Genomic DNA, 121,896 nt, shown 5'->3' on the forward strand with positions numbered 1-121,896 from the left:
AAAAGATGCTTTCAATGATGCCAATTTCTTGACCTAAACTGCAAGTACTGGGAATGCTTTATAAAATGCTAGCATCTGACTTGATGTGTTGTCACGTTTATTGTACAAATGAGGATGGTGGTGGTGATAACTGGCAACTTTTTGTGATTTCTTGCAGGCCCTATTACATACCAGTGTTGCTGCAGTGTAATGGGCAATCTGACGGTAAGCTGTAAATGTTACAGTTGCTTTCCTCAGAGTGAGTTTAATTTACAATTTCTTGGTTAGTATCTCTGAATGGCTCTTGTATGGGTCTATCTTGTGGTTCCAGCTTGCTGCTACCACTTGGTTGTTATTGACAGTTACACAGGCTAAGAAATGCTACCTGGTGACAGAAATAGAAAACATAATCTGACAAGATCTTTTAGTCAGTATCTGGGCTTGTTGCCTGACATCCTGCCAGCAGCTCTGCATCAACATTAACAAGGCAACAAATTGAGCAATAAGAAGCTTTTTGTAAACCAAGGCCTGATTTTCAGTCGAGGAATGTAGCTCCATCGGTGCTGAAATATAATGTCTTTCCTGAGTGTTTTTTTTTTTTTTCTGTTTCTGTAGGCCGATGAAAAAATGGCATTTGGAATTTTGTTACTGTTGAGACATTTTTCATCTTTCAAAGTCAGGATATATGCCATAGCCCTTTTGTGTTAGATCTCTGAACTTGCTGATGACTTGGGGACTCAGTTTATAAGCAGCTTTAAACTGACTGACAAAAAACACATAAAGCGCTGACTGAAGTGTTTGATAACAGTCAAATAAAGCTGGAATATAAAAGTATTTTGGTTTGTGGTTCCATGGAGAAAGCTGACTAAGAAGGCAATGAGACACTGTGTTGTTCTGTTGATAACTGAGCACCATTATAAGCTCATTCCAGCTTCTGAGTCACATCTCAGTTCTCATCTCCCTCTCACTGAGGCTGAATGTGAGTAAACTCTGTGCTAACCACATGAGCAGACTGTGGCGTGCAGCCTGCAGGGAGGATGACACTGATTAGTGACAAACAGACGGCAGCACTACAGGACTGACAGCTTGAGTCTGGAGGGGAGCAGTCAGTTTACTTTGCATCACTCATCTCATTGTTGTTAGGCTAACTTTGAAGCCACAGGAGTGAGAGATGAATACTGCTTTAAGAAACTTCATAACATCCATGTTATCACAGTTAAAGAGATTATCCGTCATGTTTTCACTGAAATCTTCTGGCATCAGGTTCTGCAAGTCACTACAGTCAAATGAAAATAAAACTAATAGATCAAATCTAAAATTGAAAGAACTAACTGAAGGGTTTTACAGATATAAGTTACTTTCACACTCCTCTGAAAAACCCTCCAACTCCTGCATGTGTGAACACACAGCTAAATGTGTTCATCTTGACTCAGAGCAGACGTTTCCCGCACTGCAAAAAAACTGAAATCTTATCACATGTTTTTGTCTTATTCTAAGTAAAAATTGTCTTTTCATATTTGATATGAGCCACATTCAACTGGTCAGTTCAAGAGAATGTCTTGTTTCAAGTTCTTTAAAGACAAAAATGAGGCCTGAATTGCTTGTTACAAGTAAAAAAAGAAATGTGCCAATGGAACTAGAAAAATTTGCTCTAATATTTGCTTTAACTAGAATAATGTCTCAATTCAAGTAACTCTTCTCATGTTCCATTGGCAGATTATTTTTTAACTTGTTACAAGCAGTTCAGACCTCATTTTTGCCTTTGAATAACTTGAAACAAGACGTTCTGGACAAGTCAGGTGAACGTGGCTCAACCAACCTAAAAGATTGAATATTTTCAGGATAAGTGGAGTGATCACATTGTTCACTTCCACATCTCTATCATGTTTTCTCCACTGATGTGTTTGCTTTGAGGGAACATCCTCATAGATGTTGACATTACAGGAGTCAGAACTGAAAACGCTTCTTGCTGTTTTGAAGCAAGATGGGGTTTTTTTCCCTTTCAGAGAAGGTGATAAGTCACATTAGAAAAGGTGAGACCATCTTATTTTTGAGGTTTGGGTTTATTTATCAAATGTCTTCGCCTGTTACAACCAACTGTGTTGTATATTTGTAAAGCGACTGAGGCCAGCTGTGACTCACCATCACACAGCCAAGGGGAGGAAAGAGGAAGGGGCCTAGGGAACAAAGACGAACACATGTAGGAAAAGTCAACCAAGACTTTTACTGTTTTTGTTTTATCTGAAATGCTTTTTCTTTTCTTTTCTTTTCTTTTCTTTTCTTTTCTTTTCTTTTCTTTTCTTTTCTTTTCTTTTCTCAGAAAAACTATATTTGCCCTCCAAAAAGTCTGTCACAACATTAGTCTTGAGAAGCTGCAGTCACCTCATGTTCAGACCAGTCCTGAAGTTTCTAATCAGACAGGCAAACATGTTCCCTCTTCTTAACTCCCCATATAATAGATACCAGACACAGACTGATTGTTCCTGTTTTCAAAACTCTCACTTCTGTATGAAAATACAGGAAATCCTCAAAAATGTAAATATGTTTCTGGAAGCGCACTCCTGATTTATCTCAGTACAAACAAAACAAATGAAACCCATTGAATTTTGTGCCAAGTAACATGAAAGTAATAACAACTAAATGAATTTATACCATACAGTTTGGTGTTAGTTGCAAGTTTGTACAATAATTTGTTTCCTGACAGTGTTGAAAATGATGATGACCCAGTACATATTTCATTTTACACATCTTAGTATCTAGAATATTGCCAGGATCTGGATCGTACTTTAACATCTGTCAGAAATTATGGTGACCTTGTCTTGTATTGTTTTGCAAAGCAATCTGACCATTTATCATGGAGTGATGATAAAGAATTCTTTAAAAAAGTCCTGGATCCAGACAGACCCAGATCACCTCCAAAATTTAATCATTTCTGCACTATCCCATTTTGAAGATTTCCTGAAAATTTCATGAAGATCTGTTCATTTGTTCTTGAGTTATGTTGTTCACAGACAAACAAACAAACAAACAAACAAACAAACAAACAAACAGACAGACAAAATCTCCCAGAAACTTAACGTCCTTGGCGGAGGTAAAAATAATAATGACCTCATGTACAGAACAAAACCAGCAAAGAGATGAGACATAGCATGTAGTCCAGAGGAGGAGCCAGATTCAGCACAAACTAAAATTTTCTCACAGAACCTTCAAAACAGAGAAGATGAATTTGCAGCCTGAAGATTTATCTGGTATAGTACAGTGATTTTACAGTTGTTCAGATATTTCATTTAAAAAGTTGATATAAGGAATAATTCATAATATCACATCAAGAGGGCTGCATGGTGGCGCAACGGTTACAGCTGCAGCCTCACAGCGAAAACGTCACTGGTTCAATTCCCACCTCGGCCGGTGGGCCTTTCTGTGTGGAGTTTACATGTTCTCCCTGTGCATGTGTGGGTTCTCTCTGGGTTCTGTGGCTTCCTCCCACAGTCCAAAAACATGCTCATCAGGTTAATTGGTCACTCTAAGTTGTCCCAAGGTGCAAGTGTGGTTGTCTGTCTCTGTGTGCGAGCCCTGTGATTGGCTGGCGACCAGTCCATGGTGTACCCTGCCTCTTGCCCAGTGACAGCTGGGATAGGCTCCAGCCACCCGCGACCCTGAACAGGATAAGCAGTATAGAAAATGAATGAATGATCTATTAAGAAAATTTTGTTGCTTTAATGACCAGATTATGTTGGCACTAGGTTGTGTAAAGCTAGCTTATCACCAAGCTCAGTTAGCTTACCAGCAATCGATCCCATGTCCCACAGTACTAATTTAAGACCCTAAACCACAAAAACATCCCTGTGAATGGATGGGATAGTTTGATATTGATGGTGTTTACATTAAAGTCTTAGCCATCAGTTTGTGATTGTGGCGTAGATAAACGAGTGTGAGATATTTTGTAAGAGCGCTTGAGTGGTCAAAAGGTTAAGAAAAAGCTGTGCGTAAACTCAGTGAATGACCATTTCGTGAAATCGATCTTAATATCGCACTCTTGACAAGAAAGCATACAAAGGTGTTCTCTCAAAAATATTAAACTTGCCATGTTTATTTCCCAGTTTCATCTTCATATTTCCATCACAAATGCGTTTGTCTGTTATCGTATGCATCTTGATATTGGAATACTGTTAAAGAAGCTTAAACAGAACAAAACTACCACTGAGCTAAACTGATTGTAATGCACGTGACATTTCAGCTACTTCATCAGTGTAATTGCTTAGACCGCTCCAGTCTCGTGACATGTCTGTTCCTTTGAAGAAATTAGATTGGCTCATTGCTGCTTCCTCTGTGGCTCCTGCGTTAGCAGAGAGGTCCTGTAACAGACTCAGCTCAGTCTGTGATTATTGATGATTGAATCAAGCATCCCAAAGACAGCTCCCAGACCTTCAGCGGATCATTGTCTCGAGATCCTCCCTCTTTGGCTGCAGTAATCTCTGAAGGTACGGCAGTCATATGAGCCCAGCTGCTGAACGTGCAACCACTTAAACTCGACCTTTTTCCTTCCCACTCCACTCTGCACCAATAGAAGTCATGGGACAGGGATGATTGGGATGGTGCTGCTGATTGGTGAAAGTATGTCTGAGTGTGTGGGTGTGTACATAGTCACTGCTCTGGGACAGACAAGCTGATAGCATAAAGGAGTGCAGTGTAAGCATAGATCTGTGATGTATCTTTATGTATGCCCATTACACATGTAGGTGTGGTGGCAGACCAAAGCTTGTACTCATTGATATCATTTTAAGAAAATCCAACTCGTGCTCAGCTGCCAAATATGTGATGTGCGAATGTGTGTGAATGTCATGAGATACTAATTTGAGTTCACTAACAGCCTGTAGTGGAAGCATGCCTGGTAGTCTCTTTCATTCTTTATCACTTAGTCATGAGTTTCAACTCACTGTACCCTATGAATGGAGCTAAATTATTTCGTTTTGGCCTTCAATTTGTCCTCTTACACAACTGCATCAAAAGCATACGTCTTATTTTCTTTTCTTCTTCTTTTTTTTTCTTTTTTTAACAAGCTGCCATTACTGAATTTGGGTGTCCCAAAACATCTGCAAGTTGTGTGCAGAAGTGATCTATATTCTTCTTATTGGCATGTAAAGATCACATGGCGTTTTCAGTTCCCCAATCAGCCGAGACAAACTTTAACATTGTTAATACATTGAGTATAACTTCATAAGGAGGCCTCTTGCGTGAGAGCGGACTTGTAACTTCTATTTATCCATTGGAAACAGGTCTACAGTGTTCCTCACATGGTCATCAAGAATAGTATAAAGATTAGCAATAGTAGGTATTGGGGGTTTATTGGCATAGCTAGCTTAGTTAGCAAATCCTGAGTGATATTTATCCCTCGTTTTTATTCAGGTCATTTGGTAATGGCCAGTTATCTTAATAAGATGGCTTCATTTAAAGGGGTAATCCCAATTCTACCACAACACCCTTGATTTACCCATCAACCTTGGTTTTGCGCATGCGTCTCATGAAGGGGTGTCCCAATTCTCTGTAAGATCAAGGGGCACACTTGAAATAAAGACAAACTGGGGCCTCAATTGAAACCAGGGGGTATGAGTTGTATGTATGTAAACAAAGTTTCGTCAGGTTTCCCACAAGAATAATTAAATAACCATTTGGTCTTATTTTGATTAACTTCAGAAGTATAACGTCTGACGCTATTTTCAGATAGTTGTATCGTTTTCATTGTGCTGTGACTTAATTAATTTCTGTTTTTGATAATTGTGTGTATGCAGTTGACACTGGAAACCCTCACACAGTGCAATTTCTCTAAGCTGAATTGTTTTATCTTTAATGGACATAAATGATTTTCTTGTCCTAGTTTTTTATTTTTATTATCATTAATTATTATCTAACTTTAACCAGATGAGTAGTGAAACTCTCTTTGTCTCTTACTCACCTACATTGCTTCTATTTGTTTATTTGCCATTACACCAGCTTTCTTACATTAAAAACAATGATTATAACATACAAAAAAACTGTTCTATGAAAAATATCAAATAATTTAATTGTCATTAACTTGAACCACAATTATTTTGATAAAATGATTTTTAAAAAGTCTTAATGCCTGGATCAAACCATGGAGATGATCACTGCCATAAAACAAGTAATGTATTCTGGACATTTGCTGAATTAATATTTATTTATTTATTTATTTATTTATTTATTTATTTATTTATTTATTTATTTATTTGTTTATTTATTTATTTATTCATTATTATTATTATTATTATTATTATTATTATTATTATTATTATTATTATTATTATTATTATTATTATTATTTAAAGCAGTCATTTTAGCCTGCTTTATGAGAAAGTGTAGTTTCTGAATCACTGCAGCCTGCCATACTTATCCAATAAAATCTCACTCATGAAATAAACGAAGCACGTGGTAAATTTTCATTTCCACATCTAACAGCACATTTAAGCTATCTACACTACTGGAGAAGGGTACAGTTAAATAAGAACAGAGTTAAAAGTCTGAAATTAGTCCTGGGTGGGTACAGTTAGGGTGCCAGTGCACACGCGTGCGGAGCATGGGTATCTCTGATGACCGCATGCAGTGACCTGAAAGTGGTTAAACTTTAACTGATAGCCTATCAGGCTGGAGGCTTGTTTACAAAATGAACTAAAGATTTTTTTTTTCTTACAGAAAAACGTATGTGTACTTGTTCACAGAGTTTTGTATAATCACTCAAAGGTGCTCACAAGAAAATAACTCTGTTAAAAAATAAATAAATAAATAAATGAATAAAAAATAAAACACCTGTGCTCTATGATGGCAGGAATAAGGGAAGGGGCACCTTTGCCTTTATCAACACAGCTAATCATCCAGACACCCTGGATTGACAAACAGTAGTTGATGATTGATGTTGTGCTGACCTAAAACAGATTCAGGGGAAAGCTTCAAAGATTTTTACCGTCTTTGATATTTTAACTTTGTGGTTTATATTTCAATGAAAGCCTAAATTTTCTTTAGGGTCATTGTGTTGGTGTTATTTGCTTCTTTGAACTTAAAATATATAATTTGTTTTATTTTCTTTTTATTTCATTTTGTTTTTGTTTTGTATTGTTATTTTATGTTGTTTTTTTGCAAATTAATTTACAAAACTCATAATGGCAATCTAGACCAAGTTAATATAAATTGACAGGGTGAACAACAAGTCATTTTGGATATATGCTCAAATTTTAGGAACATTGTTTGGGGAATTCATCTCCAAATATGGTGGCTGCAACACATACAAGCTGCCAAGGATTACTTCACAGTGAGGGATTCCCCAAATCAATCTCCTATATAAGGGAGCACCCTAATATGGTTGCCACACCACAACACAGTCACAGTTTCCCCCCTAATATAGGAGTGACAGGAAGCTCTGTGAGTAGCTCAGTCAGACACACACCTTACCAGCTGTGTTTACAGCATCATGATAGCAAGGGGTTGATGTGTGAAGTTTAGCAACTGCTGTGTTTTTATCAGCAGATATGTGAGTATTTTAATCTAAAGCCAACACAGGTACTGCTTTTTATGTCAGTTTTAAAAAACATGTGGGATATAAAATGGTTTTCAGAGAGTTGGAGGAACATAATGACCAATTTTCAAAAAACAACAGCAACTACAAGTAAAAAAGAAAACTTTGAATTGGCCTAATTAGCTTTTACTAAATCACTGTTGTTACTTAGAGCTACAAGAGGAGTTGCATGCCACAGATAAGTCTGTCATTTATACGGCAATTATTAGTCAGAACCTGCTAACATATGCATAAATTACCATTCATCATCTGGAAGTCCATCTAAGTATGAAGAAAGTCTGTGTTTTATTGATGATTTACTGATTTGGGGAGCATTTTTCCAGAATACTTGAAGCATTCCTCGCCTTTAAAGAAGAACAGAAAAATGATCTGATTCAAAGTACAGTGTGTCCACATCGTCCAAAACATGCTCTGTTTCAGCTTTTTTAGCAGCCCTAGTGTTTGTGCTCAGAGGCCAACCAAAAGAAGAAGTGTTTGCTCTCAAAGTTCAGGCTAACATTTTTTATTGACTATTTCCAGACAGACCTGCATGGGAGACACCACAATGCCGGCCTCTGACTTGACTGCCAAAATATACACTAGAGGAAATAACTTTCCTTTTATATCACCGACACCCACGGCCCATGAACCCAGAGATCTGTTGCCGTTTCTGCATTACTTTTTGCCTTCTCTTCCCTTCTTATTGCATGGGTTAGAGTTTTAAGGTGAACATGTTAATTTAAGTCTGGCAGACACAGGATGTTAAAGGGTTTGGTGTACCATTAAAAAGGTCAGGACTTTTGGAAACATTCACTGTACCAGCTTCCACCCACAACTCAAAAACATGGTCTTCCCATAGCTTTTGAAAGAAGGTTCAAAGTTAACTTTATTTGTTCTAAGGTAAACCTGGTTTGTAGTGAGACAGTAGACTGATGCAGAAATGCTCGTGTACCTCCTTTGCCTTTCATATAGTCAGAGAGTAACATGATTAGGCAACATGACAAACTGTAGCACATGATCTGGTCTGGTTAAATTACATTTTTAATTATGAAATGAAGAAGCGCACGGATTTTATTCTGCTGACCAAATTGGAAAACTTCATTTTCTGTTTACACAGGAGGTTCAAGCCTCAGTTCACCTCCCTCTTCTCTTACTTCTTGCGCCACATACAAGCGGGCATTCACATTTACACACATACAGTTAGTAAACATAACTGCACAAAGATCTTCTGTATGAAACGTAGAATATTTGGGTCAAATGTACATAAATAGATTGAGGTCACTCCTCAGTCTGTGAATAGAAACATTTTCCCCGATGTCTAAATTCATCATATCTTACCTAACTTAGGGGCATTTTTCCAGCTGCAACTACCAGGTGGTTCTTCAAACCTTTTAGGATTCATGTCAAGTCCTGAAGTGTTACATAAAAGATAAAAGAGAAAAACCAAAGAGATGAGGTTGTAGTCATTTGCATTACAACCACAACCCTTTGACTCAAAAATGAAAGTTTTTCAGTAGCAATCTTGCAATGCATGTTAAAAGAAAAGACACAACAATAGAGCCAACATTGACTTAATAGGAATAAAGTTAGACTCTGAGCTGAAATTTAGGCTGTGGCCTACATACTGGAGATGATCTATTTTACAGTGCATACGTTGAAGGCTAAAGAAAACAAAACCAGTTGTTACCAGCCAGCTAACCCTGTTATCTATCTGGTAACGGGTGTATATGCATGCAACTTAAAAGAAAGTGCATGTATTTTCTTTTGCAATGTGTTGCAATGCTTCCTTGTAAAACTACAATTATTTGGATAACAAAGGAAATGAAGCTATAAATGCATTTTTTTGTACTTGTTCTACTTCTTCTCTGTTAAAAGTATAAATCCAGGAAATGATCAAATTTGAGGTTTTTAGGTTATATGTTTCAAATATATGGCTGTACTGTTTTATGAATCCAGATTTTTAAAAGAGTTATTTATAAAGCAGCATTTGACATAAGAGATTTATGTTTTGTCAGCATAGGCTTTCTATTCCTTTTGAATATTTTAAAATTAAAAAACAGGCTCAGGAAAAGTAACACAGTGATGGAATTTTTCTGAGTAGTAAAATTAGAAAAGACAAGGATGTAAACAGAACTGATACACAAATTGTAAGTGCAGGTAGGCTACTTCATCCCAGTGCATTGTCATCAAAAAGTCAATCGAAAAAAAAACCTCGACACCTCTGGGTAATAACTTTGTGCATTTTGTGATACATTTTTTAAGTGTATTATCTCTCATGAAACTCTGAATTACAGATTTGGAATCCTAAATCCTGCTGCATCTGCTACCGTATGGCTTTGCTCTGCCCTTCAAAATAAAAGCACTATCACGTGAAGGAGTAGTGATGGGGCGGGTCTTAGGGGCCACTTCAGCCAATCAGTGTCTCTGTTGTGCGGCTTCCCATTCGACGATAAACATTGCGACCTGACCCCCTGGGCGTTCAGAGAGGAGACGCACGTCAACGTGAAAGGGGCCGAGGAGTTTCCACTGTGGCTGATAATACTACAGGACTGGAATTACTGACCAATATTTAAGCCTCACACGCTCAGTATGTTAAAACCATATGCTGCTTTAGGAAGAGACTCAAAGCTGTCGCTCTGACGGCGACCTTTACCCACGGAAAGCCGTTAGCTCTGTTAGCTAACCTACGCTAGCTGTGTTAGCCTCGTTTTTTTCCACGCAGCTGACCTCCACTACAACACACGCACTGAGTATCGTTTACAAGCTAGGTTGGGGTCGTTTCCCCGCAGTCTCTTCCTGCCCAGACCACTTGTCCTGTATCGGTGCCCCGTGGAAGGTTCTCGAATATGATCCATCATGAGTCAAAGAGATACCTTAGTTCATCTGTTTGCTGGAGGGTGAGTATATTCTCATGTCACCGAGCTACGAGCAGGGGGCTGAGCCAGTTAGCTCCGCGCTAAGGGCTCAATGTTGTCGTTAGGCAGTCATGTAACAGCTCCACTGGATGTATTGTTTGTTTTGATGTGTTCGTAATGTCATGATTTAGCAAGTGGCACGATTACTAACATCAGGATCCGTTTTAGCATCAGTGTGCCAGATGTCGGCTTACTAATTTTGGCCTCAGACGTGTACCCGTAGGAGTTGCGCTCAATGTCATAAGTTACAATGACATTTTGACGTATTGTGAGTACAATAGTTGGGTTATAAAAGCCGGCATCTTCGGTCTTTGCAATATTTAAAGCAGCTGCTACTTTGAATGCAATATTTGTAACTTAATGTTCGCCAGGTGGGCGTTTCATGTAGCTAATATGTGAAACGTGAGTGGTGTCACCGACAGTTGTGCTCTTTTTTTAAGAGTTTGAACACGACTGATTGTTTTTTTTTTTTTCAAATTATGTCTTGTAAATCCATTTCCTGATTTGTAAGGTTCAACTACCTTTTCTCCCAGGTCCTTGGATTGTTATTTTGCATTCCCAATCGCTCAGTGTCCAGCAAACCTGTGCAGCTCCAATGAAATATGCAGGGCTACTTACCCCAATAACCATTTAAACCTGCGTGTCAACCTGTGTGATTATTATCAGGCCAAACATTCAAGGGTATGAAAGCTAAAGGACAGATTTTCTGCACAATAAGTTATATTTTCACAAAAATGGCCATTATTTCACAACTACTGCAAGGGTGTATAAAAAATATTACCACAACTGTATTTATCAACCATATCATCTGCCCACCAGGAAAAATATAAGTTGATTGCCACTCAGGCATAAGTGTGTAAACCCCATATATTCACATTCTGCCAATGGCTCAGCAGAGGAGTGGCACTGAAAAGTGAAATTAAGCTCCTAACTGCCAAACAGGTCTGCCAAAACTGGATCCTTAATGGATGACTTTGGCCCAAGTCTGAACACAATTCAATCCTTGTATCTACTAAAAGAAGATCTGTTGTCTAGACTGTGCATATGATCCTTGGAAATTAATACTATTGTTTGGGCTGAATGATGCCTAAGCTAAAATTTCTGAGTGATAACTGAATGTGCTTGGACGAGGAAGTAGAGTTATGTGTCCAGGTAAATAATATCAACAGTTACTTTTGATTTCCTCACGCACCCATGTGCATCCGATGCCCGTATTTTGCTTTTCCTGTGCTCAGTGGGGTCACAGCTCAACACAGATCAGCCCATCTCTGCCAGAAATGATGTAGACAGAGCTGTCTATTTCTGTTTTGGTGCTGATTGAAAATTAACCCCAACCAAAGATAACGGCCATCTCTCTTCCTTTGTTGTCATATCCTCTAGCCTGGTTTTGCCTTGCTGTTACAGTTCAGTCAGGTTCAGTTTATTTATAGGGTTCATGTCGAAGTTGTTTTTGTACTCTACCTTATCAGTCTTATATCTGTTACCCGTGCAGGTTACTGTCCTAAAAAACTTGAGCTGGTCATAAACGGATGAATGTTATGCCTTATAAGAATTCTTGAATCATTGCTTCAGGAAGTTGTAAATATTGAACCTTTTCTTCTTTTTTTGTGACTCACAGAGTTGTTATTTTTATTTTTTCAGTGTAATAGTGATGCAAAAAAACTCCAACAAGTAAGATTAAGTTGGTGGTTAAATTTTACATTGAAGTATGTAATTTATTATATGATTCTTCTGTTTGATACCTCTATGAAATACTTATGTAACTCTGCAAGGCTGGGGCTTAATGCTGCCCTGAACAGAAGCTTGCTGTTATTCCCCAAGAAATACAAAGCATTCCTGGCTGTTTTTCTGTTCCCACACTGTGCTATTTCTTGTCTACGTGCCGGGAATTGTTAGAATTCTCACAACACGTCACTGGCCAATTTATTTATACAAGTACAAGAAGAATCTGCAGACTTATAAATATTCTGTTTATTGCAGACATAGAGGAAAGATTCTTGGTTTAACACTGAAGAGTTTTTCCATGTCATCATCACCTTTCTGTCTGTCTCTCTGCCAGATGTGGGGGCACAGTAGGTGCTATATTGACGTGTCCGCTGGAAGTAGTGAAGACCCGTCTGCAGTCGTCCTCCATCACCCTCTATGTGTCTGAGGTTCAGCTCAGTACTGTCAATGGGGCGAGCGTGACTCGAATGTCTCCACCAGGACCCCTGCACTGTCTCAAGTGAGTACTCAACGTTAATCACCGTTAGGGCTGCAGCTATCAAATATTTTAGTATTGGAGTATTCTACTGAAAATCCCATCGATTAATCGAGTAATCGGATAAAATAAATTTTTGTTTAGTTAAAGAACAGTTATTTTTCAAATGAACATTTTTCTTTTTAAGAAATAGAATTTTCTGATACAGCATGTCAATAAGAGCACTTGCTTTGATAGCTCCAAAATTTGTATACACACTTTGACACATTTTTTGTGCTTTGTACATCTCATCAAATGTTGTGGACCCAAATGGCACCCGTTTCGTAGAATGACCCATTAGTCTCCAAACTCCAGAAAAGAAGCTAGATTTGTTGCTAGCTGCTATTTTGTATAAGAGGTAGCTTGAGGTGTCTGAAAACTCTCTTAATATGGCCTCAGCTCTATTTGGAATACCACTCTTTGATCTTTTTAAAAATGAAACGATTCCTCGAGGCAGAGAAAATTACTCGAGTATTTTTTGTAATCCAGTACCTCGAATCATTCGAGGAATCGTTTCAGCTCTAATCTCCCCTGACCAACAATTTTTAAATCAGTTAACATGCATCATGAGGAATATGTCTTTATTTCCTTAAAAAACACTCTTTGTCACACTGCTACTAAATCAATACTCTCTAATATTAACAGTCTGAATACCATTCATCATCAAATTATTATTTAGAGCACAGTAAGAATTTACTCCTGATTCAACTGACACTTCCTTTAAATGTGTAATAAATAAAAACAGATGAATAAGAAGACTAAGTCTCCCCTGTTGTGCTCTGCTGCTCACTGTGAGTGTGGGTATATGTGGTGAGGGATGTCAGCCCTGCCCTATTACAGACATCAATGCAGAGCTAAAAAGATTAATAGAAGAGACGCAAAGCTTCTCCACCCTCGATCAGAAAAAAATACAAAGCAACATTTACTGCTGCACATATGTTGCAGTTAGGTTGCTTGAATAAAAGCTGAACAGAAAATCCCCCAGACATGATAAATGTTTTAAATCACTAATGATCAGATCTGGGATTGAAAGGCAACACTTAAAGTGATATTCCGGGATGGAACAAGTCCAGAGCGCTCACACCAAAGACCCCCTCCCCGCTCCTCTGCCGGTTTCCTCTGCATTCAGACAGGGCCATATTTTACTTGACCAAAACACAAATAAACGGACTTCCACCGAAAAAATCTGATATCGGTCTGCATTCACACTTTATTTAGAGAATTTTCAGCGCGTTACTTTCACACAAAAACACCGCAAAATAAGGCTCAAGTTCTCACCGTGTCGTAAAACGGCGCTACCTCCGCTGCAGAGCCACAGCTGGCTACAAGGCGCTCGCTACTTAGTGTATCAGTGCGCGCGTGGCGTGCCAGATATAAAAAAACGCAGGTAGTCTGCCAGGACGACGAGACACGATGAGAACTAGAGCCTTATTTAGCGGTGTTTTTGTGTGAAAGTAACGCCCTGAAAATTCTCTAAATAAAGCGTGAATGCAGACCGATATCAGATTTTTTCAGTGGGAGTCTGTTTATTTGTGTTTTTGGTCAAGTAAAAAATGGCCCTGTCTGAGTGCAGAGGAAATCAGCAGAGGAGCAGGGAGGGGGTGTTTGGTGCGTGTGCCCTGGGCTTCTGCTGCACAAAATCACTGCTGTAGGGGTAATTTCTGCCCTAAACCTTGTGATAGGACCCAACTTGTTCCATCCCGGAGTATCACTATAAAGTATAAATTAAGATATGTTGTTTACTTTATATATAGACTTGCTTAAACCTTACAAAAAACATCAAGAGTGAAATCATTTCTAAGATTTTATTTTATGGGTGTGTACGTATTTAGATAAACAGCTCACAGCTCATTTTAGCTCCCACCCATGTTACGCTAGTAATTCACTGATTTGATTTGTTGTTTTTTAAGAAATTCACCTGTTGCACCACAAACTCTTAACCCTTAAGACCTGGACTGACTGTCTGAGCCTTTTTTGGAGATGCAGAAAACACATCAAATTCCAACCATTCCAAAGTCCAATCCCGTCAGTGTGTCTGGAGACTTCTCAATGAAATATCTGCAGCCCTTGGGCCAGTGATCAGAATTTTAACTGAGTAAACATATTGGGTCCAGTGTTAGCTAACAGTTTGAGTCACCTTAGTATCTCCTTCTCTACACATACTGCTCTGCTGTTGGATGCTGTAAAATATTTGAAAGCAGATGCACGATGCACAAGATAGCAACAGGAATACAGTGAAACTTTTTACCCATTTTGCTCTAAACTGAAAAACTGATGTGCGTCTTTTGCTAAAAAATATAATTAAGACAATATTAAAACAGTCTTTATAAACAAGTGTGAGTACTCTTCTTCATCTTTCGAGCCCAAAAGGAGTCAAGCCTGAGTACATGTCTGAGTCATTACTGCTGGGTCCAATTCAAGTCATGAGACCTGGACTAGAGTACTACACTTGTTCCTGTTGGGACTTTTGCCTACAGAGCCTTTCCTCCGGAGGCCCCATGGTCCTGCTGCTGCTGTTTGATCTGACTGATAATGCCACTTGATTTGGTCAACCAAAAACTGAAGCAAAAATAATTTGAAATCTTCATGCAGAACACCCATCATTTATTAAGCCCAGAAAGAAATGTGGAGACCAATCAAATTCTTATTAGTTCTTGACAGTGAGACTATTATAGATTTGTCTCCCTTGGGATCAGGGGCCTTTACCTAGCTCACTATCTGCTTTGTGCCAAGGACTGCCTCTTTGATTTTGGTAGATTTCCAGTTGTGATGCTGAGGGCACAATAATCGTCTCCACAGGGAATACAAAGGCCTGGTCTCTTCTAAAGAGGTCACGTCTGCTCTGAGCCTCTGGGAAAGAGGTTTTTTTATGGCACCATGCCGCTTGTCAGCTTCACTGAACCAAGTCAAATTTAAATAAAGTGCCAGACACTGTGGCAGATGATTTTTGTTTTTAGGGCCTTTGGGCTGGCTTCATAATCCAGAGAAAATCAATCACAGCTTAATTCAAGGCTGCTGTTGAATATGGATAGCACTGCAGGCAAACGCAGGAAGAGGTGTTCTGATTTCCTGGTATCATCACTTAATGTAATACTTAACGCGTCACCATAATGAAGAGACTCAGGGCTGTATAATTCTTTCTCAGTCCACAATGTGCTAAAACTAGGGCTGTGACTTTAATGCGTTAATTAGATTAATTAATTACACCGCACATTAACGCGTTATAAAAATCAACGCAAGATTAACTCATTGGCTGCCAGCCATTTTCAGAGAATCTTGAATGATCTTTTAAGACCCAAATAATCTTGTTTTCTATGACTATATAAACACCAAAATTACTTAAGAAGAGTGGACTCTCCTCTTTTATGTCTCTTCCTGTTTTTGATCCAAAAAATAGAAATATCAAACTTTCTTGATCGTGTTCATCTCAGGTGCTCCATCCTTTGATCCTCTCCATGATCTCTGTCGTCTTTTCTCACGATGGCGCTGCTCTTTCTCTCCGAGCTACCTCGACACATCCTCAGTTGGAGCGTGAGCTGCCTGAACTTTTCTGACTTGCAGCGTCTCTCTGTGTCTCTGTCATCTCACAATTCTCCTCATATCCATGCTGAGCTCTCGTCCAAAGAGCGCACCGCTGTCACACAGTAATATACGAGCAGGATTTTGATTGACAAGCTCCAGCAGACCCCGCCTCCCTCCGCTGAAAAAATATAATTTACTTCTATAGATGCAGTAAACAGTACTTGAATGTCAATGGCTGGGAACAGGAACATTTTAATTAATATTGACCAGTTGAAAAAAAAAAAGGATTCACAAATCTTGTCTTTTTCGTGAATTCATTTGATTAGTCATGCACTATAATTTTGTAATGTCCTAGAATTCAAATTCTTGATGTAGGGCAGATATAAGATTAAAATGTGATAAATTAGATCAAATAATTACAAATCCTGTAAATAATTTGATTATTTTTTAATCTTCTGACAGCACTATTTACCACATAATGGCTGATGAATGTACTTGAAAGTAGTGTCCACAAAAAAAAAGCATCTTCTGAACAAAATAAACAGGATTTTGCTGTTTAAACTTGTGTATGAGAATATTCAATGATTTAGTGTTTTACCAAAATCTGTTTGAATTGAAGTGTTGCTTCTGATGTTGAATATTGATGTGATTAAAATGTGATTAATTACGATTAATTAATTAAAAATGGCATAATTAATTCGATTATTTTTTTCAATCAAGTCCCACGACTAGTTCAAACCAAAGACTGTAAAAAAGTTGGGGTAGCCACTACAGCCATTCATGTCATCATCTCTGTCCTAGTTTTATTGTTGGTCAAGTCAGTGACATTTCAGTGACAGACAGCCACACCCATACTCTGCATACCTGGAATATAAGGGGGAATTATGCACCTTTTTCTGTTATTGCTAACATGTTAAAATGTCACACTCAGGTTGATCTTGGAGAAAGAAGGACCTCGTTCTCTCTTCAGGGGCCTGGGGCCTAACTTGGTGGGCGTGGCACCTTCCAGGTAAGCTTTCATACTTATTGTCTTTTTCATATCAAGAGAGATCCGTGCCCCAATCAATATGACGCAAAGATGACAAGTATTTTTCTTTTTAATTTGGGGGTGATGAGCATCCAAACTATGTTCACATGGTTGTGCCAGAGGATTTGTGTTATTATCGTCATTGCATTTCATAAGGTGAGCATGTGATTGGCCAATCTGAAAAAAGAAACAGTAGCTTTTCTTTATGAAATATTTCGTGGCCTTCCCCTGAGCAAAAAGGAAAACTTAGTGTCCACTATTCTCACATTGAGTGGGTCTCCATGTGAAATTTTATCGGCCTACAAACTGTTTGTTGAAATGAAATATTAAACCTCGGATAACTATTTTTATCACATACATTTCCAAAAATAGTTCAACAGTCAAGCAGAGTATTAGTTGTTCCTGGAGTCTCCAACATGAACTTTAACCTAGAAAAGTCTCTGTCACCATCACACACCTGAAAATAACTTTGGCAGATGAAAAAATGAGGCACTTTAAGCATGTTGAGATCAGCTTTACTTTATCACTCCTCAGCTCTCATTAACCATGGCAGCGCTTTTGTCAGCTTAAGCTGTACATAGGTCATAGCTGTCCCTCCTGCTGAATGCTGATGTTTTGTTAACATGCCAACCATTACAGAATGAGTCGACTGTTAAATATCAGCATGTTGACATTTGGCATGTAACACAGGCCTATGGCATGCAATTACAGCAGACTTCATGTGAAACCTCTTCCCCAACTCCCAAACATCAGTGAGTAGCCAAACATTAACTTGTGGCTGCTGCAAGTCGTCTATTTTCACAGCACAGTCCAAAATTAAACCAGGCACATTATAATCCACAATTTATCCCTTCTAAAGTCTTAGCTCTTTGTTTGAAACTGCTCAGTCCTCTCTTCATTCTCTACATTGCCCCTTGCGTCCCCTCTGCCCTGGGCGTTAAAACATCTACCCCCTGGCTGTCTGTAGCTCGTATCCAAATGGTGTAAACACCAACCTTTGCCAGTTCTCTGAGCTTGGGAGCCAGGTGTTTGCCAAGTTAAGTAGTAGACTGAAATCAAAAACACACCATCATTTCTTTTAGGAATCACTAAAAACTTCAGAATCAAAGCACAACAATGGATTCCAAGCCCCAACAGTAACATACGGATAGATAAATAAATAAATAAATAAATGCAAGAAAATATCTTGCATTTAACTTTTTTAGTGAGCATACAATAATTTATCATGATCAAAATGGTTTTTTTTTCCATGTCACTTTAGGGGCACATAAGAATAAGAATGATCAGTGTGAACTTTGACCCAGTAGGGATGCTAGGATAACAAATGCCTTGCAGCTGCTTCACTATTTCTATAATCTCTTCCCTTAAAGTGCTTTAACTTTTTACAATTGAAAGTTCAAGAATTTTGCAACTTTTCAAAATGATTTCACTAAGCAGTAGCAGTCAGTCTAGTCCTGAAGTCACTTGAAGGAACCAAAACTGGAGTGCTTGCAGAAGAGTCAGTCATCCCAAATATAGGAGTTACACATGGGGCTGTGAGGGAAACAGATACCCTAAACCTGAAAAATACATTCAAGTTTTTGTTAGAACCAGCCTGCTTGCACCTCTCTTCTTATTTTTTTGTTCTTTTAAGTTTACAAAATCTTTCATCAGCAATTTATAATCTGGAGGCAGGTACACACTGCAGGATATTCAGGCTAATTTTTGTCCCGATCTCCTCCTTACTCCTCCAAAGCCAGCAAAGGCCCGATCGTCTGATGCCTTCAAATTACATCCTGTGTGATTTTCCTGCTGTGTGGGTGTGTTAGAGTGATTTCGTCCGGTTGGAGCTGCTTTGAAGGCCTCCGATTCAGTGATCATAGGGAACGAACATGCTTAATATTTGCAACTTAAAATCCTGTAGTGTGTGGGGCACTGCGAGAGGAGCCGAGCAGGTACAGCGTGTAATGTCACATGTACTGGAGCAAAGCCAATCAAGACGCAAGCTGACTGACCGAAGAAGACATGATAAATCTATCTGTAAAGCTTGTGACGACTTTACTCGCCTTCAACTCGCATTGTTATTCAAACAGCCCATGTCAATGCCAGCCCCACTGCTTTCTCCATAATTGTTTTTCTTTTTTGAGTGTGTCTTTTGAAATTTGAGAGGCCAAAGACAACCACCATTGCTTTTTCACTTCAGTCTGTCATGTTTGTTTACACCAAAGTCACATTTTACTAAATGTACCAGTCTTAAGTTGAACATGCTTGTGGACATACCGTCTCAGCGTTACAGTCATCAGTCATACAGTCAGCGGTACTTTCTCTTGTTTGGAAAGTCAAGGGTTCACTCCCAGCACCTGTAGTCACATGCCAAAGTGTCCTTGAGCAAGACACTGACACCCCAAAGTGCTCCCACTGTTGGTCAATAGTGTGTGGATGGGAATGAATGGTGTAGATGGAAGAGATGGTCTCTACTGCAGAACTCCCTCTACCATCAGTGGATGTGGTGTGGATGGGGAAAGAGTCTAGCACTGTAAAGCGCTTTAAGGTTAAAACAGAAACCTTAGACCTGTATCCAAATTGATTTACAACAACACAGTTTAAAATAAACTCTTCTTATCCTGTGGAAGCTGATTATGTTAGCATACGTAAAAGCTCTGTGCTGTTTCTGTGTGAGACTGACACATTCTGTAGGAGACGTGGCTTTGTAAACTTCGCTGTGATGTAAGCACCACAGGGCTTCTGGAGGTTACTCGGAGACAAAGAAACATCAAAGATAAATTCCCACATAGGTCTCATTCATCTTCCTGGCTGTCTCAGCAGTTCCTGCACAGGAACAACGTAGCAGCTGAGGAAAACCAGGATTCTGTCCTTTTCTGACTGCAGTTAGGTAATGACATATAACCGTCATGATCGTTATTACCCCTCACTGGTAATGATAGGAGGCAAGTCAGCGCTAATGGCTGTGGGTAGCCATTAGCCCTAATGCTGCAGCAAGCTGGTCCCACTGCTAAATGTGTGTGTGTGTGTGTGTGTGTGTGTGTGTGTGTGTGTGGAGTGTTTTGTTAGCAGCTTACATGAATGAATGCCACACAGCCTCCTGAGCTGTGATGCAGATTTAAAGGTGAATGCTCAGACAAACACTGACCCATCATTAAACTGATGAGTTTGAGCAGCGGGAACAGCCTGATGAAGCCCATTTGGTAAATGAGGGTAAAAGTTAAAGTCCACATTACGCTTTTAGAGGGAAAAACACACTTTTATTTACATAAATGTAACAAGTAAACCCAAGAGCTGTCTAATCAGTGGAAACAAATGAATGGTGTCTCTCTTTCTGACTGTGTGCATTTTCTGAGAGGCTGCTGGTTTTTGCAGCTTAAAACTGAATGATCTCAAAGCTCATCAAGCTAAACCTAACACAAGTTTTTAAACTGTGATTTAGGGAGAAGTATTTTTAACTGGAGGCTCAAAGTTTTGCCCCCAGCTGATGGAGAAATTGACCGCTGTCCTTTTTACTTCCAACAGAGCAATCTACTTTGCTGCGTACTCCACGGCCAAAGAGCGACTGAACGGTGTACTGGAAGCTGATTCCACACAGGTACACATGATGTCGGCTGGAATGGCAGGTAATTATACACATATATGTTAGCTTACATGCTCACATGAAGCATCATGCAAGGCTTTTTAACTCAATTGGGAGACTTACCAATTAATAAATTGACCTCTTTCTGGTTCAGAGCTTGTATGCAAAGGTGAAAGGTTGCATTGCATAAAGAATGTTGAGAGCAAGTGTTGACCCAAGTAGTTTTTCATGTTAGATTTTTGAAAGAGGAAGAAATAATCTGAGTGATATCAACCCTGTGTTTGAAGCTATCCTGCGTTGGTCACCTCTCTACAGGCCGCACTGTCCCGCAGGCTTAAAACAGACTCATTAAGAGTTCTGAAAACCCAGTCTTAACTACCGTTACTGTTCTTATCTCATGCTTTGTATGTCAAAGTTAGGTCATCCTTTCTTGTCACTGCTCCACATGGGAAAGCAAAACTGTTCCACTATGGGTCATTGGAGCAGGTTCAGCTACAGGCCGTCAGCCTATAAATAAGTCTGGATCTGACAGGGCCACTTGTAGCAGACCATGACACAGACCTCTCAACCACAAATCCAAGGTCATCTTGTGTCAGAGCATTTATCTCCAGTGGCAATCCCCATATTCAGCAGCCCTGACTGAGCTGATCTGACAGGTGATGAGGTGTTGACAGTGCAGCAGTTAATCTCGCCTGTGCAAAGATACATGACACCTGCAGCAGATGTTAGAGAGAGTTTCTGACGGGGCCAACAATAGATGCATTTACTTTCCATTGCTGGAGATATCCAGGTCAAGAATCCAGGCTGGGTCAGGCTCTAATTTGCATGTCAAACGCATGCTCTAAAACTGGCTAGTAGATTAGCAGGCGGCTGAAATCTCATTTTGTGTCAGGGAATTTTTGGTGTGAAGGAGTCTTCACCAACATGTCCTTTCTGTTGTCATCACATGAGGTTAGGCCACGGTGGGTTGTACATCGGGGAGTTAAGTGGTTTCATGCAGGTCATTTTTGCTACACACAAGCCTGTGTCTGTTTTAGGCTTTAACTCTACCGTAGCTCTCCTTTCGCAAGGGCATGAGACCCCCGCACCACCAGGGGTCTCTAGCTGCATCTGTGAGGAGTTACTTTGGTCTGCGTGAGTACTCACCACAGATCTCTGGTTCTTCTTCTTCTCTCTCTTCTCTGTGTCTCTCTCCAAAAATCTACAACCATCTAGGTCATTGCATAAGAAGCAGGTTTTTATTTATTTTTTTTACAGCTGTTAGCAAAACATTAAATCTCTGTGGTATTATGTTGCTTCTCTACTAGCACACATAGGCTGGTCTGTAGAGGGTCTAGCATTCTCTCTAAGCTGCTTTTGTGACGTTTTAATTTCCTTTCTGTGAGGACATGTTTACTCTGTTTTATCTCACAAACATAAATGCAGCTTAAAGAACACTGACATGTTACTTAGACTGCTAGTGTTAGTTCAGTTCATGTATCGTACCAGCAGCAGCTTGATACTCAAGCTAATGTTAGCTCTGATTTCTTTTCTCCTCTTGGTACAAAATGTGATTCACTTGGTTTTTCCTCTTCAGGTTTTACAGCCATCACAGCAACAAACCCGATATGGCTCATAAAGACCCGTCTACAGCTGGATGCAAGGTAAATACGGCAGTGTGAACAGGTGTGTGCTTTGCTAGTTAAAGCTCAGAAGAGGAGAGCGTAGAAGTTATTTAAGAGGCAGTACACGTCAACACGTCTGATCCCTTCTGAAAAAATGTGAAGTTTACACAGGCTACTCCTTTAAAAAAAGAAAGTATCAAATTTGTATTAAACACCATGTTTGACTGTACGTCTGAAGCTGCTACCAATAAATGCTTAGCTTAGCTTAGCTTAGCTTGAAAAGCTACGTAAGAATGAAGTCACTTTAGCACAGCTGCAAAACTACTGTGGCTTGAATTTTTTTTTTTTTTTTTTTTTTTTACATTTAAGGCCATTGTATGCCAGAAATAAACCTGATATAGCTTCATTAAAAAGAAAAAATAAGAATATGAAGAATTTTTCTAAATTTCCATCAGCTAATTATAAAAGTTGTTCAAGACAAGAGCCTCCTGAACCATTTTTAAGCAAAAAATTGACACACTTTTTAAAGTTAAACATTTCTGTCTTTTTAAATCCTCTTTGTGAATGATCTGAGAAAATATTTAAATTCTACAAGGGTCCTGGTTTCATGAGCTAGAAGCCATAACCCTTTAAAAGTAAGAGTGGGAGAAAAAAATCATAAATCAATATATTAGGATTTGTTGTTTGACAGAATCAAAATTGGGATTCTTTGTCAAAGAAATCTGCTTTTTTTGTTTTTTTTCAAGTTCAAATTCTTCATTTCAGTTTTTGTTCATGAACTGGATTGGAAAAAAGTTTCCACTTTTCTCCAGCAGAGGGTGAAATTTATCTCTCTGACTCACGTGATGTGCATTTTATGGGAAAATATGGCTCCCTATATAGTCTGTAAACATTTTCATCATCATTTAACTTTTTCACATGGTCTGGTGTTAAAAAAGCAAACTAAAATTTAGTAAATATCAAAGAATCCCAATTTGAATTGAATTGGCACCCCAAAAATTGTGATAAAATCAAATCGCGAGAGTAGCATATCATCCCAGCCCTACTCAAAATGTAACCAAAAATGTTTTGAAATGTTTTAATTTTTGTGTTGATAATGGAGAAAATATGAAGGTTCACTTCTTCATTGAAAAAGACAAAAAAAACTTTTTACCAAACTCTAATTTCTGAACCAGTACTTATTGTATGCCTCCATTTGTAGTTCTCATTTTCTGTGGCTGATGGTTTATATCTGCATTGTATAGAATTTTGGCAAAAAATTTTGTTGAGTAAAAAATGTTTGAGAGGCTCTGTACTGAAAGATTCCTATTTCTGGGAGCATTGCAGAATAGGCTCCAAAGAAAAGCAATTAAACAAAAAAAAATAATCAGAGACTAGGACTTTTTTTTTTGTTTAGTTTTTTCAAACATGAAAATAATTCAGGTTACCTGATCAATGAAACGGTTTGCTCGCAGAGCTCGTCATGCACGCTTCCTGACAAACACAGTGAGCTGGAGCAGAAAGAAAATTTTCAGCAGATAGTACAGCATATTTAGCACACCTCTACATTTAGTTTCTTTGCTAAAACTGAAAAGTGAAATCCTCATTCCATCCATTTTTTTCTGTCAGCCTGAAAACTGTTGAAGGAAAATGTTTAATAAGTTATTTATTTTTTCCCCTTTGTCTTTCCTCAGGAATCGAGGCGAGCGGAGGATGAGTGCGTTTGAGTGTGTTAAACGTGTGTATCAGGCAGACGGTCTGAAAGGCTTCTATAGAGGTATGTCTGCATCCTACGCCGGTATCTCAGAGACTGTGATCCACTTTGTGATCTATGAAAACATCAAACGGCGCCTCTTGGAGGCCAAGGCACCCCAGAACATGGATGAGGAGGAGGAGACCTCCAGAGACGCCTCAGACTTTGTGGGGATGATGCTCGCTGCCGCCACCTCCAAGACCTGCGCCACCACCATCGCTTATCCACATGGTGAGAGTGTGTGCTGTGAAAAGCTGTAAGCTGACTTTTTGGGAAATCCATGAGTTCTTTTCCTTCAACCTTTCTCTTCATTTCACTTTGCAGAAGTGATTCGTACCCGGCTACGTGAGGAGGGCACCAAGTATAACTCCTTCTTCCAGACTCTAAGAACAGTGCCCAAAGAGGAGGGCTACCGCGCCCTGTACCGCGGCCTCACCACCCACCTGGTACGACAGATCCCCAACACCGCCATCATGATGTGCACCTATGAGCTGGTGGTCTACCTCCTGAACGGTTAATCCACCCACCTCCAACCCTGCTGACTGTACATGTTACCCTGCCCTTGTTCGGACACAGAAAGAAAAGAATGAGAGCACACCAGCCAGCACGACAACCTGCTCACCTGAAGAAGACTGAGGCTGCACAGTGACCTCGAGACCAGAGTGGTTGTTTAAAAAAAATGCTGGCTGATTTGTCATTAACCAAAGGGTCCTGCACAGAGAAGAGGAATGAAGAGTTCCTCACTTTGGTTTTGGGATCAGGCGTGGCTCAGAAATGATTGCCCTATTTTCAATTTAATTCCATCCGTCGCTCCCTTGGGTTCTTCATGTTTCTGCTTTTGGAAGCTCAAATTTAGAGTGCTGAAGACAGACCCTAAAAACAGTATATTCTGCCTCTAACGATATAAATTATTAGACAGAAATACAATGATTCCAATCTGAACTACCAAGTGGATATAAGTAACTCTCCCAGCTTTAAGACTTAGCTGCCAGGCTGAGGATCAGCTCTGAAATCTTTAAATAGAATCATGCAGTACTCCCTGCATCACTCGAGAGGACCAGAATGCAAATATGCCAGAGTTAGTAAAATGCTGAAGTATCTTGGAGGGCTCTGAAGTTAGCGAAAAGAAATCAGTGCTTGAGGCTTGTGCGGCGAGGATAAATGAAGGAAAGGGTGGAGAGGAGGGAGATGTGCCTTGAGTGAAAATGTGCAAAATAAGATGCATGGTGGCTGCATGAGGAGGAGAAGCTGTGGTTGACTCATAACAGCCATCGATTGATGGATACATAAGTCATGCACTGATACTGTGAGAGTTCAAGAGCCCTCAGTGAACATCATATCAAAAAATATAAACACACTCACTTAAATATTTTCAGCACCTGCAGTTTGAGTCAGGATATTAATGTAATGTTTCTGCATTAACCCTAAGAATCTACTAACTGAAGTCAGGAACATAATCAACTTGAGCCTGTGTGTAACCCTGAGAAAAAGGTCCTCACTTAACTCAATCTCCACACCAAACCCCAATTTCTAACTACTGGAATGTATATAGTCAAGAGAGAACTCTCTATAACACTGACCAATGTTGTGAATTGAAAGTAAACATGATTAACAAATTTTAACAGATAGTTATATTATAAATAGGTATCTACAAAATGTGATTGTGCTGCATTTGTCTGCCCTGTAACAGCGAAATGCAAACATGTAGTGCACCCTCTTTAACGGAGGGGGATTTGCCTTTTCGTTGTAACCCTTTCTCAACAAAATCTGTCGTTCTTAAAGCACTTTTCAATGTCTCTCTGAAACTTTCACCTCCTCCTTTCCCCCCCCCCCTCAGCGTGAGAATCCAGGCTAGTTTTACAGGCGAGGACAATCCTCTTGAGTTTACTCTGGAAAGCTTCAGTTCAGCCAGTGTGTGGAGGAAGTTGCCGGAAATATGCTCTTCATAGCGCATGTTATTATAACACAGACCAGTAATAAAAAAAACAAAAACAAAAGAGTGATTATTTTGTTGATTACCTCTCCTCCTTGTTGTCTGGGAAAACAGAATAACTGCATTTCAACCAGTTCAAAAAGAACCAGCTCATTCTGCTTGTGTTTTCTGTACTCTGGACGTCTTTTGTCTTGTTATGGAAGGGTATGTGCTCTCTGCTTTGAAGTTTTCTCTTTTGTTTGTGGCGTTTATGTTGTTTTTCTAACAATACAAAAGACAAAGCTAGTGTTCTGCTTTCACTCATTCACATAAGGAAACAGAGAGGTAACCCCTCTGTAACTGCACAGAAACGCACAGAAACGTAGCTTGTTTAAAATTGTGTATAACTTCACCTCAAACTGCAGCCCACGATCATCTCACAGCATCAGCTGTCACCTTTATGCAAAGCGCTTGCTGTAATGCAGTGATGTGGATGAGGGTGGATGAGGGATGCAGTTTGGGTGTAAGATACAGCTTGACTTTCCTCATACTTGATGTTAGAGAAGTTAACGCGTCCTGCCTGAGCAGCCTCAGGTGCTTTTCTTCACTGGATTTATTGGAGTGCTCCTCAATGTGAACACCCTCAGTTTTACAACAGTCTAAAGGATACAGTGTTGTTAAATCTGCTTACGCACAAAACCATCAACACACACTACTTGTGCAAGAGTAACTGGACATTTTAACACTTTGCTGGTTACATTTCCATGAGTTGCAGAAGAGGACATGTTGTTTATGCATGTAGTGTGGATTGATTTTAAAAGGTCATTTCACCCAGATAAACAGAAACAAACACGTTCTTTATTGAGGTCAAATCACCTTTTAACTGTATGTTTATATGCATCTCTCACTTGTATCATACGATGCATTTCTCTCTGCATCCTGCTGATTCTCTCGCACAAACATGTTTGCATTGTGTGCCAGTATGTGTGTTCATGTTTCGCAAGTTTGCCTCGATGATTCGTCAGTCGTGTCCTGTGCGAAAGAGTCCAGAAGAGTATGTGTGCACTCGATGTAGAAGATAGCTGCAAACAGTGTTGTTTTTATCTGAAAATGATCGTTGCCTTTTCCTTATACCCTTCGTCATTTTGTTTGTTTTTCCCATGTTGACGTCGGTGAGCCCACTATGAGTGGGGCTCGGTCTATGCATTCTCTCATACCTGTTTTTGTAAAACAAAAAGCCAATAAAATTGAAAGAGTGCAAGTGTGTGTGTGTCTCTCTGAAATACTTTTACTACCCAAAATAAAGTCTCTTGATTAAAAAAGTAGATAAAATGCCAACAATAGTTGCATCTAGCAAGTATGTTAGAAGACTTATGACACTAAAATGAAGTGTATCTCAGTTTTACTATGGTAAAACTTCATACTTTGAATCCTCTGTTGCATTAACAAAGCTGCTTGTTCTTTGTACTGACATAACTCAACAAAAACAGTTGGCAACACAGCTGAAATCAAATAGAATAGAAAATACCTTATTTATCCCTGAGGGGAAATTCAGGAGTCACAGCAGCAATCGTGAAAACTAAAGTAAGAAGGTCTATATTAAAGTAGTTCTTCCAAAGTGGTGTTTGTGTCTGGTGTTGGCTCTGTTAGCCATGGATGTGCTAGCATGATGCTACTCTGCCTTCTGGTATTCCCTCTGTCTGTTGCTGGGTTAGCATGGCTAGCTTGTCCATTTTATTGGAGATACATCTTGCGCTCCCAAGAACAATGGATGGAAGAACAGATTGATGTCGTCACTTCTTGGCTCTCACCTCAGTGAGCGTCCTTACCTCCTTCTCCTTACCTTGTGGGTAAACATCAGGCCTTGCACCAGTTAGCATTGACATGCTACAGGCTGCTAACAGCTGATATCATATGTAAACAATGCAGCCATGGTTACATGTAGGATCTCCAGACAAACACAGGAGAAAAAAATAGTTAAAATATCACTGAAGACAAAACCAGTTTGGTAGATGACCAATATATGAGCCATACAAAGTAATGATCCAGGCCATACCTACGTTCTATTCTGTTTAAAAATGTTTGAGCCCATTTGAAGTTTTGTGGTGGAACTGAGAGTCACTTTCTTAAGTGTGATTAAATGATTCCACATTTTAAGCATGGTGGCTCTAGGTGGACTTTCCAGTCTGGACTAAACCTGCAGGTTTTGAAGAGTCAAACAGTAGATCTAGCTCTGCATGATCAACGCTGTAACAGGTGTCCAAAGCTTTAAGTGACAAAAATATTGTTTGTTGTTATGACACCTCTGCCTCAGTAAGACCCAGCCGTTTTATTACACAGCATGAAATAGGTATCATTAACAAAGGCTATCATGAGACTAGTCAGAGTTAGAAAGTGCTCTCATTGATATCTGATTGGCTCCCCTGATGCCACACAAAAATCTCAAACCATGATTGGCTACTTGGATATCAGAGGCGGGGCTTATGTTACATTTAATTGAGTCACCTATACTTCATCGACGTTGAACAGTTAGCAACAGCATCCCAGAACCAAATCCCTCCATTCCTGCTCTCATCACTCACCATAAGCGCAAACCAAACAGAGTCGACATGAGAGTAAAAAAAGAAAAAAAAAAAAAAAAAAAACACAGAGAGAAGTATGATGAAAGATGTTGGAAAGAAGGCAAAGTCAGAAAATGAAGCCTGTTTGGGCCACAGCACAAAGCCACATGTTTCAGCTGTACACACAGGACTCACGCCACCCTGAATAAGTCAGCAACCTTGTTAGGCCATCCAAGGCAAAAAGAAAGTCTGGGCTCACTTCTGATCACAGGGACTTCTGGTTATGATTTTGAGTTGTTTGGTAAGAACTGAGCAGAACAGTCTGATAGGACTTCATTGTTCCATTTTTATTTTATAATTTGGAAAATTTGTTGGAACAATAAGCAAAGTCTTTTCTTTCTTTTTTTCAGTATTTTTCAATTATAAATGCACAAACATTGGAAAAAAATTGGAAAAAATAAAAAGACACAGAGCACAACAGAACAAACAAAAAAAAACACCCTATACTAACAGAGCGTGCTACGCTGTACATATACGCAAGATAAAAAAAGTAGATAAAAAAGAGAATGAAAATAAAAAGACAACAGGAGACAGGTTATCAAAAAGCACATACAAGAGATAAATAAAAGAGAACACAGTCCTTGTCCTTCAGTTAGAGATTTAAGTTACTTTTTCTATAAGAAATAGTGCAGTGGTTCCCAGATCCTCCAGCACTTATCTGATTTTTGATTAAGGTCATGAGTCAACTTCTCAAGAGGAACAAGAGCAGAGATCTGTGAGATCCACATGTTGACTGTAGGGGCCTGGGGAGTAGACCACCACAGAAAAATTCATGTTTTAGCCAGAAAACTGTTTGCCAGTGACCTCCTGGATCACAGAGAGAAACCCCTTCCAGAAAGTTTGAATGTGGTCACATGACCAATACAAGTGAATACATGTACCTTTATGTATATTACAGTTAAAACAGTGATTGGATGTGTCAGGGAAAATTTTCTGAGGGTGAACAGGTGTGTAGTAAGTTTGATGAAAAAATGTAAAGTTCTGTTCATGAATAGAGATAGAGGTACATTTAGGGAAAACCCTGCTGCAAATCTTATCCCAGTCTACAGAGTTATACGTCACCCCCAGATCACGCTCCCATGACAGCTTCAGAGAGTCATAGCTTGAGAAATCAGAATAAAGCAGAAAAGTATAGACCAGGAGTGGCCAACCAGTAAAGGACTAAGCGCCACAAAAATTACCATGGTCCTACAAAGAGCCACATAACACAGGTGGTCTTAGAAACGCACTTCCTTCCAGCGATATGACATAAAATGAAAATCGATACATTTCCAATTTTCAAAGCGAGATTTATTGTGGTTGTAAGAGTGTTTAAATCTATCTATCTATCTATCTATCTATCTATCTATCTATCTATCTATCTATCTATCTATCTATCTATCTATCTATCTATCTATCTATCTATCTATCTATCTATCTAGATTGATAGATAGCTATCTAGATAGCTATGAGCAGATGAGCAACTGAGAGGAGCACATGTAGAGAAAAAAAACTGAAACTTAAGTATCAATGTATTTATCCAAGTATTGATCAATACTGATCCCAACGTTGGCATGAATATATCAATATTTTAGATTGATTGGCACACCACTACTCAAAACAGTCTATTTATATATATATTTGTACTTTTTTAAGGAATGGATCAAAGAGCCGCACACCAAAAGGCAAAGAGCACACCCCTGGTATGGACCTTAAAAATCAACCCTTTAGGAAATTTGGACAAAACTATAATATTTTCCAGCTCTGACAATCTCATGCGGAACTTGCCTGCCCTCAAGAGAGACCCCAAGAAGTGACGAATTTGGAGATACCTATAAAAATATTCGTGGGGAATATTAAAATCAGCCTTGATTTGTTCGAATGACTTAACAGAGTCTGAGACCAGCAGGTGGGCAGAGTTTGATAGGCCCTTAGAAGTCCACTCCATCAAACCAATACTTCTTATTTGTATTGGCAAATCTGGATTGAAAGCCAGGGGAGAATGCAGAAATGATAGGAGGAATATTCAAGTGTTTCTTCACATCTCACCAAACCAGTAATGTGTTGTAAACTACTGAGTTATTTTTCTAATGTGATTTAGCTGATCTACATTGTTTAAAAAAGGAAGAGAGTTAAGCCTTCTGGGAAAGCAAGACAGGGATTCAAGATCCAACCACAAAGAGTGGTTGACATTATTTTAAGTTGTGCTGACCAATTGTATAGTTGTAGATTAGGCAGGGACAAGCCTCCCAAATTTTTTGGCTGAGTAAGTAAAGAAAACGTAACTCTCTGGTGTTTGTTATTCCTAATAAAGCATGAGGTGTGAATTAAGAGACCTAAAAAGCAGGGGTCAAATAGCGATCAAGGAAGAGCGTACATTTTAAGCAAGTTGATTCTTCCAAGAAGGGAAGGTGGTGAGGAGGCCCAAAGTCTTTTCTTTTGATATCCTTCAGCGTGCTGTAGGTCTGTGTTTGTCCAGCAGGTGGCAGTGTTGACCTGCTTACTGTAGCACATACTCTCAGACAGCCTGCTGCTCGTTCCTCTTCATCAAAAAGATAGAGATTAAAAAACAGAACCACAGTGATTGTTTCACACATCTTAGACACACTTATGACAAAAAATGAAACCGACAGCTTCATGTAAATTCTTCCAGCTAAAGCAGAGCATATACTTACTGCGTAAGAGACAAACAATGAATAAAAGATGTCGGATAAGTGATAGCACAGCCCTGCTGAAAAACACACTTACCTAATTCACAGCTCATTCTCTGACCTCAATGATGGCATCACGTCATCACATGAACTCCAGCAGGACCAGCCTGAGTCACACGCCACACGTTTCTACTCTGTGTCAGACTGACAGGGAGGAGTGCGTTCCCAAATCATGCTCCACAATCTGCCAAAAACGCCACTGTTCCTGGAATAATACAAAGAGCCCCCGGCTGTTGGTTGTGCCTCACTTTCACGTTGAGCTTTGGGGACACACTGTGAAATGACAGCACCAAACCTGATGGAGGGTGTTGGTTTTCTGACTGCCACCTTGTTTACCTCTGAACTAAAGAGGACGAGGAAACAAGGGCAGAAAGATGAGAGCGGCAAATGCTGTTTTCCATTCCCACCATCTCTGACGGGCTTTTGGCTCTGTGTTGTTGTTGTTTTTCTGTTGTCTGCCTTAATCCGGCGAAAAAGAGAATCTGGGCACTAATCTGTATTTGGGTTGTGTGTAAAGATTAAAGTCTCTACATGTATATCAAGCTTTTCATCTTCTTCCTTTGGCCTATTTCCTTCACGGCCTTTTGCTTTGGCAACATGCGTTCCAATTTCCACTTCCACTGAAGTGATTTCTCATGTCTGAGGTCCTGTGTGGAGGGAGGCAGCATGCAGCAGGGGCACTTAAGGGCATTACAATTATTTAGCAACACAATTTCAGCTGGGATTTACAAGAGACAGATTGAGAAAGAAACGGTCAAAGGTGGGAGTGAGCAGGGTGAGTTATTCTCAGTTTAGTCTTTATTTAGAAGATGCAACCCTCTCTTTAATAACCTTGCTGCTGCTCAGAGTTCTCACTTGAGTTCATAACCCAGGCTTTTATCAAGAAATGTGAAGTCTAAAACCCAGCCTGAAGAAAGGTTGTCAACAATATAAAGTTATTTTTTTGCAGTACAAATGAACAGCCAACACAGATGATTATTCATCTCTCAGTCCTTATCTAACCCTCACACACTGGTCAGGTCAACTCTGTGCTTTTCTTTCAAAAGTTAAAAAGTAATTACAATGAACGCTCTCCCGAGAGGTGCAGAAACATCTGAATGGGGCTCTTTGTGAGCAGTATTCAGATTTTTATAAGTAAAACTTGTGGAGTTCCCCTTCAAAACCAAGTTCATACCCGTCCTCTTTGTATCCCTTACAACGAGAACTTTTATCATCCTTCTAAAAGCCACAATAAAAAACCACACAAGTAACTGAAAAACTCACTGACTCTCAGTTTCTCTGGGAAATCTCTCGACAGTCTACACTGTCAGATGCGCAGCCTCATTTTAAAGGAGTCTCACTTGTTTCCAGAGACGCTTTCCTCCAGGTCACTGACCGGATGAATGCATGAGCTTCAGACGGAGCCAAAGCAGCCTGCCCAGCACATGGCTGACTCTCTGCTGCAGATACCGCCCAGGGTGAAACAGTAATTCTGAATGGTGAGCAGCCAGGCTGCACGCTCAAACAAACAATCCTGCCCTTTCTTTGCTTCAGATACTTCCCCTGCCCACCCTGTCAAAGTGAGAAACAACAACTTAAGCATATGGGGAGCATGCACACCACAGTGCATGCATGGGTAAAGAAAGTGGCTTTAGTCTGCTTCCCTGGTTCGAGTGCTGTCCCTCCAAAAGGCTCTTGACTCTTTGTCAACATGATGCTTTGATATTACATGGAGAATTTAGAAGTCTTCAAAACTCATTCCTATGACAGAAACAAAACTGTATTTTTGTTTGTCATTCCATTCATGCTCCTGAGTTGAGTAAGTTTCCAGTCATTGTGATATCTTGGTTATGCCAGTCATATCAGAGGTATATCAAGTTTCAAATGGTAGAAGTGAAATACAAAGTCAACAGATTGTTCTCATTTTAGAGTTGTGTTGTACCATTGTTTTGTCCCCTGTTCACATAAAGTCATTCAAGAAGATGGATCCTATTAGTGATAGTAGTGGACTGACTATGACGCTAACCTCAAACCCTCAAGTATGAACAGCAGAAATGCAGGACTTCAGGTGGCTAATGTTTGCAAGCTAGTGCCATTGCTAAAACATTGGTGTCAAAAGTCAAAGTTGGAATGAGAGGCCAGAAGTTAGAAAATGAAAACAAAACTCAAATCTTGGCTGTTGTTTCTGAATATGTCAGTGGTATGTGAAAGATACATGGTCAAGGGTCATGCCCAGGTGGCAGCCTTAGGTACAGAAAAGTAAAAAGAGGGAAACCAGGTAAAAACAGAGGTTGAACAGGGGCTGATCTAAGGAGTAGAGAGGGGTGGCCATGCCCCCAACTGTAAATCTCATGGGCCATCCCCAGAAAACACCCTCTAAAATCTTACAATAACAAACGTTGGACTGGACTGGACTTGTGTTAAAACCAAGCAGAAAACTCCTGCTGTGAGTAATGAAGCCCGTGCAAAAGTACCCAAAACTGCAGTTCTTTAAGATTCCACTTGAGGCCGGCTGAAGAAAAAACAGAAACCACATACACACCAACTGACCATTTACAGCTTGGTTAAAAAAAAATCCGAGGTCTGGACAGCTCATTTCCTTATTGGCACACACTGAACCGTGGGAGAATCTTTTTACAACTTTTTCCCAAAGTTATTAAATCTGTGAGTTTTGCCCCTAAAATAAAACCCTGTAGCCGTTAGTAAAAAGGCTAAAAGCGTCTTTACTTCATTAAACCTCAAAGGGAGTGAGGTTGAGTTCAGCAGTACCAATATGGTGTCCACTGATGAAGGGCTCCAAAACTGTGTATCAGAAACAGATGGATGATGTCACAGAGACTAGATTCTTAAATAATAGTATGTCTGAAACCAACAGTTTAATGCGTTGGAACTCTTTGCTGTTTCCTCGTCATAATTTTATGTAACTAAAAATTGATATATGAACTCATTACTCTTTCATTCTGCAATTTAAGGTAAACTAGATAATGCTTTTTTTTTCTGGTCAAAAAGTTCTGAACAAAGTAAAAATGTTATTGAAAGGTTTGTAAAGTTCTTTTCCTTCCACAACAACCGCATGCATTACATCAGCAAGATTCATGTTTTTCTAACAGCATCTGATGGTGCTCATGGGAAATGTAGTTTGCATAACAGAAAAACACTACTAACTTTGTCCAAAGGGGTCACCAGAATCATTATAACATGAAAACTCTTAACACCACATGTAAAAACAATCAGATAGCTTTCATATTTGTTTGCACCCAACTTTGTTTGTGGAAGTTTTAAAACTTCCTCCTCGCTCAGCTGTTATCTTGGTTTCTTTCAAACTTTACTTTCAAGTAAAGTCATTATCATTTGGAGGAGGCTCTGGTTTGCTTTTGTGGATCATGTAAGAGGAAAATTCAAGTGATCAGTAAAGCCTGCGGTATTCATCCTTTTGGTGCCACCTGTGCAGGATTCAATTTTAATCCATTCAGTAGTTGTAGAAATGTTTCACTCTGCCTAGAAGTGGTAGAAATTTGTACCCATAAACAAATTGTTGATTCTGTTCAAGCAGAATTAATTTAGTGTAGTCCAAAGGCATGAACCTCACAAGTCATTTCACTTCAGAAAAAGAATAAAATCATATGAAAATGCACCAACAAAGAGTGCACTTAACTTTGGTTTTGTTTGAACTCCCCACCCGCTGTGCTAGGCTGTGAGAAGCACACTGCCTCAGGGGTGAATTCAGGGACATCTCTCTGTGGCGCACACACACATACACAAATCACGTACATATGGGAGGGAAAGTGAAAGGAAGTTCAGCCAAGTTGAGACAAAGTACTCCCCTCTATTTTCTAACAAGCTGGAATCCTCATGGTGATTCAGTGACATTGTTTGACTGTCAGTGCACCATCCAATTATGACCGGCTTCACAAACGGTTCAGGAGAGATAGAGGCCCACAGGATGAAGTAGTGACACGTGAGGCTTGGCTGGGACAGACAGCCAGGGGGAAATGGAAGGAGAAAGAGTAGGGTAGATGCAGCGGGAAGTGAGGCAGACATCGTAATGAAAGGCAGAGAAGGAAAACATCTGATATAAAAGTCTGCTGGAGGAGCTGCTGAGAAAAGCCCAGCAGCTTCCTCTGAAGTCTGCTCGAAAAAGCAGAGGAAACAGGCAGACACATGCATCCGAACCTGCACACTCACAGCCTCATACAAGAAAAAAAAAAAAAACAGCCTTGATATGCACAAAGCTTGCTCTTACACAACATGAAATCTGTGGCTCACACACACACACACACACACACACACACACACACACACACACACACACACACACACACACACACACACACACACACACAAACACACACACAGCATGCAAGCCCTGAGTCATGTTCAGTGGAGACTGACTGTTTCACAAAGATTAACTCCCTGAATTTATGAGTAACAGGCATTTCTCTGTCTGTGGCGACAGCTTGTTGGACAGATACACTTGAAGGAATACTTTCAAAACAACTTAAAACTTTTTCATCTGGAGCCAGGAAGGTATTAGCTTAGCTTAGCACGGGGACTGGAAACAGACAAACAGCTCGCCTTGCTTTTTCCACGTGTTAGGAAATTACAGCTAACAGCTGCAGTGAAGCTCAGAACTTTGCGTGTCGTATTAGGTTTGCTTGATTCACACAAATACATCACTACATAGCCTCACCAGTGCCCGGCTGACTTTGCTTTATTTTTTATTCAAACATTCTATTTTTTTTTCTTTTTTATTTTTTTTTAACATGGTGTTTTTAACATGGTACCAACAGGTTAGTGTGGTCACCACAGGGGATGCCAGTCAGTCTCCTTTGTTGGCAGAGCAGCTAGAGACCCAGCATAGAAGCTTGGCTAACAGCCACTTCAGACAGGCACAACTCTACCATGTGACTTAACAAATTTGAAAGACTTTAATCCAAATTTAAAGTATGGATAAATATTTCTAAACTCTCTCCACCTTGCTGTCAGAAAGCTCATTTGTTTTTGCACAAATTGTGAACAATTCTGCAAAGCACTGATCACCTGATGTATGAGTCTATGATGCATGAATCAACTGGATTTTTGCTTAGTGAACTGAGATGTTATGAGGTACAAAATAAAGGAATCTCAACTTGACAAGTAAGCAACAAATTTTATACAATGGGCTGTCATATCTGGAGTCTGTTATTTCAGCTCAGTGTATCTTAATCAGTTAAACACATTATTTAGACTATGGTTTGGATCAGTCAGCAGTAGCTGTAAATGCCTAAGACCAAGCGAAGGACAAATGTCCATTTGTATTTGGATTTAACCTCTGATATCTGAAAGAAAGTTGGTAAAACTTTGGGTTTCGATACATTTTGTCTCTTCAAAGCTTGCTTTTGTCTTCAACACTTTTGTTACTTTTTCCATTTCTAAAACCATTTTTGAAATGCGTGAACAACCTTGCAAAAGAAATATTGACCCAGCCGGGTGAATGAACAAAAAGAAATGAAGGTTTTTACCACCTGGCTGAAGCAAGAACATGAAAACTGACAATTTGGGATCTTTAAATCTAAAAAAATGTGTTTATTGTGTTATTACTTGTCATTTTTATCAGTATTTAAACTTCTTCTGAGTACTATATTTTAATGCATAGTCATCCTTTTTCTAATAATATCTTAAACCCAAAACTCTGTAACTTGTGTTTTAACCTTTGAAGCCTAACAGACACGTGTATGTGTGGCATCTATTCGTGCACTTTATGAATCACTGTTTCAAGCATTTGTCCCCGTCAAATAAACAAGTAGATAAAACAAATAGTGCAAAATAAACTGACTTTCTCATTAAAAAAAGTTGGAGCTCTGAAAAACAATCTATTTTGGTGAGTGATGTGACAGTTTGACCCAGTGTTAAAGTTGACAGTGAAAGCTGTTGATTAGCCTCTGGGTTAGTTTGTTCACTTCTCAACAAGGGGACCAAGCTGATAGAGATCCCCTGTCAGAAATATATGTGAAATGTAAAGGTTTCTCTTACAACTGCACTTAAAAAAAACATGTTTCCTGGAAATTTATAAAAGCTACACAATTTTCTTTCAGATTTTTGATTGTGGAAAGATCACATCAGCTCACAGAGATATGTTCTTATTCCTTTTGCTTATCATTCTTTAATGATTTTCAACTTTTAATCATCTAAAAGGAGGCAAAATGATATATAAAAAAAATAACTGAAAAGACTGTGAATGTACATTGAGTGTTTTTCCAATAGCCTAAGTTTGGTTCAATATTAAAAGGTATTGGAGGAATAATTACAAACATACTGTTGCTTTTCTGATGCACAAGTGAGAAATTGCTTCGAATCTACTTTGTATTTACTCTATAAATCCAGCTTCTATCCACTGAAGCTGCTTAAAGAAAGAGTACTCTGCCACCAAGCATGACTGAAATGCAAGCTAATGGGAGCTAAACAAGTCTAAACCTCATGATTACATAATCATTATTACACTTATCTCCGTAATATCATTATGTACAATCTACAACTTTATAGCATTATGAATCTGTCATCCAGATTTTAACCTTTTGCTTTAAACGCAAGCAAATAAACCACAGGAGCTACAGGCACCTCGTGATAATACTCAGAATAAAACTATTTGAGGCATGAAGTAGCCTCCACCCAGCGTCAAGTTTGCTAAAAGGTAGAATTTAACAGGAAACTTACAAAATAAAAGCATGTCAATAGAACATTGTAGATCATTCATGCTTTCAGCGACACCAAATCAGAGAAAAGCTACATGAAGTCGTCTTATAATGTGTGGTAACAACGCCATACCCGCACACAAGAGGTTATCTCACTGAATATGAATGCAGTGGTTTCACAGATGGTCTCTTTGTGAACGTCGTGATCGGATAATGTCTTTTTATTCAAGGTAACTTGACACCAGTCACCTTTTCTTGATCCCGCACCTCCAGCCAATCAGCGGCAGTCAGGGACACATGAACGGTGATAATATCCACGGAGCAGACTGGAGGCAGGAGGAACAAAGAAAGCTGGCCGCTGCGTTAAAACGTCCCTTCACTTCGTTCACGCGGACAAATATCGACTCCGTAGATGCTGCTTTTGCTTCTCTTTTAACACCGACCCATAACTACTGCATGTCACACAGTGAGTCAAGTCGCTCTGCTTGGTTTTGCTGAGGAAGGAGGGAACTTGGCGTCGTGTTGGGTCGTCTTAAGCGAGACCTTTTTTTTTTTGCTTTGGATGCGCTGCTTTGAAGGAAACACACGGTAAGTTTATTTCCCTCTTTGTACGCACCACTTCAAAACGGTTACGTTAAAAAGAGCCGTGAAAGCTGTAGAGCTGCGCAGTGTTGTCGCTTTGCTTTGTTGGACGCAGCAAAAGTCATGTCTCAAACTTTCCCCTTGTGTTTTCTGAGGTAACAACAGCACCGATAAACTCCCTGCGCACCCTGCCAGGACAACACGGCGTTCACCAAAGTCTGTTCGCTGTTTGTGCTTTTTGTAGTTCGTTGTGTCGTTGAAACAAAGACAGCGTCAGTAAGTTTATTAAACGGCATTTACTCATCGTTTTACATCAGTGTACTTCTTCGGCGTGGATAATTTTGCTAAAAAAAAGTCACTATTTTATTAATTAAAACAATGCAAGTCATTCAGTTTTTTAGTCACGCACCAATCAGCCCAGACTGGTGCTGCAGCTGAAGCATGACTCAATTTGTGAATAGTTTATTAATAGCCTGGGTAATTTAATAAGATGGTTGAGAATCAGTTTAAACGGTATAAAGCAGTAACTTCATGTATTTGGGCAAAATTTGTAATGTTAACATAAAACTTTCAGAATCCATCCAGAGATTTTGCTTCGCTGTTTTTGTCCTTGCTGGAGACTTCTGTTCACGCCTGCTGTTGTAACCCACTGAGCTGCCTTGAAGGAACACCTCTATTTATGACTCATTCATGCCCAGAGAAACAACACCAAAGCAGCGATTATGTTTTTCACTGGAAGGGGAAAGATGACTCTTGCACAGCTCTTTGCCAGATTTTTGTGAGTTGTTTATATTCTGAGTTATTTCAAACTAAACAGGAGCAGAAAGTTCCATTTCTTCACTCCTCCTTTGATTAATCAAAACCTGACACGATTCCAGGTGAGCAAACACGGCAGCCTGAAGCTTTTAGAGCATTTTGAAGTGAACCATTTGACTTCATTCAGTGCTCCTTTGATTAGCAGTTTGCCTTCTATTCAGAGGCTAAATGTTTTGCCTGTAACCACACCATCTGCTTTGCCCTCCTGGGTATTGGCAGGCTACTGTCCAGATCAAGTGTTATGAGAGATCTGTGTGGGAGGACCACAACAGATGGTGCGATGGAGAACATGGACGGCTGATGTGGTTGCGAGGCTCACTGTTGTGGTTTTTTATGGTCTTCATTGTTAGTTGTGGTACATGCAGTAAACAATAACCATTTTTTTTGTAACATCTCAGCACTTCCTCACCATCTTGCTTTCTTGGTATGGTTTGAATCTTAATTGTCTTCCGGCACTGTTGAAAGCCAGGTCATACAAGCACCATTGACCCTTGCACTCTATTTTTTACCATCTGGGATTTGACCCCTCCACATGAGTTGACCTCCCTGTATCAGCATGGGTGGGTGGCAGGAACGTGTCTGGGCTTGCAGGATGCTGAGGTCAACAGTGGGGTTCTCTATCAGGTCTAATTTATTCACAGTGCTACTTACTCACTCCAGGATACTCCTAAGAAAACAGGCTTGATCACAGCTCTTACTAACCCGAGTGGTGCAGATTGAAGTTGATTTCATTCAACCCTTCCTCAGTGAATGGAGACACTAATTTGGTTTTAAAATGTGGTACTTACGCCTTGGTGCCTCACCACGGTGCCTTGTTGGAGCTTGTTTATGAAGGCAGTTGGCAGCCATATCATGTTAGCCTCCATTGAGAATTGTTGTTAGCTAAGTTGTAGGTTTTGAATATGCAAATAATGTTTTAACGACCAACACAAAAAGTAACGTGTTTTTACCAGCCCCTGTTTGTAATGTGATACAACTAAGAATGGCAGTTGTATACGTTTTACCTCTGAATAACAAAAGGCTTTCATAAAAACATTTCAAAGAACATATTTGTCAAGCTTAAGGCCTGTGGGCCAAATGTGGCCCGTCATGCCATTTTATGTGGCCAGAGAGCGCTTAAAAGGTCTGATTGTCCCATAATAGATAAGTCAAAAGGGTGCATTGACCATAAACCATGTTTCCCATAATAAATACTGGTGATGTGACCCACAAAGTGACGGCATCCCGCCACTAGATTGCAGTGTTTTCACATCAGCGTGATTTTCCGAACTAGTGGAATTGAAAAATAAAACATGATCCCAACATGTCCAGAAAAGTTGCAGATGGAGGCTGTTTCAAGAAAGATGGGACGGCCAATATATGTTTGTGCCTCAAGGAGGAAAACTGGTATGTCTTTTGTGTTGTGAGGCCGTGCCGATTGTCAAAAAGTTAAAGAGTACAATCTATGTCAGCATTTTGACACCGAACACAGAGCTAAGTTTGCTAAAGTGAGCCTTCAAGAAAAATAACAAATGCAAAATTTAAAATGCACACTGCAAATGTTAAAGAAAGCCACAACCAAAAACAACGCAGCAGTGAAAGCTAGCTTTATTGTGGCTTAAGAAATTTCCTGCACCGCAAAGTCTTTTCAGAGGGTGCATTTTTGAAGCAGTAGTTACATTTATTTTACTGGACATTTTGTTACATTAAGCTGCACTTTATACTGTCTCAAAAACCTTTGCACACCAAAGGTGAACCAAATAAACGGCACAAAATTGCAAAAAATTTGGAGGTGTCATGTTCGCTATTGTCCTCCAAACAATGTCTCTGTAATTATTTTGTCTTTTGACATAAAGAACCGGGTGCTGGGACGTGACCACAATCAATGTTGAATGTTTTGGTATGTGACTTGACAACAATGAGCATTTTGATTGGTCGCATGTGTACTTTGGAAACAATTGTCCTCGGTCCAAAAAGCCACAATTTTGCTCAGCGAAAGAACATTGCTGGTGTGAGAGCTTGCATTGAAAAACAGTAGTTTCGAAAAAATGAATAACGTGTGAAATATTCCGTGAAAAATACGCGTCTGGTGTGCAAAGGGCTTTACAGTTGCTGATCTGGCTCTCAGTGAAAACAAGTAGGCAGACCCTTCAGTTGGATTGTTAAAATTTGCATTTGCAAATCCCAAATCTACATCTGATGAGATATGCAAGCAACTTTTTTTCCTTTCCTATTACAAAAAACACATATGTGCAGGCAAGTTTTCTGGGTGGGCAGGGGAGTGTGCTGCCTGCTGTGACAGGAGCACCAGCAAAACGTGAACGAAGTAAAACTAAAATGAGAATTCCATACTGACATCTGAAAACATTCACAAGACAATTTGTACTCGAAAGTTGAGATATAGTCATTTTATACATCTCACGTCCAACAACCTACTATATATCGAGTATATTTGATATATCCCTCACCTCTAGTTTGCAGTAACTATGGCAGGTAACATCACCTCAGCCTCTTAAAGCCTGAAGTCCTGACAAAAGAGCATCTCAGGCTACGTTCACACTGCAGGCCCAATCTGGGGCCTGCAGTGTGAATGTAGGCATGCTCCAATCTGATTTGTTTTGTTTGGCTGTTCAAATGGCATTTTAAAATGTGGTCTGTCTGCAGACTTCTACGTGAATGGCTCACACTTCTGAAGTTACCCCCATGCGTAGTTGAACACTAATGGTGTCACGTACAGAACAGTGTTTGTTTTCATTGAGTGACTCTTGCCTCTGTTTTTTGTCAGCAGCACAGATTGTGTTACTCCAGAATGATGTCAAAGGTGCATTAAATACAACCTGGCTGTTCAGACCCAGGGTGCCTTAAAAAAAATCTGATATGGGTCTGATACAGTACCAAACTTGAAAATGGCTTGATTATGGCGGAAAAGTGCCAGATTAAATGTGATTTGTACTGTTCAGACTGTCAGAAACAAAGCAGACGTGGGTCACAGTAGAGTGAAAATTCAGATTCAAGTCACTTTAACTGCAGAGTGGACATAAGCTGTGATTTGGACTACTGGAGACCTAAGGCCAAAGTCCCCTTTTTTTAACCATCAGTCAATGAAGGAAACCTGATGTCAACACATTGCATCGATTTTGCATCTACTCCAGTTGTGACTTCAAGGAGCAGCCGTTGAAAACCAGGGATGAGTAAGGAATTCCAAATATCCACAAATATTTAAAGATTCTGATACATTCATATGACTTTTTTTCTTACCTTTTAAATAAAAAATCCCTTAGTTTCATTGGGGTCTGCAAGTTCACCTAGCACACAGAGACTGTAGCGCTCCTGAAAGCTGTTTGCAAGCTGCCAATTAAAACAGAAGAAGAAGACATAGTAAATGTCAGGTTCCGGTAAAACTGGTGTGTCTCTGAGATTTGGACCAGAGAAAACCACAGAGACTGTGGATTGTCAAAAGTCTCTGAAGAGCTGCTTCTTAGACACAATAAACAAAACTAAGATCAAGTTCGAACTTTAAGAGGCTAAACTAGCATAAATATACAACAGAGAGGCAGAAGGGGCAGTGGTTCTTTGATTAACCTTTGAATAGTTCCCAGTGACTGCTGATGAGAATAAATGTATGAAAAATCCCTTTCGAAAACAGCTTTAGAAAGCAGCTCACTCAATGAACAATGTCAGTAAGAGTAAATTTTCTATTTTGTTTTACATTTTCCAAGTAGAAACACGGTTCAGAACCATGGTCATGTCCATGCCTTGTTTGATAATGATCCTTATGATGGGGTTCATCTAGCACTGCTGTCCAAATTCATCTGCTGACTGGAGAAATGAACAGAATATAAATGACCTGCTTTTGATTGGCGTTCCAAATCTATAGTAGCAACTGCTACGATGTTATTAGCTTTGGCTGAGATCATGGGAACAAATGTCACTTTGTTCTCCAGCAGTTTAAGAGGCCATGACTGGGGGGGTCTGGTCCTCATGACCTATCTATGCCAAAGCCTCATAGATACTTGACCTGTGTAGCAAATACCAGTGTCAGTTCACAAATGATATATAATCTAATGATTACTTTGATGATATCCATTTTTAACTGGAACACATTCATTAAGTTCATAAAACAAAAGATTTCTGATGATAGAGTTGATGTAGCTACACATCTTCTGTCCAGTTTCTCCTTGTTTGTTCTTAAGAGTAAAGAGGTCAAACCTGTTGTTTATTCGTCTTGTAGAAGGATAACATTGACCTAATTTTATCAGCTGATCCCTTATCTTTGCATATTAAAACTTTGGACCCATTAGCTGAGGCCAGACATGGTTAATCTTCACATGATGGCCACATTGCCTGAGAGACTGTAATAATCATCATCTCTTTCCAAAAGTTGAGCTGCAGCCGCGCCAAAAGGACACTGCATGCCGTTGGTGCTCACAACACTGTCAGGATGTTTGTTTTAGATTTATGCAGACATGAGGTAAGAAACGAGTGCTGTGCTCCTCAGTGGCTCCTCCAGAGTCAAGTAGCAAATCAGTTCTAATGAGTTGCTTTGGGTGACACCCAGGTAACAACAGCTTATTGTCCTCTCCACTCTCCTCCTGCTGTGGATGTAAACACTGCTCTGATATTGATCATGAAAATCAGTTTGCGTTGTGCTCTACTTCCTTGGCTCAAGACATGGATGGGGGAGATGCATTATTTTCAAAACTTGTTAGACAAGTTTTTAAACACCAAAAATATTGATTTCTATCACTTGATCCAACCAAATCCATTACATGTGTACTCACAGAGCAATGCAATCACTTGGCAGGATACATACTGCGTTAACGGTGCAAAAAGTATTTTTTCTCAGATTTATTAAAAGTGAAAGAAGAATTAAAACACTTTTTTGATTGACTGCACAACAAGCTGCCACTCAGCTTTACATGAGAACTGGACTTTTAAAGTTGACGTAAACTTGTTAAGCCTGGTTTTGACTTCTGCCTTGCTGTGGGCCCTGTTCTACGAAGCAAGTTCAGCCTAGCTAGATAGCCTTGGAGCTACCTTGCTGAACTGAGTGCGATAGCCGGCGGTCTCGCTACACGGTTTTATGACGCTGGTTATCAACCTAATAAGTGGATCCAGCTCGGCAATGAGCGTGTGCACGCACATAAGGCGGAGCCCGCTGCATCTGACCAATCGCGAACATGGACCAGTCTAGAGTGTCAGAGCAGGCCGGAGATTGAAGGACCGCATACTTCACACAGGAGGAGCAGGAGGTGATCATGAGGAAGTATGATGAGGTGAAACATGTAATTAACGTTAAAAGCAGCATCGTCGCTGCTGCTAAAGCACAGAAGGAGTGCTGGCAGAAAATTGCTGACAGTCTAAATGCGTAAGTGTAGTGGTGTTGTGCAAATAAAATCTTTTGTGCCATCATCATCCTGAAATAGCACAGTTCACCATGCACTTTTACTGTAACATGCAACATATCTAATTTATTTCTAAGATGAATTTATTCATTTGTTCATTCCTATCGTGTTAATATTTTTGTGTGATATGTATGCATGAGCCCTACATGAATTCCTGTCACAATTTTAATACGGGCAATAAAATATTATCATGGAACAGAAGTGTTGGCATTGAAGATCTTATTACGGCAATGAGAGTTCTTCATTCCCTTTAACTACCTGTAGAAAGTGTCATGTACTACCAACCCCTCCCTGAAAAACCGGTACCTTTTATAAAGGTGGTCATCAGAAAAAGAGAGTGGGTCGGGCTCCGATGTCCACGGGATCCTCTAAGAACGGACAAGCCATTTTTTCGTGAGGGCTCATTGGTCAGTGGGCGGGGTTTTTAAAGTCCACGAGTTCAATCTGGAACCTAACCTGCCTCGGAGCAGGTTAGCCGTTCAGCGTACGTTGCCATGGAGACTGGCCTGGCTGAAGAGTGATCCCGTGTCGTAGAACAGGGAATCTGAAACCTATCCTCAAAGCTACCTCGCTAGGCAGTAATCCTGCTTCGTAGAACAGGGCCCTGGGCCCTGGTGGCTGAAGTTGTCATAAACTGTACATACCTCAGTGTTAAAGTGTCCCCTCTGCAATACTCCTCCAAAACACATGGGGGCGATGTTTATATAGTTGTCAGATCATCTGTTTTTGGTTAGAGCTGGGCATCATTTTAAGATTTTGAATTCCCATACAAATACCTCCTCTTACCGACTCCTGAAAGACACTTTTTTGATACTAATTTATAACAATAAATTACAAATTTTAACAAAAAAGGAAGTTATATTACACATTACAGTCTTTTTAGCTGTAGTATTTTTCCACTCTGAGCAGTTTTCTTATCGATAATAAACAAATTTCCAGTGCAAAAATGCAGTTGCAAACAAGTGACAGGTCAGTTTATACCAAGTAAACCTTAAATGTGTTTACAACTGTAAATTAACTTTGCTGATTTTTTTTAGTCAATATAACAATCCTCCTCCTTTGCAATTTTGTTGTACTTTTTACTATGACAAATAAAGTTCTGTTCTGTTCTTTATCCAGCCTTGGGATTGCCAAAAATGACCAAAAGAGATAAGTTTAAGCACTATTCAATTACATGCAGATGTCTTCTCAGACTGCAGCATACATCATGTGTCATATGTGCTGTCTGCGAGCTTGTTCTTGAGCATGAAGTATTCTAGGATGAAGAGTGCTGAAGCAGAGAGGTGAATTGTGCCTGAGCACGGCACACTAACAGTCATGCTGGCCAAACAAGCTGGACTTCAGAGTTGAAGCGTGTTTGGGCATGGTAAGGATGGCCAGTGTGACTGCGCTGAGAGGAACTGCTGCGTGACGAGAGTGAGGAGGATTTGACTGAGTGTTTTGGAAAGGGAAGGGGCTCAGCACTACGCTCAGCACTGCTGGTTGAAAAGCAGCGCATGCTGGAGATCCATACATGCTTTCACGTCAGTCTCCAAACTCCAGAGAAGTCTATGGATTTGTCGCTGGTCACTTTTTGAGGGGTCTGAAAAGGCGCTAAATACATCGACAGAGCTGCTAAGTTAGCAACACCTGCATGCCACAGCCACGCGTAACGTACAGACAATCACTAGTGGCATTGTCAGATCTTGATTATGTGACGTGTTGCATTTTTGCAACTCAACAAAAGTGGCCTAAGTGTTCTGTGAATGCACTAAAATTTGCAGCCTGGGATTTGACTCTGAAGTAAAACAGCATCAAAGAAATGAAAGACATCTCTGGTTTAAACAGAGCCCAAACAAATTTATAATTGGTAGCTTTCGGAGACAATCAGATAAGTCAAAAAGTTTGAATATAGTTTTGTGTTGAGCTCAATAGAAAAACAAATCAAACATGAAATTCTGACCAAACAGACAAAACTGATTGACTGATAAAACAAAACCATTGAAGCTCAAAGTAAAGAGTGTTCGGCAGTTTCTCGTTACATTTTCCTCTAATTGGTTGGGAGATGAATTTGATGTTTGTGTCATCTGTAACCTGCAGTTTTACTATGGATGGGTATGAATAAGATTTTATCGAAACCAATTCCCTTATCAATCCTGCATATTGATTAGGCCTGCACAATATATCGTTTGAACATCGCCATCGCAATATGCACATGTGCAATAGTCACATCGCGCATGTGATGTGACTATCACATTTTCCCCATTTATTGGAGAAATGAACATAAAGCAACTGAAATTGAAACCTATTCTATTGGCCTCCTGGATCCCTTTCATATACAGCAATCTTCATCATTCACAGATATACTCCCTTGGCCTGGATTAAATGGTATTACAGGAATACAATTGTGTCATTGTAAGTCAACCAAATTCTTCCCAAACAGAGATATTCAAGTCATCTGGTGAAAATTCTTCTATCTTTAATAATGCAATATATATCGCAAAAATCGCAATGTCAGTTTTTTCCAATATCGTGCAGCCCTAATATTGATCCAATTCTTCATCAATATTGAGCAAGAATCTTGTGCCATAGAGTAATGAACATTTCTTTGTGTGTTCAGTTCTTAGGGATGGGTACCTTTCACATTTGAAACAATACAGTACAGATGCCCGGTACCTGGCAATCTGTACTGGTACTCAACGGTACCAATTTTCTGTACTTTTTTGTGTTCATGTGGTTAAAAAATATCAATTTGTTTCATAATTAAGTTTTTTTTTTCACTTTGACATATTTATTCTTCAATATATTAACTTGCAATGCTGTGTTCATGTCCAGCATGGAAAATTGCCTACTCTTCCACTCCTTCACAGTCACAGGGATGCATTTAGGTACCTACACATGGTACCTTTTGATTTTACATGAATCGATCCCCGGTACTTTTGGTACCTTTAAAAGTACCTAATTCGGTACCCATCCCTACCAGTTCTTCAGTAAACCTTCAAGGTGAAAATCCAGTTTTCTTGGGAAACTGTTATCAATCTGTAAAGCTAAGAAAGCTGCAGCAAACTAGTCGATGTAAGGTCTGGCAGCTCTGGCACAATGTAAAGAATCCATAAGGGAATCGTTAAGCATAAAGCTAACGATATCAATGGACTGAAACATTTCTTATTGATTCTCAACAGGAACTGGTTTTCGATACCCATCCCTAGTTTTACTCATATTAAGGATTATCTCTTGTGGGAGTGAATTTACAGTCTGATATGATGTGAATGCAACCATTTATTGATGCAAGTTGAAAGCAAATTTGTAAAAACTGACACTTACATGTATTTTAACAAGAGTAACTGTGCTCATGAATCTGAGCCACGTCCCGCCAGGATCTCTTTTTCCTCCACTTACAAACGCTTCATCCTCAGTGTTTTATAGGATCTACATAAAGTGTTCTCCTCTTCAAGGGATTCTACTAAAGTCAAAGGATGAGCGATTAAAGTCCAGCCCCTGCTCCACTATGAGTCCAGCCATTCCCCACTGCCTCATACACACACACTCACTTGCACACACACACACGCCCACGGCAGAGGCTGTTTCAGCAGAGTGGCACTGTAGCCAGTGTGTCTGATGCTGACTCAGTAGAATGTTAATGTTGTGAAATCCCATTAAGAGCAATCCGGTGCTGAGCGGGGCCACGCCTGGGCTTTACGGGACAGTAGGTCCTTTTTAAAAGGCCTGCAGTGCTCTCGTGTTTGCACTGTGTGTAACAGAATCTAATCACTCGAGTGGCTCAAGCTGAATTAAATCGCTCGTTTAAATCACTGCCACTCATCTTTAGTTGCTCTTGAAGGCTGTTTAAATGATTTTGGATGAGTGTCACCGGTCTGGAATAATTTGTAGTTGGAGAGTTGCAATTACACTTAACCAGCCCTGCTTAGCTGCCTCTTTTAACAGTTAGAGGGGAAAGAAAGAAAGCAAACAAACACAGTCAGATGTTTGCATCAGTCTGCTGGGATAAGGTTGATTGAACAGCTGCAGGAAATGCATGCAAAGTACCAGCAATTCACTTCAAACTCTGTGAGACAGGAGTCAGGAGGGCTACTTATCGTGTTCTGGGAGGAATGTGAAGTCAGGCAGTGCAGAGCTTTAACTGCACACCCTGTCACCAGTTCGTCTCTGCTCGTAGTACAATGTCTTCAAACTGTCAGTGCTGATTAGATGGAACAAAAATCTGCAGAAAGATAGTCTCTGTTTTACACTGTCTGCAGATCTCTGCTTTTCATCTTCAGAAATGGTTTTGCAGATCACAGCAAAGGTTTCTGCTCATGTGTTGCTGTTTTTCACCCTGCTCTTCAGGCAGATGACTGCTGTCCTTAGCTGTGGAGAGAGGGTGAGATGGACAGAGAGGCAGAGGGAAGAGGCTAAAAAGGGCTTTTTCCATAAGAGGACCCAGTGTTGTTTATCTTTCAAATCAGAGAAGGATGTGGTGTAAAGCGCTCCTCCTGGAAGAAGCTTCCACCCACATGTTTCTATACTGGTACACCGAAAGCTCTGCATTGTGAGCTGCAATGAGCTGCTAACTGCTGTGAATGAAAAACTACTCGGTGCTCACGCTAACTAGAATGAGTTGACACCAGAGTTACTGATCTAAGAAGCTTTGTGTGCACGTGGCAAAGAAAACACAAGAAGGACTGCAAATTTAGAGATGCCTTTAAGAAGACATGTCAAATTACATTAAGAGAAGAGGGATAGGGACGTAGGAGGAGGGTCTGGAGTGGCTTACATCAGTGAAGTGTCAATCTATCATGTAGTTAATGAATTAGGTTAAGACAGCCTCTTGTAACAAGCCTGAATTACTCAAGGCTCATGTAAGTATGGACTTGCATGATGCAATCTTACTTTTGATGTTTCACTAAGCACAACAGAGGAAACAGGAAGGCCGCGTTCAAACCAGGGATTCCCACAACCCCCTGAAATAGCAGTGCCAGAGACCAGTGACCCCCTGCTGTGGGGATACACCAATCAGCCAATCCAGTTACAGAGAAAAACAAACAAAAAAGGGCCTTGGGTACTTAATGTAGCTGATTGGTAGAAAATTAAACTTCCTCTGTGCTCATACTGATGTGTTCTCTGAAGTCCCGTTTCCAGCAACGGGTTCAGTTCGGTTCGTCTTGGTATACATTTTGTGGTGTTTCCATTGACTAATCCTGGTACACATCCTCATGTAACTGAGACGTGCCGTCCCTTTTTTTTGGGACCCTTTGTTAGGGTGCCAGACTGAACTAATATGATCCCAGAAGGTGGGGCTCCAGCACTGCAGACCGTTTCTCCTTACGATGCACAGTCTTCTCTGAAACAAAACTTGATTGTGCTTTGTGGCAAAGAGCCACATGCCAATCACAAGGAAGACAAATTGCTGGATGTCTTCCATCGCTGCTCTTTGCTTACTGTGTCGTGTTTTTCTTATTTGTTGGATGTATTAGCACGGTACACAGTGTCACACTGCTGTGGCACCAAGCTGTTATGTAACTGATGTGGCTATCAGCATCCTGCTTACACGCCGCCCACCACAAAGGGGCACAGTTGGCTGTGGAAACACAAACAGGATCAGACGTAACTGAGCCACCCCGTACCAAACTGGAGATGCACCGATCCAACTTTTGTGGTCCCGACACAGATACTGCTACCCGGGCTTTGGGTATCGACCGATACAGATACTGATCTAATAAAAGTGTTCAATAATGAGCTGCATGTCCTACGGTGGGATAAGACTGGTAATGTTTTGAGCAAAAGACATAAAATGGGTACATATGGAATTACTGAGGTTGATGTTTATTTAAACTAGAAGTGTTAAACTGTTTAACAGCAGTTTGGTTAGAACAAAGTTTTAGAACTTACAGAAATGACTAGGGGTGTAACGGTACACAAAAATCACAGTTCGGTACGTACCTTGGTTTTAGGGTCACGGTTCGGTACATTTTTGGTACAGTATGGAACAATGCAAAACCATTTTCTTGTTTAGCATTTTTATTAAACCAAAAACTTGCCATTATACAGCGAGAGGGGAGGATCTTCAAGCTCCGGTTGGTCGTTAGCAGCAGCCATGATGCACAATTCAGACACAAGCTCCTGTGGCTATGGAAGAAGCTCTTTGATATTCATCCTCTGATTGGCTCACCGTGAGAAGTCACGTCCACATGATATGCACATGATCACAAAGCACGAATCACAGACCACTTTCCTCATGAGTATTAAAACGCCTTCCCTGCTCAGCCAATCATAGACGAGTACTCACGTGAATATTGAAGAGCCATATGCATCGGCTAACGTAACCTTTCTGTACTCGCTCGTATACAGCACTGTACCGAACCGAACGGCCTTATGGAGCGGTTCAGCGCAGGTACATGTACCATTACACCCCTAGAAATGACAGTTCAGTTGTAAATTTTATGCCCATAGACTAAATCATAGTTCAGCCTTAGTGTCCTGATCCTTTCCCACTGATACCTGATCCAGCTTTAAGAGGCTGTATCAGGGCTGATACCCAATACCAGGATCAGATTGGTGCATCCCTCTACCAGACTGTACTGATCTAAACCGGACTGCTTGGTGGAAACGGGGCTTAAATAATCCCGCAGCAACCAATACCACTGTTAGCCTGGTGTAGTCACCTCAGGGGCCAAAGAATCGTAAAACAGTTGAAACAGTTATTGTTTGCAAGTTTTTGTATAAAATTCAACCACATTTTTGTTCATATCTATCTATAATATTGGAAGAAATATGTATTTGTAAATAGTTTTGTATTTTTGGATGTTCTTCCCGACCCCCCATCAGTGATTTGCAACCCCCAATTTTCAATTTACGAACCACTAGCTTGAACTAAATGCCAATATGACACAACTGCAGGCAAGAAGTGTCCAGACTGTGTGTCACAAGTTGGTCCCTGCGGAGCTAAACCTTGGGTTAGTCTATTTGAACTCAAAGAAACTATTTGAATTGTGCACTGCCAACTATCACACAATAAAATTCAGGCCCTGAACACCTTCAATTTTCATGAGTCTGTCCGTGCACCCCCACTTAGAAGTCTCTGCCGTGCCCAAGTTTGTTTCATCCTCGAAAACCGGTTCATTTTGACCAGTGTGAGTGCTGCTTTGGCACAGCTTCTGAAGAGGTGAAGGCCTCAGCATGGTATGTTTGCTCATGCACAAGCACAAGCATGGTGTAGGAAAACACCAGATCTTTCTGTTGTCTCACATCACATCCATAGCACAGAGAAACCAGTACGGTCTGAATGCTGTCAGGCTGTCAAGTTATACAAACACAGGGAAAAAAAAAATCATGTCTCTGTTGATTTAAAGAGAAGAAAACAAGAGTAAACAGCAGAAATCGGAGATGACTGCGACAGATAAACATTGTGTAGTAGTGAATGCAAAGCTTGCTAGAGCGATGTGAGTTCAGCCCAGCAGGGGGCTGAGGATGAGGGACGACCTCGCCTTTTATATGTTAAGTTTTAGATGTGCTGAAACCGTCAATTGCTTTTGATCATCCAAGTTTGACAAACTCATTTTGCAGCTCTCTTATTTCTAAGTTAGCACAATACCGACATGACACTCAGCACAATAGACTCCATCATTTGTTGTGTGAGGTTGTGTCTGCAGCACTTTTCCTCCAGTTCGACAAGTTATGCAAGACTTTGAAAGAGCGACAGGCTTTGTATAAAGTCATGAACAGTGTTTTTTCTGCTTGTACACACTGTTGCACCATTGAGCAGAAAGATCCGCTGCTTTTCCCCTGGTTTTTGCTCTCATTCGTCATCCTCAGAGAACCTGAGGGTCTTTACATAGATTAACATAAAAGCTCGGAGCTCATCTTTGTAAAAGATAAGCTTAAATCTCATCTGGAAGACACGAGTTTCCTCTTTAATGTTTTAAACCAGACATCCTCCTTCTTTCTCTCACCTCAGCTTCTTCCTAACAGCTGTCTCACCCCACCCCCCAAACCTTCTTCTTTCCTCCTTCATCTCCATCTTATTTCCTGCCATGCAAAACAGTGCGCCTGAAGCACAGGGTCAACGCACGGACAGAGTTGGCTCCAACACGGCGAATGTGATGCATGTCACCTCAGGTGACTTCCTGCACAGTCTTGTATGTGTGATGCAGTCATATGTGACTGCTGCTGTCCGTGTGGAAGGAGAAGGAGCGAGGCATATGTACATATCTGTGCTCTGAAGCGTGACATTATAATGACTTGATCCGCCATGTGTTCAGTGCTTTACTCTGTCATTGCTTTTTTTTTTTTTTACCCGTGTTAGTGTGAAAAAGGGGTGTACACATTCAGTCCACTGAATGATTTAATGTCATCACTTTTGCTCATAGGCTCAAGAAAAAAGTTGTTCTTTTTTTTAGCTTCGTCGGCCTGAAATAACAGTTTTATGTTACCACTATGTTAGAGTGTGTCTAATCTGGACTGCTTCTGTTGTCTAACCTTTGGACTTGTTGTCTAGTTGTAATTTAAAGTGTGTAACCAGGAGAAGGAGTTACTTCAGACCAATCCCGGTCAGAAACCGTCAGTGTTACATGTCCACACTTTGACACTCCATCCATGCAGGGTAACTCTGTATCATTTATGATATGATTAGGGGTGGGTACTGAATTAGGTACTTTTAAAGGTACCAACTGAATTCTGTCAAAAGTACCGGGTACCGATTCATGTAAAATCAAAAGGTACCATGTTAAGGTACCTAAATGCATCTTTGTGGCTGTGAGGAAGTGGAAGAGTTGGCGATTTTCCATGCTGGACTTGAACACAGCATTTTAAGGTTACATATTGAGGAATAAAAACGTTGAATTTAAAAATATATATATTTAAACAAATTGATATTTTTTACCACATTAACACTTAGAAAGTACTGAAAATTGGTACCTGGAGTACCAGTACCGATTGCCAGGTACCGTCCATCAGTACCGTATTGTTTCAAATGTGAAAGGTACCCGTCCCCAGATATGATACATGGAAGATTTGGGAGAAAGCCACATTTGATTTTGTGACAGTGACCCTTAGCTGCAGCTCTTACTGCTATTTATTAACTTTGAACGCAACATATGTATGATCTATTTGTTAACTCTTTTAGTGATTTCTGGTGAAAATCAGTCACTGCATGTGGTCTGGCATCTTTGTGCCATCATTACAGACTGATGAAATCACCTCACCTGTCCCTCAGGTGTCTCTTGATACCAGATGATCAGTGGTCAGTTTCCTGCAGTGTTACATGCTGCTTAAATATCAGCAAACTCTGCTTCTGACCAAGGAAAATGTTGTCCATTAGGGGGCAATGTGGGGAAAAAGTGTCAGGATATTTCATGGCAGGATCAGGATCTGAATTAGTTTATTTTTCAAATTCAAACTATTGTATTAACCTGCAAACATTATTTGTAGCACAAAATATTTCTTACCCGGAATTTTGAATACTTATGCATAGAGATGTCCTGATCAGGTATTTTTGCCTCGGAGTCTTTTGATTTTGAGTATCAGCCGATACTGTGTCCTGATCCAATACTTCTACTTTGATACATCGCGCTCCAAGCTCAAAGCTTCTGCCATGTTCTGCTCCACTTTAAGGCATTCAACCAATAGTGTCACTGTTATGATGTTATGCCCTGTGTTGTTTCTGTGTGGGGTTGAGACAGTCTGACTCGGTATTTCCTACCGTTATGTGGTGGTACTAAGATGTTTTTCCCAATTGTTTTAGACTTTTTTTAAATCAAATCTATAATAGAGTTTTATATATAAATACAAACATACACACACAACTGATCCTGATTGGAATGCAATGTCCGATTACGATCAAGTCTGTAAACGTGATAGGCCCCTATTTCTGATCACATGATCTGACCTGGACATCCCTACTTATGCACCAGTTTTCACCTTTTCTGCACCATTTTGTAACTTCAATGTAGTCATGTTTTCCTTCTTTATCTAGTCTCTGATGTGTTTTTGAACTCTTGCATCTTCACTTCATGATAGATACAGTTATTTCAACATGTCTGCTGTGAGAGTGGTTGAGTTTCTGCTGAAAGTACGGAGCTTTAGCTTTATATAAGTAGCCTCTGTACAGTCCATATTTAAATTTAGTGTAGTGAGACGTTAATAGATATACTTGGGTTTTGTTTGTGCATTTGTCATAAAATGTAAATGTACACCCTTTCTTTTGCAACAAAAACTCTACTAGACTGTCTTATATTCCTGAAACAGAGTCTCTTGAAAGGCTTGCAGTTACTTTAAAGATCAAAATTTGATTTAAAGCCTAAGATAAGATAAACATAAGGAGCCACCAACTAAGAGATCACCTGGATGTCAACTCCACACGGATCAGATGAACAGTTTCACACCTGTATTTCTGCCTCCCACTGTTCCTTCCAACAAATTGGTAACAAGTGAACTCTGGCTCCAGCTGAACCTTGTTTACCTCCTCTCAGCCACTCTTCCTGCTCTGCATCATTACCTGCTAATGGCTGAGAAATCAACCCTGTATTACCTGCTTGCCCTTCATCTACCACTCCATCAGTCCTTGTCTGTCACCGCTTTCATGAAAAACATGACGATTACTGTGCTTTCAGAACAAATTTGGGACACCCTGCTGCAGAAACTGTTTTTGTGATCGCTCTGTGAAGGTCAGCTTGACCACAAGTTGGATGTTGACAGCAAAAGTGACGTCAAAGACAAGACTGATGCACACACTGTCAGAACCAACCCTTCATGTGGAAAGTATGAGACACCTTTGTGTTTTTGCAAAGTAAATGTTAAAAGGAGCTTGTAAACGACAGGAAGCATTCATCAACAGACCTCTCTTCAGTACACTCGCAAACAAACCTCTAGTTTCAGTCATCACATGAACTCACCCGTTGTTCAGCAACTCTACACTAACATGAATAATTAAGTTATCCTATGTGCTCTGCTGGGATCTTATTGCTGCTCTGACATTCTGCAGCTTTGTTGCCTGCTGCGCCCCCCTGCAACATGTCAGGATCTCTGTTCACAGCAGTCGGCTTCATCTAAAGCGCTCTTGTAATCTCCTCTCACTCTATATTTCTTCAAGAGTTGGTTAAGGTTGTGAATTTTATTCAGTTTGGGATGTGCTTGGAAAGTTACAGAGAACTGAAGTCACAAATGGCTCAAATTGTTGAAGTTTGGATGCACATTTAATTCTCCTTTATTCGTCAGAGTTGAAGGTGAGCAGAAGACTGTTTGTGTCTGTGCTGCAGAGTTCTTCTGAGGTTAGAGCAAATTAGCACCTCTTTGAGGCTGAGTATTTCTGGGCATGTGAGAAAGGAAGAGGTTAGATCAAAGCAACACAAAAATGAAACAGTCTGTTTCATACTGTTATCTGTTTCCCCCTCTCTTTTCTAAACGCTGTTTGCATTTTTAATTACAACTGAATCAACCGCTTGAGCACAGAGGCAAATTAATTATCCAATCCAATTTGAACCATGTTTGAATGAAGCTAATGACTTATTTTCTCAGGGGGCGATAAAACCACAACCTCAACACTTTGCTGGTGTAGCTGAAGTGACGTGTTAGTATTGATCTGCAAACACGGTCCTCCCAGTAAAGCTCCATGCTATCAGAACCATCCCATGGCCCACACGCAGAGCCTGTCAGATCCATTCCTGGGCTCAGCCTGTTGCTCTGTTGGCTGTCTGAGCGGAGGTGAAATATGTTGTTGAAAGAGGAACTTTCTTGCCTGCTCTGCAGAGAAGGAAAACTCAGGGCCCCAGGCTGTAAACATTTTACCACAAAATTTGAAGCGTTTTTAGACACGTGCTAAAACTTGTATCCAAGTATACTGGAGCTCTTTGCCAAGGTTTTATTTACCAGCAGGAGGAGCATTAGCATGTGTGCTTGGGGTTTTTTCATGTGTTAGAATGGAAACCACAATGTTGATCTCTTCTCACTAGCAGAGTTTAAATTTACAGCCTTGGTATCATTTTGCTGTTTCCATTTTTGCTCTGGTCTAGAAAGAGTAAACATAAAGTGAATAAGCAATAAAGCATTTTGCATTATAGAAAACAGCTTTTAATTTTAAAGATGAAGTTGTGAAAGAACAAGAATAAAGTGGACCATCCATTCTAAACTTGTAGTCCACTGGCAAATGGGGCTTTCCAAGCTAAGATATCATTCAGTCGTCACTGCCACGATTCTTTGAATAATTATTGAACAGGTGTTAGTAAGAAAAGTTTTCACTTGACGCCATTTTTTGCTTATTCTTTTTTTTCTTCCAGAAGATTTTGTCCGTATCTGAATCTCCCAGTGCCGCACCTGTTTCATCGGCAACTGGCACTTCTTCTGTCTTATCATTATAGAGATTTTATTATGTTATTATGTTGTTCATTGATTTAAAGGGGACTTATCATGGTGATCCCTGATTTAATACTTAAATATAATATGATAAATTTGAAAACAAGACCTTTCACCCCCGGAATTTTCAAAAAATGAGATATTGTATTTTTTCTGATATCTTAATACGAGATTTGATGCCTCTGAAAATAGGTCATTGTCATTTGGCCGCGAGATTGCGACCTTCGTGATGACACAAGGATCCTTTCTTTTTATTGGAGTAATCTGATAAAGCAGCTCCTCCTCTGTGATGTCAGTTAGTCACACACCCGCCACCGAGGGATACACCCACCAAGAGCCGACTGACTGAGTGCTGGATGCAGGGACTCTGCTCTGCTGAGCAGCTCGGCTTTACATGGTGAATTAGCAGTTAAAACACTGTAGTTTTAGCAGACGTCGTAATACTTGTGAGACTGTGATATTTGCATGCTTGTTCTGACATGCACTGTGAACCTGGACCACAATAATGCTGTGGTAATAACATAGTGACGAACTGACGGTAGAGGTGATCTTTAGACTACACTTTCAGCGTGATGGATAAAACGGACAGAGAAAAGTGAAGGAGCAGGATGGAGCCCTGTTATAGAAATAGTTTATTGGTGAAGTCTGCCCATATTTCCACGTATAAACTATACATGTTACAGTACCAGTTTGACTCACCACACTGAAGCGTCCTGAGATGATCTGTGTCGAGGAGGATTTTCTTCCTCCTGAGCTGCAGAACCGTCCAGGTCTGACTCGGGGTCCAATACAAAAGGACGTATCCTACACTGCCATTTTATTAGTGCTATCAATGCCTTACGGTGAAGTTTTGGCAAACAGCAAACTCGCTCGGTCTGCCCCATCTAATATGGCGATTTTGTAAATACTGCCATGCTGCAAAAACCACCCCCTGGCTCTACCCCTTCCGCCCCTCTGATAGAACAGACCAATCAGAGCACAAAGGGCTGTGACGATGCGAGATTACTGGAGGTTATTCTCGAAACGGAGTGTTTCAACGAGATCTTCAGAATGGCCTAAAACGAGGATATTGAGACCGCTATTGTGGGGCAATGGAGGAACTAAATGACTTGTACTGAGGGCAGAAATGCTTTACAGGCATCATAGTCTTGCATAGTGAAAAGGAGAAACAAGCATGATATGTCCCCTTTAACAATAATTTGAGCATCACAACTCATCCCTAGTTTAACAGAAGTAAAATCTCAGAAATGTAACATGTTTTATGATGATGATGATACATGAGTCTGCAGGCATAAACGTCGTTGACTTACTAAGTGTGGTTAATGCATAGACTGTGTGATATCATTTGCTCATTTCTAATGCAGAGTTTTTGGGAGCCATGCTGGAAATGTTTAACTTAGCCTATCTTGATTTAGGTTTAAATGAAGTAAGGGGGTGGGCCTTCTCCCTCTTTGCAGACAGCTACAGAGCGCCTGCCTGTCAGTCATATTAACCATGCCCTTGAATGGGCAGCCTTGTAAGGTGAATAGTTTTTAAAATAATGAGTTGTTAAACAAGTGATCCCTGTACAGTCTGAGCTATCAGAGAAATGAGGTGATGAAGTCAGCTTTGGGTGGTGAACTGCAGTTTTGAGCACTTACACAGAAGATGGAGGTCACAGCTTGGGCTGATGTTAGCAGAGCTAGCATCACCAGCTTTGAGTCCCTCACACATCAAATTCCGCATGCATGCTCTGTACATCCATTTCCTATTAAAATTGCTGCCAAACTGACCCACGCTAAAAGGTAGGGCTGGGACAAAATGGTATTCTCGTGATTCGATTCTTTTACGATTTTAGGGGTGCCAATTTGATTTATATTGCCATTCTTCGATATTTACGATTTTTGTGATTTTTAGTTTTCTTTTTAAACACCAGACCATGTGAAAAAGTTAAATGATATCTACAGAATATACCAGAAGCCATATTTTCACATCAATTGCACATCACATGGGTCAAAGAGAAACATTTCACCTTCTGCTGGAGAAAAGTGGTAACTTTTTTTTACAATTCAGTTTATAAAGAAAGACTGAAATGAAGAATTTGAATTTGAAAAAGACAATCATTTAACAAAAAATCCTGGAAAAAAAACCCGATTTTTTTCCCACCCCTACTAATAGGTATTAGTTATTAACTTGGTTTATTCACACCTGAATAGCAGAGAATTATTGAACTGTGGCAGTGGCCATAAACCAAACCTGCAGCCCAAACTAGTCGCAGGTAAATAATAAATACTGAGTCTGGATTTTTGGAACGGTTAAATTCAGATGTGTTTATTACTGCAAACTGTCACCATTACTGCTACTGTAAGCTGTATAACAGATAACTGAACCCCTATGAAGTCCTGTAGGTTTAGTGTGATTTATAGTACTTTTTAATATTCACACTGAAAGACAGTGCTCCACTATAGGCCCACATTCAAAGCTGAATCAGACAATAGAAGCAATTGGCCCCTCAAGAATAACTTTAAATTGAAAAACAACAGGATTTCAAGTGGAGAAAGTAGATGAGGCGGAAATGGCTCTGGGCTGTAGTGTCCCAGGGGCCTCCTACTGATAAATGGTTCACCCCTCTTCCCTCTAACCATCATTAAAAATGTCAAATCATTAAAGGCTGCAGTTCTCTGCTCCCTCCTAACTCTCATTTTTCCTCTGCTGAAACATGCTGTATTGCTCTCACAAGTGTGTGTGTGTGAGAAATAAATTTGAGTTATCCTGGTTCGTGTCACTGATTGTCCTTTTAATAATGATGAGAAAATGAAATGGTGGTAGTTCTGAACTTAAAGGACCTAAAATTCACGGTATAACAGTATGAATGTGCAGTGATGGGACAGTGGTGACATTAAGGATCAACCTTTTAATTGGGTGCACACAGACAGAACAGAGTTGTCAAAACACCCCTTTAAACCTTTTCTTTAACAGTTTTTGAAAATGTTATTTTAGCTCACTTCATTGGGGATAATTCTTAGTCCAGTGATAATTTAGCTGGTGGTCGATACAGAGCAGACATAGTTGTCTTGAGAAAAATATGATGTTAACACCTGCCTGTTTTGCATCTGCTGCATCTTAAAAGCTCAGATAAGGCTTGCATACACACACCTCTCCACAAGGTGCTGGATTTTTTCTTTTAAATGCATCCAAAGCCATTTTTAATCCTGCCCTTTGTCTGTGTCCTCTGCTCTGCTTTCCATCACACCTGCAGCTCTCTACACCACCGCCACACAGCAGACTGTTCTCATTTCCAGTTTGCAAACTTTTGCAGACAGGCACAGGAGAAGGACAGAGACAGAGCTGTAACCTTGTGCTGCTTTCTTTTTAATGCAGGAACTTTTTCTGCTTTGTAGATCCTATAGGAGCAATTTAACACAGAGATTGTTGCATCGGGCAACATGTTGATGAAAAAGACCAACTCTGTGACCCAAACTGAAGTCGCTCTCTTTTTATCTGGAGGGCAAGATGACCTCCAACCCTGGATTACAAACAAGCCCACAAATTTCAGCATTTTCAGATTCATGCCCAAAGGAAATGGACAGGAAATATTCCCACACTTCACATATATTTCAATGCTGCAATTTTAGCCTCAGATCTTTGCTCATACATGTCCCCTCATACAAAGTCACCCTTTTCAAAACTTGCTTTGTATTTTATAAAAATGTATGCATTCTCAAATTGGCTCAGCCAGAATTGTGGTGGATGTCCTGCTTGGGTGCTGGCAGGAAATGTCTGGATAAAGTTTAGCTAAAAATTTTCATTCTCGTCGACGGCCCACTCTAAAAAATTCAGCAAGTGTTATGACTTTAGTGAACATGACTTAAGTGCAACAGCATGTAAAAGACAGCTTCAGCAACAAAGAAAGGACTTGTTCTGAAGCAGCTAATCAACATTTCTGGTTCATCCTGACTGTTCATCTTTCCACAGCAGCTCACAGTAAGAGCTCACTGGTTGTTTCTGCGGCTGCATGTGGGCAGAGTGGGATGAAACAGGTGGTGAGGAGTGAGGGGCGTTGGATAGGAAGGCTACTGCGTAAGCCATGTAAGCCCCCCTGCTGTCTCATCAGACCACAGCCTGGATCAGTTAGTTGGATGTGTTTATGTGTGCCTGTATGTGCTCACTTGTTTTTCTCTTGGACTGATAATTTGGCAGAAAAGTCCCCTGCTGCTATCCGACTGACACGGTGGATCATTTAAGAAGTCATTACACCTGCAGCATAGCCCAGAAAGATATGTCCGAACTATAGTTTCCATAGCGATACTGTCACTTGTTTAGGACGGTTAGGAATGACAGGCAGTATGGTCAACTAATATGTGCTACTTTAAGCTATAGCCTAGTAGAAGCTCATTCTGATGAACATAGATTTCTAAAATGACTATTTATTAGTGAAGTTGTGAAAAGTAGCAAGACTGCATTCCTTAATAGAGATGGGTATTGATAAGATTCTATTGATACCTATGCTGTAACAACCCTGCTTATTGATCCAATTCTTTAAGGATTCCCTTGTTGATTCTTGCAGATTTTTCAGTGTGGGCAAATTTTAGCCTGTAGATTTTCAGTGGCAACAATATGAAACACGTCACAGCATTGATAACTGCTTCTGCAAGTTGCTGGTGTACCCACTTAAGGTTGCGCAGCCTTTTGTAAAAAATTAAGCCAGACTTCTGACCACTTCTGAACCCTGTCAGTGGAAGGAATTGATAAGGTAATTGATTCGCAAAAAGACTCATGATATTGATTCTTTGATGGAGCTGTTTACAATTCTCAGCTGGAATCAGTTTTCGATTCCTATCCCTATTCCTTAAGACAACAAAAAAGCATGATATAAGCAATTCTTGGTTGAAAACAGTGTCTGAACCCCCAGTTTCACTCTGAAACTGCTGTTACTAGCTGGACGATGTATTCTTTTTCAATGGCTTAAAGACAAATCTTCTAACACCGTGGTATAGAGGGATATACAAAGTTATACACATGAAAACTGAAGAGAAACAATGCACACTTGAAAATTCAGCAGCCTGTTCTAGTTCACTTACCATTTGAGATTTCAGAACTATTGAGGGGGGGAGGTTTAACTTTTTAACTAATTTTATTTCTTTCTTTCCTTCCCTTTTTTTTGGCGCGTATTTGGTAAAACCTATCACCATTCACTCCTCTTGGAAAAATTATGCCAAGGTGGTATATTTCAATTCTGCAGATATCTTTTTGTAAAGTGGGTGTGTTACTTTTCTTCTGCCAGCTGCACATCATGTGATGCTCCATGGCTGGGAATGAGTTTTGGTGTTGTCTACTTATTATGCTTTTTAGGTTGTGTATTTGTTTTATGATTCAATGTCTTCTGCTGCCATTATTGTTTCTGAAAATTAATAGAATAAAAAAAAGGGGGAAAAAAAGTGTCTATTGTTCTCCCACAGAATCCAATTGTTAGAAGAGGATGTTAGCTCGGGTACTGTTAGCGCTAGCTCAGCATGTTTGTGTTGGAGTCGTCAAGTGTTCATTGTTCTCTGAGTTTTAGACCAGTGGTTAAATTATCAAGAGGATTCCTCCTGCCTGGAGCAAACACACCTGGTACAATTCTAACCAGAGAAACACTAAATCAGGCATTGTTGGTTAAAGAAGAAAAAAATAGTGTGTGTCAAACACGCCTAGTAAGCACACAATGTGTCGTGAAAGAGGAGTAATGGGGCTTTCTGCAGGAAGGCATAAAACCCACCTCATTCTAACTCAAAAATAGCTACATTGTGTTTCACATTGGGTATATCATCAGTCGACGATGGGCATAAAAAACTCCAAATGGAAAATAGATGGGTGACATCACAGACATGCTGTAAGGTTCAAACTCAAAAAATAGAAAGTGTGATTGGGAGAAAACCCTGAAAACATTTTTACATGTACATGTTTGCAGCTTTGAAATGAATTCCTCCCTGACTTCCCCTGAGCTTGTCCAAAACAGGAGAGAAAAAGAAAATAGACTTTTTATGCTGCGAGGGACACGTGTAAACAAAAAACTCTGGGACCAGAGCTTCTTGAAATATTTGAGAAATTTCATATGAATCTAAAAAAGTCTCCACCAATTTAATGTTGTGCATTTTTTGTTATTCATTTTCTCTATTGTCTGAGGAAGAGTTTACTTTAACAGCCTCATTTTTTGTACCGTGGTTTCCATGATTTCCTCTTAATGCTGAAGACTTCTCTGCTCAAACATTGCTTCACTGCTGGTGTGATCTCAGACATGTTTTCTTATGTTGCTTTAGATTTTTTAACTTATTCACTCTTTATGCTGTAATAAGCTGTTTGGTTCATCTGAATCCGAAAATGCTCACACTTTTTGGTTAATTTGTGCCATCACCTGTCAAGTTGTTTCCTCACCCAGGGACACTATAGATAAAGTCAAAGTGAATGTCTTCCTTGTTGATCTTCTTGTTAGGTTTCCACCCGTAGATTTACTGGTGGGGGCTGTTGCTTTGTGCTCTGTGAATCATTTACTCAGTGTGAGAATCCACAAGGCCTCATTGATAACAAATTAATTTCACAACTTTGGTGCTATCCAAACCAATCCTGCACCAATCCAGCTCTTCATGCGATGCCAAACATGCCCTCTGCTGCTCATTTGAATGCATAATTAACAAGATAACACCCTTTGCTCAGTTATGTTTGCATGTTAAAAGGAGTGAAGAGGGGGGTAGAGACTGGTAGACTGGCAATCTGTATTAATCAGTGATGGTGTCTCATTTGGTGCATTTACTGCTCACAAGCACTGGAAACCAGGTCAATGGGATGGAGCTATCTGTGTAAACTGGGTTTTTTAATTACAAAACCTGATGAAAGAAACATTTCTTCTCATTTACTTGTGTCTGAATTGGGTTAGTGTCAAATGCTAAGAATATGCTGTGAGCACATATAGATGATTGGATGCTATTAATTTATTCAAGTGGTCCAGTTTGCCCAGCAACACTTATAGACTAACCAGACTGAATCTTTTCTCCACTGAAGTTACTGTTGATATCCGCCAGCACTGTGTGTGCTGTTTTTAACAGATGGATTCTGAGAGGAGTAATGCTGTGCTTGACCACAGGGAGAAATGTTGGCACAAATACTGCAGCAGGGCCTCCCCTGTGTCTGTCACATAGGGCTCTCTGGACTGCAGCGATTCTCATTATGTTCATACCTCCGGGAAGTCCTAAAGAATCTGAAGGACCTCTTGAATGTTTGTATACCTACTGGTATTAACACCCAACATCCACTGCCGATGGGGGAACGGCTTAAACACTTTGTGATGTGAATGTAGAGCAGACCTACAAAGTAAAATTCACTCAAATCAGCAGCTAAAAAACACAAACATTTCTAAAAAGAGCAGGAAAAAGCATAAAGGGACATTACAAATAGTTTCCTGGATTCCAAGTTAAACAAGTGAAGCTTGATTAAAAAACACCATTATTTTTGAAAAGCACTCTAAACAATCATTGCTCATTGTCAGAGATGCAGATTTTAAATATTTTTAGAAATCTTTTTCAGTTATGGATTAGTCCTAAACAAATCTTTTACTTTTTTTCTCATACCAGAAACAATACTAAGTGTGTATTCCCACCTGGATTGTTTGGGGCTATGTACTGAAACAGTGAGCCGACATTTATTCACGGTAGATGACTAGGTGGTGATACTATCCCATGTGTTTTTGTTCTGTGCAAAAACATGAGGTCATGAAGTCTTGATAATTTAACCACTGGTTTAAACTCAGAAAACAATGAACACTTGATGACTCCAACTCAAACATGCTGAGCTAGCGCCAACACTACCCGAGCTGACGTCCTCTTTTAACAGCTGGATTCTGTGGGAGAACAATAGACACTTTTTTAGAAAAAAAAAATTTTTATTCAGACACAATAATAGCAGCAGAAGACATTGAAACATAAAACAAGTACACATCCTGAAAAGCAAAATATGTAGACAGCACAAAACTGATACTCAGCCAAGTAGCATGACGTGATGTGTAGCTGGCAGAAGTAACCTAACACACCCACTTTGCAAAAAGATACCTGCAGAACTGAAATACACCACCTTGCCATAATTTTTCCAAGAGGAGTAAATGATGATAAGTTTTACCAAATATGTGCAAAAAAATGAAAATAGAAAAATAAATGAATAAATAAAGAAGAAGAGGTCATTGACTTGCAGAGGCGTGAGACATCATGGGCCTTTCCACCATAGACTGTATAATTAATGGACGTGGTCTCACTGACACCACCTGTCTGTTTCTGTGACGGATTTTTGAAGCAAATCAATGGAAGCAAATAAGAGACATAATAACTATTTGAGCTTGAACAGCCATTGAATGTTAAATACTGAAATGAAAACACCACTGAATTCATGGCATTGATTTATTTTATTATGAAAATCATGTATCTGAATTTACTTGTCCTGAATTCACCTATTTAGAGTTAAGCTTAAAAAAAAAAAAACTTATTAAAGATTTAGAGCCAAAAATTTAAGATTGATAACTCAACAACAAAAAGATTTGGGTTGGCGTCTGCGGTCCGACTTCATTCCATTGCGTGTTGACTAAGTCTGTTACCTTACACTGGCTGCGCGTTCAGCCTGGCAAGCTGCAAAACTGACAGACAGCTTGGGTCACAAAATCAACTCTATTGATAAGTCTCTTCATTCATGTTGGGCTGTAAAACCTCAAACCTGTTGACTCCTGGTCTGGCTTCGCTCATTATGTACTTTATTGCTGTAGTCAAGCTTAATACGGACTGATTTTGACTCAGTATATCTTATTTTGAAAGTCACTGGGCGTTTTTCAGTAGTTTCTTTGCACAACCTCCTGTCCTGCTCTTCCCTGCGCTGAATTTATACCTCCGGCTCTAGTGTCCGGCAAAGATAAGATGGCTGTGTATTATCTGCGACCTGCCAGACCAGTGTCACAGCTGGACCACAACAGAGCAGATCCAGTGTAAGTTGACAGATTGACTGTAATGGAAACTATCTGATCTGGTGCTGTGATGGGGCACAGATGGACTTGAGATGCATTCAGTGTATTTCAGTAATAATACTGAGTGCTGCTGTTAGTCCTTTGGGTGCGTTTGTTGTGGTGCTGATGTGGGGGAGGATCCAGGAAGATTTCATCCCCTTGTTCCCAATAACTGTCCTGCTCCTTCTCTCGTTAACATTTGAAGAGTTGTGGTCATAAAACTTCACATTAAGATTTAACTGGCACATTAATATTCAGATGAGGATCCTGCTCTTATTTGCTTTTTTCTTGGCCTGAGTTTGAACTGGAGCCAACCTGACAGATGTTTTCTCATCGGAGCAATGCTGTGTGTACTTATTATGCATAATGCAAACGCTTTGTCAGACCTTTGCTACTGCGTGGTCATTGTTTGAGATTAAGATGCTCTTCAGACCATTTCTTCTTCCTCATGTGCCTCAGCTTTACTCTAATCAAACCTTTGATTCTTCCCTCCACAGGAACTAACCAGACCCTGTTGTTGACCTTTGCCTCGTCCACTCAGCAGTGATGCTCTCCTCTCCACACTCCTGTACTCAGATGGCTTAAGAGGTGAGTCTACCATCCCAGCATGCACCTCTGCACTCATTACACACTGTGCTTGAGTGCTGCCTTCATTGTCCTCGTTACTTATCGGCCTTAATTGAAACCCTAGAGCTGCTCTGAGCAGACTGGTGGTGATGGAGGAATGACATCCTGTCTGTTCAGCTCACACTGGAGTGTGATGAGCCTTCTGGAAAGTATCCCACTGGTGATGGGAAGTGTTTGATTGTTAGTGATGCACAGACAGACTAATGTCAGTGATCCATCCAACGGTCAATACACCAGCTGTGGAAACCTGATCTGACTGGTTTGGGTTTACCTGTAGGCACAGGGAAAATGATCTAAGGTGGCTGTTTAATATTTCAACAGGTCCTAACCCAAAGGAGGAGACACAGCACAGCTTTACAGTTCTGGTTAATGTTTCATTTTGCAGAGGACTATTTCACTACCCATTCTGCTGCATTAGACTTGGGAATTACATTTTAGCTTTAGCTAGTCACATCACAGGTCATGCAACGTCAAGCAATCGGAAGAAAAAGTGATGCTACTCCTTTTGGTCCCTAATTCTAATCTAAAACTCACCACTTTTTCAGTCTCTGTGACAAATGAAAGAGAGATGTCTCTAGAGAGAAGCCTTTCATTAGATCACAGGATGAGCTGACCCCTTTGCATGTAGAGTCGTCTTGTCACAACAGTAGACAAGAACAGGACACTGCTGCCGTCACGTCACTTTAATGAGTTGAGTCAGTTTCTCAGTGCATGTATTTACGTTATCAACAACACCATGTCTCCGTGCTGGTTAGGACTGTGGCTGTGCATACATGATTATTACAGAGCAGACGTGCTGCAAATGTTGCCCTGTGTGGCTACACTTGCATCTCATGTACACAGCAACAGGAAGCACAAAGGTGTTAATTTTAGCAGCCGTTTTAGATTTTGTTTCACCCTTTGAGTAAGGAGGAAATTCTTATCAGTCTGAGCTGAGTCACATTATAGTCTTTCTTGCCCTTTTAATTTTCAGCCCAGTTGCTGGTGAAAAGATGTTGCATGTTGAATGGTCCAAAAAATGTTGTTTAACTGGCAATCAGAATTCTTCTTTGCTCTACAATTAGAATAAATAGATGGACTAACAGTTACAAGGACAACTAATTCAAAATCAGAAAATAATTTGAGGTTTTCATTAGACCCTGACCGATACGGGATTTTTGAGGCTGATGCCGATGCCGATACTGGGGGCAAAAAAAAGCTGATATCCAATATATCGGCCGATATCCGATATATCAGCTGATATATATAATAAATTCATTGATATACACAGGACATATGCTGTATATGAACACAAATTATTATAATACCCATTTGATTCAAGACAGAGACAGAACACTATTAAATTAAAACAAGGAACTTTAATTATAAAACTGTCAAGAACTGTAGTTTAAACCAGTGACAAATAAGAACAAGCTGTAAACACAATAATAAATAAAGAAGTCAAACTTTTAACACAGTAAGTAGAAAAAAAAGTCAAACTGTAAACGCACAATGAGCAACTGAAACGGCGTTAAAACGCTGTATTATAGTCTTACATTCTATAATGATGGACGTGTGAAATAACAGTACCATTTATCTCTGTTTATCTTTCAAAAAAGCAACTAACACAAAGTTAAAACGCTGTTCTATAGTCTTACATTACATAATGGCGGACGGAGGGACGGGCCCCCGGGCAGTGTGCGGCCCAACACACAGACACACAGGAACAGGAGTGACAGAATCTCCGCGGAGCAACATTTTTTATTATCGGCTACATTTTGGCCGATGTTGATTAATCGGTGAAAGACATAATCGGCCTGATTAATCGGTCGGGCTCTAGTTTTTAGCTACCTTTTTTGAGTGTTTGGTCTTTTTGAAATGTCAAATTATATCAACATTTTTAGTAGACCTGGGCTGTTAACAAATTTTGCTGGATTATTGTCCCACAATTTTTGATGATAAACAATATTATTGACATATTATTTTAAGAGCAAATTAACCGCTGATATAAAAAATTTATATCACAATACTGCAATAAACCCTTTCAAATGCAGAAAGTATTTATTTCTCATGAGTATTTTTACTCATGTAATTAGAATATCAATTACTTTCAAATATAAAAAATAACAAAAAAAATAAAATAAAATGGGCTCTCAGTCAAAAATTGCTCTTGTAAAAAAATACTATGTTAAACTGCAGAATTTCAAAAACAAACACGCAATGCACATGGCAAAATATTGAGGCAGGCACAATTATTGAGGTCATTTCATTTGTTGAATGATTAATTGTTTTATTGACTTTGTCCCAGGCCTACATTTCAGCATGACTTATGACATATTTATAATAAGAGATAAGGATAAACTAGATTAAATACATAACATAGTTAAAAGTTTTCTTCTGATATGACCATCTCTTTGGACAAAGCATACCTTTGCTGACCTGTTCTGTGTGAGGATGTGTACTCTTCCTGCTGCCTTTGTGAAACTTTGCCCAGTGAAATATAAACATGAGCTCTTCAGATCTACACAAAGTAAATCATTGTATCAGACCCTTTAGCTGCAGTGACAGGCCAGGTATCATTAAATTCTGCTTTTTATAAGCAGCCAAAAACAAAATCCTCAAGATACCTTTAAGATCAATTGAAAAAAGATTACTCAGCAATGACCTGCTGTGATCAAATAAAGCAGTGAAAGATGAAAGCCTCATCAAGTTATGAAACAAAAAGATCCCCCCAGCTTCCCACAGGAGCTCTGTTGTTACATTAAAAAAATATGATCCAACTTTCTCACATAACTCAAGAACCACATGACAGAAGAGTTCTGCTTTCACAGGAATGATTGTTCTATAAATAAACCAAAAGTACCACGCTATAAATCCATGTTCCTGAGGTTACTGCGGTGCTGTCAGGACATGTGAACCACATTCAACCTTTATTGAAACTGGAAATTTGTTTCCGCACAATGCTGACCAAATGACCAATACTCCCTGTGGAGTGTGTTTGAAAAAGATTAGGTGAAAGTCTGCTTTATTTATTGACTTTGAAAGCCAGACCTGAAACATTAAACACCAACTATATCAAGTTACAATAACAGCAGCAGACATGCCAGAACAAGAGATGTGTGTGGCCACCGCTGACAGATATTACGGATACTGTATCAAAAAAAGACAGTAATGCCTAAAAGTCTTTTGGCAGCGAGTTGTAGGCAAAAGCTCTGATCTAAACACAAGAGAAGAGTTTTCATGGATCATTTTCTGACCAGAACTCTTTCTGATAGATTTATTGTTCAGCTGGAGGTAATGTGTGCAGCCTTGGAGGTATAGTTCCTGACAGCACTGAACTCCTTTATGAAGCAGAGTTGGTGTAATTTACCCAAAGTTACAGACCAAATTCTGTTTTAAGCTCTCCTGTCTGCTTGAAATGAAACACTCCTGGACAGTTTCTCATTAAAACCACCTGGTGTTCTCTTAGAAGTCACTGAATGAGTCACTGCGACGTGCCATTTCAGGAGCTCCAACACTCCCATACTGCAACATAAGGTCCCGTCTCAGTGTGTTTGCATTTTCTATAACGTGGCAGCCCTACTAGTGGAATTTCCCCATCAGGAAACAAGCCGTTACTGTGAACTCAGTGACCCCGCCACCCTATCAGCCCCCTTGTTATCCACACTAATAGACTGGAGGACGTGTAATGGATCCTTCAGCTATCACGATGAGTGGAATAGTATCAGACTTTGCACGGTGCAGTTGGAAGTCCAGCGTGAAACCATGTCTGGAATTTTCTCTGGCTTAATGCATCTGAAACTGTGATATGTGTGCAGCCTATCTTCTAATCACATCAGTGTGTGTGAAGAGGATGATTTGTGTGGTCAGTGTGTGCGTGTGTATGCAGGCTTATGAAAGCATAACAGAGATGCAAGTCAGTGCTTCAGGAACCGCTATCTCGCGCTGCCAGTTTTCCACTCTCACTCCTCAGCTATGTCAAAACAGTAGACTTTATAAACTAATAAAGATAAACCTGGCTGCGTCTGTATGAAAAGCTCAGTTTATCAGTTTCTATTCATTCCACATATACAGAAAGATATCCCAGGACTGGTGTTGTGAGTGACGAGCTGTAGCTATTTTTTGATAACTTGTATCTGTTTACTTTTAAAATATCCTGACATTGTTATTATTTTAGTAGTTGAAAAGGGCTTATTACTCCAAACTTGACCCTATTTATCCGTCGACCACAAAAGATTTATGGTTCTGACCCAGTGGGCCAGTTCATGCTTGTGTCAGCACAGTAGCACCCAGGGGAAAAAGCACATCTCAAGCAGTAAACTTATATTATGGCTGATGACAGTCAGGTATGAGCTTTCTATCTTGGAAATACCTGACTGTTGTTTTCCATCCTGGAAATAAGAGATAAGAATATGGAACTGTGGGAAAAGTTTTTACTCCTGCACTGACTACAACAAACCACACTCTACTTCTAAGCAAGTTTCAAGAGCCTCCATTGGGAGCTACACCATCCAAACAACCAAGACCTGTTTTTAAATGGCTTTAAAGGATGTTGTTGAAGAAATGTGTCACACATCAGCTGATGAGTCTCTAGCTTTTTGAGGCTGATTAGAAAACACCAGTGAAAGTATCAAAACAGACATGTAAAGCCAAATTACTCTCTATAGTAAATGATGATTATTATTATGCAGTAATTATGCTGTTCAAACTAGAGGTTCCAGGAACTGATAGTTCTTTGATCTACTCTTTCAAGAATTTTAAGTTCCTGGGACTAGAGGTGCACCGATCCAACTTTTGTGGTTCCGATACTGATACTAATACCTGAGCTTTGGTATCAACTGATACCAATCTGATACCAGTGTTAAATGATAACCTGCATGCCCTACTGTGGGATAAGACTGATGTAATGTTTGGGTAAAAGGTAAAAAAAAATAGTATATGCAGTTACTGAAGTTGAACTATGAAATATTTCAATGTTTACCATTAAAACAATTCTTCAGATTTTACACAAGTTCTTTCCAAACTTTTATACCTTGTTGGCTGGTAATGCAGCAAAAAACAAAGCAAGTTCATCAGACGTAACATTTTAAATCAAGTAGCAAAGAGCACTGGGGTTAAAAAAAAAAAAAAGGCATAGAGCTGTTTGCCTGGATCGGCAACATGGACCTCTTCCCACTGATACTGATCCAGCTCGAGGGGCACAGATACACCAATAACTGACACCACCAATCGGTATCTGTGCACCCCTACCTGGGACCCCTAGTTTTTCTGTTTCCACTAAGGGCTGAGGTCCTGTCACGGTTTTTCAAATCAGGCTAGTGATGTATGGAAAAAAGAAAAAAAGGATTTGCACTGCACTTCCAGACCAATAGACCGCAGTAAAGCCGTGTTTCCACCAAGCAGTCTGGTTCGATTTGGTACGGTTTGGCACGGTTTGGTACAATTAAGTCTGATCCTATTAGCGTTTAAGCGGAATACCGAAAGCCGCAGCTGTTAAACAATAGCGTGACACCGTAGCAGTGCGACACAGTTTACCGCGCTAATAAATCCAATGGAGAAGAAAAACGCAACACAACAAGCAAAGAGCATAGATGAAGACATGCAGCATTTCGTCCTCTCTGTGATTGGCATGAAGCTCAAAGAACAATCAAGCTTTGTTTGAGGAAAGTCTGTGTGCCGCCAGGAGAAATGCAGCCACTCTCACAGGTTAAGTGAAGATTCTTTAGACCAATCAACAGTCTGCAGTGTTGTAGCTCCACCTTTTGAGAGCAGATCGGTTCAGTGTGGCACCCATACGAAAGTGTCCCAAAAGGTGGGATGGCTCGTCTCGGTTATTTGAGGATCTATCCTTGGATAAGTCTGTGGAAACGCCACAAAATGCACGCCGTACCGAGACGAACCGAGCCGGTCTGCTTGGTGGAAACACAGTTTCTGACACCACAGAAGGTGTGTACATGCTGGTATGGCCGTGTGCGGCACCCCACTTGGTCTGTTAGCATGGGTTATATTCAACCTTTGCTAGTTTTGGTTGCACTTTATTGCAGTGCAGAGACAACAACACAACACTGGGGCACTTTGCTGTTATCAGGCCCAAGGTAAAGCATTATTTAGGAGTTATTTAACTGAAGCACATCACAGTCTTGTGTGATGTTATTATGAATGGATAAATAGCAGGTGAAGTAAAACACTGTGGGGAGGAGTAGATTACAATTACCTATTAACTAAATTTGTGTGCTAGTTTCTTTGGTCGGTGAGCATATAGTTCCTCTGAAAGTCCCAAAATTCCTGCAGTTACAAAGGACCTTAATTAAGTTTATGAAACTTTCCCAACACCGCTCTACGGGTCGCGTCACATAAAATACAGGTCTAGTCAAAGTCTTGAATACTGTTTGGAGAAACCCAACATTAATCCACTACTGGCAAACACTTGGCAACATGGAACAGGAAAATAAAGTGCTTAGTCAGACAGAAACACTGAGCCCGTCCAGATTCTGGGGATCAGTCATCTTCTGCAACCTAGAAAGAGCGTTAGAGTGGAAAAACTGAAAACTATGATCAATAAAGTAGCAACTCTGTGTGTGTTGGAACTATTTTCTTCGTGATTGTGACACATTTTTACAGATAATTTTCTGTTTGACTGAAATAAAAAACATATTAATTAATTGGACAGTGCATCAGAAAACAGTAAAACTAAATCAAAAAGAAGACCTTAACCACTTAATTGTTTGCTTTTATCTTGTTTTGTCAGACCTGTGGTACAAAGCTTTGCCAATTAAGACAAAGAGCTTCACAACACATCATATTTTCAGTTGAAGGTGTGATACGTACACCTTTTAAACACCTTTCTTGTAATATGAGCCTCACAGAGTGGTGATATTGGGTCACAGTCCTCCAGCCTCTGTGCTGGCATCAGAGGCCATCTGAGAGGCATTTAAGAGGTGATAGAGGATCACTGTGAACCGGTCAAGCAGGCAGGCAGAAGGGAGCTCTGTGAGTGTGTTTGAGTGTGTGTGTGAAACTCCTGCTGTGTGTTTACCTCTCACGCTCCAGAAGCACTAAACACAATGTGAAATCAGGGTGTGAGTGAGGGTGTGTCCAACAGACAATCCCCTGTTTTATGTCTAAGGTGTGAAGAGCTGTGATTCAGAATTCCAGGATCTGTGGAATTGTCTAGAAAGCGTCGTGTGTGTGTGTGTGTGAACGAGACTCATGTGTTATCATTTGTTATGCTTTGCTGGCCATTTTGTGCTTGAAGGTTGAAGAACTGCTCACTAATGCTTCCTCACTCATCACACCGTGCCACGAAAAGATTTCTGTCTTTCCTCAAACACTTGGGAGACATCACCATGGAAGCAGGTAAACCTTTCATGTATCTGGTGTTTGGATTACAGCAGGATGTGTGTGAGTGTCAGAGAACACAAGAAAGAACGCAGGAGATTTCTGGCGTCTTCTGCCAACACGTGGTTGCCAACAGATTCTTTTCCTGAGTAAACGGAGACACGGAGACGGCAAAGTGCTGCTCATCTTCAGCTCAGAGCAGGAAGTCATTTGGACAAATGGATCTATTATTGAACGGCCGTCTACCTTGACTGACTAGACTCTTCGATCTGCTCTTAGTAAAGTCTTCTATCTGCTTTATGGAAGGAAAAAGGTTGTAATGTTTTTAATCATAGTGCAGCCTTTATCTTTTATAGCCCTAACATATGTTTTACTTTGTGTTATAATGGTAACACACCTCCTTGGTCCCACCCTTACTAAGTATCTTTTCGAACAGTTGTTCTTTAACGTTGGTTTGCAGATATTTTCCTGTTGTTCTTTTCTCAGTTTGTTTTGTCACAGTAATCAATTATATTTTTCTGAAAGCTTAAAATTAGGGATGGGTACCTTTCACATTTGACACGATACAGTACCAACACCTGGTACCAGTACTCAACGGTACCAATTTTCTGTACTTTTTTGTGTTTATGTGTTAAAAAAAAGACTAAATTTGTTTAATAATATATAAATATGTTTTTCAACTTAACATATTTATTCTTCAGTATGTAATCTTGCAATGCTGTGTTTATGTCCAGCCTACCTAAACATGGTACCTTTCGATTCTATGCGAATCGGTACTCGGTACTTTTGACAGAATTTGGTCAGTACAAAGTGCCTAATTCAGTACCATCCTTACTTAAAATGCATTTTACACAGAAGTTCTTGGACCTTTTAATATCGGAACCAGAATAGCCTTTATTCACCAAGTATTTTCAAGAATACAAGAAATTTTGCCGCGGCTCAAACAGCAAAAATAGACCTTGAGTATTAAGGAAAAAAATAAATAAAAATGAATACATAGGTAAATAAATAATAATAAATAAAAAATAATAAAGAATTTGTACAGAGGAGGACAAAAATATAGACTGATTTAAGTTAAAATAGTGCACTAAATAAGATGCCAAAGAAATGTGCAATTTACAGAAGAAAGTAACTTATGAGTATCTAGTAGTTTAGTAGTTTATAGTTTATTAGTTCCTGATCAAACATTACCTGGAACTACATGGTTCCTGTGGCCCATTAGTGTTTCTGTCTAAAGAGAAAAAAATTATGTTATTGCATCACATCACCAGACCAGTGGAGGGCAGTAAGACAGTGATGTTAAACATTAAGCAAAAATTGACAGATAACATGGAATATATTCAGCCTGTGCTGCTTTTGAGTGTGTGCTTGCACTGCCGTTGGATTTGTTGACACTTAACGGGAGATAAGCATGAGTGGCAAAGCCATCAACAGTCATTGCCGTTTCAAAAGATCCCAAACAACATTGACCACCACTTTACCCTCTAAAGCAGGAACATGTCTGAAACCAACCTGTGTCTTGAATTAAAAAATGAGCCTGTAGTGGAGGAGTTTCAGAAAATTAAAAAAGTGCATAGATCTGAGGAAAAGTCCCTCATTCCATTGATAAGTTCTTCTGGTTGAAAAGCGCTTTTTGAGGCGCTGTCTTGTAATGGAGGGCCTTTCAAAGTTGGAGACAGTTTGAAGTCCATTGTCTCCAAATGGTTTTTGGCTGATGGCGCATGTCCCACAATTTCTGCACTTCTTTAAATGAACGAACCAACAAACGGAATAATGTTTTTCTACTTTGGTACTATAAACAGTTTCCTTAAATGACCGTACAATCCACAGACAACACTTGAGTGAAGTTTTGCCCACTCTTTTGGATCTCTATCAGAGTTCATTCAGCTTCTTTTTGCAGTCATATCACTGACACAAAACTACATCAAACAAGGTATTCCTGTAGCAGCGTTCAGCTCAGGCAGCTGTTATTGAATCTGTTATGAATGTGGTGAGTGTGCAGTTTTCATACAGTGGAAGCTCCAACACGCTTAACGCCTGAGTTAATGTATGCAGGACTCAGCATGAAACTCTCTTTAGATGGAAGCAGCAGAGAGGAATGCTGTTGTGCATTAGCTTAAAGGGGAGGTAAGAAGTCAAAGGAGGGCTTTCTGGTCTCCCATGGGAGAAAGATGAGAGGCAGGGAAGATGGGATGTATAGGTAGACAGCGGGGGATGTGTCATAAAGGAAGTGAGGAAGAAAGACCGTTTGGGTGGGGCAGCTTGTCATAACAAAGCTGATCGTTCACACACGTCTGATTAACAAAAAGCAACTGCTCAACTCTTTCTCAGAGCCTGAGAGTCCTCAAAATCTGACCTGTAGAAATAATTCTATCTTCAGTATTTAGTTTCAATACTAACTCCTGGTCTACTATGTGGGTTCCTTGGGTATTACAGCTGCACAGTATACATTATAAAAGAGTGCATAATAACAGTCATTAAAAAAGTGTATTTTAGGGGATTTGGAGCTAAAAGTCTGCATCCAAACTGTTTTAATTAGCTCCAATTTTTCTGTTCCAGTCATAAGGGAACCTCTTTAATTCTCTCCTGTTTTGTGCTCAGGTTCATCGACCCTAAATGAATCATACTCTGTCAAGTGTTTGTTCAGTTTCTGAACATCCTCTGTGGGGATCACATTAATAAACTGCTCTGATTGGCCTTATGAGGGGGAGACCAGTGTTGGCGTGGAAAGTGTTGCTGTTCTCGGCCCCCACAGTCCCAGCCTGTGCCTGTTAGTAGGAAAACACTGTTCACCATTACCAACAACAAACTCAAGACACTTTTACAATCAGATGATTATTAATTTAGTAGATAATATGAACACAAACATCTCACACTGGGCTATTTTTGTGCTTCTGAGAGCTGATGGTCTTAACCCTTTTTCTTACTCATAGTGAGTTCACTGGTCGAGCTGGTGACCGTTTGGTAGTTGTAGATGAAGTTTTGTGAGTGCAGGAGAGCAAGTGTTGCATCTTCACAGAGAAGGCGCTGAGGCGCTGGGAGATGTTTCTTGTGGTGTTTCTCCAGCTCTCTGTCCGCTATACGAAATGTGCTCGTCTGTGTGTGTAAATGCACACATATGTTTGTGTGTTTGTGTGTTTATGAACACGTTGGGGCAGAACTTTGCCGTGCGCAAAACAGCGCGAGAGGAAATGTGAACCGGACAATGTACAAACCACATTCTATCTTGTAAATTAGAAAAATGTCATAAGGCTATTTATTCTGTTAAAAAGAAGCTATGGACCTGATTTATGAGAGAGGAAACTCTAAATTACTTCTGCTGTGATCTGGTGCTTTATTTGCTGCCCCCACCATTTAATGGTAGGGGAAACACTCTGTAAGAGTAAGGATGAGGTCAAGCTGAAAAAACCTTGGTAAGCCAATACAGATGAGTTCTGATCCTGGTCTTACACATTGTCTGTACACATTCAGGATAAAAAATAGTAATAATAATTAGAGGTGTCCCAGTCCGATATTGATATCGGATATCGGTCCGATATCAGCAAAAAATATATCAGTATCGTATCGGAATGCATCTAAAATCTCCGATATAAGCAGTCCATTCCAGACCCCGCTCCTGCTGTTTTTATTTGATTTATTTAGGTTATTTTCTGGGTCTTCTAATTTATTCTTTATTTTATTCAATTACTAGTATATTCTTATGTTTAATGTTAAAATTTCTGTTACCCATGGTTAATGATAAATGGGTCAGTTTTTCCTCATACCTACTGTTGCTGATTCTTGTTCTTTGTTTGAATAATATCCCTTAATCAAGCCTTTTCTAACATGACAGACATACTACAAAATAAGTAAAAAAAAGTATGCATGTTTAATGCTGATATCGTATTGGCTTAATATCGGTATCGGCCAATACTCAATGCTGCAGTATCGGTATCGTATCGGAAGTGAAAATGTAATATCGGGACATCCCTAATAATAATAGAAAAAATATTTCGATTTTAATTTTCAAGAGCGATGTTACAAAGTGCTGTACAAAATAAAACAAACAGTAAAAGATATAAAAGATAAGAAATTAAAGAGAAATGTGAGGAACAAAAGAAGATACTTAATAAAAAGGCTAAAAAAACCACCACTAAATGAAGGAAAGGAAAACATAAAAAATAAAAATGTAATGAATATATAAAAAAATAATAATAAGAAACATTAAAATGGATGAAAATGACAAAAGATAAGATTTTAAGATCCTACCCATGTACTGTAGGTTAAAGCATCATGATGATTGTTTTTAAGAACGCTAAACACTCAGAGAGACAAAAGCGAGGAGCAGATCCATTATGGAAAACACTTTCTAATGCAGAGGTGTATCTGCTTTAATTTAAAAAGCTGTGGTCTGTGTGACCAGATTCTGCATAAAAATGTGGAATGTAAATTAACAGGCAAATTTTCAACCTGAATCCGCTACAAGCAAAAGAGAGTGAGCAGTGCGGGTCAAATCTTATGGAGAGAAGCAAAGAGAGAAAAAGCAACTGGAAAAATCACCAAGGGGGTAGTAGATAATAGAGAAAGTGATCAAATATTGGGACCCATTAGATTGATTTTAGTTGCTCTGGTATTTTTAAAGCTAAAAGTAAAGTTTTTTTGTAATATTCTGAAAGGGGTAAGTTGAAAGTATTTAAAAACTGTGCATTTGTTTACCTGCTGCAGTTAACCTACTTTGAAGCTGAACTTTGAAGTATGAATCTAAATTTTCAGGTCTGCAAACTCCCATGCTAGGTTTGGGACTTGTATCTACAGGTTTTATTTGAATACAACCAAAGACAGACTTCCAGGATACTGCTTCTAACTTAAATCTTCCTGGCAAAGTGGAAAGGAGCTGTTTTTCTACAAATATGGGCGAAGTGTGTGTTTGCAGTTATTTCCACCGTCTGTGAGAGTGGGTGGTTTTGTGCTGCTTGGGAAAGACTTTGAGCGCGCTCCACACTGAGCCCTCCCCTTTTCTCTCTATCTGTCTTTCCCTTTCTTTCCTCCTCCCTCCAGCAGCTGTTTTCCTGCCTTAGCAGGGAACTGGAGCCAGGCTGTTTCCCCTCCATTTCTTGCGTCACAAGCAGGAACTCACCGACTTACCGACACACACACACATAAACACACACACACTTTTTTTCTGTCTCTGCCCTGTCCCACACTCATCTGGCTGTTGACTGCGTACTGACCTCCTTTTGGACTACAGACTGAGGAGCAAATATCCCAACTCTTCCACTTGGCTGCTGTGATAGTGTGCTCACATTGCTGTGTGAGAGCCGCCTGGCTGTTGGGAGAAATGCTTTCATGGTAAGATGTTTATTCCTGCCGTAGAGACCTCTTCTGTGTCGTGACCTCTTGTTTGTGCTTCTTCCAGTGCGGGACATTTTCTTAGCTTTCCCGTCTCTCTGTTGGCAAGACTGTTGCTGAGCTTCTGCTTGGCTGACACTTTCCAAAAGTCTTTATTATTCTAAAAAGCTTTGTGCAGTTCTCTGAAACATTTTTATGAATCAAACCTGAGTCTCCAAATAAAACCCTGTTGGTTGTAAAAGTTTAGCTCATGTTGGACCTGCTCTTGTTTCTGTGTGTTATGCTTGTCAATAGTGTAAAAGTCCAAAGTCTAAGCCCTGTCTAGTCATTTTATCCTACTGGTTTGATTCTTCATAAAGAGGAAAACTGACTTCAGTAGCTGCTCTGCCCTGACACTGTATCTCCTCCAATATGGCTAAAGCTGCTAGCATGACACCCTCAGTGTTGCATTTCACACACGTGAGTGACCGAGAGGCGGGACAGTGACACATGATCAACAACTTTGTGGGTTGTGTTACTCCATGCTGACACACCAGGCAGGCCTAATCCCAGCTTGTAATTACTCTTGGCATGGCCGGTCATCATCTGATGGAGCTGGTGGGTAAACATGGGTCAGAGGAGAACAAACAATACTTTGATTGTGAAGCAAATTTTAAGCCAACTTTTAAAATGTTGCAATGATGGAAATGCAAATTAGAAGTGATTCCAGAGAGTTGTTTTGAGTGGGAAAGCTGTGGCTTATTTTTCTGCTGAAGTTGGTGACAAAAGCTGGAGCCCAGACTGTGGTTTTTCTAAGGTATTAGGGAGGAAAATTCCAGCAGTTTTGATGCAGTTTTTGAGCTTTTCTGGAAATAAACCTCAGCTACAAGAATTTTACACCAATTTCTGCAGTTGTTATAACAGTAGATAGTGCTTTAGTTAACTTTGTCTAAGACGGTCTTTAACTATAATATGACTCAAACAAGTGTTGCAGTATGTTTTTTTTTTCTTTTTAAATAATTTAGACCAGATTCAACTTATACACATATATACCTTTAAGACTGGGTGTGACATGTAGGTCTTCTCAGACAGTGTCATCATTTTCAAGACACATGACTAATGATATGCACAGAAATACACGTGAAAGGAGTGAAAAGTTTGTGTTCATTTTTATTTCTTTCTAACAGCTAACCTGGACAACACTGTCTGAAATGACCTGCGCATCACATCTAGTCTTAAAGGGGTAAATGCCCATATATGGCATCTGGTCTAAATGGATTGCTCAATGGATAACAAATAAAATGCTCCTATTGATTGATACCAGTAAGATCAGCAACATATTTAATTACTTTTTTTTTTTTTTTTTTTACATTTTTCAAATGTTTAGTTTATGCACATCTGAGTTCAGGAAATGCTAACATTTAGTGATTTAAGCATCAAAGCTACATCAATACTCACCACTTTTGACTGAATCGCTATTTTTTGCACAAAGTCAAAGTGAAACTCTTGTGACTCCTTAATTTTCAGGTTTTTTTTTTTTTTTTTTTTTTTTAAACAGCAAACTGGAGCACTCCTATGCATGCTGTAACATCTTTCATGTGTCAGCCTTCATCCAGCTATTCAGGTGTCAAACTCAGCAAGTACACTTCACCAACGTCATAAGTCTGTAGGTGTGAAGTATCTTTAAGCTAACTCTGGTACAATACAAGAATAACATTTATGTTTAAATTTGTACATAGTAGTAGGATTTTTTATTCAGTCAACAAACATTTTTACAATATTTGAAATAGAATTTGTATAGATTATAAAAGAAGTAGACATGCACCAATCGATCAGTGCCGATTTCCTTAATTCTTGGGAATCAGAGATCGGCCCATCCTTACATATGAAACTGACCATATATTCCTCCAGGAAGGTCTGACAGCCAGCCATTGTTGCTTTTTGCTCTGAGATCTAAAACTCAGGATGCTTTATTGGTTGTTTAAGTTAAAACAAAAATATTTTATTGTTTTACAAATATTGTTCAATGATTTTCAATAAAATAAGATTGGAACATTGAGGGTATATGCTGTCAGTTATAAAAAATAACTGACAGCAAATTGCTATTGGCAGGTCTGGCTTTTTAAAGATCTGTGATCTGCCAGAAAACTGTAATCGGTGCACCTCTAGAAATAAAATACTCTTTTTTGATCCTCACTACGGAGAAATTTTGTTGTTACAGCAACCTAATGTGAAAGAAAAAACAAAATACTTTTTTACATTCATATTTCAAAATGTAATAATAATGTAATAAATAGAGACAAAATTAAAAACAATGTACACAATGTTCAAGTTTACAGGGCAATTCAAATGCATTCTATACATTAATAAATAAATAATTCATCAGTCAGAGGTAAAAACTATGTTATCGACATGTTGCTCTTACTGTGTATATGTGTAGAGATGACATAAACAGCAGGTAGAGACATGTCTGCAAGGTAGACAAGGTTTACATTAGGATATAGTTTGGAGTACACCATTAGCTGGCTATTTCAGGAAAAGTTGTGTTATTAAGGTCTGTAAATTCAATATTTTTGACATGCATTGCTTTACCTTTGTTCATCTTTATACACAATCACAACTTTCATTGTAATATCTAACCCGAAAGTGTGACAACATGTTTGGACATGCACCAATTGATTGGCTGGCCGAACGATCAGTGCCAATTTCCTTAATTTTGGGGGATCAGTGATCGGCCTATTCTACATATGAAACTTATCTTGTATACCTTCAGGAAGGTCTGATAGTCAGGATAGCTTACAACATAAAGATTTTATCGTTTCACAGGTGTTATTTAATGATTTTCAATAAAATACGATTGGAACATTAAATGTATATGCTGTCAGTTAAAAAAAATAAAAATCTGTGTCGGCAGGTAAGGTTTTTTTAAAGTTCGGTGATCGGCCAGAAAATTGTGACCGGTGCACCCCCAAACATGTTACATTTTGGGTATCAGAGGAAGTGTATGAAAAATTCAAGTTGGCAATAAACCTTTTTTGCATGTTAGAGGATTTTTTTTCACCTTTTGATTTGTGGCATTAGTAAGCAGCTAAGTGAAAATAGTCTTTAGGTCTGAGAGGTTGTAGTTTGGATAAGTTGTAATTGAATAGTTCACAAACCATAATCTTATCTTAAACAGTTATTCAGACAGCAGCACAGTCATCCACAAACCAGTAGGAAACTTTGTGTGGATTAGACAGTTCCTTGTTGGAGTGTTTTGTCTGCAAATACAACACTTGTGCAAAATATCACATGTACTGAAACATGTCTGATATGGAATTTTGTTTCTCTGTTCTTCTTTCAGAAGCTCGATCATTGTGATCTTTTTGTCAGCTTCTGTCATCAAACGTGTGTCATTTTTGGCTCAAAGTTGAGATTGATGGGAAAAGATTTTCATCATGTTTATTTCACCATTATTTGAAACAAAATCTAAAATCTCTTGAGTTAGACTCTACCCGAATAAATAATGCAGACACAGACTGACTCTTTGTGTCCTCACTGAGCCTTACATCTTCTGTTACAAGTTTAGCTTAAACACACTTTAAAGTGAAATGTCAGGGCGGTGAAATCCTGAGAAAAGACCTCGTAGTCTTTCTTTATTTATAGACCTGGTATGACTGAAATAAGTGTTTAAGAATTTCTCTAACTCTAAAGAAGGATTAAACTCTTAATGTCATGACATGAGTTCAAGTTTTCAGTACAGCTGCTGAAATGAAGCAGCTGTAGTTTCTGTGTCACTTTGCATCAGCCGCTCCTCTCTGTTCGACAGGATCAAAGAGGCCATGTGTTGAAATCTGGGAGGGCGCCAGCTGTGAAATGTTTTGTGTATCTTTATGTCAAAATCCAGCTAGTATAAATATTGCATGCCTTGTATTTTACTTCAGGCTGCTGCAACTGTCCTTAGCTCCACTTTGCCTTCTTTGCATCAGCTGCAGACTCGTGTTTTACTCTCCTCACAACCTGTTGACAGCAAACATCTACAACCCTCCTGCAGATTTCTACACTTGAGGATTTGGCCACCTGTGGTTGTGATTTTCCTTTTTCACTAAATCATTGGCAGAAAAAAAACAAAAAGCCTTCCCTACCATTTTTTTTTCTTAGGGGAGTGGGTGGGAAATAAACTGCTCATAAAGGAAATTGGAGCTGAAATGTGGAAACCTAATCAAAACAGCGAGCGGGTTTGTAACGGTCGCTTCTCGTATCAACGTTCGCATTAGTTTCATATCATCTGTCCATTTCCTCATCCCTGTAATGGATACTCACCTCGCCTTTCAGTTTATCATGAAGTGAAGATAGATGACATATGTACACACTCCTGCATATCCCATCATCCCCCCTGGCTGATATTCCAAAGCGGGTGCGCTGGAAAAAAAAAAGTGTGTGTGTGGGTGATACTTCAAAGTCTCCACGTTACCAGTCTGCATTTGTTTGCCCTTAAGTAGTGCGCATGTGTGTGTTGTGTTTGTGTATACGTCTGTGCTTGTTTTTGAATGTGGGTTTCTTGCCAAGACTGGCTGAGCATGTTTGATATGCTAACAATGGTTGTCACGCTACCAGCAGCCCTCTTCATGTCACTGTTTTCCTTTCCTGAAAAGTTTGTTCAGAGAGGACTTTGGTCAAACTGCATCTTAAACAATTCAAGCTCCTTCCTGCGTCTGATTTTACAACTGAAGCTTTTAAATAACTTTCTATTCAGTTTTGTAGTAAATAAACAAGCCTACTTTCATGATTTGGAGTTAAAGTCTGTGCGGAATATTTGTCGGGCGTCGATTGCAGTGACACCTTTGACTCTCTTGCATCCAGACTTACATCACTGTATTTTTCCTTAATATTGCGATAACTGTATTAAATCACGGTTTTCCAACACGTAAAAAAGTCTTTTCAAAACATGATTCTGACTCTGTTCTGTGTTATAACACTACACATCCTACCTAGCAGGTGGAAAATGTCTAATACTGGGTTAGAAAAAGACTTTTGCCCGCAATATGCGTTTGGAGGAAAGCTTGTCCCATTTCAAGCTTGAAGTGAACTATACTGGTGAGCAAACTGGGTCTGAGGAATAAAGAATACTTACAGAAAGAAATAACTTTTTGCATTTTATTGTAAAAGGGTGAGCAATTGACTAATTATATTTTGGATGCCAATAACTTTGTTAAAATTAACGTTATTAGTTTTTCGTTCCATGAGTTTTCCTAAATTGATGTTCTGTTTTCTGAAGCCTGTAAGGTTGTCTAATTAAGCACTAGGGATGAGAATTGATAAGATTTTATCAATACCAATGCTGTTAATGATCCTGCTAATCCATCCAATTCTTGAACGATTCCCTTATCGATTCCTGCAAATTTTGCATGTGGGCAAATGGTCTGATTTTCAGTGGCAACAATGCCAAACATACATCCCAGTATAGATAACTGCTTCTGCAAGTTGCTGGTATGTCCACTCACTTAAGGTTGTGCAGTAGGTGTAATTAAAATTAAACCACAATTCTGATGCTTCTGAACCCTGTAAATTGAATGGAATTGATAATAATAATAATAATAATAATAATAATAATAATAATAATAATAATAATAATAATAATAATAATAATAATAATAATAATAATAATAATAATAATAATAATAATAATAATAATAATAATAATAATAATAATAATAATAATAATAATAATAACAACAACAGGGCTTGAAGACCGCCGGCATAGTGCCGGAAATCCGGCGTACACAAACCTGCCAGATTGTGAAATCCTGCAGGTCGGTCTGGCTGCCCTCCGTTGATTTCACTCGATCGAGTTCCGACTGAACCAGTCAGGAATGAGAGGCGGGAGCTGCAGAGAGCAGCTCCCGCCTCTCTTTCACAAACAAGCAGCAGCGGCCCAAATCCGCTACGTCATACCGTGGCTTGATGCGTATTGGTCTATGATGAGTGTGACTGGCAGAACGATCGTCCAATATGGCACTGTCCGTCTAATTTGTCAGATAAATGTGCTTCGTGAAGAGAGTAATTAATGACGGAGGCGGAGAGCAGAAGCAGCGTAGCAACCCCTTATAATGAAGCAGTGATATTGAGAGATGTTTTTGGACAACAAAGAAGCTTGGCTTCAGAGAGCAAGTTTATCACGTAATCGGGATACCCGCTCGAAAACTGCGCCGCCAGCGAGTCTGTAATCACGCAATCGGGCGCGTATGGATGTATTTTTCATCCATGCGAATTTCAGTAAAACAGTCACTCCTACCAGCGACTTCGGCGGGTTGAATTATTTAATTGTAGTTTTCTGAAACGGCATCTGAAATACTAAACCCATTGCAGTATGAGACTACGACACCACAACTCCCACGAGCACTGCCTGCACACAGTGTTTGCTCATTGGTCCCTTCGCAAAGTCTTTTACTGAGAGGCGCCCCAGACGCGCTGGTCTTCAGCCTTCGTCTCGGACACTGTGACAGCTCCCGGTGTTTAGCGCCTGATAACGTGTTTTAAAACTTCACTCGCGTCTTGTTTGCTCTCTATGGTAAACGGATTCCGGGATTTAAGTAACAATCTAGCGCCAAATATTCCGTAACTTGTTAAAAGTGAGGACATTTATCAGATGGAGCTCATTTAAGCTCACAGTGCACCGTTCTTACCAGCAACACTCACCTAGAGCAGGGGAGGAGGAGAAGACAGGAGGACACGTAGAGAAGTGAAACTGATCATAGATATGAGAAGCCGTAGGAACAGTATTTAAACCTCCTAATAAACAAATATTTTAAAAGTTATATGTAAAAAGTTTACTCTGGAAATACTGTAAACAAACCAAATCATTCTAAATAAATGAAATTTATGGTCCAGTGTGACTTATGTAGGCCTACGTTATTTTCGTCTTCATGACGCATTTTTTTGACTGATACGACCTCAAAAAATGTATGATAGTAATACGAAGTGACTTGTAGTCCAGAAAGTATGGTACTAGTTTATTAGTGAAAAATTACTGTTGCAAATAAATATTAAAGTAGACAGTGTTTCTAGAAAGCTTTTTCAGTTTAGTTTTTATTTTTTCAATTAATCTTCAACCTTCACAACTTTCATTGAATGCAATATTATGCTCCTCCTTTAATTACTTTGTTTCAATAGTCTGCATATTTTCATATTTAAGGAGCACAACCATTTCAGAGCTGAATACTTGATTTAGGTAGTCTTTATTTGAGTGTGCACAGGGGTCATTTATATTTAAAAAGGTTTTAAATCTATTTCAGGTAAACTTTAGCATTTCATCATCCGCCTTAATCATATCAAACATAATTATCCAACAACAAAATTGTGGACCCTACCAGAAGCGATGGCCACAGGTACTTATGCTGTATCGCTAACTGACCGTTTGTGTGAACAAAAAATTAGTGTTACTGTGTTTAATGTTGTTTTTATTATTATTATTATTATTATTATTATTATTATTATTATTATTACTATTACTATTATTACTATTATTATTGATAAAAACAATATTAAATGCAGTAAACACCCCCCCCCACCCCCGCTTTCAGGCACAGGATTTTTTCCTGCTTCAAGCCCTGTAATAATAATAATAATAATAATAATAATAATAATAATGATAATAATAATAATAATAATAATAATAATAATAATAATAATAATAAACTTAATTTATATAGCACTTTTCAAAACAAATGTTACAAAGTGCTTTACATAATAAAAATAGGCATTAAAAGAATTAAAAGAGGAAATAACAGAGAAGAAAGAGAAAAATGTGAGGAGCAGCAGAGAAGACAACAAATAAGAATAAATAATACATAAAAGAAGGAAATAGCATTTTAAAATAAAAGCAATAAAAGAGTAAAACAAGACAACAAGAGATAAAGGGTATAAGGGAATTGATTCGCAAAAAGATTAATGATATTTATTCTTTGATGGAACTGTTAACAGTTCTAAACTGGAATTGGTTTTCGATTCCCATCCCTATTAAGCATTTAAGATTTCTAAGCTTTTATTCCTCTTAACACTGCTGTTGTAATACAGACAGCTGTTGCATGAGATTGAAAATTTTGTTGACGCGTTTTTTTTCCACTGCTATCCTGTTTTTTTGGACAACAAACAGACTTATACACAGATACTGACAGATTGGTGATTTGGACTGAAGAATAGAGGGCGACAGTTGGGACTCAGAGCCTGAACCACGACCAAAAAAACAAAAACTTTTGAGGCAGGTGCTCGGTCTACAGCTTTATCAATCCAAGGTGGGATTCCTAAATCATTTTAAGATATTTATCATCATCACTGACAAGGAGTAAAAACAATAACCTGTCCCAGCTGAAATATATGATGTGGCGCTGGACAGCGCTCAGGCTTCGTCCTCAGAACAAGAGTCTATGAAAGGCATTTTGTGGCTACATGTTAATTGGACAAATAAAGTGAAAACAAACTTATAGCAAGCTAGCACAAAGCTTGTTGTACCTTTCCCATCGGCAGAAACACTTGCTGACATGACAGCGATTACTCCGTCCGGATGCACCGAAGCTTTACACCTAAACTCCGTCAAAGCTTGGCAAAGCTCATTTTTTCATTAGCACATATTTTATTGATAACGAAAATAATCAATAGATTTCTCGTTTTTAACTCTACGAGACTTTGAAGCTTGTTAGAACGTAAAAATTTGTAATTTAGCCGCACTACAGCCGCAGGCGTGTAACTAAAAATGTAGCGGCTCATAGTCCGCAAACTACGGTTTCAGTTTGCTTCAAAATGTTTATTTTGATGCCACTACTTTTGTTAAAAATGGTTGTATCACAATTTAGATTTTGAGGTTTGGCCATAGACACTTACCTTTAGCGATATACAGCCTGTGTCCAAAACAGGGTAACTGCCGTCATGCACACCAGCTGTTTTGCTTTCTGCATGCACTAATTGTTTACTTCGTCACGTCACTGACATTGTGCTACTGGCCTTAAAGGTGTATTTTCAGAATGGCTGTGGTAGAAAAGTTTCTTCTCACGTTGGGAGAAATAAATCTCCCACATAGATTAACCACTACTTGGACTAAATTAAGTGTAAAAATGCTTTACCCTGGTAATTACGGTATAGCAAAATTCATTCCATGGCATCACATGATACCGGTGGCGGTGATGAAACCTGTATACCGCCCACCCCGAATCTAGACTGTTACACGTGTTCACATTGTGATGGTTTAACAATTTATCCCACAGCCCCTGTTGGCTTTTCTTTATCCATTCCACAAACAAATCTTTTAATCCACAGAGATGTTGGAAAAGGTGTCGGTCTTCCTTGCTCCATGGTCCTCGTACTCACGTGTCACTCCTCTGTCCCATCACGGTTTTTCTTGTGTCATCATGTCTGTCCTCCATCACTTCTCTCTTCTTCGTCCTTTATTTCTCCTTACTTATTAATCCCTGCACAAACAAGCCTCCACTCTGACCCATCTCGAAGCCAGCCTTTAAATACTCCTTTCATTAAACTCCTTACCACCCTGAGCTTCACCGAGGAAGGACAGACTTCATACAGCATATTCATGCACAGGAATAAAGCCTTAAAATTCATCATCTGCCTGTGAAATAAAACATGATTTGTAAAGCACTTGGTGTCAATCATTAGTCCTTGCTGGGAAGACAGATGCTCACTGTGAGTGTACTAAACTGTTGAATCATGACTGCACTGTGGCTGTCCTGTCAAGTCCACTATGGTTAAAGGGACAAAGAAAGACTTAATCTACTGCCTGCTGAAGGAATGTAAGGGTAAAATATGAGCCAATGAGCTACTGTGTGATTTGATGTCTGTGTGAGGGCTTGAATGGTTGTAATGCACCCAGAATTAGTCCATTTCTCAATTTTCAACCAGCATGTCCTCATAGCTTAGTGGAAATGGCTCCCATCTAAGGCTTTGTTTCTGAAATTGATTTGAAGTTTGATGCAAACCAGCTGGAAGTTCCTGTCAGCAGCTCTGTGTGGATGGCCTCAAATATTTCCCATCTTTCTCTTTTTTTTACAGACTGGATTGCTTCTCAGCCTCCTCTTTTTACTCTCCAAACCACGCACTGGAACCTGTACTGATACAGTCAGGAGCCAGCACAACCTTTTTTTTGTTTTGATATTTTTAAAAGTAAATTCAGTTTAAGTGAAATAATCTTACATTTTTTACTGATTTTCAGAGAAGGCAAAAGCGGGACATTTGGTCTCCTCACTTAAAACTGTTGTGAACAGCTGACACTGCACACTGCACAGCCAAGATGTGTGAATGTCACATTACAAAAGGTTGTGATTTTAGGTTTGAATACCTGTGTGTGCATCTGCTTCACAACTTCTCATCCTAGTGTTCGGAGTCTGTTTGGTTAGAAAACCAGATGCTTTGACAGTGTGCATGTGCAGTATGTTCGGTCCCGACTATCAATCCTGAAGAGAGTAGAGTAACCAAGATGGACGCTGAAAAACAGACGCTGAACTGGTGGCGCAAAAACACAACTTCTGCTCTGTGGGAATATTTTGGCTTCATTGTCTGTAATGCTGAACAGAAGGAAGTGCTGTGCACAACTCACTAAGTTTGAGCTGCCACATTGCATAGCAACATGATCAGTTCTGTATCAGGGACTGAGACGACACAGAGAAGCGTTTGATGACTGCAAGAGACAGCTACAGGTCGTCAGAGCTAAATAAAACTACAGCAGAGCTCAGATAAAGAGTCTCAGGGGTCTTCCACACCCGTTTATACTGGGTTATCAGATCATATAGCTTTGAGTAAAAAGGCTCGTACTGCGCTAACATTTATTTCCATGGGCACTTGGTTCCGACATTCACCCATTTATCATTTCTGTTTGTAGATTTTTAAAATCTGTTTTCATTTCAATGTTTTTAACTTATAAACACATTTGAAAATTTTCCATAATCTCTGGATTATTCCAGATATCTAAGCAAACAGACTGATGATGCAATCTTTGATAACATCATAATACTCTTATATGCTTTGGCAAGCCAAACTTCTACCCAACAACATTATAACTGTTCATTCAGTTATATTCAAAGAACAGCCTTAAACCACTTCAGAACATGAGATCTACTAAATTTAGAAGTTCACCGATGTCCCCGTCTTGTCTGCTCTAACAGTGAATCACTGGCGTCTTTGTATGTCACGTTATGTATTAAAAATTAATTGGCCACTGTGTTTCTGGAAGGCTGATCTGAAACATATGTGACTTCTCTCATCCTATTTTCCCTCCTGATCCCCATGAATCATTCCTCTCTGTCTTGTCCTCTAATTGTTTGACCTGAGGTTTCTTCCCTGATGAGTTAGTGCTGCACATGAACGATCACCAGCGAGATATGTGCGTGTATGTAAAACGAGGGCTCTTATTCGTCATGTGTGTTTCATGCACATGTTGAAGTATGTCAAACGGGTGGTCGATAGCGGTTGAGATTGGTCTTTGCGTGTAACTGTGTTATGCTGTGTGATGAATATTCCTGTCACTTGTTATGAAATGGCCTCGTACGTCATGTCTGCTGCCGTCAATTAATTAATATGGTAATGCAGAGCTTGTCGCTCTTTATGGGTTGTGGTTCGGAGATAGAGTACTACAAATAACTTCCTCTGCTTGCAGGTGTGTATATTATGTTTTGAGTCGTGTGGGGCGTCGTCAAAGCTGTTTCACATTTATCATGCTGTCATTTATTACATTTCAATCTGGAACTCAAGTTCCTTTTTAACTACATGAATCTGAAACCTGTCCATAAAGGTTACCCCTGACCTCAGACTGCTGCAGCTGACTGTTTTTAAGCAGTCGAGTTGTCCATTGTTTTCACTATGAAGTAGAGATGGACTGATATGGATTTTTTAGGGCCGATATAGATACAGATTATTAGTAGGCAAGGAGGCTGATAACAGATATTTGAAGCTGATATTCTTTTGCAGTCAGAGTGAAAATATTGGCTTAAAAATTTTGAACAATACAAACTCCAATACTTAACTGCCTTCAAATGCCTTCAAGCAAATGTTTATTTAACAGCTCCCAGGCTCAGCAGCATGTTTTGGGAGTAAAATGAAAACCTAAAAAAATAAATAGCGAAAGTTTTGAAAGCTCTGAGGAATTTAATTTACCTCTCCTTCATTGTCATTCTCATAAAAATAAATGTTTTTCTGATTACAATCGTTAATAAATATTTAAGCAGACAGTGTCTTTTGCTGAGTTTTTATCAGTTCAATTAATCCCCTTTACCATTTTATTATAGGCAATAACAAACTACTATTTTAATTACTATGTCTTAATAGACTGCATATTTTCATATGAAAGGAGCACAATGTTACACACAACTTTATCAGAGCTGAATGCCTGATTAAGGACCTGTGGATTTTAACATTGATGTAGTCTTGTTTTGAGTTTGCATAGGGGCCATTTACATTTAAAGAGGTTGTACATTTTTTTGGGAGTAAACTTAAGCATGTTATCATCAGCTTTAATCATATTGAACATAATTATCCAACAAAAAATTGTGGCCAGTGAAAATACTGAGTGGCTAGTAACTCAGGTATACCACTAGCCACAGTGGCTGGTGAGCAAAAAAGTTGCTGTCAAGCCCTGGTTAAGTCAAATAACAAAAGACCAAGATTTTTTAAGCATAGACTGTATAAAACATGGACGTAGTCTCCTGTTTTCCTAAATGTCAATGTAACTGCAATAAAAACTGGACAGAACTGCGTTTGTGCTGCCTTTTACAGGCATTTAATTCAGTTTTTGTGTGTTGAGTCTGCATAAATGATCAAATCAACAACAGTCTCTCTTTCCTATGAACTGTTCAGCAATCTGCCGAGCTAAGCACTTATGTTCAGGGAGAGGAGAATGGAGTACATTAGGTTTCTACTCTGTCACACATACGCATACTTCTTCTCTGACTATTTCCATATCAGTATTATCAGCAACCTTAATTCATGTGATCAACAGACGCTTCTGGAGGAACTGAGCAGAGCTGCTGGTTATGTTCATGTAACATTATTGGGCTTACATTAACATTAGTTGTGAGTCACAGAGGATTGGGAAGTTTATTACAATATGAGAAGAGCCTGTGCCTTAACTTACCTTCGAAACATACATCTGCTATCCAGAGTTTCTCCTGTTGGTAAAAACTTTTTTTTTATATCTTTGTTGTGTGTGTGAGAGGGACTGCACTGCTTTCACTGCTGATTGGCTGTTACCCGAGCCATGGCTCTGCTTGTAACCAATCAGATGGTACTGTGGGTGGGACAGTGCTGGGGACTGAGAAGTGACTGCGGCGCGGCTGCATCAGAGCCAGTACAACACAATTTTGAATTGGTTTCTTATCGGCTGTCAGAATATAAAAAAAAGGCTGATGCCGATATGCCCCAAAATGCCAAATATCGGCCTCGATCATTGGCCCAGCCGATAATCAGTCTATTACTACTATGAAGACAAAAATGCTTACAACCTGCCATACATGGCTAGCTCTTGGCTAAACTACTTGGCGTCAAGGGTGGGAGAAAAAAAAATAAAAAAGCTTTTTTTTTTTCTTCAAATTCATAATCTTCATTTCAGTCTTTCTAAAATGAATTTTCTCCAGCAGAAGGTGAAATGTTTGCTCTCTGATTCACATGATGTGCGTTTAATGGGAAAACATGGCTCCTGATATAGACTGTAGACATTATCATCATTTACCTTTTTCATGTGGTCTAGAGTTTTAAAAAAGCGAACTAAAAATCCCCAAAACCATAAATATTGAAGAATCGTAATTTAAATAAAATTTGCACCCCAAAATCATTATAGAATCGAATCGTGAGAATACCATATCGTCCCAGTCCTACTGGATGTCTCTTGCACAAACCACACACTGGTACTCTATTTGTATCAGTCATGCAGACACACACTGTTCCCTTGGTGGGTCAGTCCCAGTCTCTGTTCTGTACTTTCCCTGGAAGAACCATGTGGAGTCTCTTCCTGAGAAACTATAGGGGAGGTTAAAAACATGGGAGGGATTGCATGTAGAACAGAGTGATAGAAGAACTGTACTGTACATTTGGATCAGCTTTTCATGCCTTCAGGGAAAATCTGCATGTGCAGGGCCCAGCTCAGCATGTACACTTCACAGACTTCCACTGAAAATACAAATTACGTCATGGTCTGTGGTTGGTTTTGAGGGAATTGGCTCGAAAGAGTGTGCAAATCGTATTTCTGCATTTAGTAGAAATGAGCAAGTTCCTCTAAAACCCCCAACTCTGCCAGGTTTAATATTTCATTATTTGAGAACTCACTTCCGAAAAGGCACTTCACCCTCAGGACACTGGTTAAAAAATGCATTGCATCATTGTACAGATGTGTTTCTTAAAAAGAGTGTAGTTAGCCCCTGACTGCAGCTAAACAAAGGGCTGTGGGGGGGTCCATAATGGAGACAAATAGAAGTAATTACTGCAGTTAATGTTGGGAGCTCTCATCCTCGCAGCTGTCAGTGTCATTACAGTTGTTTAGTAATGAGCCGGCTCACATGTGTAGCCAGCTGTGATCTCTTTGTGTTGTACACAGTAAGACAAATTACAGAGAGGGTTAACCACAGAACAAAGAGACGCATGTGCACATAGGGAAAGTCAAACATTTGTTTGTGCCCATTCCAAAGAGGCAGCTGAAGAGAGGAGATACTTTTCTGGAGTGAAGAAAAGTTCACCCTTCATTTCTTCTTCTCTGTAATTTCCCTTTTTCTCAGCAGCTCTGGGGGAAAGCCAGCTCATTGATGCTATAACTCTGCCTGTGTTACTGCTGCTCTGTGTGTGTTATATACACGAGAGAAACAGCCTGTGAAAAGAAAGCTGTGCTGAAGGGAATTGTGTTTTTAACCTTTATGAAGTGCCAAGTAAATTTCCTATTAATCAGCTGATTTTTTTCTAAGAGAGCACTGGAAAAGAGTTGCCAAATACCCAGGATATCTACTGTTGCAAAGCTCTCATTAAGGAATTAAAGTTAGGCATTTAATGGAAACAGGAGAAAGGGGTTTTTCCTTTTTTAAGAACAATGTTGGAAATGGAAAATCTTGTCCTGATTGTTTCTTGTTCCTCTGGAGTGCCACGCAAAATATTTCTTTTCATTGAAAATTTTTGGACTATATCCTCAAATTTTACAATTTTTTTTTTTTTTTTTTTTTGGATGATTATGTTTGATTGTGATTGGGCTAAACTGCATTTTCCCAGGCAGTAAGGAAAAGCATAGATCGGTTGAGCACTCAATGAGAACATCCTGCGGTATCTTAGTTAAGTCAGCTGTGAGGACTTTGCAAGTTTTTATTAAAATTTGAAGAGAATCATATTTAAAAGATACCATCTGTATAAGTAATGCAAATGATAAATATTAACATTTGGAAAACTCCAGAGCAGCTGCTTCATCTGTTATCTCTCATCAGATTCTTTATAGCATTATAAGCTCTGTTTCCACCAAGCAGTCCGGTTTAGATCCGTATAGTTTGGTACAGGTTGGCTTCACAGCAAAACCATGCACCCTTGTGGTGGTCGTGTGTAAGCCAGATGGCAATAGCCACAGTTACACAATAGCATGACGTCATAGCAGGGTGGCACAGTGTACCCTACTAATAAATCCAACAAAGAAGAAACATGCAACACTGCAAACAAAAAGCAATGATGGGAAACATCGTCGTCTTTGTGATTGGCCTGTGGCTCTTTTTTTACAAAGTCCAGTTAAGCTTTGTTTCAGAGAAGACTGTGTGTCGCGAAAAATACAGTCGCTGCCACACAGCAAGTGATGATTCTTTCAACAGACTGCAGTGCTGTAGCTCCACCCTCTGGGATCAAATCGGTTTAGACTGGCACCCTTACAAAAGAGCCCCTAAAAAGAAGAACAGCTCATCTTGATTATTTAGGGATCTGTCCCTGGATTATTCAGTGGAATCCCCACACATTGCATGCCGAGACAAACCGAACTGAACCACTTGGTGGAAAAGGGGTAGAGACTTTGTTTGAGGTGATCAAGATCTTCAGCTTGGAAGTGTTGCGGTTTGTATTTGTTGTTGGTTTGTTGCCAGAGTACCAATGACCAGTTGTGAATTGGCAGGCTGTGGTGTATACCAGAAAAAAACAATCTCTGGAGAGCAGACGCAGGCAGAACACCCCATTGTTGTCACAACCCAAGTCCTATCAGTGGTAACCGAGTAAGCAAGCACAGTGAACATTTTTATCAATAAAAAAACAGAAACTTGAGTGAAAAATCTGCTTTTACACTATGTTGACTGAGCCGATCAGTGGGCAGAAAATAATAGTTTTGCTTTAAACTAACACTTATTTGAAGAGTTGTTTCCTTTCCACACGAGGACAAATCTCTCAAAGTTTGCACCAAGTGAAAAAAAAAACTGTTGGCTTTAGGTAACCACTTCCTACTCTGGGATCGCTGAAAAGTTGGTGTCTGTTCCCAGGGGTGCTGGGCCTTCAGACAATGATTGCAGATGGGTTCTGAGATTGCTTTGTTGATATTAAGCCAAGGGAGACTGATGGTGAACAGTTGGAGACTATGCACTCACTAATGCTTTGATTCTGTCTGTGTTTTCAGGAGTGTGGTTCCCACTGGCTGAAGACAGCCTGTGTGTCTGAAGAATCTCACCGCCCAAGGCCCACTGTGTCGTCACTGAGCCCATGAGGTAACCTCAGGACCTACGGCCCCCTCATTTCCACCCTCGGTCCATCCATCTCCCTCCCCTTGGTCCCTTTCTCCCTCTGACCCACCCAGCCATGGGCCAGAAAATATCTGGCAGTATCAAGTCAGTGGATGTCCGTGGGGAGCCCTCCTATCGCCCGGTACGCCGTGAACTGAGGGGCCCAGATTTCTGTCGACCCCCGAGGCTGGACTTGTTACTGGATATGCCATCTGCCAGCTCTGAGACACAGCTCCGCCACGCCTGGAACCCTGACGACCGGTCCCTTAATATCTTTGTTAAAGAGGACGATAAGCTGACGTTTCATCGACACCCTGTGGCACAGAGCACAGACTGTATCAGAGGAAAGGTCGGTTACACCAGGGGCCTCCATGTTTGGAGAATTCACTGGCCGGCCAGGCAGCGTGGCACCCACGCGGTTGTTGGTGTGGGCACTGCTGAAGCACCATTACACTCAGTGGGCTACACGGCATTGGTGGGCTCGGACTCTGAGTCCTGGGGCTGGGACCTGGGTCGAAACAGACTCTATCACGATGGAAAGAACCGCCCGGTTTCCACATCAGCGCCCACATACCCTTGTTTCCTGGAGCCAGACGAGTCGTTTGTGCTCCCGGACTCTCTGACAGTTATACTGGACATGGACGAAGGAACTCTGAGCTTCATGGTCGATGGACAGTATCTAGGAGTAGCTTTCAGAGGGCTGAAAGGCAAGAGACTTTTTCCCATCGTCAGTGCTGTGTGGGGGCACTGTGAAGTTTCAATTCGCTACGTCAACGGACTGGATCGTAAGTAACACACAATACAGAGCACACTCTCACTCATACACGTGGCTGCCATCCATGAAGTCATATAGACTGCATTCTGGTTATTTTCTCAACTGACAACAGAAAATCTGCCATTTGAATATTTTAGAGTTTGTTGAGTCTTTTCAACTTTTGAGGCAACTGCTGTACTATCAGCATCCTCCAATCAAATAAACATAATTACCAACTGCCATAACACCACGTAGCCTGCCACTTGTCTGACTGCCTTGATCTAAAGACAAAGACTCTTCTAGAATTGAAGGTCTGATTATTATTTCAATTTTTGTCAACCAGCAACAAGTCATAACAGCAGATGCTTTGAGACCTGGAAGTTGTAAGGTGTGGCCCTCATATATCAGAATTTTCGTCTAGCGTATAGTCGGATTTAAATCTTGGGAATTAGGGGACTATGGTCAACTATGTTGATGAGTTCCCAAACTTTTCAGTCTGTGACCCCATGCTGTGAGAACAGACCGAAAGGCCAATCTAATATCAAACAAAAACTAACAAAAAAGGTCAAAGATACTTCATTTAGCTGATGTTAAAAAACTTGACTACCTATGTGAACATATTGCTGTGTTCCCTGAATTAACCTGACAGGTCCGAGTCTGGTCACCTCAGAAGTCTTGTGCCATCGAAGAAATCTTGAAAACTATCAATCATTGTCCGTTTCTCTGTTCATGGTTTTATACATTTTTCTTTAACATTGCAAGGAGACAGTTCTGACAATCATGTGCTCATTGTAGGCTCTTTTAGTCATTTAATACCAGCGTTGATAATAATACAACAAGATTTCAGCAATTGGATCTCCAGGGGGTCTACTTTTTGGTCAGACCACGAAAGCCACCCTCAGCTCTCCACAAGCATCAGTGAGCCTTGGCCTTTTTTACCCTGATTGATTAGTATTTGTTCTTTGAACCACCTTTGGTGCAAACCTGCAAACTGGGAACAATCCCAGAAAACCTGCAACTTTAAAGAGATACTTAGACATGCTGATCTAGCCATCATTATTAGTCAAAGCCGCTCACATCCTTACCCTCATGCTGTTTTCCACTGCGAACACATCAACTCTGGGCACAAACCGTTCACTCGCTGCCTTTCATATCCCACCCACTGACAGATGTCATTGTGACAAGATAATTAATGTTATTCACTTCATCTGCTTGAGGTCATAATATTATGACTGATCAATGTATAATTAATGTTTTTAACCAACAGTTGGGCGAATACAAGCATCTGATTGGCCTCTATTGAAATCAGAAGGCTCTGATGTTTGTATCTCTTTGAACATTTTTTCTGGACCTGCTCTTTCTTCCTGCGTCTTGTCACAGGAAGTGTTTCAAACAGAAAACAGTTTGATGACGCTCTTGAAAGTTGTCCCAAAAAGATATGTGTGAACTGGTACCTACTTCAGCATGACTTTGGTAAATATGGACACACACTTGGAGTTTAATATGGAACTGTAAAAGCTACTTCACATGTCAACAACTTGAAACCCAAATTTTCCCAAATCATCCTCCAAATATAAGGATTAGAGCCAGTTTTAGTGCTGCTGTTTGCGTCCCTGCCCTGGAAAGTGGAGAGGTGGATGTGGTAGGTAATTTTCACAGTGCAGAAACATTATGTTTATGTATGAAACTCTGGATCAGTTTTATATTTAGACCTGCTCGTCAAAGCTGTAAAGGCCCAGGGTGAGACGTGTACTGGGACGAGTTTTAGTCATAAAATAATTCTTATTCCAGAGGGGTGCAGAAGACGGTGAGCAGGATTCTAGCGGAAGTGTATTCTCTGAGGTTTAGTCCAGGGTCTGCTGTGTCTTAGTTGTACAACAAAGTGCTATCGATTTAAATATTGAGTGAAAGAGCCAATAACATTGCCAGCCAGCTCTGCACTCCTCATCCTGTGGAAAAGTTAAATGATGCAACTCTCAGTTTGGTTGAAATGGTCCCTTTACTGTGTGATATGTGTGAAATATTAGGATTTATGAAAGCTTCTTCTGGCTGGAGCCAGTTTCCAAATAACTCCACTCAATCTTTGCTCTTCAGAAATGTTCAGGATTCCAGCTTTAAAGCAAGACTGAGAAAGCTTTACCAGCAGATTTGTCTTTTTTTTTTCTTCAGAGAGCACAGAGAATGGAAATGCAGTGCACATTTCTGTCTGCACTGATCTATAAAAAGCCCACAATGAGAGGGACTGCGGCTTTGTTTACCAATAGGAAGCAGCTTAAACATGCCCGTGGTGTACTATTTCTAGTCTGCTTCCCTCTATCGCTTTTTAACACGCTCTCTCAAGTCCTCAAAGTCTTTCTCCAACTCTCACACACTCAAAGGGCAAACAAGAGTGTTGTATTCAATTCTCTGGTATAATTAGAATATCTGTTTCCCCACCAGTGTCCTTATGTCCCCTTTTCTCCATGCTTGTCTCTGCCCTGCTGCTCTTTCCAGTTAAATGTCATCGTTCCAACTCGTAGTCATCTCCATCCAGTCTGCCCCTCACATTGTGTAATAGCCCTCAGTCCTCCCTCCCGCTCCAGTCTGCATGATGCACAAAGACCCGAAGCAGGCTGGAGGCGGTGCCGACAGTGAGGCATGGACACCATGTCCGTGGCTGTGAGCCATGTGTGTTTGTGTGTGTGTGTGTGTGTGTGTGTGTGTGTGTGTGTGTGTGTTTGTGTGTGTGTGTGTGTTTGTGGGCTGGAGGACAGCAGCCAGCAGAGGAGGAATCCTGGAAGATGTCCCAGTGTGCCTCTGAGCTCAGCGTCTGGCCTTGCTTGGTGGGAAGCGTCAGGTTAGGTGTGTGTGTGTATATGTATGTGTTAAGCAGCTTACATGCTCATAATTCAGTGTCTTATGTCTCTGGTTCATGGTGATATAGTACAGTACAAAACCTGTCTTACATTTGAAAATTCATCACTGCCCTCTTTGGTGTTTTTGATGTCCTCTCTGCTTTGGATTCTGAGCAAAATATGTTACCGTTGCACTCAGCTTGAAAGTGTAAATTCATATTTTACAAGATCAGGGAATGAAATGCCTGCACCTTAAAGTGTAAGAGTATTTAAAAATGATCACACACTATTTCCTGTCCTGTCTCTGCTCAATGCCTGTCTTCTGGATTTAGTTCTGACGCCTTTCAAACAGCAGGGTGGTTTAACTGGATGCCTTTATGCATTTGCCATTTGTAACACTTCACGACTGATTCATGTTTAAAGGTCCGTTGTGGGCTGTCTGTCCCTTAAAGGTCACCCAGTCCTAGAGCCCTGAAGCTGGATTAGTGTGTTTTTTCTTCAGATACATTCCTGTGCCTTAGCGCTGACAGCCTGTTTAGCAGTGTTAAGATTATAGACTGCTGTGTTGTGCGTGAAGGAGTTTTCATCAACGGTGAACTGCTCAGTTTATAACTCATGAACAGGAACGTGAGCTCCTGGGGCAGTGAGCGGCTGCTTACAGTCTGAGAGGCACTGAAAGGTGCCGAGAGATGAGGGGAGTTGTCGACAGGTGACGGTTGGTGCCGAGCACTGTGATCTATGGCAACAGAGCTCAGATCTACTACGACACTCTCCGTGCATTCAGCATGGCTCATCCTGCTGACAAATCGCACAATTCGGTAACAGGTTTCCTGTCTGCAGTGCTATAACACCATAAAAGGGTTCATACATGTGAGGAATTAGCTTGGATGAGATATGACATTGGATCAGATATTGATTTAAGGGTAGATGGTTGGGATGTCCCGATATTACATTTTCACTTCCGATACGATACCGATACTGCAGCATTGAGTATTGGCCGATAACGATATGGATCCGATACGATACCAGCATTGAACATGCATACTTTTATTACTTATTTTGTAGTATGTCTGTCATGTTAGAAAAGGCTTGATTAAGTGATATTATTCAAACAAAGAACAGTAGTCAGCAACAGTAGGTATGAGGAAAAACTGACCCATTTATTATTAACCAATGGGTTAATAATATCGCACCGATACCCGATATCAATATTGGACTGGGTCACCTCTAGTAGATGGCTCCACTCAAAGAGAACTTATCGCGTAAAAATGAACATAAAATAATACATTTTTTGGACCATGAACTAAGTTCAAAATTTTCAAAAGTGAAATGTGAACAAGTTCATTTTAATTGGTGTGAACTGAACTTTGAGCGAGCTCACTTTTTGTGTTAGCTGGAACAACACTGATAGACTGTCTATAGAAGGACAGCGTGGCTCTGCCTCTTAGCATTGTTTGGTTGAAACCAAAATACCTCTTTCAGAGGATGGGGTTGTGCAACCAGAATCTGTGCAATAAAAAATCTGTGTGGCGCCAGAGCCGGACAGAGCCGGCACCTCACTATTCCCAAAAAAACCTTGAAGAACAGCAGCTGTCAATCTTCATGAAGTGTGACGTAAAACCAGTTTTTAAAGTCTAATAACAAAGAGGACTTGAAACACAAGTCAGCCCAAAAATACATTCATATCACCACAGCATACAGATGTGAGAAACATTTCTACTTCTATTTATATTTCTTTTACTTTTTAAAATTTGACCACAGCCCATCTGGAATGAATGGGGAGACCAACTTTTTACCTTTACTGCAGCCAGCCACCAGGGGGAGCAGTTTTTGTGGCAACATCACTTGAGTTGATGTCCTTTATTTTTTTTACAGCCTATGGTTAAGACCAGGACTGTAGCAGAGACTGTGAGGTGATCATGGATGAATGTTAGCAAGCTAGCACTGGCCTAGTTTGTACACATGCTACATAAGTCCATTTCACTTTTTGTGGAGCTGTTCCCAATGGGGAGATAGCATGACAAGTAGTCAGAGTACAGAGAGAAACTTTTTTTTTCTTTAATAGTCTCTGTGTTTTGTAGAATTTTTCAGATTTAAAGCCAGCTAAAAATGCTCAGTTAGCAGAGGCTTAGTCTACCTACAGCTGTAGTAATAGTTGACAGTAGCTGAGCCTCTCTCTTCTTTTTTCCCATGCAGGCTCAGGACACTGGGTTACCTCAGTGTCTGACACTGTAAAACTAACTTTGAACGCTTCATTTGGCTGCCAAGTAGCATGGTTTTAGCAATTCAGTTTAGTCCTGAGTCCTGCTTAGTGGATATAAAACTACACAGAGTGGTGGATGCCACAAGCTAAAGTTCTGTTGGAAAGTCACTGGCATCTATTTGACAATTAATAGGCTACCTGGTCTAAGAGTTCAGTAGAGACAACAGCAACTCACAGAGCACTCCGTTAAGTGTTTTCTTTGACACAGGAGCGTGCGTTATTTGTTGACATTTAACTGCCATGCTCAGTCTTTATTTTCTAGACTGTTCCTAGATCTCACAGCACCACATCAATATTTCCAGAGACTGTTGCTCTTTTTTTTTCTTCTTTTCACAATTTTATGCCGTTACCATTCTCCTTTTCCTATTATGGCATGCAGTTAGCATCCAGCTTCCCTACTCATTACGGTCACCATCTGGTGGGATGGTGGGAATACCATATTATTAACAGAACTCTTAAAATCTGTGAATAATAGTGAATTTTAAATAAGATATTTGTCATAAACATGAAATTTTTAATGAAGTTATGAATAATGCTAGCTTTAAATATTCAAAATATAAATAAACAATGAATGAAATGTATGTACAGAAAAGACGTGCATCTGTGCTTACGAATTTGTCAACGTGCCGGTAATCAAAATTTCCTTTGGAAAGGAATCCCAGACCCTGATTTGTTCCCTCTGCTGGAAGCTGTAGTCTGTCTAATAAACCCTTCATTTATTACCATTGATAAGACAGAAAAAGCTTAAGGTGCAGATATCACAATTCAACCCAACTTGTCACATATTTGTGTGGACAAATTTTGATACAAGCTGCACCCTCCTCTGCTTCTTGTATACTTCCTTTCCTTTTTGTCTTCCCATCCTTGATGGGTATGACCAAAGTAATGACATCCTGGTGTGAAATCCACAGATCTTTAAAGGGTGGTGCATGAAAACAGGCCCTTCACATTGCAAGTCTTGACATTTTTGTCCACACATGTCGCACACAGCAGGGGATTATCTGGGCTAGACATGTTCTCACAGCTGAAAGAAGTCTGTCTGGTTTCAGTAGAGGAGGAAAATGTGCATGGTCCCTTTTGAGGGTTACAATAGCTACAACTTTTCCTGACTAGGAAAGAAATATAAAAACACCAGAGGTGAGTATGAAAAAGAAGGAAATCCCTGCTCAACCTGATCAGCATCATCAGCCTCCCCACTTGCCGTCTTGAGACAGTATCCTGCTGTGTTCACACACCATCGCACTCGGCTCATACCTTGAAGCTGTCAGGAAAGTCTGCAAATAAGCTGGAAATCTTGAGTTTATCAACAAAAACAGTTAATCTGTCAATCACTGCTCTGTTTACGTCTCTTGCACTTTATTGTAGCTTCAAAAGATGACGGACTGCTGAGATTTCAATCAACAAGAAAGTCATCTGCTCCCTGGCACATTCAGATCTGCCAACAATGTGTGCAGTAAAAGTGGGTTTTGAGTCAGGATTGTTCAAAGAGCTTGTGTTCTGACAGAATGCACATGAGAGATCAGTGAGTGATTTCAGGCATACAGAGCATTTTCATAGAAGCATCAATATGTATGCTTGGAGATGATGGTGCTCCCTTAGTCCCAGATCTTACTTCTATGCATCTTTTTAATGCAACGAGAGAAGGATTCACGCTTTTTCTCTCTTCTGGTTTCCTGATCTTTCACTTGTCTCAGAATCCATTCTCATTCTCTCCTCTCCTCCTTCCTGCTCAAACTACTTTTGTTCTCAGTGTCTCTGTCTGTCTCCCTGAAGAGAAAAGAGATACTTGTCCTCACTGTACTGTCTCTTAATACCCTGCTTTGGTTTTCTCAAACTCTGTCCACTTAAATCCTTTTGCTCTCAGTTTGAGATACATTTAAAGGAAACCCTCTTGAAACATGTTTATGTGTCTAAATCAGATTCATACCATTGTTCCTGTCTCTTATGTCTCTAAGAGCCTAACAGCAGGGTTCCTGGAGCACGATGTCCTCTGTTCTTCTTTTCCCCTTCACCAAAAACAAGCCTTGTGTGACACAGCAATTACCCAGCAAGCCCTAATGACAACATGCTGATCTAAACTTATTTCAACCTGAACCAGTCAGACCAGTGGGGAGGAAGTGTTTCACACACATCAGCTCACATGCCTCCCCTCCCCTTGAGCAAATGAACCTTATTTGACTCCTACTCTCATTGTGTTTCATCTCCTCCCTCCTGCTCTCCCTTTTTACTCTTCCTTTCTTCCCCTCTCATGCTTTTCAGCACTAATCCTTCCTCTCCGTGTTTACACGCCCAATTGTGGTGGCAGGTTGCTGTGGAGACAGTTAAGCTGACTTCTCGTTGGATGGGTGGGTGGTTAATTGTTGACCAGGCAGCTTGCTCACTAGTTTGCTGGGCGAGGGCTTGCCCTATGCAAATGGGACGTCTTCCTTCTCCCAGCCTGCATTCAGAGCTGTAAGGAGTATTCACAGCACAGATGCAGGCTGTAGCACAGTTGAGACCTTGCATAAATTAAGACTGAACCCTTCCTCTGCTTCCCATAAGGCGAGCATCGGGTTAAAGATTAACCAGTCAGTGCTGCTTCTTGTAAAAACATGCAACAGAGCTGATAGCTTTTACTTTACTGCAGTTACTGAAAGCAGCACTTTGATTGGCCTACAGGGACCTCTCAAAGAAATGTGCATAAGTGATTTTCACTGCTTTTGACCCATGTCTGCTTTTTGAAGTTCTTTGAAGCTTGCTTGAAACATATCAGGAGATGTTGTCATAGCAACAAGTCTCTTTGCTCAAACTTGCAAAAGTGCAGACTTAGCTGCTCATATCTACAACTGTGCAAACTACAAGTTAACCTACCCATCACTTTTAGAGGGGTGATAGATTATGAATGTGGTGACTGATATTAAGACATCTCAAAATGGGATAAAAATAAAAGCACTTGTGCATCATTGAGCACAGTGTCTGCTGCTATACGTGCCAAAAAGATACCCAGATGCTGCTCTTTGTAACAATAACCCCTATTTTATCTCATTGTAGCACCGCGTCTTTGTAAGGATATTGAAATTATTATCCGGAGCTACACAGAATGCATCGAACTAATTGCCTGCTAGCTTCTTATTCTGTTAACACAATGTAATCAAATATAGATATTTGATAAAAGTTGCTTATATTTACATGTAAAGCCTATATATGCAGGCACAGTAGGTGGTGGTAGCAATCAGCCATTATATACAGAGACTGACAAAGTGCAGCTGCAGTAAGCTGACGAGTGAGAAAAAGTGACGTCAGTGTATGTAGTGTGATAGCAATTAGCAGAACGTGTGCTGTGACTTTGTCAAGAAAAAAGGGGAAAAAATAACAGATTCATCACAACCATCCATCGGGTTACCAAAAAATCATCACTACAAACATCCTTCCATGCATCCCTCGTCAGTGGTGTGTCAAAATGTAAATTCAGGCTCAAACTGCAGAGAATCATTGAAAAGCTTTCCAGCATCATGTCTCTTTCCACCTTTATTCACATTTATAATCAAACAGTGCTCATCCATCAAACACCAGGTGCCACATATCCTGCAGGTGTGAACAAAGACGTGCTGTTGTGTTTTAATGAAGCTGTTATCATTAACATTAAAGTGACCTGTGAGTGAAATACATGAAACCATCAGTATTATTCAGGAAGCCAACGGTCACCCTGCAGTGTGAGTCCAGCTTTGGACGCACAGACCGACCATCTGTCGTCCAAACTGGACCGATGGTGCATCCGTGTCAGAATTTAATCTTTCTCATGTATTCAGTCTCACCCTGTTGAACCTTTCCCTGGTGGATGGGCAGGGCCTGGAGCAGTGATGCACTAAAACCACAACCTGCTCACTGAAAATGTTGAGAAATGGAGTGAAGTTTGTTTTTCTTTTGATATGATCGCAGATTATCTTTCTAGGTCAGTTGATGAGATTTTTGGGTGGCCTATTTCTATGTAAATCTTTATTAAATATTATCATTGATAACTAGCTGTACTTCAGCAGCTGTGCTTTCACAATGAAATCAATCAGCTCAAGAAATAGTTGTCAGTTATAGCTTGGAAGAGACTACTTCAATAAAACCGCTTGACGTGTAATTTTGGCAGTGAACTTGGCTTTGTATTGTGCCACTTACAGTCTGATTTTAACTATGACTTGGTATAAAGATGAGTGGTGCTCCTTCACTTCCTGCTTGGAGCCAAAATTACCTCTGGAGCAGGCACTGATGTCCTGGTGTTTTTAGAATAGACAATTCTTCATTTATCCCTGAGAGGAAATGTAGGAGGAGTCGCAGCAGCTATCAAGAAAAAAAAAGTGAGAAAGTGAATAGAAAGAGCAAAAAGGTCCATATGAAAATAGATGATGACAGCTTGTCCATTATTCTCGAGTTCAGCCAGCCTCCACCTCCACAGGGTCCAGGACTGAGCTTCTTCAGTCATGCTCCATCTCTGTCTCCTGGATCCTGTCTGCCCACAGTAGGTGAAGCTCTTCCAACATGGCGTTGGTGTCTGATGTTAGCTCCGTTAGCCATGTCTGTGTCTGTTCCCTCTGTCGCTGGGTTAGCATGGCTAGCTTGTCCATCTTAAAGACAGATCTTTTTGTTTCCAACAACGATGGATCGACAGGTCGATGTTGTCACTTCGTAGCTCACACCTGAGAACCAGCACGTCATCCTCATCTCCTTCTCCTCACCTTGTGGGAAATCATCAGGCCTTGCACCAGTTAGCAATGACATGCTACAGGCTGCTAACAGCTGAGTTCACATGTAAACAATGAGGCCATGGTTACATGTAGGATCTCCAGACAAACACAGGAGCAAAAGTAGTAAAAATATCACTGCAGACAAAACCAGTTAGGTGTCCATGACCAACAAATGAACCGCACAAAGTAATGATCCACTCCAAATGCAAAAATGATTAAAAAGACGAAGAAATAACAAGAATTGGATAAAGAAGACAGAGCCACTGCAACAGGCAGCCACAACAAACAGGGCGGCGCCTAGCTTTTGTATCTAGAGTTATTAATATAGTCCTTCCCACTATCCAAAACACACTGAAATTTACACATGAACTAAAAAGCTGTTGGACATCTTTTTATGATATCAAATTGCCAATTTAAACCAAAGTATGCAAAAAAAAAGACTTAATATTTTCCATACCATTGAAGAAGCAGCCAGTGTGACCATTACTGCAGCCAGTTGATAGGGGGACCATCAAACCTTTTGGCTTCACTTTTTGGGAACTGTCATGCCATCCCTCTTTTTGCATTATCGACTAAAACAACATGTACATTTTTGTTCCATCCTGATATTTTGAAGTCCAGAGATGACACCATGTTGTAAATTCTTACTCAGCCTTTCTGTCAGTCAACCTCAAGAGTTAAATTTGACGAATACTTTTAACCTCTTGGGCAACTGCTATAGTTCACCTCACCTAGCTGTCCACCAACACAGCTGTCAACCCACTAATTGGATAGGAGAGGGGGACAGTGAATGGAGTAGGAAACAAGGCGAGAGTGGGGAGTAACATTCAGGAAAGAGGCCACAGGCAGGGGTTGAGCCCAGGCCACTTGAGCAAGGGTGAACCTCATGGAGCATGACTTAACCCACCGGGCCATTTGCGCCATGTGTGCTGATGAATTTGTGGTCAAACATCCCTTTTAATACCCTTGGCTTTTGTAGCCAGTTTCAAGTGGACTTAAGGGGAACTGCAGACTCCTGCTCTCAAAACTATCTTCATTTTTCAACACCAGAGCTTGTCTTCTGTTTTATACAGCCTATAAACCGTACAGATGTTGATGTGTATGAAAGTATGTGAAGTTGTATGGACAAACGACACAGGGATTGAAGAAACCTTAATAACCATGTCTGTGTCGGCTCTGTTTCCTGGACAAAGTGAGAGCAGCAGGGACAAATAGACTGCAGTCTGCTCCTGTCTGGGACTGGCGAGCTGGGTGTTGCAGGTAATAGGAAATCAGATATTATCAGTGGATGGAATCACTCCATCAGTGAGCAATTGGTTTCCACTCTGGAAAGGACGATTCGATTTGAACACCTGCATTTCCAATTAAGTACAAAGGGTACAAAGCCGTGGTGTACTTCCTCCCCTGCTCACCTTACTGTTCTGCTCCAATTTTCCTGTGTATCTCAGACGTCATGGAGCTAAATCCGTCCACTTCTAAATATATATTCCTCTCCTCCCTTTTGTACCCTTTGACCTGTTGGTGAATAAGAGGTGTAGTTTATCCGCACCTAAAGGGCTGAATATGTAAGACTGATACACATGTCATCTGAAAACTGGGTCAGTTTATGCTAATGTGCCAGATACACACCACTGGGAGTCTGCACCTTTGCTTGCTGCCTCGGTACATTACAGGAGAAAGGGGGCAGAGTTAGATGGACAGTGAATAAAATATGCCAAAAAGACGGACCTGTCTAACCCTGATTTTTAAGTAGGACATTGCTGGGTTATGTCGTACAGTAAACTGATGAATATGCATAGATTCATCAGGCTGAAGGCAGAGGAAACGAAGAGGAACTATCACCGGCTGAGAATCGTCCATCTCACCTGTGTGTGGGCAGACAGACCGACGCGCCGCCATCCCAAAACTTTACCTCCCCTTCCTCCACTTTGTTCTCAGTAAAGTGTTAGGTAGGTGTGTGCGCCTGCCAGCCTGCCAAGCCTCTGCAATCCAACGGTGCATCAGGCGCTCAGCCGTCCTTAACCACACTTTCCCACACTCCATCTCCTCTTTAGAGTGCAATAAATCTGTCAGGAAAAAAAAGAGGCTCTGGCCATCACAAAAAAAGTGCTTGAAAGGGAAGAGAGAGGATTCACATGACAGACTGCAAGGAGGAGGATGGATAAGGAACAGGCAAAAAGCTGCTCTGCTCAGCTCTAGTTTACTTAAGATGCTTCCAGCTAATTAGCATAGATTGATTATTTAACTTGCCTGTTTATTCTGGTGACACACTGGCTGCTTTAAATAGCTAACAGAAGCCTTAGTTTAGCATTGTGTGAACCTGAGGAAGAAAATCTTTCTGTTTTTTTGAAAATGTATATGAATAAGGTCATGTTTTAAAACCCCCCTCTGGAGTTTTTAAGAACTCAGGGTTTGATGCACAAAGGGATGTGCAGCTTTTGTGCTTGCTAAACCCATGCAAATGTGCATTGTCTCATTCACAAAGCCTGCACACACTGCACTGCTGCTGCACAAATAACATCAGTGCTCTAAGAGACGTTTATACATTCTGTACAGGATGTGGGCTGGATTTAAACTGTGAAACTCATGTCTCATGAATCAACACCTAAATATGACAAGGATGTCCGTCTTCATTCAGCTTATCAAGTATGTGAACTGAATTTTCTGTTATAAGGAATTAGGGGTGGGCGATATCGCCTCAATATTATACCGCAATATTTTAAGGAAATTTGTGATAACGATATTTATGACACACAGTATGGAAGCCACTTTTCCAATCACTTACTACTACTACACAAGCTTGAAATGTAAACATAGCAAGTAGGTCAGATCCAGAGGAAATCTGCAGTTGTGGAAGAGGAGAATTTAATCTTAGAAGTGAAAAACTTTATGATTTCAATTTGTCACAACACATTCTTTCTATAAGGACACCAACAGAAAGGAGAAGGCATGGACTGAAGGTGCTGAAGTTTTGAAAGGACCAGATGAGCTTAATGTACTAATCAATTACCATGAAAGTTTGTTGTCATGGGTGGGATCCCTGCAGCAACATGTGGTTCTCCTGTGATCTCAGGTATCAGCTGCTATAGGCGCTGTCTTGCACTGTCCTGCGCAGCGCTCCAGAGATGCATCCAGTATGAATTGGCACATGGCCAAAATCCACGAAACTGTGCTGCGCGGCGCTTACGCTTTATGTGTAAATTAGGGGTAAGGCTGATATAGGGTTTGGACATTCAGGTCGACCACACATCCGACGTAGAGGCAAAAAATTTCACCTATGATAACGTAGCTTTCATGTCTTCTCGTGTCCTCATAGCCTGGTTTTATTTGGCCGTGTGTTTTAGCTTTAGGTGGTGGAACATGTTTGTGGTGTTGCCACCATAGACTGTATAAAACATGGATGTAGCGTTGCTGACGTCAACTGTCTGTTTCTGAAATGGGAAATGAAGCACATCAGCTAAAACGCCCATACTGGTAGTGGCAAGGGCTTCGCCTACAGCCATAGGGTGCCTGTCTCAGCTGAGGGTCACGTGACCCTCAGCTGTGCCTCTTATCGGGGGAGCTCGCAATCTTAATATCCTCTGAACGGCCAAGTTAGAAAAGAATTCACCCCCCCGTACAGTGGGTGGCGCTACTAAAATTAGCGACTCAGACAGGCTGTAATTAGGTTAATTTCTGCTTTGAAAATGGCTTTTTTTGGCTTGGTGTGTTTGTGACTTCCAGTACTCCTGGAGCCAGCCTCAAGCGAACACTCGAGAAACAGCAGATTTTAGCACTTCCACATTGTCCCAGACCGGTGGTTGCCGCTTGGTTGCCACCCTTTGTAGTAATAGTTCTCTTGCACATTTTGCATTTAATGTGTTTTGCTGTGTGTCTGATCTTTAGTTAGCTGAACCACCTCCACATCACTGAGGTAGCTCCTCTTTTAGGCTCTAAATCCTCATGTGAAGACGAAGTTGATGCTGCCGTGATACTTTCGCTCTCTGCAATAATTGTTTTTGTACACAGCAGGGGGCGTCATACGTCATTGTGCCTCTGCACTGTAAATATTGCGGTATGACAAATTTATATCTTCAAAAAACTTGTGCCTGTATTATCATAAACAGTATGATATGGCACACCCCTAGTAAGGATCAAAGCACACAGAGCAGCTCTGCACAGCACAGACTGAAGCTGAAGAACCTTGATTCATGGATAATTGGGCACAAAACTGGCGCAAACTGCACAAAAGCTGCAGAACTTTGGTGTTTTATTTTGCTCTTGGATATCAAGTGAGGAGTTTGCCTTGTCAATGAGGTGTGGGGATGGAGTAGATCACATGGACAAGTGATGTATAATTCTTGGTGTAATAGAGACAGACAGACAACTGCATATTCTGGTGGCCTGTTTGAAGATGCAACCTGATTCGTATGATAAGTGAATTAGTTATTTAGGGCTGACAAAACGGTTTCAATTAGGGTTAAAAAATTCTGGGAATTTTCAAAATTGAAAACTTGCCGCAGGAAATTATGGGAATTTATGAGAAAATTGGATATAGCCAGGGTACAGATAGCGTAGCATAATTTGGCTAAAAATTACCACATATTATGCAAGTTAATTGAGTATGTTTTCTATACCTTGACCACATAGCAGCACTTTGTTTACTACAGGGCTATTGAAGCCACAGTCCCTTCATGCACTGCGCAAGATACCCACAGCACAAGATCATTAAATGAGCCACTTGAGGACCACCACATGTAAATTTCAAATTTTCCAGGCTTAAATTCCCATGGAAAGCTCTTGGAAATGTTGTGGAAATAATCTGCCCTTTACAACTTTAGTTTCAATTGACTGTAGAGTGATACTAAAATGAAGATAATACAGTCTTGACCCCTCACATCGTTGACCAAACAGCAGCCCACAGCAGCTTTTTCAGGGATGGATTTGGTTGGCTTGGTGATCAATAAAACAGCACACAGACTGCCCATGTTTAACATAAAACTACTCCTGTTCTTGTTTTTCAAGCTCACTAACTCACAGCCTCGTCCTTCACGATACTTTTCATTCGTCATTATCAACAGCAGTCATCAAAAACGTGTCTCACATGCTGTGAAAACTGAGTGCCAAGGAAAAACATCAACTGCTGCGACCTCAACAGCACATCTGACACTGACAGGAGAGGCAGGCAGCTGTGTGCAAGGTGAAGGATAAAATAAAAATGTGGAAGTTAGAAATAAACATCTTTTATAGTCATGCAATATGTCTACCTGTAAAAAGAAGGCTGTCACCCCAGTATGTGATTTATTAATTACTTTTTCAGTTACTTGTCAGCTGTAACAATAATGTTTCAAAATAAGGTACCAAGGTAAAACCTCATCATGTCACACAATAACATTCATGCATTGATGTTTCTTCAAAAGGTCGATCAGACGTCTCTAGTTCTGACTCATTAAGGAAAGCATCAGGAATACTCCTCACCACATGGTGCTCTTATACCTGCAGAACTAGTCCGTGTCAGTTACTGTGTTAGTTAACTTACCAGTTGTGTGCACTTCCTATCTGTGCTCATCACATCCATCTGACAGCACCATTGTCGCCCCAGGCAACCCTTACCATGGAGACGAGTGCTGTGTCGACAGGGATTGGCTGGATTCCAGCAAGTTTGTATCATCATCTCGTCATCAGCCCCCTCAGGAGGGAACTGTGATGACATTGTGTGTTACAGTGTCCATCTTTTCACTGCAGGCCCTCCTGTTACCTGGGATTTTAATGGAAGTTTTGTGGTTGGACCAAACTTTGTTCAGCTGACTCAACCTGAGGGCAGATCACTGAAGAGAAACCTTATATTGGTTCAAAAGTTTACACATATATAGCCCCATTAAATATAACCTCAGAATGCACCTAGGGTTAAAAGAGTCGTGTCCAAACAGGATCTGGAGGAGTGTTTTTCTTCACTGTACATGATCACAGTGACTGTGTTTTCACAGGTCCCCCTGATAGATAAATTGGACAATAACAGCTGGTTCCTAATGCTGCTGCAAGGCCAAGAAAGTGGATCGCATCACATTAGCTCAGAGGTCTTTACACTGACTCTCTCTCTGCCACATATCTTTCAAAAAACTACCATTATATTGACCAAATGGTAAGAACTATCAAGACTGAACACATTGCTTGGTACAGGTCTGTGTTCCTTCCTTGGTGAAGGAACCAAACATCGTGGAGCAGCATTCAGTTCCTGTTCATGTTTTTAAAATAAGCTTACTAAAAATTGTGGGCTAGCTCAACTTCCACTTTCTCTTAAAGAGGGGGTATTATGCTAACAATGCTAAATGGAAAACTTTTCAAACTGCTACATAATCATATGTTGTTGAAATCACCGAACCTGTCCATGAACTGCACAGAATGGTTCGTTCTTAGAAATAACATGACTTCTTCACGAGATATGTTCAAGAATCTCTGAAATAACTAACTGCTTCATGACACATAGGAGTGGTGGGCCTCATGCTCCAAGATCTGCTCAGTCCCCAGCCCAGTCTCCGGCAGGCTGGCCAATCAGGGGGAAGGGGGTTGGTGAAGTGGGGAGCCTTAAAGAGACAGCTGTTAAATAGAAGTACTTGGGCCCCGTTTCATCCAAAAATGCTAAAACGCAGTGAGTACGCAGTGAAAAAAAAAATGTGTTTACACAGAAACACTGAAGGAGTGAAAACTCTGTAGTTAGCATGCCAGGCCTGTAGTTGGCGCTGTAACTGTCTTGTCCAAAAGCCGCTTTTGGTAGATCTCCTCTGAAATAGGGTTGGGCCAATCATCTGGTGTATTGGTGAATGCTAAGAGCAGAAGTGTAGCAACAGATGCTTATTTTCTTGAAAGACAGTCAGCAGATTCAGCAGAATGATGTCAGATATTCCACTGAAAACACCACTTTACTGTTTACACTGCAGAGGTGTCAGCAGCATTTCCGAAAATTTCACTCTGGAGGCCGTTTTTAAAAGTTGCCATTTTTGGTCAGCTAAAACACAACAAAACTTTTGCGTTTTGCCCTAAAACCTTTGACGTGTAAACGGCCCCTTAGACGCAATTCAGGTAAAATTACTACAGGGGTGCCTGAAGGGCAATTTAAATCTTAAAATTAGTATTCACCAGAAATGTTGTGAGGTCAGTCGAACAAATGGAGCAGTTGGGTCCAAGATAGATTTATTCATAGGTAGGGATGGGTACCTTTCACATTTGAAATGATACGGTACCGATGCACGGTACCTAGCAATCGGCACCGGTACTTAACGGTACCAATTTTCAGTACTTTTTTGTGTATATCAATTTTTTCACATTAAAATATACAAACGTTTAAGTTTAACAGATTCAATCTTCAGTATATATCCTTGCAATGTTGTGTTCATGTCCAGCATGGAAAATCTCCTACTCTTCCACTCCCTCACAGTCACAAGGATGGATTTAGGTACCTAAACATGGTACCTTTTGATTTTACGTGAATCGGTACTCGGTACTTTTGACAGAATTTGGTCGGTACTCAGTACCTATAGAAGTACCTAATTCGGTACCCATCCCTATTCATAGGAGACAATAAGGTGTATCTTATTGTATCCTACATTCTCTTCATTTTGGACAATAACAACATGATTATTTTAATAGTGTAACAATCCACTATGACTTTGGATTTATCTTGTTTTTTCCCCTTTTTTTGTTTCTGCCATTTTTTAAATGGCTCTAATTTTTAAGTTACATGCTTATTACTAACTCTTAAAAAAAAAAAATCCTTTCATGACATGGTATGCCCTTTGATTTAACACTTTTCATGTTAAAATCACTTTGAATTACCTTGACGGTGAATTATACTCTACAATTAAACTTGCCTTGCTTTCAGTAAATATGCTCACTGTCTGTCTAATGTGACTAAAAGAAAGTGATGCTCACAGGCTCCACATTTGGCATATGTTAGAAAAAAATCTGTTAGCACGCTGATATTTCCCTGCACCCTCTTGCCTGAGAAGTTATGTTGCTTTTGAGTGTAATTCGGAGGAATGTGCAGCTGTCTCCTTGTTTTTAGATCTCCTGTGATCCCAGCTGTCCGTACTGTACGCAGCATTTGCTCCAACATTTAAATTGGCAACAGTTCAGGTCTCACTTACAAATCTTCTCACAAACATCACATCTAACACACGGCGCGGCTGTGACTGTACACTCCCAGCCCTGTGACATCACACCGCAGCAGTGTGAGGAGCTGGTTACTATGGAAACTACCTATATGCGGGGGCTGTGCTGGTTAGAGTAGACTGATTGATGGGTGCTGTTAGGCCCAGTGGAAAGTAAATCCATCTCAGAGGGGGTCCACCATTCCTCAGTCCCCTCATACACCAGGAGTGGGATCTGAGTTCTGTCTTTATGACGCCACAGTTCAGATGGTCACAAGGTGTTGGATAAACACAGGCGGGATTTACGACCAGTTCCACCAGTCATGGTTTCTAATCTCGTAAGCTGGTGTGCTAAAGTGTACACTCACCCCTGCAAGTTAATGACATGTTGTCAGGGTGTGATGCTGTGAGGAATTATCCACTGTTCACCCTCATTGTACACATCAATGCACTTTTTCTCCATTCAGCCTGGGCTTATTCGACATGCCTTTCCGATCCATGCACTTACCATGTCGGTGTTGCTGCAAATGAGCCCACACTTGTCCCCAAGGTGCTCATTCAAAGCCTTTTCATGAAGCACACGGCAGTCAAATAAATTGAGATAGCTGTTCTCCATTTCTTTGTACGCTGTCAGCCACAGTTCACTGGCGGATTTCATTATTTCCCCTCGCTGCTGTTTCAAAGGTCACTCACAGGAGCGTGGCAGAGGAATTCAGTAAGATGTTGATGCAAAAGTTCACAGTCGAATGCAAATAACAGCACTAAACAAAGTACAAAGGAGTGATTAACTAACAGGAAGTTTATCAGGATTGATCTGGATGCAGACTCAAAGTGAAGACTTCTTGGCCAGTTTGCTTTTAATTAGGACCCTGATGGAAGTCCAGTCGATGCTCACTTGATTCCCGTCCAATCTCCTCAAACAAGCTCCTGTTTTCTTCTTGGCTGTTTGTGTGTTTGCCATGGAGCGGTCACGCAGCCGTCCAGCCCAAAGGAATGCCTGAGGTCTCTGTAGACTCAGTTTGCTTCTGCTCAATTAACATGTCTTACATTAGATCCCACATATTTACACCTTATTCATTCAGTAGGTGGCCAGCGTGGTGACGTGGTGCACTTTTCAATCTGTCACAGAATAGGCTTATTTTGTGTGGCATCCTTTACTTTGTGTACCTGATATTAAGTCCATGGTTAAAGAACTCTTTAAATCCTGCAATGATTAATACTTTCACATATTTAAACAACCAAAACAGCATCGAGTGCCGTCCATTTAGACAAGTTAGTGTTTTATAAACTCTGATTCAAAAACTGTACGCAGCATAAACCTGTCTGGTTCTTCTGTGGTTGGTTGTATAAATTAATACTTTGATGTGAACTCAGGCTCTACAGAATTTCTGCCATGATTAAAACGGTTATAGAGTAAAGAGTGACCATGTTCAAAGTAAAATTTTGTTATCAAACCATTAACTCATTGGCTAATTCTCAATCCTAAAATACAAAATCAAAAACTGGTTTTCTGACAGTCATAAGTTTACAGGGTCACACTTTAATATAATAAAACTTATATTTGATGAAATATCAACATTTTTATTTATATAGCACTTTCTAATACAAGTAATGGTGTGATTCACACTAAGCAGTAAAAACAGTTAAAAATGAATGGCAGACTGTAAAAACAAATGAGACAAGCAGCTAAGCAATAAAATACATCAGTAAAAGCAAAACCAATCAATTCAAGATAAAATAAGATAAGATTGCAAAAATAAAATGAAATATAAAAAATTAAAGCTTTTCTGATAAAGTAGGTCTTCAGTTAGCAAATAAGTCTGATCTCTGGCAGTCTAGGGGCTCATTGGTCTTGAATCTAGACTTTGGAACAGCCAATAGTGCACTGCCAGAGGATCTCAGACTGCATGTCGATATATACAGGGTTACAAACTCAAATAAACACAACACAAATCAAGTAAGGCTCCCAAGTCCAAGTTGGGCCTTAAATGGGATTAAAGACTCCTGAAATCAATCCTTAAAGCAATGGGCAGTCACTGTAGGCTGGCTTAACACTGAAACACAACAGCAGCTATAAAATGTGATTTCTGTTTTTAACCTCAATCAGATTTTGACTACAAATAAACTAACTGCTGAAATTCTAAATCCAGCTTTTACATTGTATAGTTAATGAAAAAGTTGTTTTTTTAACAGACATTCTGAACAAATGCGACACTAAGGACCCACTATTGAGTGGAAGCAATAAGAGAACTTTTTAATTACGGCTAACAGCAAAAGTTTTCATGCTCAGAGTAAAAATTTATCTTAAACTATTAACTCATCAGCTATTTCTCAATCCTTAACTACAAAATCATTGTTATTCTGATATATTTGGTGTGGTTTTCTGACTAGTGGTTTTCTGATCTGGGTTTCATATTCTACAGTCTCATGTGTTTTTCTTTGGTTTGGGATGGTTTCTAATGCCTTGGCACAAAGAGTGCATGCTGTTGTTACTGGTTTTAATACTCTTTAAACTTTGTCACCTGCAGCAGAAAGCAGAGCGGGACAGATTAGAGATGAAATATCGTGCAGTTTCAGGGAGCTGATGTCTGCCTGAACACAGATTTGAATATCACTCCTGACCTTGCTGCAGTAATTTATTTATTGATGTAACTGGTTCAGGGTCTTTGCCTCAGCTGATTGTCAAAACATCAGCTCAATCAATAAGTCATAGCATCAAGGCTACAAGTCTCTGTGTGTGTGTGTGATGGCTGTCCTTTGAATATCAATGCACGCAGTCATCCAGAGGACGCAGCTCAGAAACTATCAGAAACTTTTTTTTTTCAACCTCTGCCTGTGGGTAAGCGTGTGCTGCGTGCAAGTGTAAATGCCCCCGCTCGTGTCCTTCACGCGGCGTGTAAGTCGACTGTGAGCAGCAGGAATCCAGCCCGTCCAGATGGTGCTTCCAGGTGGAGCAGCTTGACATTCATAAAGGGACAGCAGTTACGAGTCCGTCTCTGTCTAACACACAGACATCACTTTCCTCCACAGCCTTTGGGGGGAGAGACAGTGTGTTTAACTGGCATTTATTTACAGCGGTGATCATATGTCTGTGTGTAAATTTTTTAACACCTGCTGCTTTTCTTTCTGCTTCAAAATAAATACGCATCAAGAGCTGGTGTACAACTAATCTGGGGTTGGAAAAGCAAAACAGAATCATTTCACCATGATTTTTACACTGCAAAAATCAGAAATCTTATCAAGTGTTTTTGTTAAAAAAAATATCTTTGTAGACTTGACATGAGCCCCTTTCACCTGACCTGTCCAGAAAAATGTACTGTTACAAGTTATTTAAAGTAGACATGCACCGATCGATTGGCTGGCCAATCAATCGGTGCCGATTTCCTTAATTTTGGGGATCTGTGATCGGCCCATCCTTACATATAGAACTGATTTTATATACCTCTTAGAAGGTCTGACAGCCAGCCACTGTAACTTTTTGCTCTGAGACCTAAAACTCAGGACATTTTATTGATTGTTTAAGTTAAACATAAATATTTTATTGTTTCTCAGGTATTGTTCAATGATTTTCAATAAAATAATATTGGAACATTGAGGGTATATGCTGTCAGTCAAAAAAAAAAAAAAAATCGGTATTGGCCCAAATCGGTATCAGTATCAGCTTTTTAAGATGTGAGGTGCAGCAAGGGCACCCCTACTATAAAGTCAAAATTGAGATCCAAACTGCTTGTGACAAGTAGCAATATCTGCCAGTAAGGTGAGAAAAATGTGCTTGTCAAGATTTGAAATCATGTCTTAATATAAGCACGTCTCTCACCCTACTGGCAGATTTTTTAATCTGTTACAGGCAGTTTAGATCTCATTTTTTACTTTAAATAACTTGAATTAGACATTTTTTTGGACCGGTCAGGTGAATGTGGATCATATTAAGTCTTAAAAAGACATTTTCACTGAAAATAAGTCAAAAACACTTGAAAAGAGTTCAGATTTTTGCAATGTTATCATGCACACCCTTATTGTTTTTATCATAAAAGTCACAACAGGTGATGTGAAACTTCCAAACTGAGCTTAGGGACTGAAACCATGAGGGAAAACAAAAAGGTAGTGAGGTCAGCTGGATTTGTGTGACTTAAGTTAAGTCATTTTCAGATACTACATTAAAAGGTGAAACTGGTTTCCTGAGGCCTGAATTTGAATGATGGAAGTGGTCTGGTGTCCCTGATGATGTTGCCAGATTCACAAACGTTTGGTTATGTAAACATTGGCTCAAAAAGAACAGTGGTTGATCAGTGACTGATATCATAACACTGTATTAGCAGGTTTTATCATCAACTACAGATTATGTTAGGAGACATTCTGTATAAAAATGAATGCACCCTCAAAATGCTCCCATATTTATTTTGAGGTTGCACGGGTTAAATTTCTAGGCCATGCGCAACCTAAGGTCTGCCGTTTTGATCCCTGCTGCTGAGCTCGATGATGAATACTTTGATTATGGCAGACATGTATTGTTCTAAAGTTCTCCTGATGTTCCCCTGTTACAACTTTCAAAGACAGAAAACAAACACAGACAGCCTGCTTTGAAACCCAAAAAGAGAAAAGAGAAGTTGATTTTTAGTCACTGATGCAAGATTTTGCAACAGCCTCCAAAATATGAGCTGATGATCACACGTGAAATGAGTCATGAGCTCGCAGCAGTATTAGCACCCTCTTTGAATACTTTGTTATCTACTTATTTCATTAGTGACAGTTTCACCACACAACATCTGCAAATGGAGAAATCAAATCTGGAATCCGTGTTGCTGAATCACTAAGTCAAACTCTGTGTTGAATAAATAAAAACTGAGGATTGCCCGGCATTTCCTCATCTCTGTGATTTCACCACATAACACGATGACAAGGCTGGTCAACACCTCTGACACAAGTGATGGGGAAAGCAGTAAACTCATCCAAACAGGCCACAGCTGAGTGGGTGTGTGACACACTTGTACTTATATTTGTCTCCTGTCCCTCCACAGCGGAGCCCCTCCCCCTCATGGACCTGTGCAGACGAGTAGCTCGACTGGCTCTGGGCAGAGAGCGCATCCATCACATCGACACACTCCCGCTGCCGCAGACTCTCAAGAACTACCTCCAGTACCAGTGACCCCCACACAAACACACACAGACACACACACAGAGGAACAATCTGCGGCTCACGTGTTCTTCAGCCTCAAAACTGAACTTCACCCAGACTTCTGGGGAGGACGTGGACGATGACACTGAGTTTGAAAACGGGATGAAGACGGCGCTGCAGGAGGGTTTGTTTACAGCATTTGGGGGTTTCCGTTTTGGTGTTGTTTTTTTAATCTTCTGATTTTCTTTTTGTTGTTTTTTGTTGTTGCTGACTGCTGTCTTTCTCCTGGACTGATGCGTAGAGGAGCTAATGAAAGAAATTAAAGGAGTGAGAGATTGAAAAGAGAAAATTGCTGCGAATCAGTTTAAAAGGCGAATCCGTGTCCTCAGTTTATAAGACCGTACAATGCTGAGGTTTACCGACAGCTGTTCTGCACGGTCTCTGTGGAAGCCTCATGGCAAACATGTTGGTGTTTATATTTATATTCCCAACAGCACAGCAGGCTCTGGAGATGCAACAATCCCTCCAAGCTACAGGAAAGAGAGGAGGCAAGAGGAGAGGGGGAGGACGAGGGGAAAAGTCCACACGCAGGTCTATTTCTGTTTGAGTGTACACACCGCAGCACACATGGGTTACATACATCCACACTGTGAGTGTGTTTGTCAGGAGTGTAAAGAAACAAAGCCTCAACTTTTGGAGCTGGCTGATAAGCTGGCAGTCACCACCCACAGGCTGAAAACCACAACCGACTGATTTAAACTTCTCTCCTGGTCACGTTCCTTCCTCAGCTCTGCTCCTGTAACGCTGAATGAGATCGATCCTGAAGTGAAGCCGTGTCTTTGACTGCTAATGTGCCTGCTCCACGGGAAAGAAAAGCACATGACACTTCTGTTGTCTCAGAAGACCCCCTGTCCTGTCCTGTCCTGTCCCGTCCCCACCCTGAGAGTTTTAATGCTGCTTTTCTGTCTTCTTCCACCGTCTTACCTTCATGTGTGTTTTTTTTCATCCATGATTTACTTTTAAAGATGGTCTTATGATGAGATTTTTTTTAATGTTTTTGTTCTGCGTTTGGATTTTGAGATCTGTCTGTGGGACCGGATGTTTCACAGGTACCGGTGGAAGAATGTGCTGCCATGAGTCGTTTAATGTGAATAAGAATAAACTGAACTGAACTCATGATGTACTCTTGTTGTTTGTTTTCTAGAAATTAAAAATTACAAAATGGACATCTTAGGAACTGAGTTGCACTGTCTTGATTTTCTGTGGGTTTTTCCACAGATTTTAGGGTGTCTCAAACCCTGTTTCCACCAGTGGTCCAGTACTTATCAGTACAGGTCGGATGGTTAAAGCCTGATCCAGTTAGCGTTTCTACAGCTAACCATGCCCTTCTTGGTAGGTGGCGTGTTAGCTGGTGGCAGATAGCTGCGTCAGCTATGGATAGTAGCACGACACAGTATACCCTGCTAATAAATCCAACAAAGAAGAAAAATGTCACAATTTAGTTTCAACAGAAGTTTTATACCGTTTGGTGGCAACATTTTCTAAAAAGAAAATATGAAAGTTATCGTCGTCTGGAACATGGCAGGGTTATGTGTTGTTCCTTATTAAGATAAGATAAGATAATACTTTGTTGTCCGATTACTTGGAAACTTGTTTCGCACCGTCCAGCTCATGCAAACAACACACTGTCAATCACATTTAACATTAAAGCATCACATTAAAACAAACGTCCTAAAAAGTTAAGGAAGTGCAACCATCCTACTAAGGTCCCAATACAACCACTGTTGCATGGGAAGTAACAAGTCTTTTGACCAATCAATGGACTGCAGTGTTTGTAGCTCCACCCTTAGGATTCAGATTGGTTTGTCTTGCGCCCCAACAGAAGGGACCCAAAACGTGGGACAGTATGAGTCGGTAATTTGAGGACTTATCACAGTGTTTTGTAAAGGAAATGCCACAAAGTGTGTACTGTACCAAGCAAGAGGCAACCTCTGGTCTAAGAAGATAAGACAGTGCTAAAGTGCT

General features: G+C 40.1%; 2 protein-coding genes across 3 annotated transcripts; both read left to right on the forward strand.

Annotated features, from left to right (window-relative positions):
* The first annotated feature begins 9,999 nt into the window (after positions 1–9,999).
* On the forward strand, positions 10,000–27,312 carry LOC141797965 (solute carrier family 25 member 36-A). The gene is made up of 7 exons (XM_074679687.1): positions 10,000–10,440; positions 12,518–12,682; positions 17,151–17,228; positions 20,754–20,854; positions 22,388–22,454; positions 24,089–24,378; positions 24,472–27,312. Exons 1-7 carry the CDS (start codon positions 10,400–10,402, stop codon positions 24,663–24,665), a joined length of 936 nt encoding a protein of 311 aa, XP_074535788.1. The 5' UTR covers positions 10,000–10,399; the 3' UTR covers positions 24,666–27,312.
* Positions 27,313–38,260: 10,948 nt separating this feature from the next.
* Positions 38,261–121,025, forward strand: LOC141798438 (SPRY domain-containing SOCS box protein 4-like). Of its 2 annotated transcripts, XM_074680389.1 has the most exons (4): positions 38,261–38,608; positions 66,619–66,709; positions 95,964–96,851; positions 119,774–121,025. In XM_074680389.1, the coding sequence occupies exons 3-4, from the start codon at positions 96,143–96,145 to the stop codon at positions 119,899–119,901; spliced, it is 837 nt and encodes a 278-aa protein (XP_074536490.1). In that variant the 5' UTR covers positions 38,261–38,608; positions 66,619–66,709; positions 95,964–96,142; the 3' UTR covers positions 119,902–121,025. The 2 variants fall into 2 exon arrangements, with proteins under 2 accessions (XP_074536490.1, XP_074536491.1); XM_074680390.1 differs by lacking the exons at positions 38,261–38,608; positions 66,619–66,709 and adding an exon at positions 79,242–79,393.
* The last annotated feature ends 871 nt before the right edge of the window (positions 121,026–121,896 follow it).

The sequence above is a fragment of the Halichoeres trimaculatus genome, unplaced genomic scaffold, assembly GCF_033239565.1.
Source record: "Halichoeres trimaculatus isolate MK-OKI-2021-1 unplaced genomic scaffold, fHalTri1.1 fHalTri1_scaffold_9, whole genome shotgun sequence".
Taxonomy (NCBI): domain Eukaryota; kingdom Metazoa; phylum Chordata; class Actinopteri; order Labriformes; family Labridae; genus Halichoeres; species Halichoeres trimaculatus.

Bases quoted from the DNA above. Each gene is read 5' to 3' on its own strand.
- LOC141798438 (XM_074680389.1), top strand. From the start codon at position 96,143: ATGGGCCAGAAAATATCTGGCAGTATCAAGTCAGTGGATGTCCGTGGG. The intron at 96,852-119,773 runs GTAAGTAACACA...GTCCCTCCACAG, and splicing joins CTACGTCAACGGACTGGATC to CGGAGCCCCTCCCCCTCATG.
- LOC141797965 (XM_074679687.1), top strand. From the start codon at position 10,400: ATGAGTCAAAGAGATACCTTAGTTCATCTGTTTGCTGGAGG. The intron at 17,229-20,753 runs GTAAGCTTTCAT...TACTTCCAACAG, and splicing joins GTGGGCGTGGCACCTTCCAG to AGCAATCTACTTTGCTGCGT. The intron at 20,855-22,387 runs GTAATTATACAC...TTTCCTCTTCAG, and splicing joins GATGTCGGCTGGAATGGCAG to GTTTTACAGCCATCACAGCA.